We start from the raw sequence: 144,179 nt of genomic DNA, 5'->3' as shown, positions 1-144,179 counted from the left end.
TATGGGATTGATGTTCGGACAAACAATTTAATAAACATGAAGAGCAAAGTCCTACAAAGTACTGCTCTTAAGGAATTTGTAGATCAGATTCTAAATATAGTGATACATTACCTACAGAAACATTTTTTATAAGGTTTCCTCAATCTGGAAATAATTAAGAAATAATGACTGACTGGCAAAAACAAATTCAAACTTAAAAAATAAAAACACGGCTTCATATGTTTGAAAACAAAGATTTTAACAACATTGATGATTAAAAATACAAAAGTAGTATATAGACATTATTTGACTTTGTTGGTCCAGTAAAATATGATTTAAGGGTAGTTCCATGTCAAATGACCCAAAAAATATTTAAATTTTCACCCTATATCTCAGATTTTGCTGATTTTTGTACAGTTGAGAGTACTTATTAAAATAAGAATTCATTGAAAATTTTAGCCTCTGGCTTCAAGAAAATCCTGAAGTATGACCATTTTACTTTCAGCAGATACAGGGCAGGCCCCTCTTGTCCCCTTAGAATTGCAACGTTTATTTAGATGTTTCAAGTTACATAACTTTCAAAATATTTGATATAAAAATTTGTACAAGGTCATTTTCAGGGGTGGCAATCCAACGAAATGATCAGAAATAAATTTAAGCAGTTTTTAATATACCAGATTTCGATGCTCAAGAAACCCATGTGGCCTTGATAATATCAAAAAAATATATATCACACATCATTCTATATTCATTGATCTTTCAAAAATAATAAAGATTTTGATCTAAAAGTATATGGGTTTCCATATATGAATAATGGGGCACGGTCCCCACTTTTTTGCAGCGAATTGATTTTTCACAACCTTCTAGACTAGCTGAAGCTCTAAAACTTTTAGCATTTCTGTAGTGCCAATGAACACGGATGTTTAAGTTGTTTTCAGGGTTTAAAACAACGGGGGAGGGGCTGGGTCTTGGGTCCACTTTTTTGTAGAGGAATCGTGTCATGCCCCACTTTTTTCTAAAAATTTTTTTTTTTTTTTGCATTTCTAATAAAGTAAAGAAAATTTTGAAAATATTGTCTTTAAAAAACTTTTTTTGTTTATACTTGTTCCATTCAGTTTTTGATCATTCTGTATTCAACAATCTTTCTTAAAATGTTTTAAGAATGGATTAAAAACAGTCATCCATCTAAAACAATGGTTTTAACTGAATTTTACATTGTATAGTTTAAAACTTTTTGAATCGAAAAGAAAACAGATATAACACCATTGATCTGTCAGACAACAACAATTGAAGAACACAAATTGATATTATCAGAGGCAATAAACAAGTTAACAGTTTATTCTTTCATTGCAAAATGTCAAGCAAGATACCTAAGGCAACAAAAGAAAAATTTGGCAAAAGACTGCTTATCGTCTTCGATGATTTTGCAGAAAACTACAAGCTTGTGATTCAAGACGAAATCTAAAGTTACCATTGGTGCCAAAGTCAATGCTTGTTGCACCACGTTGCCCTCCATTTATTAAACAAAATTGACCAGCTTAAAGGAAAATCGTTTTGCCTCATGTCAGAAGATAATGAGCATGACATTAGTTTTGAGTATGAAGTTAAGACACAAATAGTTAACTATTTAAAAGAAAATCATCCTAATATTTCAAAGATTATTTATTTTACTGATAGTTGAGCTGCACAGTATAAAAACCACAAAAACCTTTACAATATCTGTCTCCATAAAAATGATTTTGACATTGATGCAGAGTCGACACTTTTTCTACAAATATTTAAGGATTTATTTTATTCAAAATTGAAAACGAAAGACTGACAGAATTGCGCACCACATTGTAAAAACATTTTTAGCTAGGTAGAACAGTTCCTGTAACTAGGAGCTATCATCAATTTAATCCAGAATCTATAGATACTATTAGTTTTAAACGAGCAAGTGAAGAATTTAACATAACAGGCATGTTTTCTTTTTCTGATATTCATATTATTTAACCTAATCAGCAAAATAACATCAATACATTGAAAATTAACATTTATGCATTGAAATTTGGTGAATTTGTTCTGTGTAAATATGATACATTTAATTGGATTGGTATAAGCAAGATGTTATGGTAACATTTATGCACCCGCACGGTCCTTTAAACAAACTTTTCTGACCATCTAGAGCAGATGAGTTTTGGGTTCCAATTACCAACATAATTTGTACCATTGATGCATCTGTAACAATAACTGGACGTATTTATACTGTTGTAACGTTAATAAATACCAGAACTTGTAATAAAATACATATATATTATAAGTAAGCCATCTTTACAAGCATAAATCTAATAACTAAAAAAAACGCCACGTATATATATAAACACTGTTCCTGCTCGTCCGCATATAAATAAGGTCTACGGCTTCACATCCCGGAAACGTATTGGCTTTTGTCCCCTCGTCGACCGTGTAGTTCTTTGATTCTGGATATGTTCTTCCTTAGTTACAGGTAGTTCTGGCATATCATGTATTTTAGATCTATCACTATTAAAAGGGTCGAGTTTCTCATTGTTGATGGGATCATCATGTATAGCGTCTTCATTATTCATAGGTGTGTTAGGTTCATTTAGGCGTTTGTTTATTTGATCACAGTGTCCTAATGTACCGGAATAGTTATTCCTCAAAATGATTGCAGTGTTAAGACCAGCCTGAGATATGAATGCAGCAGGTTCAGGTTTGGAATCTGGTTTTTGTCGATACCATAATGGTGTTCCACTTTCAAAACTCATAGTGAGAGGAGATCTTAGCTGTCTCCCCATCATCTCGGAAGGACTTCTTGATCTCCCAGCATGGGGTATTGTCCTAGAGCTTAAAAGCATTCTGCTTAAATATCCACATAATGAACCTTTATCTGGTGAATAGATTGAGGGTGGTATGGCGGGGTTTTATACGGCAAGCAACCTATTTTCTTTAGCCACTGCTGCAAGGTGGTATCATGAAATTCGGCAGCGTTGTCGGACACCAAAACTTCCGGAACTCCATTTCTCGAAAAGACATTTTGTAGTACTGCCTTCACTGTGGCAGCCTCACGGTTATTTACTTTAATAACTTCCGGCCATCCAGAAAAGGAGTCTACTAAAATTAAAAACAGTCCTATGCCCTGCATATGGGCATGATCCATATGTACTCTACACCAAAGTTTACTTTCATTTCGCCATGTATGTAATGTCCTCTCCTTCTTTTTTATTTCAGCACATTTTTCACAGCTTTTTACGTATTCTTCGACATCTTGACAGTAGCCAGGCCACCAGGCTTCCAACTTTAATCGACATCGCGTTTGCATTGTGCCACAATGTATGTCATCAAGGACCGATTTGATGAACATTTTTCTCATCGTTCGAGGAGGTATAATGAGATCTCCATTACACATAATTCCTTTTTCGATAGTCAGTTTATTCCTAATAGATCTATAAGGTCTTTCTGTTACAGAGCATCTGCCCCAATTATTTTTGCTAATTCTGGTTTTGATGTCCATCAGTACTCTATCATTTTCCGTTTCTTTCATTATTTGATCAAGGTTAACAATATCTGATTCGACTAAGTGTATAAATGTCCCTTGGTCCTTCTCTGCATCTTGTGATAGAAAAGACAATCTTGATAAGGCATCGGCATGAGAAATATTCTCTCCCTTCTTATAGTTTATTTCGTAATCGAATGCCATCATTTGTATGGCCCATCTTAAAATTCTAGGGGATGTGACTTTGGCCAGTTCTTTATTACCATCAAATATAAATTCCAGTGGCCTGTGATCGGATATTAGTTTGAACTTTCTACCCAACAGAAAATGCCTAGCCCTGTGAGTAGACCATACAATAGCCAAAGCATCTCTTTCAGTATTAGAATATCTTGTCTTAGCGTCTGATAAAGTTCGCGAGAGATACAATACAGGATGGCCATATTGTGAAAGTATTCCAGATATAGCTTTTTCACTGGCATCGGTTGCCAATTCCAGATCTTGGTTGATGTCATAAACCTTAGGTTCTTCGCTAAGGTTCCTTTTTAGCAATTCAAATGCATGTTGATGTTCCTTTTTCCATTCGAATATAACCCCTTTCTTTCTTAAATTGTTTAAAGGTAAAAAAATTTCAGCATATTTTTGTATATGTCGACCATAAAAGTTTACTAGTCCTATGAACGACTCAAGTTCCTTTTTATCCTGAGGAGGGTTTATTCCGAGTATTTTGCTGACTAGATTACGATCTGGGGTAACTCCCTTTTCTGACAGTTCGTATCCTAAAAATGAAAGACATTTCGCTTCATTCACTGATTTTCTTGTATTTATGCTCATTCCAGATTTCTTCAATTTGCTCAAAATATTTAAGTTCTTCAGCATTTTCCGCACCGACACATATATCATCCTGGAATATAATCATGTTAGGGATAAGATCACCTACAACAGATTCTATCGCTCTCTGAAATATTGTACTCGCTGTTTTTATTCCAAAGGGTAAACATGTCCATCTTAATTGTCCGATAGGGGTATTACCTGTAGTTATTATTACCTGTAGATACCATAATGGTGTTCCACTTTCAAAACTCATAGTGAGAGGAGATCTTAGCTGTCTCCCCATCATCTCGGAAGGACTTCTAACAACCACAATTTTGGGAATAGGATATGAGTCTGAGCATATTTTTTGATTAACCCCTATTTTATAGTCTGCACATATGCGTAAGTCTCCATCTGTTTTTCTAACAACCACAAGTGGTGATGCCCATTTGCTTCCACCAGGAGGGACCCTTTGGAACAAACCTTGTTGTATCATCTCATTCAGTTTATCTATCACTAGTGGTTTAATGTTAATAGGGATGGGTCGCAATTCAAAATAAGTTGGTTGTATGCCTTTTTTTAACAGAATATTTGCTCTGTAATTAATTAAACACCCATGAACACGAGGGTCTAAACTATTAATTAATTTTGTAGCATTGATATTTAATACATGCATACCAATTAGGCCATGACTTTTATTACAGTCTGCAACGATAATTCGTACTATTTTCATTTTTGATTCAGTTTCCAAAGTTGCTTCACATTCGCCTAGGACTTTTATGATTGTACCATCAAACTGTTTCAGACGAAGATAGCATTTTTATAGCTTCGGTCTAGACATAAGTTCCCAAAAATTCTTTGGAATGATTGTGACTTGACTCCCGGTATCAACGTGCATTTTCATATTATAATCGTTAATTTTTACATTAATCTCTGAATTTGTACCATTCATGTTAATGGAGTATACACTGGTATCATCGTTCTCTATTTCCTCTACTGTTTTTTCATACTTGGTGTTTGTTCTACATACGTTTTTAAAATGGTTAAGCTTTCCACATTTTGTGCAACTTTTCACAAATGCTGGGCATTTTCTAGGTGGGTGCTGAAGGCCACAATATTTGCATTTAAATGTTTTTTCTTTGTTTTTATCAATATGATTAACTAAAGGTATGTCTATGTTGCTTCCAATGTTGTTTTGTATACTAAAGCATGATGTTTGCTCCAGTTGTCTGATAAAATCAATACATGCTCCTAATCTAGGCAAATCTCCACTTTGTAACATTTCTAGGGCTTTAATCCTCTGATTAGGAGACTGGAGGCCATCAATCAATCTCATTTGAATTAAATCATCTTCCGCACTTTGGCCATCTTTTCCCAATTTTTCGAAGTTGCAAAAGCGTGAAGCTTCACGTATTCTTTGTGCATATGCTACAATGTTTTCATTGTTTTGTTGTTTTGATGCTAAAAATCTAACTCTTTCAGCGATAATTAAACGTTTCTGAGGCCTCAAATGGACCATAATAACAGTTTTAATATCATCGAATATCATATTTTCTAAATCTCTTGGATATACCATATTGGAAATCTTTTTTACTGCTTTTGCCAGAAATAAGTCTGTTATCTCGTAACAATCGTTTATCTCATCTTTTAATTTCTTGGAACGTGCGGAGGCTGAAAAGCACCTAATCCATGCTTCCGCATTGTCTGGGTCATCTAAAGTCAACTCAGACCCTACTCGCAGTGCCATTGTTGTAACGTTAATAAATACCAGAACTTGTAATGAAATACATATATATTATAAGTAAGCCATCTTTACAAGCATAAATCTAATAACTAAAAAAAAACGCCACGTATATATATAAACATTGTTCCTACTCGTCCGCATATAATTAAGGTCTACGGCTTCACATATACTTTGACCGTTGACGCATTTAACCAAATCTTAACACAATCTTGAGACTTTATATTTTTGTATTTTATTTTGTAAATAATTAAATAAAGAGAACAAGTAGAAATCAAAAACATTTTTGAAAACAATTTATCTTTACTTTATTAAAAATGCAAAAAAAAATTTTTTTGAAAATAAGTAAAGCATGGCCCTAGTGCCCCGGGCCATGGACACTCTGGTCGTCTGCCCTGGAAACAATTTTAACACGCATTCATCAGAACTATTTATTTAAATTGATAAATACAGGTACTTAAAAAATAAATTTTCACATTTCTGATCATTACATTGGATTCGCTACCCCCAAAAATAGCCAGTTACAAGTTTTTAAGTAAAAAACCAAATATTTTTAAAGTTATTAAAGACTTAAAAGTAAAGTTATGTGACTTCTAACCAAATGTTGCAATTTTGAGGGGATAAGAGGGGCCTGGCCAATATCTGCTTAAAGTAAAATCTTCTTGAAACCAGAGGCTTAAAATTTCAAAGAACTCTTATTTTACTGAGCACTCTCAACTGTATAAAAATCAGCAAAATCTGAATGTATGGTACATGACCTGGGTCATTTGACATGGAATTACCCTTAAGTTGTTAGAATTCCACAACAAAAGATACTGCACAAAGGAAACCTAACTAATTATAGCCCTGTTTTATCTTTAAAAATAGTAAACTTATAAGAAACATCTTCGTTAGAACTATGATGCTGAAATGAGGCGAAAATTGAGAACATTGTTTGTTTTCTTTAGCAAATAAAAATTTCTAACCCTGCATAGTTATATTTTACACGCAGCAAAAAACTATAAAATTAGTTTTTAAAGGATCTTTTCAAAATATCTAGTAAAACAATATGCAGTAAATAATAAACTCTAGTCTCAATTTGCCTTAAAGCTTCAGGCTGTTTTCAAGTTTCTTATATAAAAGTGTGTATAATAGAACTTAAATTAAAAAAAAAATTACATTGCTATAAGAACCCTTAAATTAAAGAGACATTTAAATTATACTCTTTCAGGTATTGAATATCTGTACGATTTATTTTTATTTTTATGCCTTTCATAATAGTGAAGAAAGGCTGATACTCTTTAAATTTAAACAAATAAAAATATTTGAGTACATTATTACAAAGGTCCCCTGTAAAACATAACGTTCAAAATAAAATGAATAAAAAACTATATATATATATATATATATATATATATATATATATATATATAATATATATATATATATATATATATATATATATATATATATATATATATATATATATATATATATATATATATATATATATATATATATATATATATATATATATATAGAAAAAAAACTGAATAATTATAACACTCAATTTATTTAAAACATTACTCCGAGTTTCACGCAAATAGCGATCATCAGATGTTACAAATCTCAAAAAAAACAACGACAAAAAAAAATGTATTAAAAAAAAAAAAAAAAAAAATATATATATATATATATATATATATATATGTATATATATATATATATATATATATATATATATATATATATACACATACAGAGCCCCATGTTCAACCCCCCCCCCCCCATTCCCTAATGCTGTCATAATAAGCATTTGAGTTAGCAAATTGAGCAAATTTTGAACTATAGGTGGCAAATTGCAAATATTAAGGACCTTTTATTATTTTATTTTTTTTTTGTCTCTAGTTGGCTAAAAATACACACAACACTCCTTCACCCACGGAAGACCTCTTCGGGACGGCCCTGTATTTATATATATATATATATATATATATATATATATATATATATATATATATATATATATATATGTATATATATATATATAATGAATATATAATTCTTTGTTTATTATTTTCTTTTTTTCTTATTTCTTTTATTTTAAATTCTTTCTGTGTTTTATTTACTTGTTTCCTAATTTGTTCTTTTTTTAATGTGCCACTCGATTGATTAGTTTTTAACTAAACGAATGACACCTAACCATATTTATGAGATTTGATAACATACTATTTTAAATTTGTCATATCTTATGATAAATAAAAAAAGAAAATTAAAAAAACATGACTTTTGAAAAAAATTATATTGAAATATAGATTAGCGGAAAAAAGTTTGCAGAATTGAATTCAAAAGATTCAGAAAAGAGTTTCATTTTTGAACATTTTGTATTATTGTTGCAATAATATTTGTATTTAAGTTGCAACCTCAAGGTTGTTTTATTTCGTCGAAAAGATAGGACTAATAATAATGATGTATTTCCGAGTACTTGTATATAATATCTATTCATTCCAAAATGAATACATGGAGAGGCGGTTCTACGAATAAAATGAGGGGGAGGGGGCAATAAATCTTTGAAAATTACCGACTGGTATTTCAGAAAAAAAATAAAAAGGTCTCTAAAACTAAAAATTAACCGAATAGCCGACTAAATTCGTAAAAAAACCAACTATAACTTGAAAATTACCTTTTTTGGTGGGGTGTTAAAATACAATTAAAACCAATACTGCACTACAAAAGTGCAGATTTAATTCTTTGTGTTCCGTATGAGGGGAGTATAACACTCTTCTCATACATTCATGACACTTTCCCACATTCCAAGTAAAACTGCCTTAGTGTTACCAGGATAACGTTATCTACGGCGTGAAGCATAATCTGTGATTACCTGTGATCAAAGCCGGCACTCAGGGGAGTGTGGGATGTGACAACCCCACGCCATTTTCAGTCGGAAAAATTAGACTTGGACCATTTATCTGTAATTGGCAAATTAGGGAATTTGAGGATCTTATTTTTTAAGGATGGCACAAATTACAAATGGAGAACAAGAAAATCGATTGTTTTTTTATTTATAAAAAACGGTTTAATTTATAGTAATTTGTAATGTTTTCAACTTAATAATTTTTCTTATCATAAATTTTATCGTTTTATGTTATTTATTTTTAGTTAATATAATTAATATTACTCCGTTCAATATTTTTTCAGTTGTATTTTTTATTATTCAAAAGTTACCTGTATAACAGACAACAGTGTGTTATTAGAGATGATAATTACCACACTAAATAATTAAAATTAACTTACGGTGTCCCCCAAGTTTCAATTTTTGCTCCTCTTTTGTTCCTAATCTATATAAACGATCTTCCAAAAGTTTCTAGCAAACTTGAATTTATAATGTTTGAAGACGGTACAAATTTATTTTACTCTTTATCAAGGATCATGTATGATAATGTAAACGTAGAACTTGAAAAATTAAATATATGGTTTAAAACAAATAAATTATCCCTAAACATAGAAAAAAAATACACTTTTTTTTCATTCAAACCTGCAAAAACACATACTACCAAATATTCTACCCTCTCTAAAAACAGAAAATATAATCATTGAGAGAAGTCATAAAACTAAATTTTAGGAGTTATAATTGATGAAAATTTATCTTAGAAAGCTCAGACAAATGCTTTAAACACTAAAATATCAAAAAACATGGGTCTACTTTATAAGGCAAGATCCGTGTCCAATGTCAGAAATGAATTTAACTAGAATAGAATAAGACGATCAAATTTTTTATTGATTGAAGCTATTTAGAATCGAATTTGAACTTTCTTTGTTAGGATAATCATTTACAGTCGAATTTTTTTAATTAAGTTATTAAAACTTGATTCAGTCGAATAATATAGAAACACCATCTAGAAACGAATCTTCTTGAATCAAATCAGTTAAACAAATAATAAATTTAATGTATGCAATAGTATATTAAATAGTACATTAAATAAACACATTTATAAAATCTGCTGTTGGTCCTCTGCATACTGGATAGTGATTAATAGAACTACTTTGAATAGCTTCAGCACATCGCTGGCATAGGCAAAGATGGCGGCAAGGAAAAACAACAACTTGAAGATTGTTGACGAGACAAACTTTGCAGACATTTTCAATTGGTCTTTCCACCACAGCAGCTTGTCCATCTGATTGAGATTCTTTATCAAAAGTTTGTTCCTAAAAAAGTGTAAATATAAAACGTCTAACTATTAGATGGTCTCCACCTGGTAAAAACAACAACAACAAACCCCTAACATGAATACAATGCAGTAAATACTTTTTGTTTATTGTTAAAAATTTTAATTAATTATCTAACCTGTTCAATGAATTCTTGAACTTCCTGAACTTGGCATTTTCATATCGTTGCAGAGGAATGATGCAGCTTCAAGAAATTTGGTTGCAGTCCATTCTATACTTGCAAGCTTTTCTTCGTACCCACGAAGGCGCTCATGCTGCCTTTGACGATCTTGACGCAGATCTCTTCTAGGTTGGGAACCATTTCGGATCTGGAACATCTCAACTTCCATTGGATAGACGATAGATCACAAATGCATTAAAATTACAGTTGTAAAAAAATTCGATTGTAAAAAAACTCGATGCTAAATTATTCGGTTGTGAAAAGTAATTGGGCTTTTTTAAAGTTTTTTTAGTTTCATTAAACTTTTAATGATATATGATCATCTCATTCTATGTTCAATAAATTTGATTCTAGAAATTAGTTGAACCTTTTTTCGATTTTAAGCAGTTTTTACACAATTCGGTTCTAGAACATTTTCACAAATTCGGTTCTGGCATTGGACGCTGGCAAGATCTATGTTGTCGCAAAGTAATTTAAAACTTATACACTTTTCTTTTATACATAGCTACCTCATATGCTAATATAGCTTGAGCGAAATCGCAAAAAAACCAAATTGAAAATTTTATATCAATGTCAGAAACATGCTATAAGACTAATCTACCATAAAGACAAATTTACACACCCTGAACCCTTATTTAAAGAATTAAATGTGCTTTATATTTATCAAATTAACTTTTGCCAAAATATACTGTTTATGCAAAAATTTAAATTAGGTTAAGAAGTTAACCATTTTTTAAATAACTTTTTTCTAAATAACGTTAATAAATATAACACAAATGAAACTTTATTACACCTTCCAAAAAAAAAAAGTCCTCAATTCTTAGTTTCATATCGGGGTCCTTATTTATAGAATAAACTAGTAACTAAAAATAAATCAATTTGCAATCCAGATAATCAAAATTCTTAGAAAAAAAAATCAAAAATCTGGTACTGAGTTTAAGCAAAAACTCTGAATTTTTCTAACAGACTATAAATCAAACTACATATATATCAACTACAAAGTGAACTGACTCGTTTATGTGAATTATCTAAATGACTCTCGCTTTTTTCAAACAATACATTAAAAAAGATATTTTTTCCACACACAAAAAAAACTTGATTTTTTTCTTAACAATTTTAGTTATTATGCTTCATCTTTTTTTTTTTTTTTTTTTTTTTTTTGTTCTTTTTATTACAATCTGAATAAAACTCGTGTTACATGTTAAAATAAATCGTTAAAATATATTATATAAATACTAAAATATATATATATTTTTTTTATATAAAGAACGCGGAGACTCGCAGAAGACTACTAGGTCTTGTCATCGAGAACCGCTAGAACGTTAAATACAATAAAATAAAGTTACAAGATAAAAACTCTTGACTTGACAAAAATATAAATATTGTTAGTGGTCAAATATATTCAAAACTAAAATATAAAGCTATCTTATGAAGCCATCAAAACCAAGCATTCAAAAATAAAGAAATATGTCATTAATTTTAAAAATTATTTCTTTAAGTTTTTTTTTAAATACTGGATAACTCCATTCATGAGTAAAATCAAAATTTTTTAAGACTATTTTGTTCCATAAAAATGCTCCACGGAATGGAATGCAGGATTTGCCGATATTTGCTTTACATTTTGGTTGTCGTATAAAATTATTATTTCGGAGTATATATTTGTTTTTTTTCTTTACAGGAATATAAATCGCTAAAAGAAACTGGACATAAATTAATTTTACATTTAAACATAAAACAAAGAACGTTGAAAATATTAACCTCATAAATATTAAGAATGTTCATGTTAAATAAAAGAGGCTTTGCATGAGTAAAACGATCTTTTAAATTTATAAGACGTGCTACATGCTTCTGTTGACAATGGAGAGGTTTTAACTTACTTTTGTGCGTACTCCCCCACGCGACATTGCCATAACTAATATGACAGTGTATCAAAGAGTAATATTAACTTAATTAAAGTATGTCTCATTAAAATACTTTTAAAAAGAATTCCAATACTTTTGGATATTTTATGGCATAAGTTATCGATATGGTACTTCCACGAAAGATTTTCATCTATAATGATACCTATAAAATTTGTGTACGTGATTCTTTTTATAGGAATATTATCAAGAATAAGCACAGGCATTTTGCATTGTAGAATATGCTTTTTTGAAACTGGATGAAAGAGAATATATTTGGTTTTTTCAATGTTTAGCGAAAGTTTATTTGATTTGAACCAGTCCTGCCGAATCCCTTTCATTTGCAGAAAAATAGTGGTTTCCTTTTTTTTGATCCCGTTAACTTTGATTTTCAAAATTTAATATTGCCCAATTTACCATTCTGGCACACCTTCCCCTCCCATTATGCTTCAGTAAAATAGAATCAATCATTAAATATTAGTTGTACCCTATTTCAAAGGTACATGGGTATATAGTTGGCAACTGGACTAATAAAACATTTATTAAACTTAAACACTAAAATAATTTTTTTTTATTACAACAACAATATATTGTTATTGTATTACAAAGACGAATTACAATACAACATTTATTGTTATTGTAATAGGTCATTACAATACATATTTTTTTCAGATATTGTTATTGTTTTATAAAGATGAATTGCAATACAATATTTATTGTTATTGTATTACAGAATTACAGTAGTTGCAAATCACAAGTATTGTTATTGTTTCTAAATTAAGTTAATACAATAACAATAATTATTGTAACTGTTATTGTTTTCATTAAAATTACAATAGTCCTAACCCTAATTACTAGTGACCTTAATGGTGAATTAAAAAACTTACATAAAGAAGAGTTAATATTACCAGAAACGAAAATAAATTTTTACACTATTAATTTGAATTTGAATATTTCTTTTATTGAAAATGTTAAAAAAACCGTCAGGTTCTCAGAGAAAAAAATTTGCAAAGGACTCTGAAGCAGCCTATGAAGCTGTTTTAAGTAAAGTGCCAAAACTAACACATTCTTTTCATTCTCCAAGTTCTTCACAACCTTGTGAATCAAAAATTTTGTGTGATAAAAGCTCCTTAAAAATATCTAGTGAGACCTCCACTCTGTCATAATTGAACCAAGAGGAAGATAATGTAAGTAATCCTCTGTCGTATAATTCAACTTCTTCAGTTAGTTTTGCTACATGTTCATCAACTTCATCCTTTGACATTTGTAGACAAAAATCTCAGGAAGCATCAATGAAAAACAAAAAGCTTGAAAGTAATTTATAACAATTATAATATCTATAATAATTATTAAAGATAGTACAAAAGATTTTTCGCACAGAGATGACACTTGCGGATCCTTATTTAATGACCTATCCGCTTGGTCGGAACGGCTGCCTGTAAGAGAGAGAGACTGCATTATCAAAATGAATCCAATTCTTTTCCTGAAGAGCAATAAAGAATATCCTAAAACCGAAAAACGCCATTTCTCAAATGAATTTCGATACAGAGTATCAAGAAATGACGAACAAGTAAGAGGAGATGGGTTTTATACTCTCCAGAAACTGATTCAGCTTGTTATCTTCCTTATCATCTGTTTCACCCAACTCCAAAATCATATTTTGGGAAAGAAGGTTTCAACAACTAGAAAAAGCTTACAGAGCTAGCCTAAAAGAGAAATCTCCATCTCATTTCAGTTATTATGACAAATGGATTGAAATAATAATGAGGATAAAAAATGAACAAATTGTCAATCAAGGTCTTATCCAACAAATAAACAATAAAACAGTACGGTGGAGAAGCATTCTTAAGAAAATAGTGTTAATGATTTTCACAAATGCTAAGTATGAATATTTAAAAAAAAGGTCATTAACTTCTTAGCATGTAACCTCTTAGCATGTAGCTTTGCATGTAAAAGAAGCTATTGTAAACGAGGTAAAGTGTCAAAAGTATTTTTCACTTAAAATGAATTGCACTCCAGACCTTAGTCAAAAAGACCAAACTTCTTTAACCATCCGCTATGTTCATGAAGAAAATGAAGCAATAGTCATTGTCCAAGAAAGCTTTATTGGATATGCACTGTGTGGAGAGTCGACTGGTAAAACTCATTTAAACAATGGTAGAGGTCAAGGCTATGACTGTTTTATACGTTAAAATTTGAAAATGTTTTTAAGCTCGAATTTAAGCAGAATACCCACAAGCCTCATTAACATCCTGTGGTTGCCACAGCTTGAACGTAATTTTATTAGTCGGGGCTAAATCATTTGGTGAAATCTATATTGTTATTTGGAGTTTTTCAAAGAATCTATAAAACTTTTTCTGCATCAATCAAGCGTTGGTCACTTCCCTAGCACAAAAGAGTTTTTTTTAAATGATGTTTTCTTGCCCTTAATTGACACAATTGAATGATTTTTAGAAAAAAGAATGAACAAGTTACAAACAAACCAAAGAAGAGATTCCTATCTGACCTGAAAAAACTACCACCAAAGGACAAACTTAAAGAGGATTATAAAGTGCTACAAGTACACCTGACTGTGAAAATTATTTTAAATATAAACGGGGAAGAACTCTACAAAGAAAATTAAACACGTCAGTTTGATAGCGACTGTTTTTGACAAATGGTGGCCAAGAAAACACTATTACCATTAGAAGCACTTAATATAATCAAAAACACCGACAGAAAAGACCTTTTTACTAATCTGCGGATAACACTAAGCATATTGCTGACAATTTCAATGACTGGCCGGCAGTGAACATAGTTTCAGCAAGTTGAAGTTAATTAAAGCCTATCTACGTACATTAATGACGCAAAAAAAGATTAACCTTGTTTGAATGTATATATTTATCGTTATGGTAGATTTGTAGGTGGTGCAAGTACTAAAATATTGGTGGGAGCATAAAAGCTTTATATACGCGACTATTACCAGAGGGAGGGGGCGTCACAACTACGTTTGTCCCGGGTGCCATCAACCCTAGAGACGGCCCTGTCTGCTCTTATATTATTTATAACTAGATTATCTATTTAACATTTTTAATGCTATTTTTTATAATTACTACATAAATTATTTGTTATTATATGCTATTATTATTATAATGTATTTATATATATTTATTTTCTGTTAATTTATATCATACTTTTATATACTATTGTTTTTCTTTTAACTTAATTTTACATAGCAATTAAGTACCGGAGATTTCCATGTGTTTCATTCTGTGTGTGACATGGCGCCCACAGGATTTTTTTAATGTTTCAGATAGGACACTTTCACACATTGTGCAAACTCCAAACTTAAGTATGTTTATACCTATGTTAAATGAGGAGCCCTTGCAAAAATTTATAAAGGCGGAGGCCTAGGAACAAAAAGCCCTAAAACGTTTGCCCCCCCTCCCTACCCTATCGTGAGGGCACTAAAGCAATATTTATACTATTATGATTTTCTTAAAAAAAATTTATAACAAAAATATTTTTTATCAGATTTTAGGCTACGTGAATAAATTAAATATATATTTTGATAATTTTATTTTTTTGCGTAGTAATATCGCTACAGTTTGAAAATAAAAAAACAATTTTCAAAACGCTGTACTTTAGCTAGAAATAATAAAGATATAAATATTTATAAAATCAAGTCGTTTTGATACTAGGGTGTATCAAACCAACACCACCACACCCACCTCTATTGCTAACATACACCTCTCATATATTTTAGTGGTTTACTATAAATTTAAAACAACTTTATAGCATATTTAGATTGCTTATGTCTTTAAAAAAAACTTTTTTTCTGAAAAAAGTGTTCAGTTTAATACGGGCAAGGTGGTGGTTTGGTGCCCCCTCTGTCTATCCGATACGCCCGGTGCTTAGAGTTTAACATAAAGTTGAAGCCCACTCTTACCATTATCTTTTAACACCAAGATATGTGTATTTCGATAAGAATTGACAAAGTTATGACAATTTAAGTGATGAATAACATTATTTTGACCACAGTTTCTTCAACAAATCTATATATAGAAAAATCGGTACTTAAACCGTCATAACTTTTAAACTAATTGTTCAATTTTGATAATTTTTTCACTTTTAAAATACTGTAATAATCCTCTTTCTAATGATATATAACATTATAGTATTCAAACAATTTAAAATTTTTACTCACGTACCTAATACTATATAGGTTATATCTCGCTTTAAACTTAATTTATTCTTTGTTAACATTTTTAATGTATACCTCCTTTTTTTTTTACAAAATATTTATAAAGTATATAAATATTTTTTAAACAAAAAATGGTATACATTAATAATTTTAACAAAGAATAAATTAAGTTTGAAGCAAAATCACGCACAGAAAAGAAAAACCCAAATTTTAGTTACAAGATAAAGAAACTTTAACTACAAAAAAAATGTAAGTTTCAGCGTTATAAGTTTTTTTATAAATGATGTTTTAAACATTAGTAAAGTTTTCCAGAAAGTTAGAGGAGTGCACTAGGTATCATAGAGTCGCAGCAATCGTTTAAATGTAGTTTATGTATGGCATTTCTCATCAAAAATATATTAAATATGAGTCGTAGAAGTATGATATTTCACTTAAAATACTCACCAGCAAATAGTTTTCTTAAAAATATCTATATGAAATTAACAAATTCGCAACTTCCGTGCATGACTTCCGTGCGTAAGCAATCGTGCTACATACATAGCGTGCTACATACATAAACTACATTTAAACGATTGCTGCGACTCTATGATACCTAGTGCACTCCTCTAACTTTCTGGAAAACTTTACTAATGTTTAAAACATCATTTATAAAAAAACTTATAACGCTGAAACTTACATTTTTTTTGTAGTTAAAGTTTCTTTATCTTGTAACTAAAATTTGGGTTTTTCTTTTCTGTGCGTGATTTTGCTTCAAACTTAATTTATTCTTTGTTAAAATTATTAATGTATACCATTTTTTGTTTAAAAAATATTTATATACTTTATAAATATTTTGTAAAAAAAAAAGGAGGTATACATTAAAAATGTTAACAAAGAATAAATTAAGTTTAAAGCGAGATATAACCTATATAGTATTAGGTACGTGAGTAAAAATTTTAAATTGTTTGAATACTATAATGTTATATATCATTAGAAAGAGGATTATTACAGTATTTTAAAAGTGAAAAAATTATCAAAATTGAACAATTAGTTTAAAAGTTATGACGGTTTAAGTACCGATTTTTCTATATATAGATTTGTTGAAGAAACTGTGGTCAAAATAATGTTATTCATCACTTAAATTGTCATAACTTTGTCAATTCTTATCGAAATACACATATCTTGGTGTTAAAAGATAATGGTAAGAGTGGGCTTCAACTTTATGTTAAACTCTAAGCACCGGGCGTATCGGATAGACAGAGGGGGCACCAAACCACCACCTTGCCCGTATTAAACTGAACACTTTTTTCAGAAAAAAAGTTTTTTTTAAAGACATAAGCAATCTAAATATGCTATAAAGTTGTTTTAAATTTATAGTAAACCACTAAAATATATGAGAGGTGTATGTTAGCAATAGAGGTGGGTGTGGTGGTGTTGGTTTGATACACCCTAGTATCAAAACGACTTGATTTTATAAATATTTATATCTTTACTAAAATGACTAAAATTTGTATACAATATAAAATTATGTTATACAAGATCTTACATATACAAGTGGTGTTTCTAATACGGAAGGGACATTATTTATGCAAGTCACAACACTTGCAATACATTTTTGGGAAGTCACAACACTTGCTGTATTATTTATGCAAGTCACAACACTTGCAATACATTTTTGGCAAGTCACAACACTTGCTGTATCATTTATGCAAGTCACAACATTTGCAATACATTTTTGGCAAGTCACAATACTTACTGCATTATTTATGCAAGTCACGACACTTGCAATACATTTTTGACAAGTCACAACACTTGCTGTATTATTTATGCAAGTCACAACATTTGCTATATAATTTATGCAATTCACAATACTTGCTGTATTATTTATGCAAGTCACAACACTTGCGATATTATTTATGCAAGCCACAATACTTGCTGTATTATTTATGCAAGTCACAACACTTGCGATATTATTTATGAAAGTCACAACACTTGCTGTATTATTTATGCAAGTCACAACACTTCCAATACATTTTCGGCAAGTCACAACACTTGCAGTGTTATTAAATTAATTAAATTGTAACTCACCGGAAACTACATCAACAGCAAGCTGGATCTTTTTCATGCAATAGTCAACAGCTTCATTATCAGTTTCATCATCTTTTCGGTAAGAAATGGTGTAAATGGAGTCATTTTTTCTTTTATTAACTTTTTTTACTCTGCCGCTATATAAAACACTTTTGCATGTTTTTGGATCGTACCATTCATGTTCTAGTTTCTTCCCAAAAATTCTATCTGACATGACACCTTCTAAATCAAATAGTTGGTCATTGGACAAGTGTTTATACGAATTAATAATATCGTCAAAATTCAATTCGGATAGCTCTCGCTCTAACTTTCTTTTTTCTTTTCATCCATATTTTGGCGTTTGATTTTTTGTGTTTGGCAAATCTTATCTCCTACTTGCATCGATGCAGTCGATTTGTAAATCTGTTTTTACGGGCTACATTAATTGACCATTTAACAAGCTTTTCTCTTAAACTTAAATCTAGAGTGTCTAGATAGTCGACAGTCCTATTCTTTTTTGATCTTAGCTTGCAAGAGATATAGCAAATTGTTGCATTAGTACCCCGTACTTTTGCATCACTAAACATACTCATTAATTCCTCACTATCTATATTGTGAAGCCTTGCACTAGCTTTTTCCTCTTTAAATGTCTCCGTCACAGTAAGTGAAAAATATCTACTATATTGTCTATTTAAAACGTCTTCCACTGAAATAAGACAGGCCGAAGTCATTTTAAGAAGCTCTTCATCTACAGAGCATAAACTTGTTACTGATTCTAAAATATTTGGCTCTAGCGGCTGTTCAAAAAAATCTGTCTTTCTGCAAAACAAACCTGCTGGATTGGATGTGCATGTTTGAATTGTTTGTATAAAATTTTTCACAACCTGAATACCAGCAACATGATCAAAAGTTGCTTGCTCTGATGTAACATAAAACTTTTTCATCCAGGGTCCAGTAAGAGGTTTTAAAATACTGAAAGTACACACATTTGTTTGATTGCGGTTGCACTACAAAATACTGTTCGAAGAGTTGCTTGTAAACTTTTACACAAAATAATCATGGTTGCCATGCAGTCATTTCCAAACAATTTGCATTACTCATTCTCTAGAGACTTCAATACTGAACGGCTTAATGTAGCAGTTGTATTAAGAGGGTGCAAATGGCAGAATGAACTTTGAAGAGATTACGAAAAACGTAGCAAAAAATTCGGTTCCGTAAAATGCGATAGTCACACCCCTGTGTTAAAGCCAATGTCGGGCCGAGCTCGGCTGCCGACATCGGACCGCCATCGTTTTTGTCCGTACGAATCAATGTCGGTCCGACATCGGCTAGCCCCTAAACTATCGCGATGCATAGGCTGGCCGATATTAAGCCGACGCGGTACCGCAAATATCATCGGCTGGCCGATCTCGCCTCGACGCGATTCTGTAAGGAAACGAAGGACGGCGGTCTAATGTCAACAGCTGATCTAGGCCAGAGGAATAAAAAAAGCCACAAATGCTCGACCAGACGATGAACTATCGTAAACAAATCTTTACACACAAACATAAATCGGAATAATATCAGCAACCAAAATCAGTTTAATGTAAGAGTTAATAAATCACATAAGATAACTACGGAAAAAAGGATAAGCCAACTGAAGTATATTTAAAGCACGAATATAAAATAAAATAATATATTCTATTTAAATAAATAAATCTGGATCAGTTGAATCATCAAATAAATTTGATCGGGTGAACTTCCAACATTTTTTGTTTACTGACAATCCACTGTGTGCGTCTAAAAAATGGTATAAAATTAAATTTTCACATAACAATTATATATGTAAATGTATTATTGATATGTGTTATAGTAAAATAATATAATTCACAAAAAAGATTTCAAGAAACGTAGAAATCAACGTAGTTTCTACTTTCGATTTCAGAGAACAAACCAATTATTTTATATTTCTAATATAAAAATTAATACATTTCTATTTAAATAAAAAGTTACTTGGGATTTAAACGGTGCACAGGATGTGCACCGTTCAAAATATATCTTTGGCATTTTTTAATTTATTGCATTCAACAGCCCCTATAAAAATTAAATATATATCTATGTATATATATGTATATATGTATATATGTATATAAATATATATATATATATATATATATATATATATATATATATATATATATATATATATATATATATATATATATATTACAAACTATATATACATTACCAATTTTATTACCTATGGAAAAAATACAAACTTTTAAAATGTTTTGGATCAGGTTGCATCCTTTTTTTTTCATGGATTTGTGTTATGAATTATCACACTCAAAACACCTAAATAAGGTGACTTTATGCAGCTTTAATGGCTAAATGCACCCATCAAGAATTTATAGAAAATATTGGAAATATTATTACCAAGGATTCTTAAATACAAATACATAAATACAAATACATAAATACATAGGGATATTGTTATATATAGCATTTTAGAAATTCGCCTTGCAGCCCTGCCTCTTCTCTTTTATTCAAATCCTAAAGTTTTTTACGTTTAAATTAATAACTATTTATAAATAAAAAGTTAGCATATAACCTATTATGAAAAAATAGTTTAAAAACATTATTAATTCATTAACAAAAACTGTTTTACTTAAAAATATAATACTTACAATTGTTTTGAATTATCACGTTCAAAAGCACCTAAACAAATTGGCCTAATGCATCCTTAAATGCTAAATGCACCCATCAAGAATTTACATAAAATATTGGAAATATTCATATTTAAGGATTCCTACATAACTACATAGGGACATTGTTATATAAAGCATTTTAAAAAAAAGTAATGACTTTAAATAACAATTAAAACAACATTTCACAAAATACTTATACCTTTGGGATCTTTAGAATTTTGCCTTGCAGTCCTGTCTCTTCCCTTTTATATTTCAAATCCTAAAATAAGGTATTTTTATTAATAACTATTTATAAATAAAAAATTAACATATTACCTATTATAAAAAAAAAATTTTAATATTATTACTTTAGTAATATAAAATATTATTACTTAAGTATGAATATTTACATTGTTTTCTGTTATAAAAATCAATTTTAAAACTTATTACTTAAGCAATAACATTTTGAAATTATTTTTTATAATAGGTATTATGTTAATTTTTTATTTATAAATAGTGACATATGTAAGCAACTGAAATCAGTTTTATAAAAGTTAAAAGTTAAACTTAAGTTAAATTTCGATGTATAAACGTTACCATGTAAGATACAAAAAAAGGATTAGACAATTAAAATATACACATATAAATCAAAATTAAATGTATTTTTAAAATAAATTAATTTGAATCTGTTGAATCATCAAATAAATTAGATTGGCTAAACATTCTTTGTTTTCTGGGCATTGGTCTTCGTAATTCATGTGCAGCATCTAAAAAAAAGCATAAAATTAAATTTTGACATAAATCATAGCGTAGTTAGGTTACTGATGAACAACTTTTATTAAAGGTGACATTGTTATTGATGGTGCAATTAATGGAGCGTATGCACCAACAGCCGATATAGATTTCCAGCCGGAAGAGTACACCCTATTATATTTTTACTAATTAAATAAAAAGTTACTTTGGTATTTAGGATCAGGATGTGCACTGTCGCAATCATTTGTATCCATAGCATTATTAAATTTCTTGTATTCAACAGCCTATACAAATTTATATATATAAATATATGTATAAAAATTTATATATATAAATATATATATATCTCTCTCTCTCTCTTATATATAAATATATATATATATATAAGAGAGAGAGAGAGAGAGAGAGAGAGAGAGAGAGAGAGAGAGAGAGAGAGAGAGAGAGAGAGAGAGAGAGATGTATCACAAATTAAATAAAAAGTAACTTTGGCATTTTGGATCAGAATGTGCACTGTCATAAGCATTTGCATCCTTGGCATTGCTTAACACCTTGCATTTAACAGACCCTACAAAAATTATAGGGTCTGTTAGGATATATATATATATATATATATATATATATATATATATATATATATATATATATATATATATATATATATATATATAGGCACACACACACACATATATGTATATATATATATATATATATATATAAATCAAAAATATTATATATCTAAAAAAGACTTACTTTTTAAACGTTTAGGATCAGGTTGCATAGCCTCTTTTTTATCCATGGTTGTGTGTTTTGACCCACCACATTCAAAAGTACCTAAATAAATTGTTTTTATATATCTTTAAATGCCATCCCATCACAATTTATTGAAAACATTGGAAAAACTTTAACTAAGGATTTATACAGACATACATAAATACAAAGACAGTTGCAGATTAAGAGTTTTCAGGGCCTGGGGCTATTTTTAGAGACCCCCTCTGTTATTTACAGCTTCTTTTTTTTTAAAGTAATGGTTTTAAATTAACAATTGTAAAAACAATATATCATAAATACTTATACTTTTGGGATCCTTAGGATTTCGCCTAGCAGCCCTGCCACCATTCTTATCCTTAGCATTATGCAAAAATCGTATGATGCGCAACTCAACAGCATTTCGAGTTTTATTTGGAAATTTAGCCAAAATATAGTCCAAAATATTTCTCCAACTTAACTGGAAGTTTTATTTTTCCATTTTTCCTACTTCGATTAATTTGTTTTGCCAAATCAATTGATAAAAGAAGATTTAGCAAACGCTCACAAAGATCATTGGCATCACGGCCACCCTCTTGAAGTAGCCACTGAAATATTTCTTCAGATAAAACAATATCTACATTGGCTAGATCATCAGGTGTACAAAATAAAGAAACTTTTTTTTGTACACTTTTATATGAAGGTATTGCTTTCAGAGTTGAGTTTGTCAAGCCGTCCAGCCGTTGTGAAATTAAAGCTAATTTTTGCAAAATGACAGTTTGACCATATCGAACAGCTTGCACTGTGTCAGAATCAATGCCTGCATCATTGCAAAGAACATTAAGCTCATTGAGCACTGCATGAGTACTATTTGCTCGTGCTTTTTTTGGACCAACTGAAGCTGATGCGGACACTTTGCCTTTCAAAGGTTTACAAAAATTTGAAATGTTAGGAGGTGAAATTTGTGATTGGTTTTTATCAACATGTTTAGAAAAAATCGGGGTAGATATATGGATTGGAACTAATGGTGGAGAACAAAGTAGCGATAGTGGCTCGCTACTTTTAACATTCAGCGGTTTAAGAAACAGTGCTGTAAAGGCATCAGAGTCAGTTCCACTGGTTAGGTTTTCCAACGGCTGCAAAGGTGTGTGTTTATTAGGACGAACTCTAAATAAATTATTTACAGAATTTATTATTAAATTTTTTTAAAAAAAAATTTAAAAAATCAGATTTTATAAATACCTGAACTTTATGTACTTCATTAATCTCTGTGCACCAAACTTTTTAACTTTAACTGCCTGTCTTAAACTGTTCATAGTTTGGTGACAGCTGTCTTCATTTGGAATAACTTGCAGAAGACATGCATCAAACGGTTTGTCTTTCCACACAGCTTGAATACGCACAACATGATCAATTGGCAATAAATTCTAATCATCAATTGAGTAGTCTTCATAGTCTAAGAGCATGTTGTCTTGTTAATTTACTATATCCACTAAATACTAATTAATTTTAAACCAATTAGAAATTTAATGGTATAAAGGGTGTTTAACATCCTGGTTAACACCCTGACGGGCTTGCTAACACCCAAATTATATTTGTTAATACAATTATTCTCCAATATGTGTTTGTTGCAACAACAACAAAAAACAGTTATTGTCAAAAACAGAAAAAATAAGTTTATTATTAATAAATAATAGAGGAAAATACATAATAAGAAATATACCATAATATAATTGTTACATATTAAGACATATAGTTTGAATTACAATATGGAATAATGATAAATCTTTGCTTACACGGATAACAAATACCCTTATTTACAGGAGCTAAATAATTCACATGTGTTGTAGATTTGAAATAAATACCGACACCAAGAGAAGAAGATTCATAAGGTCCAATTGTATACAGATTTTTCTGTAGCTTTAAAATATAACCAGAAACTAAAATATTTGGGCCACTCAAAACATTTGTAATCAAAATAATTCCTTGTGATGTAATACAACAATTGTCCGGCAGTTTACAATTAAAAGAAAGAGACATTACTCTTTCAGTTATAGAATGACTACGGATATTTCTCATATTACTTAAAAGATGAGGAAATATGCTAGACGTAGCTTTAGTTTTACGTTTTAAAATTGATAAACAATTTTCAAAACGATATGTAGAAAAGTAGTCAAGAGGCTGTTGATATAAATTAACAAAATATGTTAAATGTAACAAAACATGAAAATTATATGACACACAATTTGGTGTAAACAATTCTGGACATTTTGCAACAAAATGAGTGATACACCCTTTAGCACAATCCATATAATCATTAAATCTGTTAGAACAAAGACAATACACAGCATAATGCAACAACAAAAAATGTTCATAATAATTTGGCAGCAAAATTTTTTTTTAACAAAAATGGCCCTAAATATAATTAAAAAAAACGATATTCTGTAGCTTTGTAATGACACAGTTCTGATAAAGGTCTGATTTTACGATGAAATTCAATAGGAATAAATTTAGCAAAGTTTGTCATAATTTCTGATACTCGCAACATTTGGTTTAAGCTTAATTTAAAAGGAAGACGGGGATACTGAGAAACTGATGTAAAATAGAAAAAACATAACTTTTTACAAATGCTAAGGCACACCAGATGCTGTTATTCAGGAGGAAATGAAGAGTGTAAACCAATACCTGATAAGGCAGCTAAAGGTGATAAAATAATTTGATTATTTTCTTTCATATCACGATAACTAAAATCATTACGCATATCACAATTATTTTTTAAATATAAAGTTCGATGTTCAACAGTTTCACCCTCAACTTTACAATATGAACATCCAAGTTTCGCAGTATAGTACTTGATACCTTGAAGCATTGCTCTTGCAGGTGCATCACAAGCAAATATTATACTATTGATAAAAAACGTTACATTTTTATATACAAAACCTTGAGACTTTAATATTGACAACTCACCACACAAATCTGTTATCAGAGTAGACAAATCAGGTTTTACTGTACCACAATAAACGGATGCGGATGGTAATGGAAATTTGCTTTTAAACTGTGGAATATACAAGAGTATTGGCCATGCAAAGCCCAGAGCTTTTAAAAAGTGGCAAACCATCTACATTGAAAATGAAATCTATAGTTGATGAAACATTAGAAATACCTTTGTCAATACAGTACTTCAAATTTTCAATAATTGAAAAATGAAAAAAATTTCCTTTAGCTAATTTTATATCTGTATTTTTAAAATGTGATTTTTTTGTCAATAAATAAATAGAGTTTGGAACATCAGGCACTCTAAATTTGATCAACAATTTTAAAAGATATAACATTGCACGATGACTAATATTAAAAGAAATAAAAGCAAATAATCTGCAAATAATCTGCAATAATCTACATAATAATAAACATAAGCAAATAATCTGCAATTGTTAAGATATTTTCTTTGAAGTCTTCTTTGGGCTCTGAAGCCTGATTATCACTGGAGTCTTTATACATATTTTGCTCAAAATCTTCTGATTCTGAACGCATGCAATTTTCTTCATTTAACTATAAATCACTATCTGAATAATTTAAATTATTTTCATTGTTTTCAAAACAAACATCAGATATAGAAAAATCGATAGGGAACAGGTTATCACTGTCAACTTGTGTACTACGATTTTTGTCTAAAAAAAAAATTATACTATAGCTATACAGTATAAAGTAAACTATTACAGATAAACTACAACATTATATTTTTATATCATGAACCATAAATGATATTAAACTTTGTTATAACGATATAAAACTTTAATTTTTTGTATATTTATTTATACCAAAGTTTCATATTATTTATATATAAATGATTTGTATTTTTATTATTATTTTTATTGATATTATTAAATAATTATTTAATATTATTTACCAAGAATTGTTGTAAAAAAGGATGACAATACCGAATTTGCCCTTCGCCTATCAGAACGATTTGATGCCATCAATAAAATATAGAGCTAGTTTATATAAATATAAAAAGTACAAATTAAGAAATATATTATAACTTATGCTATAATAAAAATATTTTAATTATATAATAATTAAATATTATTATAATATATTATATAATAATTTAATAGCAACTATAAAACAGACTGTCGCATAAAAAAAAGTGGTTTAACTAATTTATTACTGCTCTGTTCTTTAAAAGTATTAAGCATGATTAGTATTTAATACTGTTAAATTTTAATGGTATTTAATAGTATTAAATACCATAAATAATAATATCAATATACTTAGATTTATTTTGACAACAATTCTACATATTAATAGTATTAATAAAATCAAGATTATTAACACTCTTTAATTTTAATCATTAAAATTTAAGAGTGTTATAAATAATCTTGATTTATATACCATCAAATTAATGGTATATAAATTTTGATTATCTATTTATAAATAAAGAAAAAAAAATTATTACTTATAAATACTAATTGATATTATCAAATAAAATTATTTTACAAAGTAAAAGTATCAACTTTTCTATGCATTAAAAAATGTTGTTATTTCAGAATTTGGCCATTCAGAACTTCGCCATTCATTGAGTACTAGCAGTAAGCAACCCGTAATACGAGTTATTAGTAATTAAATCGTTTATAACAATAAAAACCCATTAATAACCTAATATGAAAAATTAAATACAAATTTATCTTTAAGTCAGCAATGTCATTGCTTATAGTTAATGACATAAAACTGCATTAACATCAGTTAAGTTCTTTTTAAAATATGTCACAACACAGCAGGTACCAGTAAAGGAAAGTCAAGTAAAGCCTGCAAATACCTAAAAAAAGAAATGAAAAAAAAAATTGCAATTTTTAATTACAAAAGTATTATTTGCATTTTATTGTTAGTAGAATTAGGATAATATTACAGAAAGTATAAAGAACTAAAAAAATAGCTATAACAGTCTAGTTCTATCAACACAAAACACAGTAACAATACGCATAGCATAAGATATTCGTAAGCACACATTACTGTGTCTCCAGAATAATTAAAAAAGAAAATATTATGTAAAGGATAGACAATACAACATAATAACACCACAACTTAATAAGATATTTTATTAACTAAAATACTTGAACTAAAAGGATTTCATTTGTAACACTATTTGAACAATCAAGGGACAATTATAGTTATTAATTTGTCATCAATTATATCAGAAAATAGCAACCAACTTGTAAGATATTTCTTATAAATGGTCATTATCAATTGTGATATTAAGAAATATGCAATAAGTTTTATTAATTCTCCCTCTAATCTAAGAAAATGAGGGAGAGAAAGAAAATGTTTTCAAAGTTAAAAAAATTAAAAAACACACAATAGATAATAGTAACTAGTTTATTATGTTACCAGTAAACAAAATTATTTTTACCTTGATTAAAAGATAAAATCCCACCATTTCTTAATTAAGTTCGGACTTCTCTGACTGTTGACTAATGATTAATAGAGTAAACTTAACATCATATTAAATTTACAAAATTAAAACCATGTTTCAACAGTAAGCAAACTAATCAAGTAATGACAAAAGGCAACTTCCAACTCTAATTAGTGGTTGCTTGCAGCCTTGTTGGAAGCGAAGATGTTTAAAAAAAAAACTAAAAAAAACTATAAAAAAAAAAGAATAATTATGTTTGAAATTATAAAAAAAAATTAAAATCATTTGTTATTAACTGTTTGTTTATAAATTGTTGTTATAAACTGTTATTAATCTAAATATTATTATAAATATATATACTATAAATCACTCAATATATTACTATAAATATATAAATAATATTACTATAAATAGAAAAATTCATACTTTGCTTTGTTCTCAAATGTCTAAAGCAAAATGGAATTAACAGATATTAACACTGCTTAACACTGAATTCTCGCAAGTAAGTTATCTGCTCGCTGAGCAGCATTTCTTGCATTTCAACAACGCTTAATTTTATCCTACCTAGATCTATCTCTTTTATTTGACAACAACTATTTTTATGTTGCCTATTACCATTTACACTAATAACGTCGAGCCTAATATTATCCATTTCAAATTCACTATTATTATTAAACATATTACCAATAAAATTACTATTGTTACAACTGAATAATAAATAAACATAAAACAATCATAAAATGCAATCTTTTCTAATCAAAGACTATATTTCAACTTAAAATTTATTATAAACCGTAGGATCTAAGTTAGCTGACATTCTCAATAAAACTTTTAAATGACCTTTTGGGTAAATAACTTCCCTGGAAGCAGGTGCAGCACCATCTCCAATGAATACAACAGCAACTTCACTAATTATAGTTAGCAAATGATACATTAAATTATGTAAGCAAAGTTGATTGCGATGTTATTGCTTTCTAAAAGTAACTGCTGCAAGTGGGTCAGAGATATACAGTTGATAATGTTGGCAGAGTATCTTGATCTGGTCTAAGATTACCTAAACAATGAAAAACTTGACAATTGATATTTTAAAACATGACAGCCTATGATTTATAAGTTAAACCACATTATCAGTAAATAAAGCAAAATAAAGACAGGCATATTAAATTCTAATATATTTAAAAAAATTGATATTGGAATTATATCTAACTTCCTGTAAATCTTGGAAAATGTAAATGGAAGCAAAACTACCTTTTTATTATGGCAACATAAAAAATGTGCTTTATCGAGAAAATTTTAAGCACAGCACTGCTGACAGATCTGGCTCATTTCTCCTTAATAAATCTAGAATAGTATCACTTCTTGCTATACAATATATTCTGATTGTCTAGCAGCATTTCATAAATTTTGAGAATGATTAATCTCGCCTAGGCTCTTTCATTTATGTGATAATTACTTTAAACTCGTCTAACCATGATGTTCTAATTTAGGTATAAATTAATTTCTTCTTACCAAGCAGCATTTCTTATATTTTGATGAAAATTAATATCAGCTTGCCTAGTTCTAATCATTTCACTAAATTATCAATTATTTTTAAGTTGATAGTATTTCCTCTAATAACTTATTTAAGCCTAATATCAACCATCCAAAAAAAAAGAGAAAAGAAATTAAATAAAAATAACAAAATATTAATAGTCTAAAGTGGTAAACATATCTAAAAAGTGGTAAACATATCTACAAAAAGATAAATAATATAAAAAAGATATATCTACAAAAAGATACTATTTGGTAATAAAAACAAAAACACAATGTTGAACCTTACTTGGTTTCTCATCTATAAAACAATTTTATCTAACTATTTAAAAGAAAAAAAATCAAAATGCCTAATGTTAAGCAATGTATTAAAAAAAAAAGAATCAAATGCAATTACTTCAGAATATATATGATATATAAACCTCTACAATTTAACTCATTAGCTTAACCATTGAATCAAAAATTAATAAACAAAAATTAAAACATTTTATTACAATTGTTATTCAAAATCAAAACCTCTAACAATTTAATTTAGGATTTATTAATATCCATATTTTTTTGGCAATTTTAGTTAGTATATTTTATCTAAAGTAAAAAAAAAGATAACACCATTTAAGAACAAATTTAAAAATCTAAATATATATTTAGATACCTTAAAAAGAAGGATAACACAACATTCTTTTGATAACTTCCAACATAATTTTTTTTATTTTCTACTGCTTTTCTCTATTTTCTATTTTACTATTTTCTATACCTTATTTTTTTAATCTAAAAGAAAATATACAAATAGATACAAAGAAATATAAAATATACTGAAATATACGCAAATTTATGTAAATACAATTACATGTCCACAAATAACAGTCTTATTTTATTTAAAGAAAAGGAAACAGGCTATAAAAATTAGAAAAATACAAACAACCAACAACAAACAGAGATTTATATTTAATTTTATAGTAAAATTAAACAATGAACAACATCAATTCCTGTTGGAACTAAAAATTTATCAGCTCTGGTTCACTTGCAGACCTTGCTTGAAAGACCGCGTGGAGTACTGATCCGCGTGTAGGAAAGCAGTAGAAAATTAACGTATTAATATTTAGATGCTGCCATTTTTTAAAATTTAATAGAAACATTTTCGGTTTTTTATTGTATTTTTTTGTATTATTGAAATAAAAAACAGAACCAAATCGGCTGAACGTCGGCTGAATGTCTGTTCGCCTTATTTGTCGGCGAACAGACATATAACCGATGTCCAGCCGATATTGATTTGTTAAAAACAGTGTAGCCGATGTTGAACCGATGTTACTAGCTCGGCCCAAGCTAGGCCCGACGTCGGCCATAACACAGGGATACCTAATAATATAGGTTAGAATTAAATGAAAGCAAATTGGAGATCGCCAGTTTGATTGTTATGAAAATAATAGACAAAACAGAATCGAATGCAACTTGCAATTGCAAGCTTCACAATAAAGCAGTATTTTAATGTAGTATTTTAAGTTGTTCATAGTAGCACTTTAAGTTGTACTTCTTGGGTACATGCTATGTGCAATCTAACCAACAAGTTTTTATATAATCTACTTGTCAAAGACTCTTCTGACTTTTCTGTATCTGTAGTGACTGCATAAGTTAGAATATGCTAGTTATTACACTTAGACTTGTATAGTCTTCGACAAGACAAGTCTAAGTAATTTTCTTTAACTTTATCATGTCAGACTACTTACAAATATCTTAAACTTTTCGGAGTGTCCAATACACTTCAAAAGCTTATTTTAGGATAAAAATAAAATCTCTAGCACAATTACTAACTGAAAATATTATGATATTTTTGATATTAATAAAACTTAAAAATCAAATTCTGAACTGTACCTTAATCTGAACTTTGTTTCTTTGTACTTTAATATTGATGATTTTTGCTAAAATTATTATTTTACTAGTAGTCAGAAATTAACTATTAGCTGTTAGCCCAAAGAGCATTTCTTAGAATTAATAATTTAACTTTAACAGAGAGTTTAATAATTTTAAAAGATTATAAAAGTTAGATCTATTAGTGAAGTTAAATTTTTTGTTAAGTGTGCCCACCACTGGTTAATTTTACTTTAATATTATTATATATTGCTAATATTATTTAAGTGGTGTTTACTTTAGATTAGTACTTGTAATATTTGTAAATAACCATGAAACGTAGTAATTTTTTTTTAGAATATACGAGGGTGGTCTAAAAAAGTTTCCGACCTAACAAAGACAAAAGACATTTTTTCGAATTTTATTTTTCATTTTTCAACATAATCTTCTTGTAACTCTACACACTTTTCCCAGCGATGCTCTTATCTCTGTAATCCGTCTAAATAGTACTCGGCGATTTTCTCTGCAAAATAATTGTTCACGAAGGTGATTGCCTCTTCATTTGATGAAAATCTCTGACCTTCGAGCGCAAATTTTAAATGAGGGAACAAAAAGAAGTCGCTTGGGGCCAGATCTGGTGAATAAGGCGAATGGTCAAGCAGTTCAAACCGTAATTCATGGATTTTCGCCATGGCAACCGCTGAGGTGTGAAGCGGTGCGTTGCCTTGGTGAAACAGGATTTTCTTTTTCTGCAAATGTGGCCGTTTTTCCGCAAGTTGTTCCTTTAGTTTGTCAAGCAATGATGCGTAGTATGCTCCTGTAATGGTTTTTCCTTTTTGAAAATAATTGATTAAAATAACTCTACGACTATCCCAAAAAACAGTTGCCATCACTTTTCCAGCCGAAAAAACAGTTTTGCTTTTTTGGAGCCAGTTCCCCATTTGCAACCCACTGTTGACTGTATTTTTGTTTCGGGCGTATAATGGTGTATCCAAGTTTCATCTACAGTAATAACAGCGCCAACAGAGCGTTGGAAATGTTCATTCGAACACGGTTTTGATCCAATGTGAGCAAACGCGGCATCCAACGCGCGGACAGCTTTCTCGTGCCTAAATTTTCATGTAATATATGACAAACACGTTCTTTTGATATGTTCATAACCTCTGCTACCCTTCTCACTTTAATTAGGCGATCGTCTAGAACCATTTGGTGAACTTTGGCGATGTTTTCATTGGTAGTTTTTAGACGTCCTGAACGTTCATCGTCTCCCAAGCTCTGACGGCCACTTTTGAATTCAGCTGCCCAAAATTTCACTGTGGTAAATGATGGTGCAGAGTCTCCATACACAGAATCCATCTCCTCTTTGATTTGCGTAGGCGTATTGCCTTTCAAAAACAAATATTTAATGACAGTCGATACTCGATTTTGTCCATTTTCACAAAATTACTCACATCAACTCACTCAAACGACTGTTACATAACAACTGCGTGTTTAAAATGGCTGAAACTTTGGTGAATAACTATCAACATTCAACATTCGAACAAACAAAATCACTTGTTTTTATTTACGAGTGCTGCCATCTTCACGTCGAGGTCGGAAACTTATCAGACCACCCTCGTATATTGTTCTTGTTGTTGTATATGTGACATGCAATAAGTATCCAATATGATGTGATATATATAATTTTTCAGGTAATCCACTGGGTACGATCATGTATGAGTCTAGTAAGTAAAATAACGTTTTTATTTTTAAATGTTGATATTTTATTTATGTAGCCAGGTGCTGATTTAGGATTTTCTTGTATTTGTATTAAGCAACTTCCGGATAAGTTCTAAACTTCTAACTTTTGTCTGTCTTTACATATGTTGTTTGAAAATTTTTTTCCTGAAATTGTGTTGATTAGAACCTGGAAAAATATCCAAAAAAAGTAAGCATCATCAGTCTAAATGTGGAAAAAATTTTCAGACTATAAATTCTAATACTATTTACTTAAAGAAGTTTTATATTTATAAATTACATTCTTTGAGGATATTTTCCAAAAAAATTATTTATTTTTTTGTAAAAGCTTCATATGACTAAATGTTATAAACACTATTCGAGGTGGAGTAGAATTAGTTTTATGAACTGTATAAATATTTAATAAACAGCCGTGGCCAAGTTGTCTAAACTAAATACTTTATATGCGTACAAACAAGGTGTAAAACCACATGCGCTTCCTGGGAAGGCTTGTAGTAATAATAAAGTAAATTGTAAAGTAAATATAAATAGTAAAGTATAAAATAAATATAAATTATAAAATAACTATAAATATATTTATATATAAATAAAAAAAGTAAAATATAAATAAGGGGTCATCCATAAATGATGTCAGTGTTTTTTCTCAATTTTCGACTCCCCCTCCCCCCTTTGTCAAACTGTCAATATTTATACATGATGTTAGTTTTTGTGTACTCCCCACCCCCCCTGAAAAACAAGAAAATGCTTAAAAAACATTGATTTTTTTTCTGACTAAATTATACATTTATATAATAGTAGATCTCATCAAATTATATTATAAAATAGCCAATATCTCATTAAATAATCAACTAAGCAAATAGTATTATATATCTTTATTATAATCTTTCCATGGGTTGTTGAAGCGATCATCGATTGAAACAATAGGTAGTGAATGCTCTCCGCGCTCTAAAAGGATATCGCATTCTTGAGGTTCAATCAAATTCGTTGCGTCAACTTCATTTTCATCTAACCAGTTTCAGCAGTTTCCGAACTCTTCTGCAAGGCGGTGACTGCCAAAAATTCTGTCTGGCGCTTGGCAGCGATACGAACAGGTTGGACCCTTTTGATTAGAGGGAGTGTTATAGCAGAAGAATGGATAGAAGCATGCTTTTTCAACATAGCTTGAGAGGCAAAGTAGATATTGCACTTTTTACAGATTCTATCAGCTAGGGTAGATTGAATTGATGGACAAAACGCATCATACGGCAAAATTGGAAATCCTTAGTCAGTACGAGAAAGAGTACTTTAAATGTTTGATGCGATGAGCATAAATACGGATGATGGAAACAATTATTTTGCTCCTTCTGAGACATCTACTGCTTTGAGCCCGTCTCCCGTTTGGTTGACAGGGACAGGTGGCGGAAGAAATCTTGCTCTAATTAGAGTAAAGTAAGAGCTTCTAATTGTCCGACAACAAGAACGATTTTCACATTTCACAATTTGAGTAAAATATTGACTTGTACGAAAGTGATCGGCAATCCAACGTTGATCTTGTAATAAAAGGCTCCTTGACTCAAGCTCTGATTTGTCTGGATCAATATACTCTGCAGAGGTTGAATAACCGTCAATTTGTAGATCAGACCAAATATCAGCCAAAGCCTGTCCAGAAAAACTAAAGTTCTGTTTTTCTAAATTTTCATCTATTGTCCTGATTTTAAAAGATATGTTGGTTATTATAGATTAAAAATTATATTAATATTTTTACAAATTAACTTTTGTCAATGTAATTACCTTGAGAATCAAGATGAGTTCTGTAATATTTGTGCGGAAGAATTACCCCAGATAATTCTTTACTTAGAGGTGCCATTCGTCGCTCAGCTCTGTTGAATGCATTAAATTCATCATAATGTAAAGTGTTAAAATGATTGAAGTCATCTGCATACATTGTAAAATTTAAAGTGTAAAACTAGTAATAAATTGACTATATAAAGTGAAAACAATTTTAGTTTATTTCTTGTAAATAGTTAAGCTAATAAAGTTGTTAAGACTTTTAATTTAATATTTTGCATGTTATTTTATATTAAAAAAAGTATAGTTTTAATATTAGAAAATTTGTCAACAAACAAAAACATTTCTTGTTTTTTTTTTAGCTTTATAAAAAGTTGTTCTCAAACAACAACATTATTGCTTTGTTGAAAAGATTTTTTCCAATACTGGTTTGGCTTCCACAATATAACTTGAGAAAATTACGTGGCGATATAATTGCTGGATTGACTTGCGGTGTCGTTGTTATTCCACAAGGCATTGCGTTTGCTAATCTTGCTAAACTTCCTCCACAAAATGGTTTGTATGCTTCACTAACACCTGGATTAATTTACTGTTTATTTGGTACATCAAAAGATGTAAGCGCAGGCACTGCTGTAACTCTTGGCTTATATACAGCTAGTTTTAATCCAACACACACAACAGTAGGTGCATCTCTTTTAAGCTTTATAAGTGGCATTGTTTTGGTATGCATGGGCATTTTTAAACTTGGATTTTTAATTAAATATGTTCCACAGCTTGTCATTAGTGCATTTGTTTCAGCTACAGCTATCACGATTATTGTAACACAACTTTCAAATTTATTTGGAATCAAAGGTGCACCTGTTAATGTGTTTGAGATTCTTAAATACATAATATTGAACATCAAGAAAACAAATAAATGGGACATAACTATGAGTGCATGCTGTCTTGTTATTCTTGCGATTTTCTTTTGGCTTTCAAGTTTAAAACTTGAAAACAAACCATTATTAAAAAAAATAGTTTTGTTTTTATGTGGTGCTCGCATGGCTATTGTGTGCCTGTTTGCAACAATTACTGTTTATATATTTCATGTTTATGGTTACACCAAGTTCTCTATTGCTGGCAATATTCCAAAAGGGTTGCCTCAATACCAGGTATTTGTTAATTAGTTTTTTTTTTTTGCTTTGTTTGTCTTGTATTTAATTTTAGATAAAACTACAGTATTGCAATTGAATCTTGAACAAAAGAGACCTATTTATTAAAGATTTATTCCTTCCTTAATATTATTAAAAGCTTATGTTATATTAGGTTCTTTGAATATGTTTGTTTTTCTGTTTCATAATATTTTAAAACAATACTTAACCTTTTTTTCATGCAATTTTAGAAAAAGAGATATATACTCTTGCTAAATAGATGGGGTAGGGGACATTAATTAATTTTTGGAAATTTTTCCTACATATGAATACATGATATATAAACTTTTGTGTAAATTAAATATTTCTCATAGTCCTTAAACATTACAAACTTTACACCAAAATTTTTTTTTCAATATCCTAAACCTCAAAACCTCAACATTTTTGGTCTCTCGAAATACTTTTAGGGAGTTTTTACTTGTGATTGATAACTTTTTAAAGGGACCCCCAAGTGCCAAGTCTAGTTGTGTTCATATTAGAGAAAATGTTTAAAAAAACATTTGGGTTTTTGATTAAAACTTGAAAATAAATCCATATCAATAAAGCAAAAGTTATCATTTTAGTTGAAGCTCGCTCTCTCCATTTTTTCTTGGTTCTTGGAGTCTTTATAATATATGCTGCAATCTGTAGCCTGCGTTATTTATTTAATTCAAAACAGTTTTAGTATATGACGTCATTGTGGATTTTTTTCAAGTACTTTTATCCAACCATCTGAAAATCATTTGTTTATCCAACCATCAGAAAATCATTTTTTCACTAAATTCTAAAAAATATTCGTAACAGGCTCGTAGCAACCGCTAGCAGGGCCATTTGCCCCCCCCCCCCCAATAAATTTCTAACAAATAATTTTGAGGAAATTGCCTAATCAAAAAGTCCTTAAAACTATTTTGGGGTAATACTGCCCTCCCCCCTCTCCAATATAATTTTTGTTCCTACGGCCCTGCATAATACAATTTAAAATAAAACAATACCTTTATTTGGTTTGTTTTTTGTCAGGAATATTTTTAAATTAATATATATGAAAATAAAGGAAAAGGATTTTTTAAAAATGTATAAATTTATTGATTTGCTTTTTTTTTTATATTTGTTAATATGAAATATGTTGCTTTGTTTTATATATTTGTTAATATGAAATATGTTGGTTTGAAATATAATTAAATACCTTAACTTTTCCTATTAGATGATATATTAGTGTAATGCAACTGATGTTCTTTTGCTCTAATTTTAGGACTTTATAAGTCGTGGGTTCGAATCCTTCTTTAATAACTGTTTTATATAAATTTTAATGTTTTATTAAAAGTAGTTTTATGTTTTTGTTGTTTATTTATATTTACATTACATTATATTGTTGTTTATTTAGGTGATAGGCGCAGATAATAACTAAAAAAAAGTAAAACAAAATTTTGTCACTTTGAAAAATTAGATAAAATAAATAGTACAAACTTTACAAAGTAAACTTGATATAATATATAAATTATAGCAGTTTTATATAATATATAAGTAATAGCATTATATAAATCATTAGCAGTTCCGACGCTAACCCACGGTCTAGAGCTCTGTGAAAATAAAAAGTCAATAATGAAAAGACTTGACACACTTGAAAGGAACGCAGTAAAAACTATATACACTCTATTTAAAATTAAGGAGATAACAAATTATATACACCAGGGCTTGTGATGAAGCGAGCGCGATCGCGCTCCGCTCGTAAAACGCACTCGTAAACGGTATTTTCAAACGTTCTAGGCGCGATAAACAACGCTCGTTCAGCTTATAACGAGCGTATAAAATAACGCTCGTCCAATAGTTCGGGATTATTTTTTTATTTTCATAAAATATTTAAAAAAGATTTTTTATTAAAGATATACTATTATCAAAGCACTAATATAAAATATAAAAAGCACTACGTCGTTCTCTTTTGCACTAACGTAATGAATGAGCAGTTTGAAGTCGTTAATAGTCACTAATTTCTATTATGGAATGTGCACGTGGAAACACAATGTGAATACAAAAATGCGCAAATAAAATAAGAATAGAAAATTAGAAAACCACTATAAGAAAATTAAAACTTTATTTTTAATCTATTTAGAGTATTTTTAATCTTGTGAAAATATCAAGTAAGATTTATTTGATTTATTGTTTGTAATATTCCACACATCGTTTATAATAAAAATAAATATTAATAATAGAGTAATTTTTAAAATTAGTTTTTGTTTATAGTATAGGTTTTTTTATTAACTATTATTTATTTTAACTCAAATTTAAAACGATTCTGTTGTTTAGAATGTTCGCAATCACATTCGAAAAGTAAACAAAGTAATAACGTCAACGTTTATTAAATGGAAAGTTATTATTCTAATTTATTATTATTTCAAATTATGTGTTATTTTTTTAAGGTTAAAAAAACGTAATTTAAAAAAGAAATTTTAGAAAAAAATTAAATAATTAATTTGAATAAAAAATATCAAAAAATATAAAAACCATTAACCGTTAATTAAGTTTACCGCGTAACATTTTAAAATGCATATATCAAAACAACGAATCAAAACACTAAATTATACTTCAATACTAAATCAATAAGAAGTTGCGTTTTTGTTTGATATTATTTTTTTATTAATATAAATAGTTAAAAATAAAATCGCGATCTGACAATATACAAGAAGTTTGGAAGTATAAAAATCTACTTCGTTGAAGTAGTTTCATGAGTGTGATACTAATTCAAACATTTTTTGACGAAAGAATTATGTAACAAATAAAAAAAGATATAAAAAAATAAAAAACTTTTTATGAGCATCGCCTTCAGCAATTTTCATGATCGCGCTCGCCGAAGTTATTTCGAGCGCACATAATCACGCTCGATGAAAACATTTTCTAATTTTACGAGCGCGATTTAACACGCTTGATGATTTTCTTCATCACAAGCCCTGATACACCAAAACAAAATAAATTTATTTATCCACCTTTTAAACAATAAAGTAATCTTTGAAATTATTAATTCCCAACTTAACTACTATTCAGTTAAATCTTCTCTTTTAGATGATGTAAAAGAATTATGTAATATTCATAAACTGAATATGAAAACTGAATGCTGGATAAAAAAAAAAGTAAAAATGCTTTTTTATCTCTCTTTTTTCTTAGTTTGTATTTTTACCTTGTAAATATATTTTACTGGGGATGATTTAAAAAATATATAATAATAATATTCTTACAGGGACAAATAATATATATTTTGTAAAGATGTGAAAGTATGCAATTTTTTTAATATAAAATTTTGGATAAAGATTTATACTTACAGTTATTAAAAACAAGTTGCGCTACTGAAATCTCAACACCAAATATATTACTTTATTTTCAATTGTATCAGTGGCGTTGCTAGGGTTTCTGGCACCCATGGCAATGCTGAAAATTGGCGCCCCCCTGAAGCAGACACTCGAACTAAAAAAAAGCACTAAATGTTTCCAAGTATATGAAAATTTTAATTAAAAAAAATGCCAATGTTAATCATAATGCAAACTCAATTTAACTCATGTTTCCAATTACGTATCCATTATGGTTCATGTAAATTAGTCATTGAAAGTGACAGATGGTCAATCAGATCCAATAATCAATAACTATTTATAAATTATAATTTGATCTTTCTAGCTTTAAATGCAGCAAGTTTATCTATTATGTCGTCAAAGTCCGATGATTCTAGAGTTTCTCTTTTGACACTAAGGATTGCCAAATCAACAAGGCGTTGTTGCCCCATTGAAGCGCGTAGGTATGAAAAAATAAGCTTCAACTTGCTGAAGGAACATTCACAACTGGCTTTTGACACTGCAATTGTGAGCAAAATTTGTAATGCAATGCGTAAGTTTGGAAAAACATCATCTCCCTATGACAAAAAAAATAAAAGTAAATCCAGCGGAGTTATTGGTATTGGGCTCCCACGAGATTTAAGCAGCATCTGACAGTCTGCGATTTCAGTAAATAATTCTGCTCCTCTGATATCTGTGCTGTAAAAGTTTCCCAGATCCAAACTATGTTGCTGCAAACTTTCTTGATTTTCACCTGGCATTATTTTCTGTCGCCTGACTCTCTTCTCAACTTCAATTCCCCATTCCATACATCTGCCCTTGCTATACTCAATTGCATTTTGGCACAAATGATCACGAAATTCTTTGAGATAATTTTCTGACATTTTCATATCAGATGCTGTATCTTTAAAGTTCATTGTGGGATCTTGTAGTCGTTTGACTGTTAGTCACTGTAGGCTCTGGATCTGAGTTGTGAATTCATTTATTTATTTATTTTTCCACTTTTTGGCGCCCTCTCTCCAGAGTGGCGACTGCCCCACCCACCTCCTCCCTCCTACGCCTCTGAATTGTATCATAAAATTTTTTTTGGAATTTAATAAATTATTATACAAACAAATATGATTTGCTGATTGTGGTAAGAAAAAATACTTTTATATCTTAAAAAAACAACTAAGCGCGGATGAAATAAATTATGCAATCTGCAGGTTGAGGCATATATTATAAAGACTCCAAGAACTAAGAAAAAATAGAGAAGGCAAGATTCAATTAATTATACAACAATTTTGGTTGTTTGTTTTTTTTACATTTTTTTAAATATGAACACAGCTTGTCTAGGCACTTGGGGTTCATTTTAACAAATTTTTCCAACATTAAATAACTTCAATAATTATGATTTTTGATAACAGTTTGTTTTTTGAATTCAAGTTTCAGAAATATACATTTTTAAAGTTTTAAAACTTTGGTTATAATTTAAATTTTAAAAAAGTGTTCCTTAGAAAGAACAAATAGTTATTTCTATCAAACATGACATTCTTTCAAAAATACCTTTACTTTTACATTTTACCTTTCAAACCAAGAATTACAAACAAATCAAAAAGAACAATAACATTAAAATCAATTGAAAAAAAGAAAAATGCAAAACATTAAAAGACTTGGAGAGAATAATTTGTAATAAAGAAGATTTCATATTGACAAATTTGAAAACATAAACAATCCCATATTCAGGTGGTTTGTTGTGAGAAAAGATCAATAAGCTCCAACCAATGGCATCATAATGAAATAGAAAGCACCGAATCAGAAATAAATTTTTGTGATTGTGATTCAAATTAAAATTTAGTTTTTTTCAGGGATGCAGAGTCCCAAAAAAGACCTCGGATTTAAAAGTCACAAATTGATTATTTCTTCCTGGTTTTCGGTATCATGAAGCTGGTAAGGTCCGCATTCAGGTATGCTGACCTCTATATATATAAAATATATATTAAATATGTTTTAGATATAATAATATATTTACGATATTTCGTTGACCTATTGTGGTCAGCGTCATCAGGTAATGAAAAAAACGTTAAAAAACAACATAAAACCAACCATTTAAAAAGAAGACATTAAAGCGTAAAATATAAAAACCAATCAAATAATATAATAGTGGCGTCAGTTAACGAGCTTAAATGCTCATGTGGAAATATATATATTGGTGAGACCAAAAAGAAAATCATTTCAAGAAGTGCAGAACACCAAAGAGCCTGTATAAACCAAAAAGGTCGAGTTCAGGAGCCACAGAACATTCTAGAACATGCCGTGGTACTTTTTATTGGCTGAATTCTAAAACCTTGGCAGTCATTCCAGAATACAGGATAAGAAAAGTTAAAGAATCCCTGTAGATAAATAAGACAAGAATTCGACACGAGATAGGTTTTGGGCAAACTGTTCTAAATAGAGATGACGGGGATGACATGAAAACAAAAACTTGGGGACCAATTTTGATAAAAGTTTAACTGACGTCACAATTATATTATTTGATTGGTTTTTATATTTTACGCTTTTTAATGTCTTCTTTTTTAAATATATATATATATATATATATATATATATATATATATATATATATATATATATATATATATATATATATATATATATATATATATATGTATTTGTATATGTGTGTTTGTGTATATATATATATATATATATATATATATATATATGTGTGTGTGTGTGTGTATGTGTATATATATATATATATATATATATATATATATATATATATATATATATATATATATATATATATATATATATATATATATATAAATATATATATATATTTATTAGGGTGGGTTTTTTTTTTTTTGAATTTGATATCGCACACCCTCTAATGTGGTGATGTTCAATAAAAAAAGTTCACAGATAATTTTTTTTTGCAAACTGATGATTGGAAGTGGTCCCCCACACCTGCTATGTAACCCCTTCAGAACCCCGTTTTTGTCTAAAATGACATATTTCTAAAATGTATTAGAATCAGTTAGTGTCAGTGTTACATGCATAAGTTTTACTTAATTATAAAAATTATAAGAATATATATAGCAATGACATATTCCCAGACTCCACCCTAGAAATAATTGGTCCCGGACCTGTTTTTTAAGCCCTTTTGAGACCCGTTTTTGTCTAAAATAATATATTTCAAAGATCTATTAAAATCCGCAAATACGCAATTTGTCTTTTTCAGTTAAACTTTGTAATTGAACTTTATTAGTTTAAATATTCAAATTTTTAAAAACTTCCAAATTACCATTTGATCCATTGTTAAATAATAAAACTGCTGATGCTACAGCAATCTCAATTATACTTCTACCAACATAAACAGTTTTTGGAGCACATGTCCATACAATATTGTTCAATGCCTCATTAAAATTTTGAGTCTCCCCATCTAAACATCTTTTTAAAAGGTTGTCTGAAATGAGATCTTTCCAAGAAAAAATTGGTTTGATTATATCACTTATAGCCTTTGGTAGAGATGTACTGTCCTTGTATTTAGAAGTATTGTTTAGCTTATCCAATTGGTACTTACACCAAGATTCAATATTTCAAGGGCAAACATTATGACGGTCTTCAGGATCATCGTTTGTTGAACAATGATGTATGAGTGCAGCAATACTTTTTTTCATGCCATATATATCACCTTTATTTTGACGTATGGCCATGCCATAATAATTCTGAAGCATATTAATAACTTTATCAGTCATTCTTCCCTTGCCAGTCAGTCGCTTACCATCACTTAATAGTTTGCCCTTGTAACTAACTTTCAAAGCTCTTAATCGTGATCCAACCCTTTTCTGCACATGCCCAACACATTCACTTTTTACAATTTTATATCCTGGATATGGATCTGCATCAAATATATCTTTAAATGATTTACTATCACCATCACCTCTGTATTTTGTATATCGTAAACTGTTTATTTGGATAGAACGTTTAAACATTAAAAGGACACCAGCTGACTCCATTGCTCTAGCACTTCCTTTATGGTTAATGCTACAGTTATGTGAAGCATGCCATATATTATAGGCAGACGATTCTTTTTTTAACTCCCAGTATTTGCAACCTTTACAGTTTTTGGACAGTGTTTGGGTATCGACAGTAAATAAAAAACATATGAGCTAATCCTTTCTTTGCAGAAATGTCATGCTTTATTTGTAATTTTTTGCATTGACAACATGAAAAAGTCCTAATAAAATCGATAAAATCTCTAAGTATATCAGTATTCATAAAAACATAGCATTCAGAGTCATTTTTAATTGTATTATGGGATATTTTTTCGTAGAAGGTTATTTGTTTTGAGAAGTGGATGTTGTTACTTTATATATATATCTCATCGCATGAGAATTGTAGGGTTCTATCTGCATTTTTTTATGTTGTGAGAACTTAACTTTCGATATTTAATTTTAAAATTTTTTTATGCTATTATTCTTTATAGTTACAAATTACAAGTCATTTATGTTATTATGGTTTCATTATTAAAAATATATTATTATTCATAATATTTTTAAAGTTGTTTGTTTTTATTATTAATTAATAATTAAAACTTTAATTGTTAGATTCTTTTAACATAAAAAAATGCATATAGAACCCTATAATTCTCATGAGACGATCTGTCTATTTGCTTTCACTAGGAGTTTGTACTGTAATTAAGTTAACTGGACGTCTCTTTGCTCTCTACTTTTTTCTTCTATCAGATGATGCCATATTAAAGTTGTAATATAAATAAATGCTTAGAAAAATCCACCAAAAAATCACACACCTATCTTAATCATTAAAATGCTTTCCGCTCAACTATGTTTAAAACTATTTAAAGTTATGGATTTTAGAGCAAAAACAAAGTGGATAGCAGTTTGTATAAACATCCACTGTGTCCTTACTAAGAAAATATTCACCTATTAGGGTTATCTAAGAGTCTTACATAATTGCTATGAGCGTTGCTAGGCGCTGAAATTTTACTACCTTAAAATAAAGTTTTAGGTATTTATAACTTTTTTTACAAAAACAAATCTCTTTTTTGAATTCTTTGATATTTAAACTATTTAAAAAGTATGTTTGTGAAAAATCGAAAAATTTAAAAATTATTTAGAGATGCACCACCTGATGATGAAAACCAAAAATTTTTAAACAGTATATACCTTTAGCCATCCATCTTGCACGATGGTAAGCACCAGGAATGAAAATAGTTGTTGTATCATTATTTTCTCCCAAAAAGAGAAGAGCTCGTCTTCCAAATTCTTTATAATCATTGCGTGGTTGCGTTTCCTTTAAGTATTTTTTCAAATTTTCCATCACATTGGATTTTTGAGATGCAAGCCACTCTTTTTCAAACTTGGTAAGGCATCCAGCTCCGCTTTTATCACTTTTAAGCGGATCAAACTTTGATTTTTCTATTAGCTCCCACCGAAACTTCACTCTACCAAAAAGTTCAATGTTTGGTCCTTTTGAAACAAAAAACGTATCAAACACTACATTTGCACAGATTTCAAGAATATGATGTTGACAGGCTAAAAACAAAACTCTTCAATTCATTGACTTCTGTTTGACAGTTATTTCCCCATTATGACTTCCTGTATTACTTGCAGTTGTGTCAAAGCAAAGACCTGCAAGGTGCTCCTCAACGCCAGGCCATTCATAAATGAACTCAACTACCTTTAGTCCCATTAGAGTGCCAGTACCAGCAATATCTCAGGGATCCCTAATAATTTCTCAAAATCCAAGTCAGATACAACAATTGGCAGACATTCACGTCTGGTTCTAACAACATTCAACAACATTTTACCATCAAAATGAGCAACTAATGGAACCAAGGATTGAAAATTTTTTCTTACTGCTATTGCAAGAGATTCACGGGATGTAGTTCGAGCTTCCATTAGAGTGGAACATGAAAATGTTAGTTTATTTACATCAATACTGATTGCAGCTAGGGCTGGTGTGACTGGTGTTATTTTTGTTTGGTCTAATGCTGCATGAAAGAGTTGATTGTCGAGAATACAACGTTTGGATATTGTAAACCGGGGCTATGGCCGGGGCCAGGTTTGATAACACATAGCCGCGACCGGAGATGAGTTTATGATCAGTGCTGCATTAATATTTATAGATCCTATAAAAATGTTATTTTTAATTAAAATTTATGATATGAGTTATAATTAAAAACAATACTTTTATAGGATCTATCAATATAAATGCAACCCCGGTCATAAACCCGGCCGGGGCGCATATTTTGAAACCCAATACAGGCTCAGAATAGGCAGAAAAATGAGCAATCTGATTCGCTGATTTTGAAAGAGAGGCAAGTGCGACTTAGTTAAAAAATATAATTAAAATCAAAACAAACAGATTTTTGAAATAAATTTCAAAGTAATGACATACTAAGTTTATCTATAAGTCATGTGTTACTATCAACACAGGAAATTCATTTTATTTTAGTACTCTTCAGAGTATTTAAATTGTATTAAAATCTATTTTTACAATTTTGCATAAAACGTTTATATGCAGTTTTACGTGACTACTGGTGAAGAACTTTATTTATAAACTGATTTACATGTTTATTATAAAGAATTAAAACTTAGAGTATTTTAAAAAAGAAAATTTGTACTAATTGCAAACTAGCTTACATGTTCCATGTCAATATATGAGCTCTGAGGAGATTTTGTTTTCATGCTTTGTTTCAACGATAGTTTGGAGGAGGCTGATATATTTTTTTATTACGTAACTTTAATAAAACATCGTGTTAAACCATTAAAAACTTTTTTAAAATTTAATAAAATTTTGGCAGGCTACATTAAGTTATAAAGTATTTGAAAATTTAACAAAAGAAGTGATATTTATGTTTGTCTACAGAACAGTAATTTTTGTACAGTTACATATAAACACTGACATTAAAAGCAAGAAAAAGTATTGAAGTCAAATAAGTTAACCAAATAAAAGTGGATTATGGCATAAATAAAAGTGGATTATGGCATAAATAAAAGTGGGTTATGGCAAATGATTGTGGTATTTTTTGTATTGTATTAATTGAAAAAAAAAAAGATTTCAAAAACTAAACTAAGTGGTTAAAATCGAACGTTTTAATGAAAAAAGAGTAATAAAAAAAAGATATGAAAATTATCAAAAAAAAGAACAAAATAAGTTGTCATGCTATGAATATTTTTGCTATTATAAAATGTGTTTTGTATGTATAAACTCTTGAAAAATTTCCCTTGAATTTGCATGTGTGCAATTTTGCAAGATTTCTAAGTGTGTTTCTCATCAAATATAATGTCCGTGTTCTATAAAGCATTCTCGATACAAAGTTTATATGCAATTGCACCAGGCTTCTGGTAAAGTACTTAAAATATGCAAAGTATAAATTTTAAGCTTGTTAATTATAAACAGTTTAACATTTAAAATTTTTGAAAAAGAAAATTTTTACAGATGTTTTGCCAAACAAGCTTACATGTTCCATATAAATCTACGAACTCTGAAGAAGTTACTGTTCAACCTAAATTTTGAGAAGACTGATAAGGCGTACATCAATATTTTTCTTTATATATATTATATAGGATGAAAATTGGATATTAATCTAATGGAAATAATTTGAATAATAAATTGGATAATAATCTATCGGAAACTTTACTGAGTATTAAAGTCAAAAAATTTAACTAAATAAAGTTGAATTGTGGCAATTTTTGTAATAAAAATAACTTCATCAAAATTAGCTTTTACATTTGAAGAAGCAAGTTTTCAAAAAAATTAATAATATTACATCAAAATAAAACATGACGCATCTCTGTTTTTATATTAATAGACAAGAGATATTCACAGAAATTTAAAAAAAGAACACTTATTTTTATTGGTTATACCAAAAATTACATAATGAAACTATTCATAAAATTTGTAAATATGGAGTACATTTTATTTAATGTTTTTTTTCTAATTTTTTTAGAGCAGACATATTTTCTTTTTCTTCTGGAGTATATAATGTAAAATAAATTATTAGCATTATAAATATATGAAATTTATCAAAGTTTGCTGCTTTATTTAATATTATTTACCATCTGTGAATTTGCATGTTTGCAATCTTTCTTGTTTCTACCTTTTTACACTTAGTTTTTCATAAAGGTGTGGTAAGTTGAGAGTTATTGCTTTTGGTAATCAGTTTACTATATCAAAACACACTTGTGGACATCAGGTTATAGATTTTTTCTAATAGCTTATTATGCTACAATGCTTTGTGATCTTTTATTACTATACATTACCAAAGGATATCTAAATTCGTTCTTGCTTACAATTGCTTTTAATTTAAGAGTGTTGCAAATCATCTGGGCTAGCTATAACAACCAATAAGCAATATTCTCAAACTTTTTTAGTGTTGTATATAATTTATATATAGGAGTAATAAGTGTAAAGTTCTAAAAAGAAATTAGGCTATTTTTTCAAAATACTTTTCTTGCTAAATGATTGGATAAATGGGAACTTAATTTGAAAAAAATTATACTAAGTTAATAATAGTCTATTGATATTAGTAGATAAATTTTAAAACTGTTTTAAAAAATCTATCGTATGAGAATCACAGCATAGTCAAGTTTTACCATCTGGTTTATAGTTTGTTACAATGATTGTCTTTTTTATATGTTAGAATTATAAAAACAATTAGAAAAACAAAAATATTTAAATCTTTATTTTTAAGAAAAAATTCTGAAAATCACGGCTGTTTTGAGTTGTGAGAGTTTGTATAAGCATTTGTACTCTATTGCACAAAATTGGATAGAAAAATCATAATTTTTTTTGCTATTATTGTTTGGTTTTTTATAAAATTACACTAATTCACTTTTATTATTCAATACATTTTTTGATATTTGCTTTGATTTAAACATACGCGCAAAAGCCTCTCTTTCAAAATTAGCGAATCAGATTGCGCATATCTCTGCCTATTCTGAGTCTGTATAGGGTTTCAAAATATGCGGCCGGGGCTGCATTAAAATTGATAGATCCTATAAAATATTGTTTTTAAATAAAATTCGTATCATAAATTTTAATTAAAAATAACATTTTTATAGGATCTATCAATATTAATGCAGCCTTAATCATAAACCTGGCCCTGTTCATGGCTATGTGTTATTAAACCTAGCCCCGGCCCTGGCCCCGGTCGCTTACTAGCACATAATAGGATGTTTTAAATTATTTGGATGATTAAAAGCTTTTTGTGTCTCAATTGACATATCGCAGTCAGAATTTTCATCCAAAGAGTAATCTGAATTGCATTCCATTAATGTATCTGTAGATATAATCTTACTTTTTTTATGTTGTTCAAAGCACCTTTTTTTTTTCAAGCTTGCGTTTTCTGTATTTTACAACTGCTTTCTTATACACTAAGTCTTCTGATGTCATTAACATCTTTCGGGGACCTCTCTTGTCTTATCAGAAATTGTTTATCTTCATTTATAATGATGAGACAATCCCATTCATCATGGACAATATCAAAAAGTGTATCTTGGCAATGAATTTTTCTTGATAGCTATGTTGAGTAGCTGATTTTCTACTTCTGTGCTTAGACACTTGGACATGTTGCATTGCATTGCATTGCACTTGCATTGCACTTGCATTTGCACTTGCACTTGCATTTGCACTTTGCATTTGCACTTGCATTGCACTTGCATTGCATTGCACTTGGACATGTTGCTTGTGAATACTCTTTAGTTTAGCAACTACATGAGGCTTTGCTATAGTTGGAATATTAGCTTTAAACCAGAAAATCATAACTTCATCTGCAACTGTGTTGCAGGATATTGAAAGAGTTGACTTTTTGATTATCATTTCATAAAAAACTCTACATAGGGCAACACCACTTGTTAGCAACTGACTCGACCCATCTATTGTTGAGAGAATATGTCCAACTAGCCAAACATTTTTAGTTGAGCGTGTTGCTTTCACTAAAGGAGCCATCTTCTTAAGTAATATTTTTATACTTTTTTACTATAACAGAAAGAATATAATAGAAATTTAATATATATAATTATATGATACACCCCTCCCCCCTATTTTCCCCACATTTTTCAATAATGAAATCAAAATATGCATTTAGGAGCGATTTTTGGTAAATAATGCTGAGGGGGTAAATCTAAATTTGGTTGTACTTTCCAGTCTTCTGTAAACTACCTATGTTGTAACGTTCTAATACTTTTTTTTTTTTTTTTTAGATCAATTTATAGCAGTATTTTTTATGAAATAAAAATAGAATTACAAGATTAAGGTATTAGATAAATTTTGGTCAATTTAAGGTTCCGAAATAGGGTTTGGGGACCACTTTCCATTTTAAGTTTGCAAAAAAATTTTAACTATATACTTTTTATATCAGACCTCACCAAATAAGAGGTTGTGTGATTTAAAATTAATTAAATTTTTCCATATAAAAAAAAACCACCCTAATATATATATATATATATATATATATATATATATATATATATATATATATATATATATATATATATATATATATATATATATATATATATATATATGTATATGTATATGTATATATATATGTATATATATATATATGTATATATATATATATATATATATGTATATATATATATATATATTTATGTGGGCATATATTTTACGACTAAACATTTCTGGAGACCATCAAATTCATTGCAAAATTATTATCCAGGAAGGTTTCTTTGCTATATCATTATTATCATTTACTTATTTCTTTATATTCTCTATCTGTAAATCTATTATTTTTCTTTTGCATAGAATACTGTATTTTACATTTCTGAAAGTTTCAAGTCATTTTCGGTTCATTTTTAACAGCTTAAAGATTGTGAAGTGTTACGATCGCCACTCTCGTGAAATTACCCATATATATATATATATATATATATATATATATATATATATATATATATATATATATATATATATATATATATATATATATATGTATATATATGTATATCCCCTATAACATTTTAAGGTTACATTACGTATTGTAACGTAAACTAGATTCGTTACAATATGTGCAAAATGTCCGTTATTTTTACGTAACAGAGACGTAAGGTTTAATGTAGAGATACCTATCATTGTAACGTAACGTTATGTGCAAAAGTGTTATTTTTACGTAACCGATATGTAAGGTATAACGTATTAATACGTAACATTTTGACCTAAAAAGACGTGGTCACAGTCACCTGCGGCGACTTTTAAATGTTGCAAAATTTTGAATTACTATCTTGTATGCGTATATTTATATAGGATGATCCCTTTGACATATATGCATAATTTATTACATTATTGTCACAGCGTACACTCTAACAGCCTAAACATTATAGACTAAAAGAATAAAGCTTGCTCTCGAGTGTAAGGAATAAACAAATACATTTAAACATTAGAAATCACACAAAAATTTAGAACATTAACTAACAAGTACTAACCAAAATCCTAATGATACTTTAATGTAACATAAACCTTACTGTATTATAATTATTATGAATACTGTATTTAAAAGATTGTCAAACTTGACATTATAAACACATTTTTGGTTGTGGGGTAATAAAAACGAAATAAATGTTACGATGATTAAATAAATGTGTATGTATATATATATATATGTATATATATATATATATATATATATATATATATATATATATATATATATATATATATATATACACGAACCCGTAGCGTGAAAATTTTTAGAAAAAAGACAGATTATAATAGTAAATATAAATTTTTCTTAATTTTTCATATAAAAGTTGTTTGAAACAAAGAGAATTTGCAAATAAAGGGGGGTTGATCGCACCTAATGACCCTCCTCCCTCCTTCTCATATATGTTTCAAATTTCATATAAAATTTATTGATGACGCCCAGAAAAAAGCATTTAATTCAGAAGTTTATTATAACGAAAAAAATTAATAACAGTAATAATATAATCTATGTACATTTTGCCTCAAATTACTGTCTTTGGTAAGCGAAATATCACCGTTGCAAATATCATCAAAAACGTTATTTTCAGAATTATCATTGCCAATAGATTTAAGTGCAATATTAGCCTTCTTTGGTGCCCGACTAGGTATGCCTATCAGTCTATCTTCTGTCTTAACTGCTGCGCGTTTTGCACGCATTGGCATTTTTTTAAACTGATCCCCAAGCGCTTCTGCCACCTTATGGGCGTTAATGGGTTTTTGTGATCGTAGCTGCAGAGAATCTTTAAAATATAAAAATAAAATCTGCATCTTTAAAAGAATAGAATTGATAAAAAAACCAAAAAACAATTATATTAGTATTGAAATCACATTAGCACAACGTAAAAACTTTTTTGACAAAAAAAAATAAAGTTTCATTATAAGGAATTTTCTTTTTTCATTATTTATTCTGTCCAAAAAAAACTTTTTTTGACAAAATAAACAAATTTAACGGCAAACCACCTCGAAAAATGCTCCTAATTGTCCCCAAATTATTTGGCTTTGAGCGCATGGTAAATCTCAATATTTTGTAAAAAACAATTTTTAATGTGATTTATAATGGTCCAATTTTTTTTTTAGATGTTGTGTATTCTGGTTTTTTCGTAATTGTTCTTTAAAATAAAATAAAATTTTGCAAAATTTATTCAAAAAAACAAAAATTTATTGACTTTTTGCCCATACTTATTTTTTCCCTAAATCTTTTATTTTAATTTAAACAACATTTATGAAAAAGCCGGAATACATAACAATCTAAAAAAAAATTTAGGTCATTATCACATAAGAAATTTTTTTTTTCAGAAAATATTGAGATTTACCTTGCGCTCAAAGCCAAACAATTCAAAAACAATTAAGCGCATTTTCCGGGGTTATTTGCTGCTTGAGCACAAGGTAAATGTCAATAAAATTAAAAAGTTTAAAAGCCGAAAAATTCAAGCAAAATTTTAATTATCATTGCTAATTGTATTTTTATTAATATTGTATTTCAATTATAAATGTATTTCTAATTAGGAATCGCTCATTAAAGTACGTACGCTATTTTTTAACCCTTTTTTCCTCTCCCCCGCATTTTGATATACGCTTGTTTTTAGTACCCTCTACCTCAATAAAAGAACCTACGCTTTTAACAGACCTACCTAACATTTTATGTTTTTTTTAGTTTAGTGTCTTTATTCTTTTATAATTGAACTCTGCCCTCTCCATCCCCCCCCCACCACCACCAATCGTATTTACGCCATTTATTGATATAAATGTAGGTACATGCGCAATCGAGTGTTCATACATCAACTATGTATTGTTTCATGTACCTCAAAATAATGCTTTTCTACTGCATTGAAGTCTAAGTTATAATCAAAAAAGTTGCAAAGAAAACTTGAGTATTAAAAAAGTTTTTATTTGCTGTTTTCGGATATATTAACGATTTACGTCGTTTATAAGATTTAAAAGAAGTTTCTTATTAAATCAAACCCACTAGCAATTTAATTTAGCTATTTTATAAGATATAAGAATTACATGCGATCTTTCATGTCTAAACAATTAATTTCTAATAATATAATTAGATGTTACGTATTAATTAAAAATTATTTCGCGAACAAATTTATATTGCACCTTCTAACACCGCGTGCAATCCTGTCCGCTGTCTCTATGCTATCTTTCTAAATTGACTACTTCCATCTTTCACTCTAATATATCTTCGTTCTTCCTAAAATCACTTTACTCTTGCTCCGTAGAGCGGCTTATGACGCTCCTTTTGGAGCCGAACTTGTCTTTGCGGTCCTTGGTAATGTGGCCTCTATATGGCAATTAGCCAGAGGAGGATAAACCACAGTACCAAATAATATAATTAGATTGTTCCGTATTAATTAAAAATTAATTCGCGAACAAATTTTTATTTCACCTTCTAATATCGCGTGCAATCCTGTCCGCTGTCTTTTAAGCTATCTTTTTAATCGACTACTTCTATCGTTAACTTTAACATATCTTCGTTCTTCCTAAAATCACTTTACTCTTGGTCGGTAGAGCGGGTTATGACGCTCCTTTTGGAGTCGAACTTGTCTTTGCGGTCCTTGGTAATGTGGCAATTATATAGCAATTATGCCGGAGGAGAATAAACCACAATACCTAATAATATAATTAGATTGTAATAATATAATTAGGTATTGTGGTTTATTCTCCTCCGGCTAGTTGCCATACAGAGACCGCCATACCGAGGCACGCAAAGACATGTTCAGCCCCCCAAGAAGGAGCATCATAACCGCTTTACGGCCGAGAGTAAAGTGAATTTTGGAAGAACGAAGTTATCTTAGAGCGAAAGATAGAAGTAGTCGTGTTAGAAAAATAGCATAGAGAAAGCGGACAGGATTGCACATGATGTTTGATTGTGCAATAGGTGGAAAACATGCCGAAATTAGGTTAACCTAATGACAGCAGTTACGTATTAATTGAAACTAATTTGAGAATTAATTTTTAATTAATCCGTAATAACCGTAATATTATAATTAGATTAGCCTCTTTATGGCAATTAGCAGGAGGAGGATAAACCACAATACCCAATAATATAATTAGATTGGGTTGCTTGTGGGTTTCATTTAAAAAAGATTATTTTTTAAACCTATAAATTTAATAGCTTTTGACCAAATGAAACATAATGTTACTTTATATAATCTAAAAATGGAACGCAATTGAAATATGTATAGATTTTTTTGACGTTATGTTATGTCTTAGTTTACACTTATTAAAAGTGCACTGTTATAATTATAATTGTTATGGTTTTTTTTTAACTTATAAATATAAGTTAAAAAAAAACATACTGGTATTTTTTTAAACTTTTAACAATGTACAAGAAATTAGTTCTAAATTTTTTTTATGACAAATTTGTCACGAAAAAAACGTTCAGATTTGCGAAGTTGCAATTAACTAATTAGAACTTTGCGATTTAAATTTTTTAGCAAAAAAATATTTTTCCAAAATTTTTTTTAGTTACTTATGTCTCAACTAGTACTTGAATTTAACGCGTCGCAAATTTAATTTATTTTACGTTACCTTACTTCTATCTTGTTACTTGTTAGAGTGTAACCAATTGAGACGTAACGTTACGTTGAAAAAATCCATTTATGTCACATAGTTTAGTTACGTCTCAAATCTATATTTGGTAACGTTATAAAATAAAGCAATTGAGACGTAACGTTTCGAATTGAGAACTTTTTTTTTTTTTTCATGACAAAGTAACCAATTGAGACGAAGCTATTTTACAATAAAAGTAAAATAAAAGATGATATTTAGCAATACGCCAATATGAAACAAACATTTACTGCATTATCAAGTTTATTTACTTAATATTTAATTAAAAGTTAGAGAATGTAACCGATTAAGACGTAACGTAACTTTAAAATGTTATAGGGGTATATATATATATATATATATATATATATATATATATATATATATATATATATATATATATAAATCTATTATTTTTCTTTGTATAGAATACTGTTGTCATATCTCAACTAGATCTTCAAATGATATCCTTTAAATAATTTGCTAAAAGCACTGTAAATAAATATTTTAATTTTTTTTTAAGACAAAGAGAGTTGTAGCTTAGTTGCTTTCTTTTTTGTAACCTCCTTTTAACAATAAAATAAAACAGTAACAAAAACTTCAAACAAGAAAATTAAGATAAACTGGTAATAAAATAACAAAATGCTATGAAAAATATATCACTTCTAACAAACACCTTATAAGCATAGTTTAACCTGCTCTAGCCACTGTACTATTTTTTAAATTGTTGCATTTATCTTTTATTATTATTTATATATTTATCCTTTTATTCTATTTAGAATCTATTTCAACCTGCAGTTAAAGGGAATGTTACATATACAACAAAGTATTTACTTGACAGTTATGGTGCCTCTACTATTATCTTGCCAATTATCATGTTCATCGAGCAAATTTCTATAACAAAAGCATTTGGGAGGAAGTTTAACTACAAAGTAAAAGCACAAAATGAGTTGATTGCTATAGGAATGATGAACATTGTTGCTTCTTTTTTTGGAGGTTGGACTGTTGGTGGAAGTTTTACACGCTCTGCAGTTAATTCTATGAGTGGTGCTCAAACTCCCTTTGCAGGTTAAGTTTTAAACTCAGATGATGACTTAACAAGATTAATCATTGTTTTTTATTTACATTGCAATGTCTTTGCTTATTAAATTTTACATTTTTTGTTTGTATAAGAGCAAATATTGTAAACAGAAACTGTTTAATACTTTGCCTAAATAAATTTTAATGTGCTAAGAAACACCATATAAAATATGGTTGTGTTTATCACAGTAGTTTTGCTTGTTTATATGTTGCTTTTTTGCAAAACATTCTCATTTGATATAAGCATGAACATTCTTAAATTTGCAGTTTACACACTTCCTGAAAGTTTTATATCTGAAGCATCAAAAAACTGAGTTATATTTTATCTATACTTATTCAGCAGTATTTTTCATGATGTTAAAATACTTAAAAATCTGATTTATGTATAAGAATAAAATTTTTGGAACACTTAGTGTATAGGTCATCAATTTGATAACTTGAATAAAAATTACCTATTTATTAAATGCTGAAAATTCCTTTACACATGATTTCGCTCACTTAGTATAACCTGAGTGGTTTTGTCTTTATTTACCTAATTCATGTCTTTTTAAACTCATGAAGATTTACCTCCTTCTTCTGAGAGGCGATTCTAGGAATAAGGTAAAGGGAGGGGGGATTAAATTCACCAACTGCTTTTTTTTTAATAAAAAAGGTCCTCAAAACGACAAATTACTTTATTGAAATTTGTAAAACACCCCACTAATCGACTATATTCCTCAAAATACTAACTATAACATGAAAATTGTCTTCTTTAGGGGGTGGGGGGGAGGGAATGTAGGGTATGACCGCCCACACACACACACACACACACACACACATACACACATACACACACACATACACGCCCATTAAGTTGTAGAATCGCTCTTGCTTGTTCTGAATAATCTTTAAGTCTATTATCAGTATTATCGGGTTTTAAAAGTAGTACAACATCTCGGTGTAGTTAAGGCAATTTTAAAATATTATAGCGTCTGTATGACATTTTGTTGACTACGACATATTTCCGTTAAATAATCAGGTCTGTGAATTATGAAAAGACGAAAAAAATTAAAATGATAAATTTTGCCGCATCATAAAATATAAATGTTTATAGCGAAAAAACCCAGAGCGAAGATTCTTTTTTTTTTAAAAAAAAATCTTTTTAAAATCCCAATCGCTTGTCTAAATTTGAATAAGATTTTAAATAAATACGTTTTTTAGGTAAAATGAACATCATAGCTTAATAATATGATCTGTTCTGATCGTTTATTGGTTATTAATACTACAACGAGATGGTTAATTGCAATATGAACTTTAAAAATACATTATATTTTTAAAGTTCATATTGCAATTAGGGTATATTTTTAACGGTTCATTTAAGGGTATATTTTTAAAGTACTTAATAATATATTCCATTAAATTAGCGTCTTGAATTCCATAACAGTAGATTCATATTCCAGTCAGCATTTTTTTTTTATCCAAAGGTCACTTTAATGCTGGAAACTTTCTTAAATGTTTAGTTATTAGAAATAAATAAAGTTTTTTCCTTGATATTAGTATCACAGGCAAGAACATCTAGTTTATACAAAGTTTTTTTGGGATTGCTGCTATCAAATCTGATGCCTCGGTAGCCTCTAAAAATTATATAGTTTGAGTTGAACCATTATTCGAAGCCCAGCCATAGATTCAATAATCGTTTATCAAAAGTTATAACTACTCCAATTAATGCAACTTATTTACTTGAACTAAATTTTTTATAAATGTGTTTATATCTTCTTCATAATATAAAACTCTCTTGGATCAACTATATTTTCGTATATAACTATATATATAATTATATATTATATAGTGTTGATTTTTTCCCACCATTCACAATTCAAAAACGTTCTTAGTTTTATTTGCATTTTTATAGTTCTTTAATTTTTTTACTTGTAAGTAAAAAATTTCGATTAAATTTTTTACTTGCAAGTAACTTAGATTTTAACTTAACGTTTACGCAAATTTTTAACTTTCTGATTAGTATTTTCTAAATTAGTATTGTTGCGTAAAAGTTCTGTTTGTTCCAATAAACACTTTAGTTTTCAAATAATTATTGCAATTTGAGTTTGTCAATGTAATAAGTGCAAATTACTAAATACTAAGCAAAAAAAAAGAAATATGTGGGCAAAAATACTCAATTTACATTTGTTACCTCTGCCAACTCAAATTCCTTTGCCGTACAACAAAGCGCGATTTTCTTAGCAATTTAGCACTACGAAAATGAATAATTGTTGTAAAGCTTCTAAATTTTAATACTAAAACAATAATTAATTAAATTTGTTTATCTTTAGGTGTCATATGTGGGATTGTTGTATTGCTTTCTCTTGAGTTTATGACTCCTGCATTTTACTATATTCCGTCGGCTGCTCTAGGGTCCATGATGCTGATGGCCGTATTAACTATGGTTGAAATGAGTTTAACAATAAACATTTGGAAATTATACAAATGGGATTTATTACCATTTTTGGCTGCTTTTTGCATGAGTTTCTACAAACTAGAATACGGAGTAATGGCTGGAACAGGGATTGCAATTCTAATAATGCTGTCCCGTGAGGCTCGTCCAAAATATTTTTGCGAGGCGGATGAGACGGGGAAATCTCTAACTCTTCTACTAATGGAAAATTTAACTTATCCAGGAGTGGATGCTGTAAATAAAACAATTTATTCTGAAGTCAATAGTTGTGCTGGTATTAAAACGTTGTATTTAGATATGGCGACCATGATACGAGTTGATTTTACAATACTTAAAAATTTTGAATTTATGAAGGCCGAGTTGTCAAAAAAAGAAGTTAGCCTTCAGTTTATCAATTTCTCCCGCGACTCCATAAAGAAAAAATTCATTAATGCCGGTTTAATTCAAATGGAATGTTCTCTGCCAGGGCAAGAAGAGTTAAACATTAACGTCGAACCAAATCATCTAAGTAGAGAAGAAATTTCAAAATTAAAGCATATGAAAACTGGAATTAATGGAGATGATGACAATGAATATGTCGGATGTGTAGTGGAGAATAATAATAACATAGATAATACGTTTTTTCCGTGTGCTGTTGAAAATATTCCCCATCCTGAATTTTAATAAATTATATAGTTAATTTATCCTTCAGTGTCGTTTTCATTTTGTTTGTTTTTCGTATCGATTGGTTTTTTTGTGTTGATTAAAATAATTTGATTGTATTTATTTTTAATTAAAACAATTAAGTGGTTGTTAATAATAACTAAACTGATAATAACAATTGTTAGTAATGGTTTTTTTACGCTTTTATACTTTTTACAAACAGAATTTTTTATCTAAAAAATATCTAGTTCAGGTATTCTTGTATGTAGTTTTTATATATTATAAGTCAATTTTATAGTTTTTATATATATATATATATTCACAAGTACTTACGTTATTGTTACGTTAACAAACTTTTCGTAAGTCTTTGATTAGTTTACAAACTTTTAGTGATATTCGCGTACAAAGCTGCGCCTAAGTTAAGCAAAAATTAATCATGAGAGTCATTCCATGTAGTCGCGGAAATGACATTTTTACTGCAAAAGATAAAAATATAAGCATGGAAGTATTATCGATGGAAGTGCAACGCTTGAAAACAACAAAGGTCCCGAAAACGTCACACAAACTATGCGTGAAATAAAAATAATCGGAAAACGAACGATATTTTAAAAAAATGGCGTATTATTTACACCGATGCATTATTTGAAATTATAAGTTAATGATGTTTTAAACAGATACTTCATGCTTAATTTGAGGACCAAAAAAGGACCGATGGGGCATTAATCTGCAAGGTCTCAGGTATCACTAGATGTAAAAATTAAAATCTAATCTCTATAGCCAAAGGAGAAAAACACAATTAAAGTTTTATAGCACTTTGCGCTACTGATCGCACCTGGAGCCCCGTTGTAAATCTATTTTGTATTTTTTTCACTTTTGGGCTATGGAGTTTTTAAAAAATATTAAAAATTCTTTACATATATTTGTTAGCAATAACCTGACAAAAATTCAGCTCTTTAACACTTGTGGTTTGTGTACAGGGACCTAAAGTATATGGTAGGACACTAAAAGCCTCTTTAAAACGAGACAATGGATGCTTTACATTTTTATTCTAACCTCATTATCAACTATGGAAGTTTCAAAATTTAATAGAATAAAACTTTGGCATGTATCTTTCAGGAAAAAAAATAGAAGCAAGATATCTTTTATCTGCGCAAAGGTATAGCTCTTAAAGTAGGAATCTTGCCTTTAAAAAAAACAATCAAAGTATGGCAGCTTTTTGTGGTTTTTATGCTTTTTAAAGATTCAAAGTTTCATCAAATAACTAATTTAGTAACAATATCATATGACTAGTGGATATGGGATTCTATGGTTGTTAGACATCACATTTGTGTGTACTTTGTCTGCAAAAAGTGCTTTTTTTGTCCAAGTTTGTATAAAATATGGGGCAGAAAACACATAGTTAGAGGCTTTTTTTCTAATTGTTCTAAATTTAAAACACATAAAAACCTCTTTATATTTTAGTTGTTAAACCTACAGATTTGCTTTGTTGTTTTTGTTTAAAATGATTGACTAAATATTGTAGATACACACAATAATAACAACTTTATTAAATATAAATAAGAAATATATCTTTATTGAAATGGGTTTTAACAAGATATCAAGCAAAGAAAATCCCATTTAACCTTAGCCTTCTATTGAAAAAACACATACATACAGACATAAAATGATTTCCTTAAAAAAAAATTACTTTATGGTTGTGTTATAATGTTTATTACTTTTTCTTCAAATTGCTGTTGAGAATTTTTTATTTAGTACGTGCAAAATATGATATATACTTCTGATTAATTTTTTGTAAACTTATGATATCTTATGAAATTTTTGTTTATATTATAATCTATATTTATTTATAAATAAATAAAGATAGTTTATAATATAAACAAAAATTTCAAACAAGAATATTTCTTATCAACATGTGTTATATCAAGTATCTCTAGAATAAAATTCCAGAAATCACTGTTTAACTGTTTAAAAAAAATGAATTATTTAAAAAATCGAATTCAAAGATGCTTGCTGTTATAGTCAATTTCAGTAACTGGCGTCCAAAACCAGGTTGATTTGTACCAAGCTCATTGAGCACTGAAGATTGAATGCAAGGCTTCTGTTGATTGCTCACTAAAAATGCCCAATGCAACCTTTAGAGCAATAAATTAACATGGTAGAACACTGCATGGTAGAACACTGCACTTTGGGGTGACTGAAATTGGAAGTTGAAGATATGAGTTCCTAAAGTCTTTGATATGTTGAACATATGCAGTATTTTATGTTCTTCCAAAACAGCAGCTAACAACACTCTTAAAATGTTGGAATGTTTTCACAAAACCAAGCATATGATATGCCTTTTTTCTTTCAAAAATTCTTTGCAAAACATCTATATTCTTCAAAAGCTTATGACAACTATTCCCAACTAACTCTCCACCATGATAAGGTTGTAATTTCAGCTTGAGAAGTAATGGCTAATCTTTGCCTTTAGGCCATATCTTTAGCATTGATTTGTAAAGATGCTTTACAATTCCAATGAGAAAATGAAGTTCCATTGGGGGAATAAACTCAATAAGTTGTTTGACACCTTCTTGGTTAGCAAAATGGGTTATGAACTACATTTTGAAATTTTTTGCGCACATTTTTCAATTTTCTTTCTCATTGAATGCTTTGTATTGCATCCTAATGGATCTGAAGTTTCTTGGAGTTCCCTGTTCTTTGAGGTCACTAGATTTAACATCACACCAACAGCAAGGGTGTTTTCTTGAGTGAGACTGAATGCCGCAGATGATATTGGCTAACTTCATGTCACATGTAATAAAGAAAGGCACATCAATTTTCCCAAATAAACTTAAAATTTTTTGACATTTTCATAAGTCTCTGAAACATTTTCAACAACAGCAACAAGTAGCTGACGCTTGGCACTTGTTTCATTTCCATGTTCTACAGTCAGTAAGCTTTTGTCATTTGAGGCTGAACTTGTTTTGACACTTTGACATTTACCATTGGAGATAACACTCAAGCTGAACTTGAGGAAAGATCCTCCAACATCAATACCTAGTTTAATGAGAGGCGGTGAAGTGATTGCTCTAACTCTGAGAATTAAGTTATAAAAGTCCCCTAAACTCTTGCAGTGAACCTTTACCAAATAATCAGTTTTTGTTGATGGCCTTGTAAGTGAGATTTCGGAAGCTTTTAATAAACTTTCAACCTTGTAGTATCCGTGTTCGGCATAATACATATATGCCTCGTGTTATTATTATTACTTGAAATAAATATAGCGGTATGCACGCATTAAACTTTATGTTGTATTTAGTTCTTAATCTAGCATTATCATTATAATATTACAAACCTTTCGACTAGCCATTGTAAAATTTTCCCTAAATTTTGTTTCAACAATTTTTGAATTTGTAGTTTTGTTTAATGTTACAGCCAGTTCTTGCATCTTTTTATTTAAAAGACCAGCATTGATTTGAACTTGAACCATGTCCAAAGTAGTTAGTGAAGTTCTTAATATGCACTGAGCTCTGGAGGGACCTGGAGTAATAGTTAAAGCTTTACCACTTTCTCTGCTCTACCAAATTGTGACCTTTGGAGAGGATACCTTTTGAGTTATTACAGAGGACACAATTTTTTCAGCAGTTCAATCAGTTGCTATCATTTTCTTTAAGTTTTCAAACTTGGTGGCTTGTGAGCAATCATGTGTTATTCCTCTTTTGACTACACTGAGACAGTTTGAGCAAAGTTACTTGATGGTTCTTTCAAATCTTGATCGGTTGAAAAAGTGAGCTTTGTAGAATGTCCTTTTAGTTGGCCAACCTGGAAAATTAAACAATTACAAGAATCAAATCCTCTTGTCTGTGGTCTAATAATCTCTTTGTTAAAGTCATATAGCTTGGGAAAAGGCAAGTTTCTCGTTTGTCATGCTTTTGTACAATTGCTCTGCAAGAATTGCATATGCCCAATGGAACTCTATCATCCTTAAAATCAATGGAATTTCCAGAAAAAATACCTAGTATTCTTTCCTTGATAAAATCGGAAATATGTCTGTCACATTTTGAAAAACAAAAGAAGCATACAGATTACCGACAATCTTAATCAGTTTTCACTTTATATGGCATTTCAGTGGTTAAAAACTGATCTTTGAAAAATAGCTTCAGTACAAGCTTGTGTTGATAAAAAAAGTTGATTGCTAAAATGTAATTACTTTGATGTTGTGGCTTTTCATGGATAATAAGAAACATTTGTTTTCACATTCAAATAGTAGAATAAACTTGGTCAAAGCAATAAAAGATTTTTGGAGATTTTAAAAGATACTTCAATACAAGAAAAAAAGCACAACAAGGTTATACAAATATAACAACAAGGTTATACATATTTGATTTAAATAAAAAAAACTTGATTCTAACATTAAATTTGAAATTATTTTATAAATTACCAATTAATTTTGAATTCACAACTCTAAAGTAATATTTCCAACAAAAAAAAAGTTTTTATTATATCCAATATTTGGTCAATCATTTTAAACAAAAACAACAAAGCAAACAAAAGTTTAACAATTAAAATATAAAGAGGTTTTTATGTGTTTTAAATTTAGAACAATTAGAAAAAAAGCCTCTAACTATGTGTTTTCTGCCCCATATTTTATACAAACTTGGACAAAAAAAGCACTTTTTGCAGACAAAGTACACACAAATGTGATGTCTAACAACCATAGAATCCCATATCCACTAGTCATATGATATTGTTACTAAATTAGTTATTTGATGAAACTTTGAATCTTTAAAAAGCATAAAAATCACAAAAAGCTGCCATACTTTGATTGTTTTTTTTAAAGGCAAGATTCCTACTTTAAGAGCTATACCTTTGCGCAGATAAAAGATATCTTGCTTCTATTTTTTTTCCTGAAAGATACATGCCAAAGTTTTATTCTATTAAATTTTGAAACTTCCATAGTTGATAATAAGGTTAGAATAAAAATGTAAAGCATCCGTTGTCTCGTTTTAAAGTCCTTTAGTGTCCTACCATATACTTTAGGTCCCTGTACACAAACCACAAGTGTTAAAGAGCTGAATTTTTGTCAGGTTATTGCTAACAAAAATATGTAAAGAATTTTTGATATTTTTTAAAAACTCCATAGTCCAAAAGTGAAAAAAATTCAAATGTATATATACCATGTTAGTGTATTCTATAAATAGAGTGCTTTATGTTCTTAAAGAACAGAGCAATAACAAATTAATAAAAATACTGATCTATTTTTTTCTTCAATAACTTGTTTCTCCATCAGTAGGCTCATCAAGATGTTCATCAGACATTTGACATTCTTCCTGGTGAACCTACTGATGGAAAAACAAGTTAGATAAGTGCTTTTACTAACTTAATATATACTATAATATATATATATATATATATATATATATATATATATATATATATATATATATATATATATATATATATATATATATATATATTGTTTATCATATCGTCAGCCGAGAACCAAGCCGTATGTCCATTTTTTGAGTTTCCGAGAAAAAAGTTTTAAAAATTAATTTGTAAAGACGTTCTGAAGAAAACTGCCAGAATGTCCGACTATTTTTTTAAATATTTTAAAAAGTTGTATCATTTTTGAGACTAGATTTATTGGATACATACCCCATTAATTATTGAATATTTATTGATAATATACAGAAAAAACACAAAATGTAGACATACAGCCTCTTAGTTCTCCGCTGGCAATATTGCCTTAACCAATTAACTTAAGACAAATGAAAAAAACATGCCAACTACAAACAATCTTTTAAACAAAAAATACTCAAAAGAGACTATGGTTGTAATATATTTGGCAGCTAAATAAAAAAAAAAAAATTTTAAATTAAACTGGTCTATTCTAAAATATGTGCCCGCCTATAATAATATTTCCAAAAAATGTATACTATGTTTACAAGAAAAATTTGAAATTATTACTGATTTGCATCAAGAAAATTTACTGAATAAAAAATCTGAATTAATTTCTAAATGCAGACTCGAAAATAAGTACGTTTTAGAAAATTATATAAGCAAATGACCCTACTAAAATTATCTTAACTCTAAAGAATTCTTTTCATAATTTTTTAATTTTCTGATGTAGTTGATGCAATTTCGTGGTTGCAAAATAACTACAGTTATTACATAATTATAATAATAAAAAAAAACGTAACAAATTACTTTATTAAATTGCAGCATTAAAGACATATTTAAATAAACTAAAGAAATCAATGTAATTAATAACAGCTTTTTTGTTTGCTTTGTTATTCGTCTGGTAGTGGTGATATTTTTTTCATGCTAAAATTTTCATTCTTAACTTTCCAGTAATTGTTAAGTTGTATATCTTCAAACTTTTTTGCTTGTAGTAAAACATTGCTTAGCTGACTATAATGTTGATCAATTTCATCTTCAGGCAAATATATTAAATTTACCGTCGAATCTTTGCATATGGCTTCATAAAACTGCCACACATATTGATAAAAGCTTCATAAAATTGCCACGCATTTTGACGCATAATAACTTGTCTTGCTTTAACCTTTTGCCAAGCTATTTTTTTTAAAGTTCCTCCTACCCCATCGATGGCTCTTTTTCTGAAACCTGTAGCAAAAAAAATTCCACTTGAAAGTTGGAATATTAAAAGTCACTTGACAATAATTTATGAGTTTTACCATAAAGCGGTTTTTAAATTGAGAAGATTATCACTCCAAAACGTTGCTTTGTGTATAATTGAATTGGTTGCGTAAGTCTTTAAAAAATATATTAAAAATTTTTTCATCCCTCAAATATAAAAATACAAGATATGAAAATTGAACTGTTTAAAAAAATTACCATTAAAGTTAGTTCAAGGAAAACACTGAAGCATGTTTTGCTGTGATCATTTTTATCTGTTATATAAGCAACCATATTTTTCAAATCTTTACCATAAACAGCAACAGTAAAGATTGTTATTTGAAATTGTCTCCAATAAGCACTTTGAGCTTGTTCTGGATGAATCCAGCTATAGTTTTGAGTAAAATCAAAAAGTATTAATAATTCACAACCCAATTATATTATCTATTTTGTGTCGAAAAACAGACGCAAAAACAGAAATGGTGAATCTGAAATTGAGGTAGCATATTCAAAAACTCTGTATATTTTGCATACAATGACTGTTTGATCAATTCCTACTGTAGACGATTTGTATCCTTGTCTTTGTACCAATTTATGTAACTGACTTCAATGCATTCTTCGTTTTGCTCTTTGAATGGTGGTAGCGTTTGGTTGTTAGGACAGTTAGCGCAAAAACTACATGATAGTCAGAGGCAATCTGGAGTGAAAGGGCTGCAAAGAATTCAATTATTTACCCAGTTTGTGTTTTAAGGTTAAAAATTAAGGTTTGAGGATAAAACGTTGCATGCATTAATAAAATTTTCATGAATTAGACACCAGCAGGTTTCAAGAGACGTATCTGAATATTTGAGTATTTGAGCTGGACAAAGTGCAGAAAATTTGGAAAATTTTATCTTGCTACCAAATTCTTCTGCTTACAGGGCATAACATTCCGTTAATTTAAGTAACAAGTGATATTTTAGAAATTTTTTACCATCAATTTTTATACAATTTTTAGTCTTTCATACCTTGAGCCCATCGAGATATTTCTTCGCGGTAGTAAAACTCTTTTCCATGATTGAATACACTAGAAGATAAACAAATGCGTTTTTTTATCTTTGATATATCTCGTAAAAAGATGTTCATTTCTATTGCAAACTGTTTAATGGCATAATCTGCTTTTTGTGGCAACTTTGGTAAAGCCAAATTAACGCAGTTCGCAGCACGAGCATCTGATTGAATGATAGACGACTTCTGACATTTGACTAGAAGAAGAACAAGGAACATCAATGATACCTTGAGTTTTATGAAGATCTCTGTGTTTACGTTGTCTTAATTTAGCAAGCTCCTTTTTTTTTGATTCTTGCTCGGGCGTTAATTGTTGGCGACGAATATTACTTCGTTCTTTTTCTATTTCTTTTAATTCGGTTTTCTTTCTTTCTCGATAATCTTTACAAACTTGTTTGTGCAATTTGATCATTGTTTTAATAATTATATGTTTCCTGTATTTTTATGTAGGATATGTCAAAAAAGGTTATATTTAAAATTAGTTCATAACCTTTGTATTTACCATTTAACTGCGTATTTACACAGCTATACCAATTATTTAAACTACTCTTTTTAAGACGTGTTTTAAATTTTAGGTTTTTCGAATTAAACCTTCTTCCTTGACGCAATTGAACATCTAAACATCTTTTTTTTTAGTTTGCATTATTTACATGTCGTGTAATACAACTCGATCTTGTCGCCGGATCCATATAAATATTACAATATAAATATAATATAAACAATACAGGTAATTTATAACAAAATAGCAATCCAAAACATTTCAAAAAATAAATGGTTAGAATAATATCTCAAAAATATTTTAATATATTAACCGCTGAAAAAATAATATTCTTTAACTTATTTAAAAAAAAAACAAAAAAAAAGATAGATGAATCTAAATTAGGCTGGGCAATTTTTTTCCAGAGGTAAGGTGCTCAATAATCTATACAAAATTGATTAAACTTTGTTTGACAAAAGGGTTCTTTTAAATAGTTATTATTTCGCAAACTATATTTATTCTTTACTTTAAAGTTAAATAGATCATTAAAAACATTTAATAATGGGTTGTTCATACAATAAAACGTAAAACATAAAGTATTATACAAGTTAAGTTCATAAACATTTAATACATTCATATCTTTGAATAAAGGTTTTGTGTTTGAAAAATGATTTTAAAATTATATTATTCGTATTGCATGTTTCTGATGGCGGTAAAGACATTGTAACTTACTTCTACCTGTGCTTCCCCTAGGCATTATTTGCATAGTTTATATAGCTATGAAAAATGAGTATTATAATTGTTTTAAATTATTCTTTTAAATCTATTTCTGGCCTTATAGAGGATTCTAATACTTTTTGCAACTTTTGTTTATATATAATCAATATGAGTTTTCCATGTCATATTTTCGTCAAGATAAGTACCTAGGAACTTTATAACTTTATCAATACAAAGTTTTGGTAAATCATTAGGCAAAAATCATTTTTTTGATGAGGAGTGGAAAAGGATCCATTTTGTTTTGTCAATATTTAAGGTTAGTTTATTGCATTTAAACCAAGTGGAAATTTGTATAAGTTTTTTATTCATATTTAAAAAAAAATTGTTAATGTCTTTGTTTGATAAAAACAAAAAATGGTATCATCTGCAAGCATGAGGCTCATAAGGTTCGAGGCCATATTTAGATTGTTGATGCATACTAAAAAGAGAAGTTGACCAAGTATAGAACCCTGTGGAACACCACATTTGGTTTCCATTAATGTTTTATTTTGAAGATCAATAGGAAGCATTTCTTCTCCGCGGTAGACGAATTGCCTTCTATTTGACAAGTAGCTTTTAAATCATTTGATCAATTTACCAGTTATTTCGTAGAACTCAAGTTTTTTAAGTAAGATATCATGATTGACTGTATCAAAAGCCTTTGATAAATTGACAAAAACACCAGATGTATATTGTGATTTAGCAAAAGAATTTGAGACTTCGCGTGTAAACTGAATAATGGCTTGTTCAGTTAAACTATTTTTTTTAAATCAAAATTGATTTTTATATAGTAAATTATTTGAAATCAGGTAGTTGTATGTCTTTTCATAGATTATAAGAAAACCCCTTGTTGTAAAGATGTTTTGAGAACCTCAAATAGAATTTCTTTCAAGCTTTTGTAGCACTTTATAATTTTGTTTCCGTTTATTCCATTTGCACCGATTGCTATGTTTCTTTTTAGAAATTTGAAGGCTCTTTTAAACTCTTCAATTGATAAATCTAGGAATAAGTCATGGGGAGAAAGTAAATTATTTAAAGTTGTCAAACAATCATTACAGGAAACATTTGTGGAAGGAATCCTATCAGCAGCTTACTTTTTTTTTTTTTTTTTTTTTTTTCTCCATTTTTTTGCCGTATAAAAATATAAATACAACAAATATTTCCGATATACAGATGGCCGGGGCAAGACACAATTTGTCTTATCGCCAAGCCCTGAGATATCAGTAAAGTATTTATTAAATTCTTTCGCTATTTCATTTGGTTTACATACACATACGTTGTTTATATTAACCATTTTCGGAAAGAAATTTGAGCAGGTTTTCTGTTACCCCGTTATTTCTTTCAATATTTTCCATATTTGTTTTGAGTCATTTTTATATTTAGTAATTAGATTAGAGTAATAATTTTTTCAGAATTTTTTCAAATAGAGTTTTCTAGTTTTTATATATATGTGTAAATTGGCATGAGATTTTGTTTTTAGATATTTTATAAAAAATTTTTGTTTAATTTTTGAAGATTTTTTAAGACCCTTGGTAATCCAAAGACTATTTTAGATTTTTGGTTTTAAGTTTATCTCGGAGACGGGAAAATTTGCATCGAACACCCAGAGGCGGTTCTGCGAATAAAATGAGAGGGGATGAATCCTCAAAAAGTACCGACTGGCTTATTAAAAAAAAAAATAAGGTCCTCAAAACAAAAGTTGAACCGACTGAATTGTATCAAATTCCCGACTATCCGACTGAATTCGTGAAATATCCGACTATCACTTGAAAATCACCTTCTTCGGGAGGGGGGGGGGAGGTATAACACCCCCACCTCCCCCGTAAAATCGCCTCTGCGTACACCGAGAAGAATGCATGAAAGAACTTATTATAGATTTCATTTATGTCTTCATTAAAATTTATATGCTTCCAGTTTAACAATGATAACTGATATTTAAACGTTTCTAAATTTTTTTTGTTGAAAATACTTATACTTTGACTTTTATTAGTGTTAGGAGTTGAAATTGTGTTAGTTATTAGAAAAATTGAAAAATGGTCTGATATATCTGATTTTATAATGCCTGTTTGCAGGCATTTGTTTGCAGGCCTGATTTTATAATGCCTTGTCATATACATTTGTTGTTAAAAAATTTTTTATTAGGGTGGTTGAGTTTTCTGTTATTCGAGTATGCCGGTTGATAAGTGGTATTGCTCCTGATACAAATATTTCATCATAAAAAAATTTTATTTTTTGGTTTTCGCTATATCGTATGCAATCCATACTTATATGTCACATTACATCGCCAATTACAACGTTTTTTTTTTTCTTTTCTTCATTACCTTTATGAAAAATATTGTACTTTAAGTATACGCTTAAGTTTTCTGACGCACATAAATAAATTTCAGTAACTCTTTAAAAATAAAAAAAATAGAAACATAACTGAAAATCAAAAAGGTACCAACTCTTAATTAAATACAAAATTTTGTATCTGTTTTTTGTTTGGGGCAAACTGGAACTGTATTTAGCATTTTATTTATATGTTCAACCTTTTTGCAGTAAGAACATGTGGACGGCTTTCTTTTAACCGGAGGCAAACCCATCAAAAAATCTGTTGCTAACCGTTTCTAGAATTTTTTTGCGAACATTTGCTGCTCTGATCTAGAAATAAAAAATAAATTAAGATAATTAGTGATGTTTTTATTGTTCAAAGCCTAAATATCAAGTCAAATATATCCGTATTTTAGTTCTTGTAATGATGGTAGGTTAAACAATAAAAAACCTGGGCAAACGTTATCCTGTCAACTTGTGGCTTTGGACAAATTAAATCTTTCCCGCATTCTTGCACAAAAATTCGGATGCTATCGTAGAGATACCATTGTCTTTCTGGTGAGAGAAGTTTAGGTTGTAATATTTGTGGCGTGGTAATTTTTGAGATAAGTTGGTGTTGCCATATTTGGAATTCTACCATACTGTCCATACTGTCCGAATCAATCTTACAATTGTAATTGTTCATTTAGATGCTGTTCGACGTAATCCTCCAACATGCCGCGGTACGGATGCCGAGGTCGCTTGTGCCATTAAAGCATGGCTTCAATTCGCAAAAGATCGTGATGGAGGAAAGAAGAGAAGAAATGTATCATTAGAATGATTCTATCTGATAATGAAATCATATATAATTTATGATCTGAAGATTTTTTATTTATGTTTATTGTTTTCTCATTTATGTATAATAGTTTAAATAAATTTTTAACTAATAAACATTTTACTAGAAACCCACAAATTTATTAATTTTAAATACTTATACATTTTCAGCTTTCATTGTAACATTATTATTAAAGCGTCAAAGGCAAAGGTTGTTCTGACTTTCACTCAACTTAGTGTTCTCACTAGGATTTATCAACGCCTACTATGTTTGACTGCTCGGGAAGTAATCACTCCATGTTTATCAAACTGAAATGTGAAAGAGTGCCATTGCTTGATATTAGGAATCGTTTTAAAATTAGGTGAAAGCTGTTCTTGCCAATCATATGTTGGAACAAAAATTGAACCATTCTTGTCACCGACGATGACTGATTTATTCAATTTTGAAATTGGAGTACTAGCTTCTATGCATGCAGCAAACTCATTGAACGAAGCTACTTCACTTCGCCGAAACTTGGATTTCAGAATCCCAAATCCTGCATCTGGAGAGAATTTCGTGTGACCGACAGGCAAAAACATAATAGTTATTTTTTAGTTTAACCCAACAGCTACTCTCCAAGAGAAATACTGCATTACAATGTTGTTTTTATTTTCCCTACGCAAATGTCAGCATGGCAATACAGGGTATCTTTGATAGAACATTTATGTTCAGCAAAGTAGTGAGAAATCATACTCAAAATACAGTTTGCACCCTTTCCGGTTAACATGTTTTGAGATATCGCATAATTGTGCTGAACACAGGCCGATTCATTTGCAATACCAAAAATCCCAACTTTAAACGGTTTAAAAAATAGATAGGTCCAGGTTGATCTGGTAAGTTTGGTAGAAAGATTTGCTGTGCATAGTCAAAAGATATAAGTAAAATTTCATATTTTCCCGCCAGTTTGATACAATCACGATAAACGGAACGCTCTTTCTCAACTAACTTTAGATGTTTTAACATCACAGTTATGCGCTTTCGTTTGACTTCTACTTCTAGATTAACCATTTCAGACATTTTTATAGTGTTATTCTGACACACACTGCATAAGTCCAAACGCGGACGTTGGAGAACAATAAAAGGCAAGGTCATACTACAAATCTTCGAGAAAGCTATAATTTGCAGCGAATGCATTCCAGACAATTCACATGCGGATTTATATTTTTCATATATGCTTTTCTTTCTCCCATGACGAAAGAAGCATCATCCGATGATCTTTTATTCCCCGGTAGAACTAATGCATTGTTTTCAGCATAATTCATTATAAATTGAACAACTGATGTGGCATCTACTTTTGCACAAGTATTTTTGGGTTGTCTTCCAGTATTGTCATGTCTACGAGGAGCAATTCCAAATTTAATGACTCGCCTGCGTAGTTGACGGAGACGTTTGCGACCAATCCCATGCAAAAACAGGAATGTTTTCAAACATATCTTGTATCCGTGAAACCGATAATCTATCAGTGTTTTTGATCGAAGTTCATTTTGATCTTCATAATGATTACAACACATTAGCCTTTCACTCGTGTGAAGCAGAGCACTTAACTGGGCAACAATATTGTCATTCAGTTTGTTTTCATGTTCAAACATTCCATCATTCTCAAAACATTGTAGTCTGTATTCGCGTTTTTCTGAATGTGAGAAGCGCCATAAAGTTTTTACTTTTTACTTCTTAATTACATTCACAACCAGATTTTATAAATTTTTGTATTTTTTCCTCATCTTTATTTTCAAATAACTGTGAGTAAAGTGAACAGAGAGGAATTATTGTCTTAATGGTGTTATCAAGAACAGCACAGTCATTTTGGATCGTCAGTTCATCCTGTGAAGTTGAAGCCAAAGGTGCATTCTCACTCATTGGTTCATCGTGCAAAGTTGAGGTTAAAGGTTGATTCTCATCTATCGTCGCTTAATGCTTGGTTATCAGATGAATCAGACATTAAAAAATTATCATTGAAATCATTTTCACAATCTCTATATTTATAGAAATCGTGCAGGGCATCGTTGACTTCTGATGGATCTAAGCCATCAGTTCCACAACTATTCAAAAGCTTTTCTATATCAGCATTTTTAAAATTACTAGATTCACAATTCATGATAACTAAAAACCATCAATATTAAACGAGTCATTAAAATTAAACTTAAAGTTTAATTTTATCTGAACTTTTTTCAACACTTAACGCGAGTCGGCTCTTATCGTTGGTTTGAAATACTAGCAGAAATTTCGCAACAAATAGTTGTTTATTTTTTATAATTAATTTGGTGTGTATGAATATCACTGTCATGCACTTCTATTAAAATACAAAAAAACCGCAGTACATAGTTACATTTATGAATTAAGCGGGCTTATTACGTCAGCATTTGAAATCAATTTTTTTTTAAAGTAGCACCTGTTAAAAGGAATTCAACAAAGAAAAGCATATTTAAAATTATTTCTTTATTTAATCTAATAATTGTTTTATCAATCAATAATTGTTGGTACAACGATTGAAAACATAACAAAAAATTTAGTAAAATGTTTGGTCACCATACTCGGTTTAAAGGGTTAATAAATAACATACAAATAAGTTATATTTTCAATAACTTAGGATTTTCAACGATAATTGATCAAAAATAAAAAGTATTATATACTAGCACGCTAAAACGTGAATAATACAGCATAAGATAAAATAATTAACAAGGAGTTCTTTACTTCTAGAGGAGAGAACATTATCAAAACAGTTCTGATGAAGAGTTGGTACCTTTTCCACATTTAAAAAAAATCCTTTTTTGCAACTACCAAAAAAATTTTTTCACAAAAAAACACCTAATATGTATTGTAATATGATAAAACTATAAAAAAAAAAACAATAATCTCGTTTTTGAATTTTTTGACCTGACTAACTATTATGTCAAATAGGGCATGGAATTATTACCGTTTTTCATAATTACCGGTAACGGTAAAACCCCGGTTTTTGCCATTTTTATTACCGGTAAAACCGGTAATTTAAAGTTTTTTCAAAGGAATAAAAAAAGGCTTGAAATGCAGCAAACCGACTTATAATTAACACAGATTTATATAACATAAGTTAATCTCATATTAAGCTCAAAACGATACATCCACTTTCAGATATTACAGTTAAATATCACAAAAAAAGAGCTTAAACAGTTAAAATAAACTTAAATTCTATAGATTGACTGATATAACATTTAACACAATGGTTAGGCATTCAATACAGAAATTACTGCTGATTGCTGAGCTATTTTTAACAGAAAATAAGCTCGTAAAATGCATAAGGCATCAAGAGTATTATCATTCAAGCTTGATCTGAGTTTTGTAACAAAAAGACCACTGGCTGAGAAAGAACGTTCAGCTTCAACACTAGTTACTGGTATACCCATCAATGCATTATACAGTATTTCTAAGTTGTTTGTGCGAGTTTTTGTCAGCTCAAAAACGGCCATTTCCTTCAACAGTGATTTGGAACTGGTGCCAATTCTCATCCTCTTTGAACTAGAGGGACACTTCAGAGCATCCTTGATAGACTGTTCCAATTATTCTGCCAAGGAAGATTGTCCTTCATCGATATTGGGTATTTCTTGACATTCTTCTTCCGATTTATCTTCATCTTTGTAGCTCTCCTCAAACAGACGACAGAATAATTTGGCAGCAGTATTTGCAAGGGCATTTCGTTTCATTTGTGGAGTGTCAAAGACATCCGTACTTTGCCCTTGCTTGTCCAAGGCCTCTGAATCGTTTAAATAAATCAATAGATTTATTATATCAGGATTTCTTCTTTCCTTTATTCTTTTGAATAACATTTCTAATAACTCTTTGCTGAAAGTTGAATTCTGCATGCTCAGTTTAAGGCAAAAAAACTTCAGAATCTGACCACTTGAAATCAATGTTGCATCTCGTCTACATAAAGCTTCTGTTTCCACTTTTAATGGTTCTAGGACTGCAATCAATTCTTTAAGTGTGTTAAATTTTTCATCGGAGAAGCTTATTTCACTAGAAATTTCGATCAAGGACATCTTGATAGGCTTCTTTAGCTTAACAAATCCGAGACATCATGTCCACCAAACTGTTCCACCTAGTTTTTGAGTCAAGTATAAGTGATAATTCTTTTTTAAACTCAGCTAGAACGTGCTTTTGAAGAATATCATCGTTTTTGACAGGGAACTTGCAAAACAGGCGTACACAACATCTTACTTTTGAAATAATGTGTCTCAGATCTTGACGGACTTCAGGGGGTTGATCATCTTCAATTACTACCTGAAAGTGTCAGAAATTAAGATGATTTTTTAATAAAAATAATCTTATTTAGATGCCTTATACTTTTGAATAATTATATATAATACTTACCTTTAATCCAACACCTTCTTCATCTTCGTAATCGCTGTCATCAGAGATGGAAATATCATCAAGTGCAAAATCTTCTTCTTCATCGAGATTAGGAATGACTTCTTGGACCGGAGTTGTTTTGTATAAAACATCACAGACTGCTAAGTGGATGCCTTGTGCCTAGCACAATTGATGGGTTGGTAAAATAGCTTTTCCGAACTTTTTCATTACAGCAGCTCCACCAGTTGTAGCTGCTACAATATCAGAGTCCAGACAAATTCCAAATTCTTTTAGCTTTTCTCTAACAACGGTCACAGCTTTATCCGCTGGCATTGAGCCAAAAATTCTTACCATTCCCAAATTTCAATGCCGATTCTTGACATGAACATTGATATTAATAAACCTTCTGTTACGAGATGATGTGTATTCATCAAGAGTAATGCTAAAACAAATTTTGTCTTTCTTCATTTCTTCAAACTGCTTTTTGTAAATGTCTTTAACCTCAAGACAGTGCTTCATAATAATTGCTTTGATCAATTTTGCATCTTTTGGCAAGTGGTATCCTTGAGCTCCCAATGCCGCTCTTAAACGTTGACTTTTTGCCAGTACTCGAATTGGTAATCCATCAATGGTGACTAACTCGGACAAGACAACTGCCAAGGAATCTTTTTGGGTCACGAAGAAGTGATCAATTTTTCCAACTTTTGTTCAACTTTGGCTGATACTTGTTTCATAGCATCGGCCTCGATATGATGCATTAATTTGAGATGAGATCTCATACCACTGGTAGATCCAACTTTGCACTTGATTTCTTTGCTACAAGTTTTTCACTTCGCCAGCTGCAGATCCTTGCCGTGTAAGAAGTGTTTCCATACCTCGGAATTATTGTTTCCTGCAACGAAGGTCATCTTCGTGTTTATTGCATTTTCATCAAAGAACTGCTTTCTCTCACTGTGTTGCGTCTTTTAGGAGTTGCCAAATTAAAATGAAAGCAAAATAACAAATTATTTAATTAACAAAACATCATTTTTAAAACCGCGGTAATAGATGGAGAAAAAACCGGTAACGGTAATTTTTGGGAATAAAAATTACCGGTAAAAACCGGTTTCTCATTACCGGTTTCCATGCCCTAATGTTAAATATCTCTGTTATTAGAAACTAAGACTTGGTACCTTTTCCTGTGAGGCGCCTCAAATTGTTTCAAAACTAGAAAGATGGAGTTATTATGAAGCTCATTTTGTGAACACCGGGTTTCTGTTAAACAAATAATATCATAATAGTTTTTAGTTTCTTCTATAAAATGTCGAAGATTTCCAAAATTTTTAATTCATACCTCTTATATTTATGTGGGCGATTCTGATTTTTTTTGTTTTCGTCGCCATTTTTAGAAAGAAATTCTTTAAACTCTTTAGCATAATGATGCAAACAATCTATTTTTAAGTCATTAAAATAATTAATATTTGGATCTGTGTTTTTATCAGATCCAATGTATTTGTTTCTAAAGTTGAAAATAAGTTATTCATAGTCATCCATTTTATATTTTTTGTTGTTATTATTTTTTGTGTGCTAAATAAGATTTAAAAGAATTCCTTCTACTTCTGAGGCACGCGTTACAAGTTTGGTATAGATAACTTTAGCAAACTTACCCTCAGCTCGAAGTTCTTTTGCTTTTGTAAATAAAATCGTCTTTTTTTGATTGTGTAATTAATTGCTATAGTCTTCGTTTAGATATATTTTTTCGCTCCATAGATTTCTTTTTTTATATTCATTTAACATGATTTCTCTATCTTTATAGTTAAGAAACATCTTCTTTTTCCAGATTTGTGCTTGTTCCCTGTCCTGTGTGCTCTTTCTATTGCAATGTTGTTTTTAATTCCGAGTTTCTCCTTTAAAAACTCTTTGGCCTTTTATTCGCTATCTTTCCAATTTTTTATCTTCTCTTTTATCAAAGCCATCAAAATGAAGATTGTTCTGTCTACTCTTATCTTTTAATTCTGCTAGTTTATCTTGAATAATTTCGGTGCATTTTAGATTCTCGTTGTCTTTGTTATAACTATTGAGTTTTACTTTTAAACCATTTGATTCCTTAACAAATTGTTCATAATATTTATTCTCAAAATCCATTGCTTTAGTAATTCCAGCGATTTCTTTCTTCCGTAAAGCAATATTGTTTTTTAATTTTTCAATTTCGTTGTTAATTTTTCTTCTAATTTATCAAATCTATCTGCAAAGGTTTTTAATAGAGTGCTTTCATGACATTCCAAAAATTCTTTTACAATTGTTAAAGAAAAAAAAAAAAAACTTTGCCATTTTTGAACATCATAACATTTTTGTTTGGCAAATAAAGCGTAGACTTTAGCGGATACTAAAAGTAGAAATTAAACGAAACCTTTGATTTGAAATATAAATGGATAGATATCCAAAAAAATGGTGAAAATTGTTTTAAGTGGAGACAAATTCTTTTATTGCGTTATGGGGGAAGGGGGAGAAAAGTACTTACCGAGTCCAGTCAGGTAGACATAGGAGAGGTGAAACTGAGAATAAGTAGTAAATGAAGTTGGTAATGAAGTTGGTAAAGGGATCTCTAAAGATTGTAGTTATCTTGTTTGAGTCATCACCAAAGATATAGGATTATACATCATCATTGTTTGAGTCATCAACATTAGATTCAAACAAAGGATTAGAATTATACCGTGATCAACAAAATGATAATACTTGGCCCAATTTAAAGTGTAGAGTAGAACCATCACCCAGTAAGAAATAAACTAGCTAGCTTTACAGCAATATTTTATTTGGACATTTTTTGTTGTTTAATTTCGACATTAATCTCTTAAAAAACCTAATTTTTATTGTGGTTTGTCTACTCGGTGTAGTTAAGGCGATTTACAAATTATTCGAATCCTTAGATAATTTTAATAATTCGAATTATTTAAAATTGATTTTATCATTAAGTCCAAACAAGAGCTGTAGATGTTATAATTTTTTTTAATTTTAGTTTTTTCAATATTTAAAGAAACTTTTCTTTTTTATATTTAATTTTCAAAACCTTTTATTACACGTCATAGTGAATCTAAAGAACACCATTAAAGACTCCTAGTCTTTAGATCAATTCCGGCCTTAACATGAATTACGTTAAAATCTTTTGAAAAAATGCCTTAATTTAATATAGATCCTTGTTCTAATCGGTTCTGACGTATATTGTCAAAACACAATAATTCTATTGATTTTCACAAATAATACTAGAATTCCGACCAAGGAAGAGCTTATAATTAAGAAAAATTGCCAATAAACGATCAGAACAGATCATATTACTAAACTATGATGTTCATTTTAAACAACGCATTTATTTAAAATATTATTTAAATTTTGACAAGCGATTGTGATTTTCAAAGGATTTAAAAAAAAAAAGAATCTTTAGTCTGGGTTTTTTCGCTACAAAGATTTTTATTTCAGGATACCGCAAAATTGATCATTTTAATTTTTTCATGTTTCATAATTCACAGACTTGATCATTTAACGGAAATATTTCGTAGTTAACAAAATATCATACAGATGCTATAATCCTTTAAAATTTTTTTACCTTTACTATTTCTGAACAAAACAACTTTTGTCAGACTTAATGCGGCAAACTATATATAATATAGCACCAGCTTGTCGTCTGCTCCTACATTGAGGAAAAACTTCGAAACGAAAGTCAGCTGCTAAACTTGGACACAGAATGTGAGAAAGCAGTTAAAACAAACTGATCAACCGTATAAAAATGAAAATGTTTTATGAAAATCTGTTACCAACAAGAAAGACTGTTAAATTCTTGTAAATTTAAATGCACACAAAATATCAGTTTATGATAAATGAACACGTATTTGGTTTGTGTTATGTTACCCAAAAATCGGAATAATTTTACAAAGTTTAAAAGAGGTTGATAATATCAGTCAAATTAATAGAGCACTCGCTCCTGTTGAAATATTTAGTCTTTTTGGTTTAATCAGAGCAACTCCTGCACTTCATAAAATTTTTTTTCTGTCTACCAAATGACGAAATTGGATTTCAAACATTTTTCAGCTATTGCAGGCTATTTTAATTTTAAGCTTGCTCCCTATATCCAGATAATGCATCTAGCATTCAGATTATGCATACTACAGAAAGTTATGCAAATAGAATTTATAACTAAAGTTTTATTTCGTTGTGAAGATTTTGGTACATACTTTAGATAATATATTACTTATCTTCTCTGTCGAATTGAATTTTAGAAAAAAAAAGCGTGTTTATGTAATTTGTTCACTAGTGTAAAATAAGATTTTTTTTCCTAATAAAACAGATATGTACCTTACAGTACTTTAATTACCAAAATATACAATCATCTTGCTCAATATATATAAAAAAATACTAGCTTGTATTATGTTTTTTAACAAAAAATGGAAATAGAACAAAATAATACTGTATTATATAAAATAAGTGTGTATTACATTGTTCTATCTCCAAATCAGGGTGTAGTAATTCAGACACCTGCACTTTAAATATTTTAAAACAATTTCTTTGAAACTGTGGTAGCCTGGATAGGAAACTAACATAAATTGGTTTTGCTTGCGTTTTTTATGTTATTTGGTGTGCAGGGCCATTTAAAAATTTTAACTTGATTTTCTCGGTTCGGAAAAATATGGAGATAGAACAAAATAATTCTAACCTCGCAATCTGTAGGGACTATATGAAAAGATTATGATAGTATTTTGCTATTCATATCATCTTTGAGCCCCTGTCTGTTTATTATAATAAATAGATAGGGGCTCAAAGATGAAGGTGTTGAACTGTACTGAACGTTTCCTATATTTCACAGTGTGTCATAATGTTTGGAATGCTTCACCGTCCAACACTGTAGACGTATCGTCTACAAATACTTTTTTTTAGAGTAAAAGCATAAAAACTTTAGTCAAACAACATAAATAGTCAACCGGATACACCAGGTACCCTCAGGACAGAAATACCTTTTGCCAAACTTCTTCATTCATTTTAATTTTTTTTAAACTTTGTGACGTTTTTTACATTATGTAATTTATAAAAATTAATTACTGAATAATAAAAAATTATAAAAATAATATATTACATTGAAGTTTTATTATTTGTTTGTTTTTTAACGGGTTTTTTATATTATTTGAAAAATGAGTGTATATATAACCCTTAGACAGAGCCACCGAGAGAGAGGGGAGGGGGGCGAAAGGGACAGTTTGTCCCGGACGGCTCTCGGCGGACCTGCCCCTAGAAATATTGTATTTTAATATAAAGAATTTTATAAAAATAAGTTTGCATACTATAACAGATATTTTAACTTAATTTAAAAACTGAATATAAAAGCTTAAACTAATTATTAAATTTTAAATCTCAAATTATGTTTCAAAAATTAATTTACCGTCAGCTGGTTCGTCAAATCTTGGGTTAAAGTGAAAACGATGGTTTTTCCGGCGTCTTAACAAACGAAATTAATTCGGTGAATGTCGACCGTATTATTTTTTGCATGACACTTCAAAATTTTAACAAAGTGCTCAATAGAAAATTTTTGTCGTTACAAAGCTCTGCTGAAATATTATAATATAAAATTATAATTCATGATAAATTTAAATTAAAAGTTTCCAAAACAGTTATGTTTTGACATTCTTGGTAACTTGCGTGTTTTTATATTTTGGAGATTATATTGAATACATTCTTGAATATATTACTCAGCTAGGCTGTACGACATGAACTTCAGTGTAGTATTACAAAAGTAGTACTACATGTAGTAGTATTAGTAATACATCAAATATTCAATATTCAATGAATCTTGTTTGATATTTTCAGTAGTGCTAAATAAATCTTATTTAATATTTGCTGTAATATTTAGGAGTACTAAAGCCTAGCTGAGTAATGACTAAATAATTTACTCAGGTGTCACTTGTGTCAGGTATACACATATATCTTCAGTATATGCATATATCACATATCAATAATATGTGATATGTGTAAGTGTTTTGATTAATGCCAACCAAGTTCAAGTTTAGTGCAATATTTGATTTGTACCTAACTACAGTTGTTCTATTATTTATTATTTAATAATTAGCATTAAAAAAAAATTATTAAAGAATAATAAAAGTTGAAATCATAAATTGTTTTTTCTAAATAGGTTCTAACTGTTTCTTTTTAGTTTGTTTTTTTAATAATATACTTGACTGATAAATTGTTTAACATATCTTCTATTTTCATAGTTCTTATTTTCCTCCATTAAAAAAATAAAAGTTTGTGATCCGTCTGTAATAGCATTAGCAATACATTTTTCATGCTGTCCATTTATATTACTCTTGTTTATATTTTTATATACATATTAGGTACACAAATAACTTTAAATGCTCAGCTTATTGAATATATTTTAAACAAAAAGTCCTATAAAAACGATGCTCAAAGTAAAAGTTTTTAAAACAATAAATAAAATGCTATAAATAAAAATAAGATAGAAAAAGAAAACTTTTTATTTATTTGTTTTAATTTTATACTTAATCCTTTAGTTATAGAATTATAAGATGAAAATCTAAACCGCCATTTTTTTGATTGCTCTTATTATCACCAGCTGAATTTATAAATATTATACTTTGTGAATAATTGTTTTAAAAAATTAAAAAGTTAAATTTTTTAAAAGATAATAAATCTATATTTATACTTAAAATATGTTATACAATTTATTATGTTAAAATAATTTTCTTGATATAATTATTTCTTTTGCACAATTTTTTCAGCATATATAATATATATTCAATTAAAGACTACAGCTAGAAATGGTTTGATTTTTAAAAAATAGATTAGAGCTTATTAGTATTACCTTAAAAATATAGTTCAATATTCTTTTCTTTTTTTAATAAGACTTAACATTTGAGTATAAAGAATGTTTCTTTTAGTCTCGAAGATATGATACTCGTACTACCATTTTTTCTCCAGAGGGTAGGTTTTACATTAAAAATTATTAAAATTATAAGATATATTTAAAAGTTTATAAACTTATAAAAATTAAAAAAAAATTTTTTTTTTTTAAAAGGTCGTCTTTTTCAAGTTGAATATGCCATGGAAGCAATTAGTCATGCAGGCACCTGTCTTGGTATTCTTGCTACAGATGGGGTTGTACTAGCAGCAGAGCGACGAAACACAAACAAATTACTTGATGACGTACTCTCAGACAAGATATACAAATTAGACGAGTAATTTAAATATTTTTAGGTACTTACTAAATTTTTGCACCATTTTTTAAAAAGTAACAATGTTTTACTTACATTTAGAAACACTGTGTGTAGTGTTGCAGGCATTACCTCTGATGCCAATGTTTTGACAGCACAACTAAGACTTACAGCTCAAAGGTATTACTCATTTTATCAAGTAATTATAATTTATATAAAGAATACTTATCTTCTCTTTAAATAAAAAGTATAAAATTTACACTTAGTAGCAAATATTGCATATAGTTATTACATAAACCTTAAGAGCGGTATTACTAAATAAAGTCTTCTTTAAAATTTTCATATATTCACATATATGGGTTGAAATAGCGAACCTATTGCTAGAATCAAGCAGCATGGATTGTCTAAAAAGTGCTACATTACCTCCGATAATAAAGAATTTAGACTGCCACATATACTGAAAACTTATAGTGTAATATATAACTTATAATATTGTATATATAGGTAGAACTCATATACAGGCCTTGTTAAGAAGCGTTACGCAGCTCGCATTTAGCCTGCGAAAAGGCGATTTGCTTACTCGTTCAGCAGTTTTGTGCTACGCAAAAACTTTCATCTTTTAGAATATTTAAATTATCTTTTGATGTTGTTAACGTGACGTCGTTTATTCACAAGAAATAAAGAAATTGAGGTTAAATGCTTTTACTTGCGGTAAAAGCATTTAACCGCTATTGTAAACAAATAGATTTTTTGTTAAAGAAACAGTTTGTTTAATAACTTTTGTTGTTGTTGTTAAAAATTAGTTAAAAAAATTAAAGTGTTTTAAATTTTATCTTAAGAAATTAAATATATAAATTCCTTTTTAAATATAAAAATTATTTTTTGTTATAGTAGTTTAAAAAATGCACGATTTATTTTGATGTAAATATTTTATTAATAAGATATTTTGTTTATTGTTAATTCAATAACGTAAAGTTTTAATGACGTTCTTTTAATTTATGAAAATAAATTATGATCATGAATACGTTATCGGTAACTGATAAACAACTCTTTATTGTTTAAAAACATTATTTAAAAGAGTTCACAAAATAAATTTAAAAAAAGAAAAAATTTATTAACAGTTATTAACAGAAATTTATTAACAGAAAAAATTTATTAACAGTTAATAAAATAACCAAAAACCAACCGTATAAGAAAATAAACAAATATTATTATACGTTTTATAAAAAAAATATTTTTTTTCAAAATAAAATTTAGTTATAATTAAAAAAATAATAAATGTGTTTTTTTAAGTAGGAACTTAGATTTTATTTGTAACTTTTGTTATAGTGAGAGAAAAAAAAACTGCTTGTATGATTGTTATAGTGAGAGAAAAAAAAACTGCTTGTATGAATGCGGTACTTGAAAAGACGCTAGTGACGCAATATAACTTCTAATGATACAAAATATATTTGCTGAGTTGAGTTTCTTAGAAATGCGTTACGCGTTTTCGTTACGCAGCGAAATCTCGTAACAAGGCCTGCATATATATATATATATATATATATATATATATATATATATATATATATATATATATATATATATATATATATATATATATATATATATATATATATATATATATATATATATATATATATTAGGGTGTTGACTTTTTTACAACACCTATGTTCTATATTATTTTCTAATGAACAATTATGCATAACAACATTAAATCATATTCATTTACATTAATTTTTCAAAAAGATCGTAAAATGCTCTTGAATTCCCCAAGGCCGAGAAGGCCACTACAGACGAGAAGGCTACTTGTGGTTATAACTCTCTCTCAACTCTATGACTCCGAAATACGAACCTTGAAGAACAAGGCCGCTGCACGGAGAAGCAAGTTGAGCGCAGTACTACCAGGGACATGGTGGGAATCGAACTTGCAAGTTCTTGCCTATGTAGCGAGTGGCCTACCACTACACCACTATCGCATTACCATCTATACACTACCACTCTACCACTACACACTACCACTACACCACTACCATTTTGCACAGTGAAGAGATGGTAGTGTATTAGAAAAATTAATTTTAGGAAAATATCAATTTCCTTTATAAAAAAGATATGCTTTGCTTAGATTGTAAAGCAATTTCATATCATCTCTCCAGCCTAAAATTTTGCAGTTTAAAGAAGGACCACTGTTGCCAAAGGCTTGGACAAGATTTTTGTAATTTTCAAGAATGAATTTAACAAAAGAATAGTGTCAGTCAGGCGAGGTAGAATTTTCAGGACATACAAAGTCAATGACCTACTTCAAAACTCTGTCCAGAACAGGATGTTGACATAAAACATACTGTGGATTTTTAAATCCAAGGTCACAGAGTTGCTGACAGAGTGTGCTGATTTCTATTGCTTACTACTGTTATTCGATAACTATTGTGTTCCTTTTATGTAAAATATTTTGACTGTATCTTTAGGTTACCATATTTATTAATTTGCTGAATAAAGTTGTCTATACCAGCTTGAGTTTAAATTTACTACTATTAATTCACTACACCAAGGACTCGATATTAAAAAGGCTATTTGGGGTAACATTAAAAAACATAGCTTTTACAAAAGACTACAGTTATCTGAACAGCTTTGTTATGTTCCTTTAAATTATGTTCCTAAAAATATGAATTTGATGTATAAAATGTTTCCCGTTAATTATGACTGTGAGGATCAATTTATTAGATAATACTGTGTTGAATATGAATGCATTTGATCATTTTAATGAGTGTAATTGATAGTTAATGTAAATGTATATATTCAGGGTGCCCAGCAAATATCCATGTTCATTTTCCATGGCTTTTCTCTGGCTCTTATCAAAATTCCCTGACTTTCCGATGAAAAAATTATCAAAACCTTAACATATAAAGCAACAAAAAATCTCATAGCTCTTTATATTTATCCAAAAACACAAGCTTCAAAAGTCCTCTCAATGACTTTTTTTTTTTACCCAAAATTATAAACTTCAAAAGTGCTCTCAATAACTTTTACATAATTATAATGAGACTTTTAAATAATAATGATGAGACTTTAAGAAATCATTTTTTGCAATCTAGTTTTGATTGTCAATTCAAATATTAACTTATAGTTTGCAACTGAATCAATCAAAATTCCTTGAGTTTTGTATAATTTATTTAATTACCTGACTTTAGAAGAATTTCCAAGTTGTTGGCCAGCATAATTATTATTTTAAAGTGGCTACACCTTTATTATTTATAAGTAAGTAGTAAAAGTAACTTTATAAAGAAGCATTATTATTATTTAAAGATTAAAAATATAATTATATTTTAAATGAGGGTATTAGTTTTAATTTGTCTATTGTCTGGTTTAAAAATCTTTTCATAACCATTTAGCACTTTTTGTACTGTACTGAACTCATTTTGTTCCAACACAAGTGTAAAGTTTTTGAAAATTACCTAATTTTTTTACAATGCTAAAATTTTTTCAAAACTTGGTCTTTATTATTTGCTGCTATCTTTCCTACCGATTTCCGTTAATTTGTTACTATTTCTTGTTACAACTGGCAATATTAGGTGTCTCTAACCACTGCATCTTGGGTGCTAAATATTACTACTTTAAAATATTCATTTATGGTGTTGTTATTTAATGAAGCTCAAAAGATTTATGAAGCAATATGAAGTAAAAAAGCTTATAAGAGTTTTTGTTATTGTTGTTTCATGAGATAATTCTAAATATAAAAATTTCAGAAAAACATAACTATACATAAAAGTTTTTAACAGCAATCAAAGTTTATAAAAGTAAAAAAAACTTATCTTTTTACAATATAAAAAAAAATGAAACTAAATCTTTATGTAATTAGTTACATTTTTTATGTAATTAATGTAATTTTTTATGTAATTAAGTCTTTTAATAATGCACAAATCTATTATCCTGGAAGCACCAACATCATTATGCAATTTAATTCACTACTCAATGTCAGAAAGAACATTAAAATTGAATGAAACAAAAAAATGCAGTAATCCTTTTGGTTATCAAGCATTATCACACTATAGTCCTGAACTTTGGAATATACTTCCAAATATCATTTGTGAAAAAACCACAACTATTTATAAAAATATTGGAACCACTTTATAGTCAAATCAGACATCACCAACTTGGATTTTGATGAAAATTGGCTCACACGTTGGGCATATGGACAGAAGAAAAACATGTTTTTTTTTTTACTTAGGTCAATTATTTCCTGAGATATGACCTTTCAAAGTTTTGAACTTTTCAATTGACCTTGGTTATTTAAAATGTCATAACTTTTTATGCTATTATACTTAGGAAGTTAATTTTGGTGGCAAACAGATGCTCTTGCCCAGATAAACAACTTTGTGTCTATACAAAAAAGTGATGAGTTCAATAGAAAAAAAGGTATTGGTCATTTGACCTTTGACCCTGGTCGATGGCGAAGGTCAAAAGTCATAATTTTTTTTTTACACATTATTCAATTGTGGATGCCCCATAAAAAAATCTTTTTGGGATTTCCATAAACTTTTTTCTTTTTCTTTTCTTGGTTGTAATTTAATTACTAGTACTATATATACATACTAAGTCGGTATTAAATTATATGAGGCTTAAAGCTATATATATTTATATTAAAATAATCAATTCTTTACCATTGAATTAGTTGTCAAAAGATAACTTAGAAAGAAGTTTTTACTAACTTTCAAATTAAATTTAGATTAAAAATGGCATTTCAAGCGCAAGTAAAATAGTTAAAGAAGAGACAAAACCATTCGAACACCATGAGAAAAAACAATATAAAACCTTATGGGTAGTTACTAGTCGGCAGGTAGCTATGTATTCCTCACAACTTATGGCTGGAGCAAAATTATGTGGTACTTGCCAAAAGAGGATCACTGGCTTATCTTCTGAAAAAGGATTATGTGCTAATGAAAATTCTGCAAATTGTAGTACAGTCAGATTCTCAAGGCAGTTACATATCTTAAGATATTTTTAGTGACAAGGGAGATGAAAATTATCAGTGCCAGGAAGAAAAAATTTCAATTTTTAATAAACCCTTGTCAATATTGGGTGAGTCATCCTTGGATAAACGCAAATTACAAACTCTTAAAAGTTATATTCCGGAGAAAAAGAAAAAGCTTAAAAAACTTGGAAAAAGGAAGTTAGACCTTTTATCATCTAATTCAGATTTTTCGCCATTGATTTTTTAGAGGATGATGAATACGAAGCAACTAACAAAAAAGTTTCCAACACATGACAATGATGACATTGTTAAAGTGCTCTTAATAACCAAAGGTGTTTTATCAACCCCTAACTCAAAAAAAAGGAAATCACTACCAGTACATGTGAAAGATATGGTAAAAGAATTTTATTATTCTGACACTGTTAGCCATGTAATGCCTGGAAAAAAAGATTTTCTAAGTAGTTTGAAGGAAGTTTATCAATTATTTTCAGAAAAGTATCCAAATATCAGAATCAGGTTTTCGAAGTTTGTAGAGCTACGTCCAAAAGAATGTGTCTTTGCAGGAGCAAGTGGTACTTACTGTGTGTGTATGTACCATTCATCAAAATGTTATGCTCATGATAGTCTGATCACATATGGATGATTTACAACTAGAAGATGAACTAGAAACCCCTATTAAAAACTACAAACAAACTTTGGCTAAAATCCAATGCAATCTTTTCTTGCCAGCATGTCCTCTAGATGAGTGTGAAAATTAACCTGGAGTTGCCATGCTAAAGGAATGGTTGTTGCAATGCTTTGAAATTAAAGGAGTTGAAGAAATTGAGTATAAACAGTGGACTACAACAGTTAGGTCCCAGCTTCAAACCTTTATACAGTCAACTGATGAGTTTATTGAAAGATTTTTAGAGAGCTTGAAAACACTTACTATACATGATTTTATTGCTCAAGAGCAGGCAAAATATTTAGACTGGAAGAAAAACAATTTATCCGATGAAGAATTTCTAGTTATTGGTGATTTTTCAGAAAATTATACATTTATCATACAAGATGCAGCACAAGGATATCACTGGACAAATAGTCAAGCAACTTTACATCCTTTTGTTTTTTATTATAAATATGAAGGAAATTTATGTCATGGAGGTTATGTAGTGCTTTTGGAATGTAATACTCATGACACAGTTGCAGTTCAGTCTTTCACAGAAAGACAAGCAATCGCACGCAATTATATGATCACGCAAAAAATAATTTGTTTTATAGATTTGACAACGGTTTTTGACATATTTTCAAAGTTTAAAAATGCGTTACAAAAACTTACTTAAACTTATCTAAAAAAAACTCATCAAACTAAAATGCTTAGTCTATTTAATTTACGCATTAAAAAATCACTTCATTCTTTGTTTTAACATTTGTACTTTGTTTTTTGTTTTTTAATATGTTTAAAGACAAACATTTATCATAAAAAATACATAATTATACAAGTAAAAAAACAACAGTTTTTAATACTTATTATAAAAATTCATTAGAAGTGTTTTGTTACTTCATTAAAAAGTGTTTTGATAATATAAAAACAAGATCAAACTTATTTAATTGTAACGGCTTTCTAAAACATTTTGTCTTGTCAAAATTTTGTTTATCTTTTCAAGTGTATTAACTTTAACATTCTTATATTAAAATTCGTTAAAAAGACTTTCGTTGTCATAGAATGTCATCGTTTATAAAAACAAAACAATTTTTTAATTTTTAGTAATGTTTATTATAAAAAATGCACATTTAAACTTTTTTTTTTTTTTTTTTTTTTTTTTTTTTTTTTTTTTTTTTTTTTTGTATTTCACCTCCCCAAGGTCAAGAAGGCCACTACAGATGAGGAGGCTACTTGTGGTTAAAACCCTCTCCCAACTCTATAACTCCGAAACACGAACCTTGATAAACAAGGCCGATACGCGGAGAAGCAAGTTGAGCGCAGTACTACCAGGGACGTGGTAGGATTCGAACTCGGAACCTCTCGCTTATGAAGCGAGCGCTCTACCACTACACCACTACCGCATTTTATAAATTAAAAAAATGTATACAACTGCCAATTATACTTTAAAAAAAAAACCATTATCAGTAAATTGTTACTTTATTTAAAAGCGTTTCGCTAATATAAAAACATTTGTTCAAAGTTTTGATGTAATTTATTTTACTTAAGGTATAATTCGGAATATTTTTCATTCAGCGCATTTTTAAAATGTTTTTTAAAATAGCTGCAGTCAATCGTCAAAGCAATATGTAATTTGCCTGGTCATATAAAGACGTGCGATCACACGTCTTCCTGTGAAAGACTGAAGTTCATCTTTTTCAGCATAACCTAATTAATTTTTTGAAAGTAAAATTTGAAGTATTAAAAATAACATGTTAAATTTGAAGCGGCAAAAGCAAGCTTACAACGTCCATACTATTACCAAATAAAAACCACTTATCAATTATATACGTTTGCTAAAGAAAATATCCATGGAATCTCCTTTGAATACCTTACTGCAAATGATTGGTGAATCGAATCCACAATATTGAAGGAAAGTTTTTCGAATGCTAAAACGACTCCTGGTACCTAAAAACTTCATTGCTTTAAACCATTATCCACGAATGAACTTCAAGTATAAGATTATAGTTCCAGTCCTATGTCTAGAATTGAGAAAATTATGTCACAGAATGTTAGCCAGCTTAACTTCAGTTCAATTACTGGTTACATAGTTGTAGAGTATGATGAACATTGGTGGATAGGTTGTGTGTTGGAGAGCAATCCAAAAAAAAAAGAAGTAACCATGAACTTTTTTCACCCTCATGGTCCAGGTCAATTTTTCTCGATCAGAGATCCTCCAGATATTTTTACCCTTGATTTGAATGATCTTTTGCTAGCAGTCGAACCCAAAACTACAACTGGTCGGTCATACTTGATTACTTCTAAGGACTCTGGAGGAGCAACCAAAGCACTTAACTTGCATCATCGTTAACTATTATAGCTTTTTTATATATACCAAAGCACTTAACTTGCATCATCGTTAACTATTATAGCTTTTTTATAAATAAATAGATTTATAAGTTTTTCATGCCATGATGAATTACAGTGTCTACTCTTGTAAATGTGGCGGCAGCAAGCCGATGTACACATTCTATGTCGATTCTTTTAATTGAAAACTCTATCCGCTTTTTAAATTTGCCTAGGTTTTCAGCTTGCCAGTTTTTGTTGTACACTAATCTCTTAAGTTCAGACCAAAAATCGTAAATTGGACGTAATTCTGGCACATTAGCAGGATTATGCTCTTTTGGTACAAATTCAATATTTTTTGCTTTAAGATAACTTTGTACTTTACGTGACTAATGCGATAAAGCTAGATCAGACCAAAAAACAATATTGTCATTTTTATGATGTTTTTTAATAAATTTCTCCAATCTAACAAGACATTTTGAAATATACACATCTTCATTGACTGCTTGGCCTGGCGGAGCAATGTACTGCTGAGAGATTCCCTTTGTAGAGAATGCAATCAAAACAATTTTGGCTCAAATTTGTTTTTTCTTTTTAACCTTACATCATATGATGCGGCATTTATGTCAGAAGAATAAAATCCAACGTTTCCAGAAATATTAGTGTTACTCAAATAAAAATATGATTCATCATCAATAATAACAATTTTTTTCCAAAAAATCTAAACCAACCTGCGGCACTTTGAACGAACAGCTGCTTTTTGAGCGGGTGTTCTTTTTGGTGTTTTAGTTTTTTTATGATAACGAATGCTAGTTTATTGGTGAATATGTTTGGTTGTGATACATGAAATCGTTTTGCAAGACCACGCTGTGAAATACCATCCTTTTGATCAATTGTTTTTTTAAGGCGCTTTATCTATTTTGCAGGCATCTTTATTGCTTTGGGACCACTTCCGACTTTTCTTTCTGGTCCTTTATTGTTCCCCTTTCTTTTAAGTATATTATTAATAGTAGATTTTGGTATGTTCTCCATTCGAAAATGATTTACAATCAAGTTTTTGTTGTCATTCGGATGCAAATCCAAAAATGCTTACACTCGTTTTCTAAGGGAGTCATCGTTATAAGCTTTTTTTTTCTTTTTTAATTATTCCTAAATAAATTATTTTTTAATAATACATTTAAATAATTAAATTTGCAACAAAATAGAAGTGATTGCAATTATATAAAATTTTTTCTTTGTATTTTTATATTTACACAAATTTTTTCCAGGTTTTTAGTTATCACATGTTAGGTCCTGGAAAAGTACCCTTTTTAGCTATAATTTCTGAAAATCCTGGAACTTTTTTCTGAAATAATTTGATATTTTACTATCGTGTTTTTTATCTTTTACAGAGTTATTAATTTTGTATAGATTTATACTAAACAACAACAACAAGCTATTTATTTTCCGTAAATCATTTTTACAATAGTTTTGATAATAATAATAATATCAATAATAATAATAGTAATAATAATAATATATTATAATAATATAAGATAAAAAAAATTATTACAAATTATAATAATAGTATTAATAAGTATTATAATAGTAGTTATGAGCATAAAATTATTTATAATAATAAGTTAATGATTTATTAGGATGGTGTCACTCATACAGAAATCTGATCAAAGGAGTGACACCAATTTTTAAACATAATATAAGTAATAATAAGCATAGACATATATTGAAACATGGACCATAAACACATAGATTAAAGCACATAGAACATACATTAAAACAAGCATGTAGAAATCATAATTTGCAGGTTTTAATAATAAAAGGATAATAAAAAATAATATATAATAATAAAAGTAAAAGGATAATAAAAAAAAAAGAAAAATTTAAACAAAATGTACTGATGATAATTGTAGTAATGACGAAAAGAAAATTAAAAGAATATTTTAATCGTAAGGATAATATGTCTAAAAGTTAGAATAAAAAGTTTTTCAGAATTTTTTAAAATTGATATTGTTTAAGATGGAGTAAAGGTATTTTAGGATAAAGTTTTTTGGACTCATTCAGAATGCATGCAAGGTTCCTGTTCCATTCACAGGCGCACTGATAAACAATAGAACTTTTACCATACTTCTGGGTTCTAAAAGATGGTATATTTAGTTTTCCATTGTGTATATTTCTAGTAGAGTAGGAATGTAATAGTCTACTTTCTGTGAACAAGTTTGTGATAGGAGATGGTAAGTTTTTATTTAAGGAGTAAAAAACAAAAAGAAGATTAGCATACTTTACTAGCACTGGAAATGTTGGAATAAAAAGTTTTTTGAAGGACTTCGATGTATCTGTTTTAATTGGTTGAAAGTTTATTATTCTAATGGATTAACGCTGAGATGATAGCAACTTGTTAATGTGAAAGTTTCTAATTTGACCCCAAACTTGACAACAATATCTAAGATGAGATGAGAATAATGCATAGTAAATATTCTTTAGTGTAACTTTATCGACATAATGACGAATTATCGAAAGCATACCGTTAGCTCGAGTTTCTTGCTTAGTTCATTAATATAAAAGTTCCATGAAAGATTGCAATCATTTAATACACCAAGATATTTAATAACTCTTGAAGAATACAGCTATTTATTATTAATTTTGATTTTGATTTCAACATCAAAATCAAAATTAATAATTTGAGTTTAGTTTTATTGAAATAAACTTTTTAAATTTACTTAAATTTTAGTAGATTAATATAGACTCCGCTGCATTTACGACTTTATCAGATGTAATAAAGTTGTGATAGAATAGTGACATCCATGAAACTACACTAACTTATTACTAATGAAGCTATTTAAACTATATTTTTATCAAAAATTACTTATCTTTCGAGGTTGTTTGTCTATTAAGTCACTGTTAATTTCTACAGTTTTATATGGAACTATAGTAGTGCAAAAAATAATATATGTACACTTTCTCTTTACCTAATTAAGCCAGTCGATGTAACTACACTGACTATGGCCTCTCTACGAGAACTTTTAATCATCCACAGCTCTTGTCAATACATAAACATTAAAAAATTTAAATTTTATTTGCATACAAATAATATTTTTACTGAAGGCTTATTATTTATAGGTGCATACCATACATCAGAATGCACTTTTTTTTGCGTATTGCGTATTGAGTATATTACTCATATCATACTCAATACGCAACTCAACGTACGCAATTTCTTTGAGTATAATACTCAATACGCAACTCATTGTACGCATTTTGCTTGAGTAGAATACTCAATACACAACTCATAATACGCATTTTTTTTGAGTAATTGGCGTTTTTTTTTTTTAGTGTAAAATATAATTTTGTTCTAAAAGTAATATTGTTTTTTATATAATGAACAAACAGAAACACGAAATGAAAGAGAAAAAAAAATTATATTTTTCTAAAATGTATTTTCAATTCATAAACAAAAACAAAAGTAATGAAGAAAATTTTCAAACAACTGAAGAATTATTTTCACTCAGCCATTTCATTAAGTATGGTTAAGTTACTTTTTAAAAAGGCACGATTTATTAGTGTTTCATCAGTCATGTTGCCGGCTCTTTTTCGATTAACTACACCACATATGCTAAAAAATCATTCAACATAAGCGGAGGATGTCGGTATATTAAAAAACATGAGACACAAATTATAAAGATATGGCAATTCTTTTCTTTTCTCAAACCAAAATGCATCATAATGAGTTTTGTTGGTGAAATTACGGTTTCTTAAAATGTTTACAAAGTTATTCCTTTCTTTGTCAGCTAGGTGTCCGATGCTAAGTTCTTTTTTGTTGTACTCTACCTAATCCAATTCTATGCTTTGATAAAACTGATCAAAGGCTTCATCGTCAGGAAGACTTTTTTGAGAGAAACTATTATTAGAACCACTTGCTGTCAAATCGTTTTTTTCGTTTTTTTTTATTAAATTCAATTGCCAAGTTTACTAATGAACTTAGTCCCAAATTGACTGTGGCTTTTGCAATCAGTCTTTGATACCATAGATAAAGTTTAGAAACATTTAAAACTGCAGCAGCTGCATAAACAGCAGAGTTAAGCTCATGCTCAAATTGTTTTTTTACATTAGTTATCAGCAATTCGCAAAATTTTTTCTTTTTATCATCTTTTTTACCATTTCCTCATATTGCATGATTAATAAATGTAAACTTGGTACCAAGTCACCAATATGTGCGCGATTTCTTTGATTCAAAAGCGTAAATCTGTATGCTGGAAGCATCAATGATAAATAGAATTCAATCTCTGCTTGAGTAACTGGACATTTAATAGTTTCAAAACAATGTTTTTTATATGCTTTGTAAAAACAAATCAACATTAAAAAGCTTGATGACCAACGAGTTAAACTTTCGTTTCTTAATCTTTTTTTTTTTTTGTTGAAAGATTCCGGCAATTTGAATTGTCTGATGAGTTTTTTTAGCAAATGAACAAAGCAATGACAAAATAGTTTTCAATCGTTTGCATGACCTCACAGTATTACATATAGAAATATTAAATTTGTGGTTTGTGCATGCAAAACGAGGTACTTTTCTGCTGCGGAGTTCAAACTCTAATTGATCTACTACACTATGATCCCCAAATTCATAATTATCAGCATCATCAATTCCAGTAGCATCAATCTCAGCATCAATCTCATTAGATAGTTTGCTGAATTTAATATCATTTCGGATTGGATTTATTTCTTCAGTAAGCAATTCGTTAATTTCAGGTTCAGGTGAATCTTTCAGTTCCTGATCATTCTCATGACTGTCGTCATTCTCAAACAATTCTTCCCAAAAGTCTTCTTCAATCCAATTGCCGTTTTCCAATTCATAATTGAGCATTTGTGGAAAAGCTCTAAGAAAAGCTTTACCACAATCACTCACATAACCGTCAACTTTAGATTTATCGAAATCATATTGATTTAATATTTCTTCTGAAACCAATATAATATTTCAGCATTATGTGGGCCACTCATTCGTTGAAGACCAAGAACTATTAGCTTTTTACTGAAATCAGCAAAGGTAACCTGGCAACATAAGGCAAAAAAAATCAGCCAGCTGGTGGCTATCCCAGATATCACCTATTAATGTAATAGTTTTGGCTTTTCTAAGGCAGTTAGTGATTGTTTTTTTTATCTTTTCAACTACCATAGGAACTGTATTATAGACAAAAGACTTCTCGCATGGTAAATGAATTTTATGACGCTCTAAAAGTCTTTTTAGATAAATGTTACCTAGCTCTTGTGTTGCCATATTGGATGACATTATATATTTAGTTAGATCCATAATATTGTCATCTAACAACGAGTCATCATCATTATCAAGACTTATATCATCATAAGCCTTTTTCCAAGCCATAAAATTGTCTTTGCCGTTACATTGTGTGGAATTAAAATGCTTAAAAAAATTACCACTTTTACCTAGTGGTTCATGTAATACCTTATAGCAATAAATGCAGGTAAAATATAATTTTTCTTTCTTTTCAGGCTTAAAATCGATTTTCGGTTCGGCAATGAAAAAAGTTTAAGACCGAACTGTAAGTTTTTTCAGTGTCACCAAATTTGAAAATTTTACGCTGAAATTTATTGTTTTTCAAGTTATGTTTAATTTCATTAATCTCTTTAACATATTGTTTAATACTTATATTTGTTAATTAAGCATTGCTTATGCTTTTGCTGCACGATGGTTGACTATTTTCAATCGACAATACGGCTAAGGCACGATTACTTCTATCAGAATTTATTTATTTATTTACAGACTGATTTTCTTTATCTTCTTTATTTATACTTTTTTCTTTTTTTTTCTCAAACTCTTTACATTAGAGTCTGAACCTAATTTTCGTTTGGCGGATCTTCCATACATGTTAAAGCAAAAAATCTAAAATAAAACTTTATTTAGGCAAATAAATATTATAAAACTAGTTTAAATTACATTACATATATAAATTACTTTAGTTTATATAAGATTAAAGATTAAAATGATTTATTTTATTTATCTAACTTATTTACTATAAATAAAAAGATCAATACTTGCATCTTATATACATCTATAGCCTCATAAAAGTAACAAAAAATTATTAAAAAAGTCATTATTTCAAATACAAACGCTAGAAGTTTATCAACTTACAAAACAAAGCAACTTAAAGTTTATCAACTTGTAAAACAGCAAATTGTAAATTATTATTTGAAGCAAGCTCATAAAGTCATTAAAAGCAATACTACTTACTCCCTAGAGGCTTCATGACGTGATTTTCGACACACAAACCTTAATAATTTATTTTAAAAAACAAATTATAATGGTTAAATTATAACTTAGTGTTTTTGTTTGTTATTTATAAAAAAATATATACTTTAACAACTAATTTATATTTTACACTCAAAAAAATTACGTATTTTTATGCAAAATACTCAAAAAATATGCGTATTTTGAGTTGTGTATTGAGTATTCTACTCAATAAAAATGCGTACTATGAGTTGCATATTGAGTATTATACTCAAAGAAATTGCGTACGTTGAGTTGAGTATTAAGTATGATATGAGTAGCATACTCAATACGCAATACGCAAAAAAAAGTGCGTTCTGATTTATGGTACATACCAATAATGACTTTCAAAATATAGGTGCATACCAATAATGACTTTTAAAATAATATTAAATAATAATAGTTAACATTTATAGGTATTGAAATGTATTAATTATTTAACTAAAAGCAGCTAAGAAGTTTTTAGTAAAAGTCAAAAATTGTGTGAAATAATTTATAGGCAACCCCTTACAAGACTTCCCAGTAGGTGCGTGCGGTTTTTCATCTTGTATGTCCATGCATAAGATTTTTTATTAGACAACTTTGGTAACAGCTGTTTGCAAGTTTTATTATATCAAGCATTTCAATACTTTGCGGAAAAACTAAGTTTCAAAAACAAAGAAACAAAATAGAAAATTGAAGTAATTTTAAATAGAAAACAATTAAAAAAATTTAATGATTTAAGTAATTTATTGTTATTTTTGTTACTTTAGGGTGGTTGTTACTTTCAGCAACAAAATCATATAAGGCAAAACAAAACAAAAAAAAACATTTTTAAGTCAACATTAAAAAGAATGATTTTCCTATATTTTATTTGTTTTTTATAAAGAGGAAAGCGAAAATATAAATTGCTATCTGTTTGTAAAACATATTTGTTTAATTTTAATGTAAAAAGCATATATTATCCCCAAATGAGTACTAATGTTTATATACACTCATATGTTGTTTTGTTCATGTATGCGTATTTATGTAACTATCTCATAGGCTTTACTTTCTATATCACTTTTTTGATTATATAATTATATTTATTTGTTTATTAGTAAACATATGTTTAGCCTATTTGAATAAGGTGTTTACTTCATACACAAAATGTCTGTGGTTTGAAGCCCACCACTATAAAATTTTTAACTCTTTTTTTAAATGCCACTGCTCGTATATTTGCTTTGTAACCATTTATCTTTTCTTTTTTACATATAAAAAATCTTTTTGTGGTATGTTTATGAATGATACACATCTCTTCACATTGAGATTCCTTATACCATTTAAGCCTCTCAATGTATTTTCTAAGTAAGGTGCACACACATATATGTACATAATTTTTAAGCTTCAATCATGCCATGTCGTCTACACATTTTTCACATAGTCTTAATTAAAAAGGTTTTGTCTAATGCCAAAACCCGCTATTCTCAGGTCATGAAATCTTGTATCTCATCTCAAAAATTAGGCTCTCGTGACTTCTGGAGAATCTTTAATAATATCAATAATAAGGGCAAATCTATAATTCCACCTCTCTTGTATGGTTCAGACTTTGTCACCTCAGCTAAAGACAAAGCCGAACTGTTTGCTAAAAACTTTTCATCATTATCATCTCTTGATTCCACTAATTGCGTTCTACCTGATATTGCCAACAAACAGGTTGATCCATTGCTTGACATTCATATCACTCCAGCATCTGTATCTAAAGTGATTTCCTGCCTAGGCTCTTCTACAGCTTGTGGCCCAGACAACATACCTGTTATTGTCTTGCAGAAGTGTTCTCCGGAGCTGTCGTCTATACTCTCAAAACTATTGAACAAGTGCTTATCAGAGTCTTGTTTTCCAGCCTGCTGGAAAGCCGCATCTGTTATCCCTATCTTCAAAAATTCTGGGGAGCGATCTGATTCGTCTAACTACCGTTCCATAAGTCTTCTTCCTATCATAAGCAAGGTTTTTGAATCTTTAATTAACAAACACTTAATTTCTCATCTTGAATCTAAAAACTTACTTTCTGACCATCAATATGGATTTCGATCTTCTCGTTCTACAGCTGATTTGCTAACAGTAATAACTGTCAGGTTTTATCGTGCAATAGATGAAGGTGGAGAGGTTAAGGCCATCGCTCTTGACATTTCAAAAGCGTTTGATAAAGTTTGGCATGCTGGTCTTCTCCATAAGCTTTCTTCTTATGGTGTATCCGGCAACATCTTTAAGATCATTGAATCCTTCCTTTCCAATCGTAGCATAAAAGTTGTCCTCGATGGACAACACTCTTCTTATTCTGTAACTTCAGGGGTTCCTCAAGGTTCTATCCTTGGCCCTATACTCTTTTTAATTTACATTAACGATCTTCCAGATATTCTCACATCTAAGGTGGCATTGTTTGCTGATGATACTACCATTTATTCTTGTCGTGATAAGAAACCAACACCCTCTGATTGCCTGGAGGGGGCATTTGAGCTTGAAAAGGATCTCACTTATGCTACAGCATGGGGCTCACAGTGGCTGGTGAACTTTAATTCAGATAAAATCCAATTTTTTTCAGCCAATCGTTATCGCAATAATTTAGATCTTCCTATATTTATGAACAGTGATGTACTCGATGAGTCACCTACTCTTCATCTTCTAGGATTAACTCTTACTTCCAATCTTTCTTGGAAACCATATATCAAATCGGTTGCAAAATTAGCATCTGCTAAGGTTGCATCTCTTTATCGAGCTCGCCACTTTCTTACTCTGGATTCTATTCTCTATCTCTATAAATCTCAAATCCGGCCTTGTATGGAATACTGTTGCCATATCTGGGGCGGTTCTTCTAATGATGCCCTTTCTCTTTTAGACAAGGTGCAAAAACGCATTGTAAACATAGTTGGACCTGCTCTTGCAGCCAACCTTTAACCACTATCACATCGTCGTAATGTTGCTTCTCTTTCTCTTTTCTACAAATACTATAATGGGCACTGCTATAAAGAGCTAGCGTCTCTTGTGCCATCTACTAAAATTCATTCTCGTGTTACTCGTCATTCAATTAAGTCTCATCCTTTTTCTGTGACTGTTCCTAAGTGCTCCAAAAACGCTTATTCGTCTAGTTTTTTTCCTCGAACATTAGTTCTTTGGAACTCGCTTCCTTCATCTTGCTTTCCTGATTCATATAATTTGCAATCTTTTAAATCGTCTGTCAATCGTTATCTTGCTCTACAATCTTCATCTTTTCTCTTACAGTAACTTCCAACTTTAATTAGTGGCTGCTTGCAGCCTTGTTGAAAGCGAAGATGTTTAAAAAAAAAAAAAAAAAAAAGTTGTTTCATGTTACCTTTTTATTCCTGTATATTTTTTATCCTCAATTTTGGATACTTTTGGTTGCTTTTGTAATTTTGGATACTTATTGCTTTATAACATTTGGCTCCGTGCACTTAGTTCTACGTGCCCCTCCCTCTTGATCTACTATGTTAATTGTAAAATATATCTGTCCGAAGTCCTTTTAATAGTTTTTAGGTAACTCTTACTCTAATATAATCTTTTCTTCTTCTTCCCTGAGGCTCCTATGGCTGTATGTGTTCCACTAAAGTAACTGGTTTTCTAGTCTGGTTGCGAATGATTAATGTTAATGTAACAAGTATGTGTATTGCAAAAAAAAAAAGTTTAAATAACTAAGTTTAATAACAACCACCCTAAAAAACAAAAATAAAAACAGAAGGCAATGTTTAAAAAAATTAACAATTATTTGAATTATTAATGTTTTTTAATGTTTTTTTCTATTTAAATTTATTTTAATTCCCTATTTTGTTAGTTTTGCCTTCTTTGTTTTTAAAACTAATTTTTTTTGTGCAAAATATTGAAACGCTTATGACAATAAAACTTGCAAACAGGCATAACCAAGTTGTCTAAAATAAAAAAACTTATGTGTGGAAAGTCTCCTGGGAAGGGTTGCCTTATGAAGACATCAGAGCGTGCATGCTGACATTTCAAATTTTTATTTTTCTTATTTGAATATTAAAAGATTATTATAAAATAATTTTAAAAGAAAATTAAAAAAGCAGTTAAAGAAAGTAACGCTGTAACTTTTACTCTTTTTTTATGGGGCTTTTTAATTTTACTTGAGTAAACTTTTTGACAAGTAAACATTACTTGTACTTGAGTAAAAGTTCATTCAAGTAACAGTACTTTTACTTAAATACAATATTTTGTTACTTTTTCCACCTCTGATAATATTGCAATAAAAATACCATTTATTAAATGTACTAAACTTAATCTTTTAATTTTTTTATTTGCAGCCATTTTATAGTCAGCTTTTTTAAAGCTTTTCACTTTCTCAGTATCAAAAAAGCACTTAGTAACAACTAAATAGTGTGTTATAAATAACTTTTAGAAATTTTTGATTTCTGATTAGTTTAAAATGATGTCATCAATTGCAATAAAGTCATCAATGATGTCAACAAGTTCTTCTCTTATTATATTGGTTTGCATAAGTTTTAAGTTATTGGAATTTTTTAACAAATTATTTTATCAAAAAAACTTATATGTTACAATTAAATAAATGCTTCTTTTTTTAAACAAGCGGATAAATATGAGCTCAAAACAAGCGTATAAATATGAGCTCAAAACAAGCGTAAATGAATATTTCCATGTGTGAATAGCATGTTGCTAGCTTTTGTTTAAAGAAGAATTATAGACTATACTTACCATATTAAAATTACTTAATTCTTCCTATTAACCAAAAGTATTACCTAAAATAGCCAAAAATAATAGAAGTATTGTTTTTAAGTTAATGATGATATGTTGCAATTAAAATTACAATCTAAATTTAATTTAAAAATATGTTGCATAATAAGTTCTTTATATATATATATATATATATATATATATATATATATATATATATATATATATATATATATATATATATATATATATATATATATATATATGCGTGTGTGTGTGTGTGTGTATATATATGTGTATATATATATATATATATATATACACACACACACACACACACACACACACACACATACACACACAAGCCGTGTTTTAAAGCAAAAATTAGAGTGCCATCTACAGACATGTTAAGCCATTTAATGTAAGCCGTAACCCATTTCACTAACTTTTTCACCAAAAATGTTTAAAAAAAAATGATGTTATATGATATGAAAAGAAACATAATTTAAAAACTTTTATTTATTATTATAAAAAACATTTTTAAAACTTATTAGATAAAAAAAAATAGGGGAGACCGGGGCTAGTTGGCCACTTTTTATCTGTAAAAAAAAACCTAAAAAAAATTTTTATTTTAATTTTTTTGTAAGAATATATTTTTTCAATAATGTTAAAAATTTAAAAAAAAAAAAAAATTAATTTTATAAAAATTTTTCCATAATAAATGCTATGAGCCAACTTACCCCGTGAAAATTTTGTCAACTTACCCCGTAAGCGTTTTTTTCAATAAACAGTCTATAGATCCTAAAAAATGGCAACTTTGAAGAAAAGTCTGACTGGATATAGTAAACCAATTGTAACTGGAACTTTTATAATAATTTTTTTTTCATAAGACTTACTATTTTCTTTTTAAAATAAAAAGGAAGTGATGTTTCAAAAGTTATGTTTTTGTCCAAAAAGCATGTAAATCTTCCTATCTCCCATGTGCATGCTTGAATCCTGACAATACTATAGTTAATAATGAAATGGTCAATTAGGAAGCTTCTGTGTAATTATTGTTACTTTCTGATTAAAGGCTCAGAAGATAAACGCAGTTCGTCAACTTACCCTAGCGGCCAACTAGCCCTGGTCTCCCCTACACTTTAGTGAAAAATAGTTAAATTTTATTTTATATTTATATTATATTTATATGGCCACTTTTGATATTTTAATTTTTCTTTTTGTTTGTTTTGTTAATGATTGATTTTATCAATAAAATAAAAAACATTAGTTATTACAAACTTTAAAGGACATGTTATAAAGAGTTTGTTTTTTAATAATTAAATAAAAAATTTATTTTTTTTACAAAAAATTAAACTCCTTGTAAACATGTTATAACTTATAACATTGCATCAAAAATATGCATAAACCGTATGTTTAACTTTTTTGTCATACACAAGTAAAAGCGTAATGGTATATATATTTTAGTTAATGGTACTTAAAAACCAAAATCTTTGTCACAAAAAAAAGCGCAAGTAAAGTCCTTGTTTTTGACCTTCTTTTTTTTTTACAACAAATAATATTTTTTGTTTGTTAATAAATTTTTCAAAGTAAAGAAATCATTTTTATTTGTAAAGCCGCAATTTTAAGCAATAGTGAAAGAAAAAAAACTATTATTTTAATCTATTTGTACAAATGTCTAGAGAAGAAAGAATTAATTCAAGTTAAATGATATTATAAAAATGTATTATTACATTTTTTAAATTAATTATTAAGTTTAATTATTTAATATTAAAAAACAAAAAAAAAATTACAATAAAATAGACATTCCACAATATTTACATTTACAAAATGCCACTTCTAGATTTATTTTTTTTAATTTGTAAATTAAACTTGTTTTGCAGTTTTGCAGTTTGTTTTTTTTGCATTTATTTTTTTGCAATAGTTTAAAAAATTACTGTCCAAAAATAAAATAAAAAATAAAGATAATTTTATGATAAAAATCATGACGAACTAATGTGTTAAGCCATTTTTACTTAAAACAGGGCCAATATATATGTATGTATATATGTATGTATGTATGTATGTATGCATATATGTATGTATGTATGTATGTATGTATGTATGTATGTATGTATGTATGTATGTATGTATGTATGTATGTATGTATGTATCTGTGTATGATGAAAGTTTTACTGTTTAGTTGACCTTAAAAATAAATTAAAAAAATTTAAAAAAAGTCAATCAATGTAGCTGCACTCCTTGCATGTTATACCTATATTTGTCAGTCAATGTAGCAGCACTCTTTCCGTGTTATATCTATTTATCAATCAATGTATGTACACTTAAAAGAAAATAATTTAAAATCAGAGTACTTTTTGAATTTTTCATTGATGACTAAACTCTATAAAATAGATAAATTTAGTTAAAATGATATAAAATTCACTTTTAACAGAATAACTTAGCTTAAAATAAGTTGTAAGCTCAAAATTTTAGAAAACAGATGGTAAGTATTAGTGATGTACCGATAACACTTTTTTGGCCGATGCCGATACCGATGCCGATGGATAGGAAAAGGCCGATACCGATGCCGATACCGATGAATTAACTAATTATTAAAGTTTTGAAGATATAAAGCCATAGAGCTTTAAATTGGGTAAATTTTTTCATGTAATCCATACTGGTGAACAAATACTTAGACCCAAATAAATAAACTTGCCTGTAAACAAAGTCAAAATAAACAATTTTTCTAAAAATTCTAAGCGATGCATAAAGTTTAGATTATTTATTATTTAATAATAATCAAAATGCAGGATAAAAGTATTAAAATGCCATCGGTAATGCATATCGGTAAATTAATAAAAAAAGGCCGATGCCGATACCGATTCCGATTGTACAAAAAGTGGCCGATTAAGCCGATGCCGATGCCGATTAATCGGTACATCACTAGTAAGTATATAAAGTTATAAAATGTATAAATGATATAAAAGAAATAAAGAGATAAAAATCTAAGTTCTAAGTTTAAACAAGATAATTTTTACAAAATAATATCAAGGTATAACAAAAAAATTGTTTTAGTTTAGTGTTACCTTTTTTCTCCTTATTTTGATTCATTTTTTATTTAAAACATGAAATAGCTTAACTGAATGTTGTGTGGAATAAGTACCAGACATCAACTACCCTCTGCTTTGTGTGGTAAATTGCCTAACAGGGTATTTAACCACCAATGTTTGCTAAATATAAGCCTTGGATATATGATTTTTTGGTTATATTTTCTAATTTTTATTTGCATTTTTTTTTTATATTTCAAAATGTTTTTGACTGATACATATTACTAGATATTTATTACTCTATCAAGAAGCCATGCCGGTTGAACAATTAGTTAGCAGTTTATGTGATCTCAAACAAAGATACACACAAGTTGGGGGTATATTTTTTATATTTTAAATGTTTTAAGCTTATATTATTATATTTTTTGTGGTAATTGTTTTACTTTTTGAATCATATATATTAAATCATGTATATTTAGATTTAAGCATGTATATTTATATTTAAACATGTATTGTTATTACTTGCAAAAGTTAATTTCAAGTTTGATCTTAATTTTTTATAGATAATAATCATACTTTTGTATAGATATTAATCATACATTGATGCTATTATACTTGTGTAAGGTGTTGAGATCATTTTACTTTAGAAAAAAAAAAGCTTTTGCAAAATGTTAATTTTTTCTTAAAAATGTATTAAACAAAAATTAAAGTTAATTAAAGTTGCTTTTAAATTAATACCTTTTTGTAATTCAATGGTAAAACCTTCCCTATTAATTTTTTAAAATATTTTTTATTTTTTAACTTATTTTTAATCTTAAAAGGATCTCCAAGTGCCTACACAAGTTGTCCTCATATCTTAAATAAACATTAAAAAATAAGTTAAGAGTTGATTAGATTTTCCAAAACATTTATTTGTTATTTAAGTTATATTAACAAAAAAACTTTTTAATCATTTTTTAAACCATTTTGTTGCATTTAAGTTTGATGATAGCTGCATTCAAGTTTCATGATAGTTGCAGGTCTTTATAAGCAACTCACTTTTAAAGTAACATTTGACTCATAAAAATTGTTTTTGTTAACATTTCAATAAATAGTTTATTTTGGAAAGATGAATTAACTCTAAACTTATTTATTATTTTTTATAAAATAAAAACATGTCTGGGTATTTATTTTCTCTGGGCACATTTGTTGTTTAACTAACTTGAGAAATTCAAACAACCTTTATTTATTTATTTATTTATTAGGAATTTATTAAAAACTAACTCTTTGTTTGCAACCAAGTTGTTGAACCATAAGGAAGTTTAATAATAATTTTTTTACTTTTATATTTTTAATGAAAACCTAAACATAAAATATAAAATATAGTCAAGTTTATAAATGCAAATGTTGTTGGACTTGCTCTACTCCATTGAGTCTCTCTTTTTAAGGTTGTATTTCATCTATTTAAGGTCACATTTTGTCTTTTCAAGGTCGCATCTCATCTTTTAAAGGTCACATCTCATCTTTCTAAGGTCCCATCTCAAATTTTTTAGGTCACATCTCTGGATTTTTCACTTATTGTTTCGGAGTTCTCTACTTTGTGATGGAATTCTCTCTTGTCTTCATGTTTTCTTGGCTCTTACAATTTACAATTTTCAATGAATACTTCTTTGTTTTCTTTCCTCCTAATTTAATTAGTGGTTGCTTGCATCCATATTGGAAGTGAATTTGTTTTTTTTTTCTTTAATTTTGGATTCAGAAAGCATACTTTTCAAGTAAAAGACCTAAAGATTATGTTGTTTTTTTTTAAAGCATAGTTTTCATATCTATTACTTAGAATTTTTAAATTAAGAGATTAGAAAACGATCCTAATTTAAAAATTCTAAGTAATTGAGACAAGTCATAATTGACATCTGACTGCTCTGTTTCTCAACTGATTCTTGTTTTTAACTTTCGATTCAACTGATTTTTATTTTCAATTCCCAAAATTTTTTAAAATTTTTTCTTAACTTTATTAGGTTGATGTTGAGTTTGTGGCATTATCATCTGGTAGTGAGTTCCACATGGTGGTAAAGGTAGTACCATCTGCATTTTAAACAGGAGAGATTATGAAAAGAATGTGGCCACTGGTTGAAATGTTGATGGAGATTATTTGCACTTCATAATTGGACTATTTCAATAAATTAAAACATGTTTCCAAACTTTATTATGTATTGTGGATAAAAGCATGAGATGGTAGCCGGCAGACATTGACTTTGAGTCCTTCAAACTGCTCAACTTGTGCTTTATCTGAGAACATGACACATTGTCACATTTTAACATTCCAATTCTTGTTTTGTTTTTTTTCAAAATTTGAAACATATGCATACATTTTTTTGACTAATGATTGAGACTTTTTTTATGTAAAACGCCGTTTACTACATTTTTGAGACATCGCTTACCATAACATTACTAATGAAGAAATTCTTTTCAGTGTTCAGAATTTAATTTTGTTTAGAGTTTATGTATTGATAAATGAAATTATAATGAAATTATAAATTATAGAGTTAGTGTATTAATATATGAATGAATGAATTGATGAACTATTATAAAATAATACAAATAAAATAGTTGATAAAATTTTTCAAAAATTTTTGTTTTGTTTTAGGTTTTCGTCCATTTGGTGTATCACTACTTTATATTGGTTGGGACAGTCGTCTTGGGTTTCAGCTATACCAAAGTGATCCCAGTGGGAATTATTCAGGCTGGAAAGCCACTTGTATAGGAAACAACAGTGTTGTAAGTAGTTAGCAACTGACCATGGCTTTATTTTGATTGGAACTGGGTTTGATAAGTAAGATTTGTGCTGGGTTTGCAGTAAAATCGAATAAAATGCAATGTATCATAATTTTTTTAGAATTATTAAGGAGGGGTTAAAATCTTTTTTTTTTTAATGTCTGAATTTGGCATTTGCATCAGTTTCCAATTATGTCATTTCAGTGATTCATTCTCACAATCATTATTTTACTGCTTACTGTTTCTTATTAATCTTAACTTATGTTGTCTATTTTACATACATCTACCTTTCAACATCTAGTTTTATACATCTACCTTAACATTTTTTGCAGAAAAAAATGTTGGCACTTCGTCATCTGTATCTTGATGGCTCCTTTAATCCATCCTTTAATCAAATTACATCCCCGAAATAATAAAAGCATCAAAACTAAAAAAAAAAATAGTATAATAATACTACAAAAAATAAAATAATATCTTTTATCTATTTTACTTATTATTAAAAATAATAAGTAAAATAGACATCTAATTACAACAAATTTATTCTACTATTTCCTTACTTCTTTCCTTCACCCCTATTTTCTTTGTTATCACACAAAAATATATATCTTAAACTATTTTTATGTATTTTTACCTTGTAAACACATTTACAGAGGGTGTTTTTTAAAAAAAAAGTAATAATAATATAAATATAAAAAGATTTCAAATTTGTTATCTCACAAAAAGGTTGCTTTTAATTTTAAGTCAGTTTGAATTAAGTTTAAATTAGACAAGACTTGTGAGTACTTGATTTAGAGTTTTTTAAAACATAGTGGAAATAAGGTTTATGATTAGAATAATTTCATGAGTACAATGCAAACTTGCAAACTTAACAACATCAAAGTTATATATACATATATATATATATATATATATATATATATATATATATATATATATATATATATATATATATATATATATATATATATATATATATATACATATATATATATATATATATATATATATATATATATATATATATATATATATATATATATATATATATATATATATAGATATAGATATATATATATATATATATATATATATATATATATATATATATATATATATATATAGATAGATAGATAGATAGATAGATATAAAAATAGCACACTTTTTTGACCAGTTGGTTTAACATTTTGTATTTTAGTTTTATATTCTTATAGCAACTGCTGTTAATTTTTTTTGTGTGTGTGTTAATTTACCTCCTCAAGGCCAAGAAGGCCACTACAGATAAGGAGGCTACTTATTTGTGATATAACTCTCTCTCAACTCTATAACTCTGAAACACAAACCTTGACGAACAAGGTTGCTGCGTGGAGAAATGAGATGAGTGCGGTACTACCAGGTACGTGGCGGGGTTCGAACTCGAAACCTCAGAAAAATGTTCTTTGAACTGATGAGTCTTAGTTCATTTGCTTTGGATCCGACAGAAAAAAATATGTTTGTCATCCCCAAAACCAAGAATTCAGCCATCTGTATACTCTAAAGACTGTAAAATATAGTGGTGGCCAGGTGATTGTTTGGGGCAGTTTTTTATGGCATGGGCTCATTGCTTAGAATTCAAGGAACAATGGATCAACACAAGTACAAAGAAATACTGGAAAACATCATGTTGCCTTATGCCGAGGAAAATTTTCTTTTGGTTTGGAAATTCCAACAAGACAACAGCCCAAAGCACATCATCATTATTTTTTTACTCAGTAATGTTATCTTTTAAAACTAATATTTTATTAGGCTAAAAAATTTGTATCACAAAAACTCAAATCAGCTGCAAATAACCACTATTAGAGTTGGAGGTTATTGGAAGTAAAAATAGGAAGTTTATAGAGCAAGATAAAGATTAACAGACGATCTGCATGATTGCAAATTATATGAATCAGCAAAACAAGAGGAAGGAAGCAAGTTCCAAAGGATTGATGTTCAAGGAAAAAAACTAGACAAATAAAAGTTTTTGGAGCACTTAGGAACATTCACAGTAAAAAGATGAGACTTAATTGAATGATGAGTAACACAAGAAAGAATTTTAATAGATGGCACAAGAGAGATACTTATTTAAGATAAATTTGTTTTTATCTTAAATAAAAATAAAGTTTTTCCTTTTTCTTTCTTCAAATCTTATACTCTAGCATTAAAAAAAACAACTCTTTATTTTATGAAATTTTTCTTCTTTTACTTAAGAAAGTTTAAGACATTTGACTTCCCTTTAATTTTTTTATTTTTTTGGTAATTTCCCGAGCTTAGTTAAAATGTATGTTTAATCTCATCATGATATTATGTATATATGATTAATAATGTTTATGTTCATTTTAAATGTAACAGTTTTTTAATAATGTATATTTTCCAATTGATGATTTTTTTCTCTATAAATTGTTTATAATTCTTATTTAAAAAATGTTTGTTAACTCAGTTGATAAAAAATGTCAGTAACTTGAAGTAAAACTTGCACTTTTTTTTGTAGAGCCATGGAAACTATGCACATTAAACTAAAAAAAAAAATAGTATTAAGTATGTCATGGTTTCTATTTAAACTTGCATGTGTAGTTTTTTTTATCTATTAAACACACTTTTTCAAAAATAATTCTTTTTTTCAAGCCAATAGGGCTTTTTCAAATTTGCCAAATGGTTCTTCAAAAACAACTATTTAAGGGTTAACTAGATAAGTTTATTTAACTAATTAAAAAACTAAAACCACAGAACATTAAGACTGTAGATCAACTTATAAATAAAACATATTTCTTAACATTAATTTGAACATAAAACATTTAAGAAATTCATCAGTGTCAAGTCAGTATCAAAAAATTCCAAACTTTATTGCCAGTTAGCGCCATTTTAGATTTAAAAATCATGCTTAAATCTACAGGCCACCTTGAAAAAAAGAAAACTTTTATTGCTCAAACGTATTTCAAGCTGCAAAAATAAAAACATGAGTATTTCAATTACAATTTTTGATATTTCAACCAAATCAAAAAACATTTGATAATAAAGATGTCAAAAGTGTAAAAATTAGATTGTAATAATAATGGCTGCAATATCCAACAAAGAGGAGCCTAAAAGTTTAAGTTTTTTTTTTGCATGGTTGCGCTCTAGAAATAGTGTTAAAAAAAAAAAAAGTTTTACTTTTAATATGAAATAAAGGTTTTTTTATGTTAATGTTTATTTATGTATTATTCACTTTTTAATATTAATTATATTATTATTACTATAATTATTTAGGCTGCAATTTCTATGTTAAAGCAAGACTATAATGAAGATGGTATGAATCTTGAAGAAGCTTTACAATTAGCTGTAAAGGTTTTGGGGAAAACTTTAGATGTTCAAAAGCTTACTTCTGAAAAAGGTTTTTTTATGTTTATTTTATTTTTTTGAAATATTTTAAATTTTTAACAAATTTTAAAATCTAATATACAATTGTTTTTATTATTTTCCATTTTAATTCTAAAGAAAATCCTTTACTTAAAAATCCTTTAGTGTTTTCTTACAGATTTGTTAAAATATGATTTGTTATTTTGTATTTTGTAATAATATTATTTTACTAACATATCGTAGCTGAAATATTTTATTTGAAAAAAAAATGTCTACCAGTACCCAGGCCTTGTTATGAGATTTTGTTGTGTAACAGAAAAGCATAACGCAAATAAATGTAACTATACTAAATAAAGATATTTACATTGGTAAAAGTTTAATTATGTTAGTTGCTTATTTTAAAGTACCTCATTGTAATTAAATTTAAAACCACATTAAAAATTGTTCAATGTTTAAGTTAAGCAATATTGTTGTTAAAAAAATTTTGTTTAAAAAAAAAAATTTCTTACTTTTAAAATCTTATACTTGTTTAACTTTTTTTTCTTCTTTAAAACATTTGTTTTATCGTTATTTTTTTTTTAAAATGAGGAGACACTTGTTTATGGTTGAGTTTCACTATTCCTTACTAAATCCAAAAAAAAATAATTGTATTTTCGGTTTTAAGATGTTATCATATATATATATATATGTTATCATATATTATATATATATATATATATATATATATATATATATATATATATATATATATATATATATATATATATATATATATATAACAAGGTTTTACTGTATATCTTGTATACAACATATACAGTAAAACCTTGTTAACTCTAACCCCAATTGGGAAAGAGATATAACATCTGACTTAGCAATGTTCCAATTTAAAAACTTGTCAAATGTTTATTTAATTGATAAATATGATATAAATATGTATGGATCTTATTTTCTTGTGTTGAAATTAGTACAGCATATAATATATATAGAAAATGCTCAAAAATGATGTCTATTCTATATAATAACATAACTTTTTTTCAGTCGTTTCGTTAGTCGTTTTTTTGGTTCTTGTTTTTTTGCAAAAAAAAATGTTTTTTTCGCCAAAAAAACAAACTGCTTCGTTTTTTGGTTTTTTTGTTTTTTTTTGAACTACTCTTTTTCTTATTTTAAACACTGAAATAATTTTGAAAATTTGCTTTCAGGTGTTATTTATTAAAGGAGAGTTTTCATTCTTTTATTTAACATATGATTTTATTAGTATTGCCTAAATTTCTTCAAGTAGCAGATCCTCCCCCCCCCCCTCTTTTTTTTTTTTTTTTGTTTGTGTATTTTTTTAACTAACTACTTTAACGCCTTGAATTTTAACACTTAAATAAATATCACCTTAACAGTGTGTTTTTAGGAGATATTTATTAAAAGACTTTGTCATTCTCCTATTTATCATACCATTTATCTGTCTTGTTTTACAAGTTCTTCAAATGTTCATCAAATAACTTTAATAATTATTCTTCAATAACTTGCTTATATTAAGCTAAAATAAAATTAAAAAAAATTATTTAAAGAAACATTTTTCTTATAAAATACAAAGACATAAGTAAAGGGTCTTTTTTTGTTTGTTTTTTTATGTAGATATATTTTTTGAGTTCAAAACTATTTTTCCTTAACGTTTAAAACAAATTTTTCAAAAGAATGAATGAAAACTAATTATTGTAATTTGTAGAATGAATGAGAACTTTATAATTTATAAATGAAGTTTTTAATTTATAAATGAAATAACACTGCAATGCAGAATTTATATGTATTGTATAAGTTTTGCATAGTTTTAATTTTTTTTTAATTTTGCTATTTTATTTTATGCTTTTTGTTTTTTAGTTTTATTTTTGCAATTGTAAATAAATTAAATTTGTCAACATTTAATTTCAGAAAGTGGAAATAATATTTTTAATCATGTTATAAATAATATTGCATAAGTGTGTTGTAGTATTTTTATATTTTAATTTTATACCTTTATATTAACAGTTTTGAAACATAAGATTATTAATGATGATTTATTGTTGTTTTGAAAATCTTAATGTACCAGTTTATCATAATTTTTAGTAAATTAATTTTCAGTGATACAATTATTATTATTAGTTTTTTTAATAATATTACTGAATTATGAAATTATTTTAGAATATAGCCATTATAAGGTATTGTAAGCATTAATTAAAGAGTTTTCTAATCAAAATAGTCACATCATTTAGTTGTTTGATTAGAACATACTAATGAGTAGTAATAATAGAGTAGTCTGTGGCCTCACTGGGGGTAGAAAGAAAACATTTGTGAGCATTTTATTTAAGTCAGCAAGCCAGGTGAGCAAAGCGGAAAGACTTCAATGTTCTTTTTGCAATGATGTTATGTCGAAAAGTGAAATACAAATGGCCTTGCGTATTAAGAAATGTAGAAAATGTCCAGTTGAAGTCAAGCACAAACTTTTAAATGATGGCACAGTCATGTCCCAATCTCATTTCTTCAGCTTTCTGCTACAAGTGCTGCTTGCGAAAGAAATTTTAGCAGTTATGCAAATATTCACAGTACCAAAAGAAACAGATTAACAAATGAAAGAGCAGCAAAATTAGTGTTTGTATCGCAAAATTTAAAACTTGAAGCAATGGAAAACTTGAAGCAATGGATATAACACAATAACCAATTCTGCCTAAAGAACCAATAAATATTTCAGATAAATCTCACGAATCAATAAATGTTTCGGATGAAGAGTCACCTGAACAAGAATTTGAGTCACTTGACCAAGAATGTAGTTTTAGATTAAAAAAAACTTTTTTTATAAATAGAATTATAAAAATAGAATATAAATAGAATTGTTTCTTATCAATTTTTGAATTCAAATTTTGAAAAGAACAAATAGTTTGTTAACCATTTTAGCAATAAAAAAAATCATAAATTTAACTATTTTGTGAACTCTTTTCATGCTTTAATAAATTAATTTTAATATAATCTAATATAGAATCTAAAATACTCAAACAAAACTAAATAGAAACATTTTAGATAAGTTGGAAACATTTAAAAAAAGTTAAAAGTAAGTAAAAAAAACACTAAAAGGATCTGTAAAAGCCAAAAAAACTAAAAAAAAAACCCAAAAAAACATGATATAAAAAAAATACTTTTTTTTGCATCTCTCTCTCTCTCTCTCTCTCTCTCTCTATATATATATATATATATATATATACACACACATATATATATATAAACATATATATATATATATATATATATATATATATATATATATATATATATATATATATATATATATATACATTAGGGATATGACTTTTTAATTTTTTTTCAAATAAAATGTTTCCTGTATCATAAATCGATGAACTTTTACCTAAAATCATGAAAAAAGGCCCAAATAGCTTTCTGCAACAAAAAAAGGTCACCCCCAAAATAAAAATTTGATTTACCATTTTTATACATTCATTTTTGACCGATGTTTTAATCTTAAGCTTAATTCTCAGCTTAATTCTATTTATTTCATTATTTTGTTATGAATTTATAAATATAACGCCACACGTTACCATGGCAACGAAACGGCCGTGTGCCGGCAAATACTTGGAATTGTTATGTGATGACGTCATTGTGTTACCACGGTGATATAGACGACTGTAACAGACTGTAGAAGATTATAGAACTTAGTAGAACATTCTGGAAGCTCTATATAATTATATAAGCGAGCTGCTGTCCGAGCTCAGTGTTGATAATGTGAATAGTTCTATGAAGTACTCTGCGTGTAACTGAGCTAATAAGGAACTACTGTAGCGAACTAAAGACGCTGTAAATGTACGAAGTATAAGTAGTTGTAGCATTATCGTTAGGATTCGGACTGGATTATCGAACTGTTATCAACATTGACTGGATTATCGAACTATAATTGGATTACTATACAGTTAAAGTATTTTATTAATTAAACGACTTTATTAAACGGATATTTACGCTCAGCTATCCGTAAAGTCGTAACAATATTATATGATGTCTCACAAGAAAAGTCATACCACATTAACAAAGAACAAGAAGACTTGGACTAAAAATTTGGTGAGATTTCAAGAGTCACACAGAAGAAGAGGAAGCGTGGCTGTAGAAGAACATTCACTCGATGAAAAATCCAGAATACCACTTCAATTGCAGATCGTAGGAAGATACCAGTTTCTCGGAGCATATGTTAAAGGAAGAAAAGAACGAATAGACCAAATTTCTAAGGAAATTACAAAATTGTGGGACAATAAACTGAATTTTCCACGTGTGTCTGATCAAGTGATAAGAGCAAAGCTTATGAAGGTGCTGAAGGTCTATGATGAATGTGTCAAGCGTGGAAAATATGATGTTCTCAATGCATTATTTGACATCACGAAAGTGAATGGCCAGTGGTTATCCTCGGAAGATAAACGTCTATACCACTTACAAAAAGAAAGTAAAGGACAGGTGGGGTACTCAACAGGACAAGTGGCAAGTAAAGAAACCATTCACCCTTCCAAGAGAAGGAAAGTCCAGTCTGGAACAGCAATACCTTCCACATCACAAGTCCTGTCTACCACAGACAGTGGTACTGAATCTGAAAACTGCAAAAGTAAGAGTGAAGATGATGAAGACGACGACGGTGATAAAGACGATGATGAGGACACTCAGAAAAAAACTAGAAAGCACTACAAAAGTAAATTTGCTGTAAGTATGGTTACATCAAGTGGAGTTTCCACAAAGAAAGCTGCTAAAATATGCAATGTATTATCACAACAAGGTATTGATATTCCAACTCCAAGTCAATCAGCAATTTACAAGTCCATATTCAAAGAGGCAGGTAAATTAAAAAAAGAAATGATACAACAACTTAAAATGGAACAGTGGTCCTTACACTTTGACGGCAAACGAATAGATGATAAGGAATATCAGGTAGTTGTACTTCAGAATGAAAGAACTGACGTGAAACTTGATGCACTGCGTTTAAAAGATGGCAAAGCTGAAACTGTTGCTGAAAAAATTGCCAAACTTATTGATGAATACAATTTGTGGAATTCAATTATGATGATCATTACTGATACAACAAACGTCAATACTGGGAAGAGAAATGGAGTTGTTGTGAAGTTGCAACGTATGTTTAAATTAAAGGGTGTCACAATACCACAATTTATCGGTTGTCAGCATCACGTACTAGACAGGATTCTCCGTCTGGTGATGGACGAAGAACTTGGGGGTGATACCAAATCTCCAAACATTGAATACCCATTTGTGTCTGAACTGTTGAATAAGTATGATGAACTGAAGGATAAGTTTGTGAATGGAACCGTAGAAATTCTTGATAAATCAGGGTGGAGAGACGATATGAAGTTTTTGTACCATTTAACAAGAGTGTTTAGGTTCTATGAAGAACAAAGAAACTTCCCTCTGATTCACTTTCAGAACATTCCTAATATGAGCAATGCCAGATGGAACTCAAGAGCCATTCTCGCCATTCTGGCGTTCATTCTTATGCCTGAAGCGAGAAAGAATTTGGAGAAGGTTTGCAGGTTCATTTCATATGAGAGGGCAGAACATTGGTTTAGTAGTCAAAAGTACAATGACAATGACTTCAAGAATTTATCTGATGTATTGAAGCCTTACAAAAAGGCATTGCAGTCATTCAAAAATCACTGGAAGAAAGAGCCATCCGTCATCGACATACCACGAAGTAATCAGATAGCTGAACGTGCAATCAAGGTGATGCAAGACCTGTATGCTTCCTGCAGAAAGAAAGACAAACTGCAACTTCGATTCATTCTAAGTAATAAGCGCTAGACTCTTTATGAGACGTGAGCATCATGTGACCCATGTACTAAACACAGTAGGCCTATAGACACAGACAGTTATGTATATTGTTGTACTAGACGCTTTGATACTGTTAATTTTGTATTACTTGTATAATTATATATCACGTAATGTTTTTTGTTATATCACAGTACATGTTGCATAAATGAATAAAATAACAACAGGAGTATGACTCTTACAACATCTTCAGCCTTTAATATTCATTTACTGTACAAAAGTGTACCTATTGAAAATTCGATTTTTTGGTATTGGGGTGACCTTTTTTCAAAATATGTCAAAATGAAACATCTATTCGTTCTTTTTACATAAAAGTACATTGAATTACGATACAGGCCTAGTAGGTTGCAAAAAAGTCATATCCCTAATATACATACATATATATATATATATATATATATATATATATATATATATATATATATATATATATATATATATATATATATATATATATATATATATATACACATATGTATAGTAGATATACCTTGTTAAAGGTACATTGTATACTAATATACTGGATTTAAACTTTCATATATTTTTTTAAATTTTATGTTTTTATTCATTTATATTTTTTTGATCATTCATATCTTTAATTAATATCATAAATTATATCAACATGAAAAAATATTAGTTTATATCTCTTTTATTTTTTATCTCTTTTATTTTAAATTTATTTTTTATCTCTTTTATATTTTTAGTTGAGATTGCTCATTTGACTCGCAAAAATGGTCAAACTAAAATTCATATACTAAGTAGCGACGAAATCAATATTCTTTTGCAACGCCATGAGGAGGAGCAAAAGAAGCTAGAAGATGAAAAAATGAAATTAGAAAAGCAAAAAGCAACAAAAAAATAAACTTTAGTAACTTTTTTCTGTTTTTTATGTTGTTTGCATTGTTTATCATGTCGATTGATGATTGTCTCAAATCATTGCTTACTAAAGATAAAGTTATATCATTGGTTTTTTTTACTAAAGATAATAATGTATCATTGGTTTGCTTACTAAATAAAATCAAAATGTAGTCTTTATGAAAAAAGAGTTTCAAAGAATGTTCAAAGTGATTTTTTTATTGTAAGTTTGATCACAACTTCACTATAATTGATGTTATATATTTCTTTAATAATAGAAATATAATATTCTATAATAATAGAAATATATAATATTATTATAAATTTCTATTATTAAAGAAATATATTATATTATTATAGTCAAGTTATTAAATAGTGTGTAGTTCCACATAGTATGTGGTTGTATTCATCTTTTTTTATTTAAGTGTAAGCTCAGGTGTTATGCAATTTATTTTGAAATTTCAAAAAAGCTGATAAAATTATTAATTTTAGAAGATTAAAAAAAATTTTTCTTGTAATAATAGTGATATATGATATAGTAATATATGATATACATCAATTAAAAATCGGCACAAACTTTTTTTTAATATAACTTTAAATCAAAATATTATCCAAAAAAATAATAAATATATATAAAACCTACAAGCATTCACCAATAAAAACATATTAACTTTGTAATGATGTGTTTGGTAATGAGTCTAAAGTGTGTTCTTGAAGGTACTTTTTGTACAACCTTGACTATCTGATCCTGGCTTCTAGTTAATAAACATCAGCAGTCCAACCATCCATATACACTTTTTGTTTAAAAATTGCCTAAAAATCATTGATAGGACAATCTTTTGGTGGGTTTGCTGAATTTATTTTTTTTAGCACCAATATTTTTTTTTGTATGTTTGTACTTAACATCTGGCAGAGTAGCATAGTGTGATTAAATTTTATTTTTTATAGAAATAGCAAGTAAAACTTAAGTTTTCTGCTCATATATTTATATTTGTTGTTGTGATGCCTGACGTTGTTAGGTGTTTGTATCTGGTCATTTGAATAAAATGTCATTAGTTTAATTGTTTTATGTGAAGTAGTTTTTTTCATTAACAATAAAAAAAATTTATTTTTATCTTTAAGTTTTTATGATTTTGTAAAAACCATCTTTATTTTGGATAAGCTGCAAGTTACTGTAATGGAGTTCTATTTAAACTTTTTGTTTGTTTATTGCATAAAATAGTTTTATTTTATTACCTAATTCTCCTTCAATCTTTAGTGTGGCTACAATCAAGCTTTTTGTTTATTTTTTAAAAGTAAATTTTTTCGTGACTCAGTTACATAGACTTATGATTCATAAGTCTATGTATTTTTGATCTACTTTTGGAAAATTATATAATAAAGTTATAAGTCATAGACTTGTGATTGTTTTCCAAAAATAGATGCTGTTATATTTAGCTTATAAATAGATGTTGTTTATTTTTAGCTTTCTTGTTAATATAGTTTTAGTCATATTTATTAAAGAATAACAGGAATTTTCAAAATGGTTTTTAACCTAAATTAAAACAGCAGTTTAATTATTTTTAATATCTGTTAAGTGGTTAAAATATATGTAAGTATGAAATGACTTACTAAATAAGTTTCTGTACATCTGTTTTTTTATTTTTTTCAAAGAATTCATTTTAATTAATAAAAAGAACTAAAAATAACAAATAGATTTTTTTTTCATTGTTCATTCTCCTTGTTACAGCTTTAAAAATTAAATAATTTTTGATTACTTTTTAGATATTTATAATTGGTATTAATATTGTATTATTATAAATTTTATAGTAAAATTTCATTTTTTTATTTTTTATAAATTTTATTGTTCTTATTTATAATTTCTACAAGAAAAAAATAGCAATTGTCGTTTTAAATTTAGAAAAAAAATATATATATTGCATTGAAATTAGGAAATGGAGTTGTATTATTGGCCTGCACAACTAAAATGGGGTTTACCCACATTTGATATCAACTCATTACATGTTATGGTGAGTTTTTTGACTTAGTAATTTGATATAAGGAGTTATTTAATCTTATGATAATTTAGTAATATTGACAAGTTTTTTTTTATTTAAAACACATAATTACTCCCAGCAAGTGGCTATTACAGAATTACTTGTGATTATTAAGTAATTACTAAGAAAAGTTTTCTTCTCAAGCTGCTACACTTGTTTACTTATTTGTATCCTGTTGTAAATACTCTTTTTGATTTTATCACCTGAATATTTGCTTTTAAGTGTGATTGCTCTAATCATATTGTCTGCAACGTCTGCACTTTTAGTATTGAAATCTTGTGAATGTGATGAAAATAATTCAGAATATTTTCTTTTGCTCATAAAGTTCATTTTGGATTCAAATATTTTCTATTCTGATAACTGTGATTTTTCCAAATTCATATTTTAAACTTTTGATTTTTTTATTTGCATGCCGCAAGGAACTACTTAATCATTTATCTTTTATGTAATCTTGCATGTTTGTACTTTTATCAATTGAAAAGTACTTTTCTAGAGCCCTCTCAAGGATTATTTGAGTTTGATTAAAAACTATTGGAAACAAAATAAATGGTAAACAATCGTTTTATATCGCTCTATAATTAATTTGAGTTTTAAAAAAAACAACACAAAACTATTGCTTTTTAAATAACTAACTTATGGAATCATAAGTTACTTCATTACTGGAAACTTTTATTTAGAGTAACATAGATGCAATATTTTTGTGTATGTGTTTTAAAAACTTTATTATTCATTAATTATTTATAGTCTAATTTTGATTAACTAATTATAATCATCACATAATTTTATGGACAACTCACACAAACATAAATATCGCTAATAAACATAAATTTTAAATAAAAATAAAAACAAAAAAGTACAAGACAAAAGCTTTTAAAATAAAGACTGTAAAAATAATTAAAAAAATATACAAATAATTAAAAACAATATCAATAAAGTTATATTTATTTCATAAAAACCTTGTAAAATCTTTTCTTAACTATTCTGATAATTATTCTAATATTGAACGTTTGATATTTTAAAGTATCGATGGATGATCGGAGTTCTTTTAGCTCTAGCTCTGGCTCAGCACCATGTAAAATCACCAACTCTGAATAGTTCTGGAGCCACTCCAAAGCTCTGAATTTTATTTTATTTTGGAATATCACATTAATAAATGTGTATGTGTATACATGTGTATACAGGTGACAGTGATTATAAACCTTCAATAAATATTAATAAACAAAAAAATAAACAAAACACAATCAAGGTTGTTATCTTGGTTTGTTGAGCAAACCTTAGTATACGAAAGCTGCCACAGTGTCAACAGCTTTAGATGGCTTGTGCCAATCTTCCTATACCCAGAAAAACTCAACCAGAAATCAATATGGCAGTTGTGAGAGAAGGTAAAAAGCGGCCACACAAATTGAAAAAAGAACTCCAAGTCAAGAATTGGTGTTTGGATTTTGATAGGAAAAAAAAAAAGCTGAATAACCTTATCACCATATATTAGATTAAAAGTTAATATTAAATCAAGAAATATTAAAGTTATGTCTGAATGTTTTTTTGATACAATACTAAATCACCATACTTGTCATATTATATTGTTGAAGCTAAAAAAATATGGCTATTAAGATCAAACTTTGATGGTAGTGACAATTGAGGGAGACTCAAATGGTGAGATACTGAAACATATACTGAAATGGTGAGTGTTTTTAGAAGAAACCATTAAAAATCATCCAAAGGCTGTCAATACATTCATAAAGTTTTAGTGGGATATTCTTTTGTTAATAAATACACAAAAGATTTACTTATTAAAATATAACTTGATATCTTGAATAAACAAAACAAAAACAATTTGCATTAAATTACTTGTAAACAATCTTAAGTGATTAAAGTGAATATAAGTGATTTTTTATGTGAATATCTTTTGGCTTGGCTTTCTTGTGGGTTTCTTGTTTTATTTTTATGGAAACATTAAAATGAAAATGATTTCTGGTAATTATATATAAATCTCATTAGAATATAGCGTCCTCATTTAGTTAGTGAAAATTTATACCTAAAATATTTTTATACATAAGGTTTTAATATTTAGAGTTACATAAAGTTTTGCAAAGCACCTGTCAGTTTATTTCCAGTTTTAAAGTCTCTGCTTAATGCAAAAAGTAAGTTCAAGATTTTTTTAATATAATTTTAATTTACTGAACCAGAACACAAAATAGCTTAGAGAATAATGAAAACTTTATATTAACTTAAGTTATTGAAAATCAAAGATACATACATATATCCGTGATTTCATGTTAGAATTTAAACAAAAGGTCCCTTATTTATCTTCTGGGTTTTTTTGTATTATGTGTTATTTAGAATTTAATTTAAAACGCTGTATTTAATTTTTAATTCTTTAATTAAAAAGAATTATTTTATTTACAATTTAAGATTTAATTAAAATGATCCTTTTGCTCTTTTGTTTTTTAAATTATTTTGTTTAGAATTTGAAATGTGTCATTTAAAATTATGCAAATGTTCTTTTTGTATAAAAGTTCTTTTGTATAGCTTAAGGTATAAATGTCTGTAAGTGTAAACGTCTTTAGCATAAGTTGAGTTTGCGGGCGGTATATAGAATGATTGTGTATAGTGTATGTATAATATGAGAAAACTTTTAAATTTTATTTTAACAATTTAAAGTCTTTTTTGCTATATTCTTTTGCTATAAATATATATGGCAAGATTGAAAAAACTTAAAAATGTATTATGCTCAGAGGTGTGCACTAAACCACTGATCTGTCAATGATCTTAACTTATAAAGCATTTCAATAATTTGCAGCAAGAAGCTAAACTTATCTAGTAAAAAAAAATCCTGAAAAAGGAAACAAAATTGTATTGAAATAACAAGTTTTAATTAAAAAAACTAGAAAATTTAATAATTAAATAAAGAAAATTAAAAATTTTTTTTTTTTTGTTTAATTTTATACAACTTTTGTATTCTGTTTTTTTTAGAGTGGTTGTTGTTTTTAGCTACCAAATTTGATACAAGTTGATAAAAAAACAAACATTTTTTATAAAAATTTAACAACTATTGATATGATATGCAATTTATTCACGATTTTTATCAGTCCACATAATTAAGAAACTAATTTGCTAAGTACGCTTGACCTATGAGAAATTTTGTTAATTTTTTTTTTACATTTATTTGTTTTGACATCATTTCGCTTTTAAAAATGCTATATTTGACATTTTTTCTCAATACTTATTCTACAATCGCTATTTATTTGTAAAATTTATTATTTGATTAATAAATTTTGTAATGATGAAATAAATTAAATAAAAAAATAACATGATTTCTTTTATTGCATATTTATTGCCTATTTACTGCATTTAATGCATGTCTAAAATTGCTTCTTTTATATTTCCCAATTTCCAACGTTAATACGAATTACAAGAAATAATAAACAAAATGATTGCTCTGTTTAAAAAAATGTATTTAAAAACATAAAAAAAAGTGTAAATAGGTTCCTCAAAATTTCGTTAAAAAGTTCATTAAATTAACAATGCTGACAAGCTTTTGGAGCATCGTCAATAACAATAGTTCATCAGGAAATAAACTAATTTAAATTTTAAATGCACAATTTGGATAATCCAACAAAAGTGCAGACTATTTCCATGGGGGTAGTGAAAACAAATAAATATTTTACATTTAAGTATAAGTGTTAACAATTTTTTACTTTTTTACATGAAAAACTTGTTAAAAATTTTTTTTTATTATTACAAATAGCAATTAGTTTTCTTGCTTTCTTGTGCATTGATAAAAACAGTAAAGTTTTGTAAAAACATTTGAAAAACAAATTTAAAAATTGTCAATGTTTCTAGCACAAATAATCAAGTATTTTCTTAATATACTGACTGAAAAAAGTTGCAAAAAAATTGTATATCAAAAAATGTTTTTGTTTTCATTATATCCTTATCCGCTTTTTTCTTCAACTTGTATCAATTTTGGTAGTTAAAAATAACAAATGCCCTAAAAAAAAAAAAAACAGTAAAATATTTAGGTATATTATTTTTTTAACATTCTTTTTTAATAAAAACTATATACTGTATATTACAGGTTTAATAAAAACCTGTAATATACAGTATATAGATCAGAGGTGTACACTCGCGGTCGCTCCAAGGTACCAGGCCACCAAATTTTGTGAATGGCGACTAAAAATATTTCTTTGATGCAATAAAGTCACACAAAAGGGCAACAATTGACTTTTATTGACAGTTCTAGTTTTTTTTTTTTTTTTAATTCAAGAAATCTATAAAAAGAAAAGTAACTAAAATAATTATAAAATTTTGAAAGTCGCAAAAAAGTTCGTTTTCTGCATTTTCTATTATTTATTTGAAACATAAAAAATTGTATGAGTGTTTAAACGTATTTAAAAAAATACTTCCTAAATAAAAACTAAAAAGTTTTATTGTTTTAACAAAAATACTATTTTATTTTTAATTATTTTTTTTTTAATTTTATTATGGATTTAGAGATAAAGTAAGAGAACAAAGTTTGTCAATAAAAAAATACTTTGACAGTTACACAGAAGCGTTACACACCTCACATTTTATGCATTCAGTAGTTATGTCAAGCAAAAACCTTTTTGTTTTAGAATATTTAAATTACTATTAATACTGTTTATATAATCAAATAAAATGTAAAATAGTTTTGCAATTTTTATTAAAGTTTTTTTTTTATCATCTGCTAACTAATTCGTTAAGTAAAACCTAAGTCTCTCCACCATAGATTATCATAGATTATAATATGCGAAAACAAATAAAAAATTTTTTTTTTTTTTATAAAACCAAAGTGTTTTTGTTTAAGAGAATTCTTTTCACAATGTATTTAAAAATTTTTGTTTTTTATTTATTCAATATCTTTATAAAACCAAAGTGTTTTTGTTTAAGAGAATTCTTTTCACAATGTATTTAAAATTTTTTGTTTCTTATTTATTCAATATCTTGTAAAGTTCTTTTGACGTAATACATTGATGAACAAAACTTATGTTTACAAATATCTTATTGGTAACTGATAAAATCTATCTATAAATTGTTTATAATCTTTATTAAAAATATTACATTATATATGTAAAAAAATTAAAAGAAAGAAATAAATTGTGAAAAATAAAAAATAAAATTATGTTAAGATATAAGATTGTTTTAAGAAACAAGTCATAAGGAAATATTATCTTTTTTAAATACCAAATTTAGGTTCCAAAATTAAAAGTTTAGATAAATTTTTTGTTATATTAGTCAATACTTTGTTGTTGTAAAAAAAAAGCGCCTATTTTTTAAAATAAAATAAACACTCAATTTAAGTGAAAAAACGATTGGCATATATATTGGCATGTGCTTTATATGAAAGTAGAAAAGTGAATGTATCAATAGTTCACAATATTACTTTTATTTACGTAAATTATTTCTAGTCTACACCTAGCCCTATTTAAAAAAATGACTAAAATAGCAAGAACTCCACTAAATGGGAAAATTTTTATAAAAAATAGCAACTCAAAAAGTTAGCGGGCAACCAAAATTAACGAACTGGTTACTTTCTGTCTCCCTTCTGGCGACCGGCCAAAAGTTCAAATGTACTCCCCTGTAGGTATAAGTAAAAAGTATAGAAAAGGTCGGTGTGGAATAGACTTATAATGACCCGTTTTTTCATGTGTCCGGTCAGCTAATATATATATTATATTAATTATCGAAATTAATTGTTATTTTTTAATAATATATTAATAAATAATTTCGTAAAATATTGAAAAGAATTCTTAATTGGTTGACGCTGAAACTTGCAAGTTTTGTGTTTATCCTTTACCACCAATGCTTGCACAATTTTGTTTCTGACTTTGCAAGTAGCTTGTTTCCATTTTTTTTTTTTTTAATCATCTATTCTTTTGCTTCTTGCTATGTTTTTCTCAAAATCCTTTTAACAATTATTTTTTCTTTTGACTCACTCCCAACAAGACTACAATGAACCACTATTAAGGTAGGAGTTATTAGAAAACAAAGAATAGAGTTAAAGAGCAAGGGAAAAGTTGACAGATGACTTGAAAAAAATTAGGTTGTATGAGTCAGGAACAAATGAAGATAGGGGAGAGTTCCAAAGGGTTGAAGTGCAGGGGAAAAAACTAGGTAAATAAAAAATTTTTGATTTGATTTGTTCATATATATATATATATATATATATATATATATATATATATATATATATATATATATATATATATATATCTTTAGTGTTGACATCGTGTATAAGAGTATATGTTATATTAGTAAGAAGTTTGGAAGTAATTTCTCAAAATTTTAATAAAAGAATGGAAATGATTGGGTCAAAAGTAATTGGACAAACTAAATATGTTGTTTAAAAAAAAAAAACTTTCTCAACAAAGGATTTTCAGCATTTTTATGAAGATTTCTTTTAATGAAGATTTTCAGCATTTTTTAATGAAGATTTCTGTTAAATAATAAATATATAATGTTACATAGTGTTATATTATGTTACATAATGTATATAATCTGTGCATAATCTTTGTACTTCGTTGGAAAACCTTTCACCGCAACAACAGCATTACATTGACGTGGCATTGAATCAACCAAATTACTTATAACATTAATTTGTATTTCCTCCCAAGTGCGCTTAATCAATTCAAACAAATCATGCTGACTAGATGGTTTCCGAACTCTAATTTTTCTCTCAATATGTTCCCAAAGATGTTTGATTGGGTTCAGGTCCAGAGAATGTGATGGCCGTTCCAAGATATGAACTTTCTTTTGAGCCAAAAATTCCGTGACTAGCTTGGAGGTGTGTTTTGGATCATTGTCGTGTTGGACTTTCCAACACGACATGGACTTTCCAACACGACAATGGTTTTTTGCATGTGGCAGCATTATATCTTTGATTGTTCCTTTATACATGTTTTGGTCCATAATGCCTTGAACTCGATAGATTGAACTTACTCCATCACGGCTAAAATATGACCAAACCATTACTGAACTATCACCATGCTTTACTGTAGGAACTTGGTACTTAACATCATTCTGAAGACCTATTGGTCGTTGAGCATATTTAATACCATCAGAACCAAACGTATTAAACTTTGACTCATCACTCCATAGTATTTTTGACCATTGGTTTGCTGTTCAATTTAGATGTTCTTTAGCGAATTTTAACCATGCTCTACGATTTTTTGCAGAAACAAAAGGTTTTTTAACAGGACGACGGCCAAAAAGTTTGTTTTGTCTTTTGCGATGCTTTTCTGTTGCATAAGAGCAAAAAATTTGATGTGACTGTGTAAATACTCTATGAATTTCTTTAGCACTCTTGCGTGGATCTGCCTTTGACAATCTTACTACAACATTATCTTGGTGAAAAGTTGTTGATTTTGAGCGTCCTGACTTTGTTGAAACTTGGAAGTGACTCTGTTGCTGAAAAACTTTTAATGTATAACCAACTGTTGATCGCAAAATGTTCTTATCTATTGAAATTTGTCGCACAGTCTTACCGTTATTAGATGCTTGTACAATCAACTTTTTCACTGCCTCGCTTAAATATTTTTATGTCCATTTGCAAGTTGTTGATCGATATTATTATAAAAATCTGCCTTCAGATAAAGAAGTTATATCAACATTGTCTAAGTTATATCAACATTGTCTAAGTTATATCAACATTGTCTAAGTTATATCAACATTGTTAGAATTTAGTTTGTCCAATTACTTTTGAGCCAATTATTTCCATTCTTTTGGCAAAATTTTGAATAATTACTCTCAAAAAGGAATTTTTGTTTTGTTTTTCATAATTGTTGTATAATTTGACACACTTACACGAAATTTAAAAATGTTAACTTAATGAGAAAATATAACAAAAAAGGTGTTTGTCCAATTACTTTTGGACACTACTGTGTGTGTGTATATATATATATATATATATATATATATATATATATATATATATATATATATATATATATATATATATATATATATACACACACACAGTAGTGTCCAAAAGTAATTGGACATATATATATATACATATATATAGTATATATAGTAATATATACATATATATAGTAATATATACATATATATATATATATATATATATATATATGTATATATATATGTATATATATGTGTATATATATATATATATATATATATATATATATATATATATATATATATATATATATATATATATATATATATATATATATATATATATATATATATATTAAGGTGTCCCAAAAAACAACATTTTCGAAAAATGTATGCAGAGACCCCCTTAATGTGTTCTATCTAATACAAAAACACTAGATTTAAAATTTTTTTTGAATAAAAAAGATTTTAAGAGGTCCCTCAAAACCCTCGAGTATTTAATGGGTCCCTAATATTTTCAAAAAAAAAAATTTTCAAAAATATGTCAACCTGGTACTCAAATGAGTCAAAATTATATAAAAATTTCAATAATAATTTTTATTCAAAAAAATTTTAAATCTAGTGTTTTTGTATTAGATAGAACACATTAAGGGGGTCTGCATATATTTTTCAAAATTTTGTTTTTTGGGACACCCTAATATATATATATATATATATATATATATATATATATATATATATATATATATATATATATATATATATATATATATATATATATATATATATATATATATATATAATAGGGTATTTGCTAAAGGTGTGCAATTGAATATAATTCAAATTTTGAACCTAAAGTTTGATATTTAAAAAGTTGCTGTAAAATCATATTAAAGTGCTTTAAAAAGTCGCTGTAAAATTATATTAAAACGCTTCAAAATGGAGGACAAGAGAGTTAGGAGTCTTGTTTGGAATTATTTTGATAGATGTAAAATTAACAAAACTATTTTTAGTTTTTGTAAAATTGGGAAATGCAGTCAAAAAATATCTTGTCCTACCTCATCTGCAATTGGCTATATACTCACCTGAGAAGTTATCATAAGAAGGAATCAGCAGAGTGTGATAGAAAGGCACAAGAAGCAAAAAGAATGAAAAAGGAAGAAAATAAAGCTGGAAAACAACTGTCAGTTAGTGTCACAGATCTGTGGGCTAAGAAAACAGCATGGATGTCACATGGATGCCACTTATGAAATTGGTTGCTCCTCAGTATCATATTCTGAGCACTTTTGAGCACTGACTACTTTCTGAGCACTGACTACTTTTTCTCGCAGTATTGTGCCAACTATATATGAAAATTTGAAATGAGAAATGATAGATCACATTACTACTAGTTTATTGGCATGCCATCCTTTTGCTTTTCCACAGACATATGGTCTTCTCGCGCACTGGATTCCTATATATTATTTTGTTTAATATATTTAACTGCTAGTTTTCAAATGCGATCATATACACTGGAGAATAAACCATTTGTGGCTGTGTCACATACGGGCGAAGCAATGTTAGAATCTCCTGAGAAGTCAATTGAAGATTGGTCGCTACCAAGAGTAGTACCAATATAGATTCTTCGAGACAATGATAGTAATATGAGAGCAGCCATGAATATGTGCCAAAACTTTATGGACTTGACTTGCTTTGCTCATACGTTTCAATTATTAATTGATGATGATGTATCCAAAATTGAAGGCATAATTAGTATGATAGCGAAATGTAAAAAAACTGTCTTGCACTACCATCACAGTATTCAATCATCTCAATTGCTGTATGCACAACAAAGGCAATTAAAAAGAGATGAATGTGGGCTCATAATGAGTGTATCAACGTGTTGAAATTCCGACTATTACATGATTCCATGTCTTATGGAGAGAAAGCGCCCTTATCAGCCCAAATCGCATTAACTAGTAAGGTGGAGACTCTCACTTTGAACGAATGTAAACTCGCCGAGGGTTATCTAAAGATTTTAACTCCTTTTGAACAGGCTAGCAGAGAGTTGTGTGGTGAAAGTTACCCAACGTTATCCATGAAATTTCCAGCTATGCATGGACTACACCAAAAATTGCAAGGTTTCATCAATGACATTGCAAATAGAGGCCCTGGAATTTCACTGATGCAGAGACTTGTGGCATCTTTAGAAAGAAGGTTTTCTTCTTTTGACGAGGTAACAAATAATTATCTATATACTGAGAATCAGTATATAAGTGTTTATTTCAGTGTTCTATCAATCTTTTTTTGACATTCACTGTTATTATCAATCAATTTTTAATTACCTTTTTTCACATAAAGCTTTCTTTAACTTCAATTGCATTACGGACCATGGTCATATTTATCTAATATATTAATATCTAATTATCTATATTCCTTGAATTATTTGACAGTTTATAATATTTTAATATTTTATTAGGTTCAATAATATTTTATTAGGTTCAGCCAGATGCAGTTTGCACATGATTGATGTGAAGACATACTTGAAAGATATGGCAATTGGGCGCAATGGTTGTCCACTGACATGGTGGAGGCAATATAAAAGTCAATTTTTTTGTCTTGCTAACCTTGCTCAATCACTTCTGGAAAACCCAGCGACCAGTGTCAATTCAGAGCGTCTGGGCTCAACATCTGGGAATATCGTTTCCATTAAATGCTGCAGTCTTCTATCAGAGCATGTAGAAGAACTTATATGTCTTCATACAAATTTGTTGACTTTTGGCATTAGTATAAGTATGGTTTGTTGATGATGACATTTTAAAATGAATTGAATGTTCACTTTCATTAGTTTGCTTAATAATCTCGAACTTGAACTTGATCGAAGATAAAAAACCTAATCTTGCACAGCTCTAGTGCTTGTTTTGAAGAACTTTTTGAATTTAAATTAACTTCCCATTTAAATGTGGGACATTGGTGTTAAAACTAACTTTGGAAAAAATTAGCCTGATTGGACCACCATTGTGTCTCCCCAGACCTCTTTTAATTAAAAAATTTTGAACTAATTTTTTTTTTATAAGATAGGTATTTATGTATATTTTTAAATAAAAAGGGTAGTTCAGGCAGAATATGCCTTAACTACCCTTAACTGGAATACTTTTGCTGTTTTATTGTGTTAAATAGTGTTAAAATCGCAAAAAAATGAATTATTTTGCCGCGAATTATAAGTATAATTAAATAATACAGTTAAAAATTTTTATGAATGAAGATTTATCTTTAATTGATTAATATTATGCCTTAAATTATGCATAAAAAGTATAATTTGAGTGCAAAATAAAGAGTATATAATCATCAATCGAAATAATATCACCTGATATAGCTGTATTAGCTTCTCCAATAAAAAATATCTTTTTATCTTGACCTAAGCTTTCTTTCTTTATCTATATTTTTATTTTCTTTAATGTTCATCATAAAACCTAAAATACAATTATAAAACCTGCATAAATGTATAAAAAAATAGTACTGTCAAAAATAAATGCTACTGTACTTTCAAAATTAAAATTAGAAAGAAAAACAATGAGTTCAAACATACCTGTAAATTCAAGAAAACTATAAGTTCATAAATTTCTCTATTTTCATAAAATTCTCTTTATATATGCAACAAAACTTCGATATGTTTCAATATTTGATATTTTTTTTTATTTATTATGATATAAATGAGTAAAACTGCTATGGCCATACAAATATAATAAAATGATAAAGAAAAAGTATTTTTAATATTGCTATTAGAAAAATTACCATTTACGGTTCACGCTCACCTTCCAGCCTTACTTACAAATGAATTGTGGTATAAATAAATAAATTTGGGTATCTAATAAATTTTTATATCAGAATTTTTGTTTTTTCTAGATAAAATGCTTTCACTGTTGCCAAGGAGCTACCCCAATATAAATCAGTTTAATTTTATAATTGTGATATGAAACATCACTGATGATGTCATACTAAAATACAATTGTTTGCACTTTTTATGACATTGCTGGGTTATTTTCTGATGTTTTTTTTCACTAAGTTTGTAATCTAATGATGTTTTTTCATAATTTTTTATCACTGATAGTTTAATTAATAGATTGTTTTGTGTAGCTCGTGAATTACCATGCTTGGTTACAACATCTGGTGAAATGTACTCTTCCCCTAAAGAAATAATAAACTATCTAAATCTAAAGGTTTTTCTTTGCAATATTATTTACATATTTTAATCAAGTTTTTTTAAATATTTTAATCTGCATAATTTTGTATCTTTTTGATGCAGCTGTATAATTTGGTTATTTTATATTAGGGTGCACCAAGCGCCCCATACTTTCTAAAATAGATACCTAATCATAAAATTTTCTATTGGCTCCCGCAACCACTACAGCCATTTTTTTAAAAAAGTATAAATAATTATTAATAACCATGTATATTATGTTATAAAAATGTAATATAACATTATCAAAGTTTTCAGTTATGGATATACGGAACAATTTTTAACATTACACAAATAGACTGTAAATAAGCGTCAAAACACATTTATACAGCCCTTACAATTTTAAAACCATTTTTGCTTAAAAGTATTTTAAAATAGTTGAAAAAAAGAGTTTTAGAATTAAGCATTTGTTTTTGTAACTTTTTTTTTTTTCCATTTCCTCATTGAAATGTATATATATATACACACACACATACATACATACATACATACACATACAGATTCGGCATGGTATGCCAGGTAGGCATGCATATTTTGTTTTGATGATTTAACTACGGTTTTTGACAAATACGCTAAAAATTGGATTTTAAATATGTTGAAAGAAAATTACTTTAACACGTTTATCTTTACTAAAGTTTTTATATTAGCAAAACGCTTTTAAATAAAGTAGCTAATTATTTTAACTAAAGTATCATTGAAAGTTGTATAAATTTTTATTTATATTTAATTATATGAGATTTTTTTATAAGTAAAGTATAAAATGTAAAAATTCTAGAATAAAAAAAGTTTAAATTTTATAAATGACAACTTTAAACAGCAATGGTCTCTTTTATAAACTTTAAATTAGAATTATTAAAGTTAATTTACTTGAAAAGTAGTATGATTTTGTTGAGAAGAAAAAAAAAAAGACAAACATTTTTTAAAGTTGCTTGTATGCATTTAAATAAAGTAATAAATCACTGCAAATGATTTTTTATAAAAATGTTAATGAATAATATATATTTTTTATATTTTTGTAAGTATGTATTTTTATTATAAATATTTTTAAATAAAAAAAAAATAATATAAACTTTTTAAATAAACAGTTTAATTATTTTTTCTTTTGTTTACGTTATTGCGAAGAATTGTTAAGAATCTTTTTTTTAATTTTTAAATGTGCACATTTATTAAGCAGTTGTTAGATGTAAGTTGTTACTTTATTTAATAAAGGTTTCGTATAATATTATACTATAAAAACATTAGTAAAGATAACAGATTTAAAGTTATTTATTCGAAACCTATTTTAGATAATCTTATCATTATAATTTATTATTTATTTTAATAAAGTTTTAATTTTATTTATTTTAGTTTTATTTAAGTTATTTTTATTTTATTTTTCATTATTTTTTTATGAAGATTTACTTGCTTATTTTACGATAAGTTTTTTTTAAGTTTCTTCATAGTTAAGTTGAGATTTTTTAGGCGCGTTTTTAAAATGTATACAAATTGTCAAAACATATTAACAGCCGTTGTCAAGTTTTTAAAATCAAATAGTTTTTGTGTAGTCATATATATATAATTTATATATATATATATATATATATATATATATATATATATATATATATATATATATATATATATATATATATATATATATATATATATATATATATATATATATAAATTATGTTAGTGTATTCTACAAACACAGTGCTCAATGTACTAAAAGAACAGAGCAATAATAAATTAGTAAAAACATTTATCTAATTTTTGATTACTTCAACACTGTTTCACCATCAGTAGGTTCATCAGGAAGAATGTCTAAACATAAAAAAATTTTCAAATTATAGAAAAATTATTTCACAGGAAGTTGAGAATTGTTATAATTAATTATGTAATAACTGTAGTATTTTGCAACCAGGAAGTTGCATCAACTACATTAGATAATTAAAAAATCATGAAAAGAATTCTTTAGAATTAGGATAAATTTGGACTGGTCATTTGTTTTTATAATTTTTTAAAAGAAACTTATTTTCATGTCTGCATTTAGAAAATAATTCTGATTGAATGATCTAACTGAGTAATAATTTCAAATTTTTCTTGTAAACATTGTATACATTTTTTGGAAATGTTGTTATAGGCAGGCGCAGTTTTTAGGATAGACCAGTTTAATTTAAAATTAATATTTTTTTCTTTTAGTTGCCAAATATGTTTAGATAGCATAGTCTCTTTTGAGTATTTTTTATGTTTAAAAGGTTGTTTGTGATTGACATAATGTTTTTTCCATTTGCCCTCGGTTAAGCCAAAATAATGTTTATCAGGGTTGTTTTGCGAGGAAACAATGCATTTGTAAATAATATTTTTTGATAAGCATTTGCAATTCATAGGGCAGTCAAGTTTTTGCTTGCAGTTACAATTTTCAGTATTTTTTTCTTTGAGAATTTCATTTTTATTAATCAATACAAAATTATGGCCTTTTATAATTCTTTCAATATTTTTTGTACAGCTATAGCTTACTTTAATAGTGTTTCTGTTAAAAAATTTGTGCAATTTATTAGAGGGAGGGAAATGTTTGTCAACTAATTTTAAAAACGCTTTTCCAATGTTTGTTGAAACATTTTTGCTGTACGGAGGGTTGAACCAAATTATATTTCTATTTTGCTTTTTTGCAATTTTTGTTTCAAATTTTAGTTCAAAATTTTTAAATCCGCTTTTTTTAAAAGCATCTTCATACACGCGTTTGGAAGAATTCAAAATATTTTTATTAGAGGAGTTTTGATTAAGTCTATTGTTAATTGAAATGGGAATTTGTTTTAAGATTTAAAGGGGATGATTTGAATTTATATTAATATACGATAATTCATCATTAGGTTTTTTATAAGGTCTATAAGAATTTTCCCAGAGGTTAAATGTGACATCAAGAAAATTCACAATTTTTAAATTAATGTTTATCTCAATTTGGAAGCCAATGCTTTTGAAAATTTCTATAATATTTTTCTGACTTTGTCAAGTTGAGGCTCTGATTTTAATTAAATAATACAGTTAAAAATTTTAATGAATGAAGATTTATCTTTAATTGATTAATATTATGCCTTAAATTATGCATAAAAAGTATAATTTGAGTGCAAAATAAAGAGTATATAATCATCAATCGAAATAATATCACCTGATATAGCTGTATTAGCTTCTCCAATAAAAAATATCTTTTTATCTTGACCTAAGCTTTCTTTCTTTATCTATATTTTTATTTTCTTTAATGTTCATCATAAAACCTAAAATACAATTATAAAACCTGCATAAATGTATAAAAAAATAGTACTGTCAAAAATAAATGCTACTGTACTTTCAAAATTAAAATTAGAAAGAAAAACAATGAGTTCAAACATACCTGTAAATTCAAGAAAACTATAAGTTCATAAATTTCTCTATTTTCATAAAATTCTCTTTATATATGCAACAAAACTTCGATATGTTTCAATATTTGATATTTTTTTTTATTTATTATGATATAAATGAGTAAAACTGCTATGGCCATACAAATATAATAAAATGATAAAGAAAAAGTATTTTTAATATTGCTATTAGAAAAATTACCATTTACGGTTCACGCTCACCTTCAAATTATATTTCTATTTCGCTTTTTTGCAATTTTTGTTTCAAATTTTAGTTCAAAATTTTTAAATCCGCTTTTTTTAAAAGCATCTTCATACACGCGTTTGGAAGAATTCAAAATATTTTTATTAGAGGAGTTTTGATTAAGTCTATTGTTAATTGAAATGGGAATTTGTTTTAAGATTTAAAGGGGATGATTTGAATTTATATTAATATACGATAATTCATCATTAGGTTTTTTATAAGGTCTATAAGAATTTTCCCAGAGGTTAAATGTGACATCAAGAAAATTCACAATTTTTAAATTAATGTTTATCTCAATTTGGAAGCCAATGCTTTTGAAAATTTCTATAATATTTTTCTGACTTTGTCAAGTTGAGGCTCTGATTTTTTTTGCATTATTATTAAGCCATCATCGCGGTACAAGCCTAATTGATTAAAATGAACTATTTTAGCTAGGGAGTTTAAAATATAGAGTAAAGTTTTTCTGCAATGTTTAATTAGACGAATAGTGTCGTTTGTAATTTTAGTGTGGGTTTTTCCAAATTCTATTGTTTTATCTAAAATTTATGCTGTAATTGAGGGGTAAAAATCATTAATATCAAATTGTATAAATGTGCATTCATTTTTATTACTAATTTTAGAAAACCAATTTATAACATCAGTGGTGTTTTTCCACTGTTGCAAATTTAATTTTTTCCGAATAATATTATTTATTTCGTCTAATTTAATTTTACTAATGTGCCCTAGTTCACTTTTTGAAGGTACTAGTAGTCCACAAGGGAGTTTATTTTCAAACTTTGGTTTATGATCTTTTACTGTTATAAACGCTTGCGCTGGTGTGACTGATTCAATCCTAGCATCTAAATTAATTGTTTTAGCAATGTTTTTGCCTTCTAAATTAATTGAATTTTCTAAGTTTTTGGGGCTTTTGCATAGTTATTAGAAATATTATTTGTGGTGATTATCTGGGGCAATTTGGTATATGTTGCTTGTTTTATTAGCAAAAACTAAAATATTAGGGTTTGATTTTATATTATTAATGTCTAACTTGAGTTCCTTTTGGAAATCATTGTTAATGTTTCGAAATTTTATTGTTTTTATCAAGTGTAATAAATCGTTTTCAAAGTTTTCTAGGTTAGGAATAAATGGTGGGGCGTTTTTTGTTTCGAATCCGAAATTGATTAATAAAAATGAATTTCTCAAAGAAAAAAATACTGAAAATTGTAACTGCAAGCAAAAACTTGACTGCCCTATGAATTGCAAATGCTTATCAAAAAATATTATTTACAAATGCATTGTTTCCTCGCAAAATAACCCTGATAAACATTGTATTGGCTTAACCGAGGGCAAATGGAAAAAACGTTATGCCAATCACAAACAATCTTTTAAACATGAAAAATACTCAAAAGAGACTATGCTGTCTAAATATATTTGGCAACTAAAAGAAAAAAATATTAATTTTAAATTAAACTGGTCTATCCTAAAAACTGCGCCTGCCTATAACAACATTTCCAAAAAATGTATACTATGTTTACAAGAAAAATTTGAAATTTTTACTCATTTAGATCAAGAAAATTTACTGAATAAAAAATCAGAATTATTTTCTAAATGCAGACATGAAAATAAGTTTCTTTTAAAAAATTATAAAAACAAATGACCAGTCCAAATTTATCCTAATTCTAAAGAATTCTTTTCATGATTTTTTAATTATCTAATGTAGTTGATGCAACTTCCTGGTTGCAAAATACTACAGTTATTACATAATTAATTATAACAATTCTCAACTTCCTGTGAAATAATTTTTCTATAATTTAAAATTTTTTTTATGTTTAGACATTCTTCCTGATGAACCTACTGATGGTGAAACACAGTGTTGAAGTAATCAAAAATTAGATAAGTGTTTTTACTAATTTAGATATATATATATATATATATATATATATATATATATATATATATATATATATATATATATATATATATATATATATATATATATGTATTCTACAAAGCCTTATGGTTATCAAAGCACCTGCAAATATAAAAAGCAAATAAAACATTTTCACCTTTGTGAAAATTAGGTGAGGTTTCATAGTTGTTATAATGGTTCCTATTAGCTTTTTGGATTTGGGCAGGTATAATTTACACATAAATAAAGCTGTCAACAGGCACCCAGGTACTTTTAAATCATCATAGTATAGTAATTTAAAAATATAAACTTGATATGTGAAAGAAGATCTTGAAGAACTTGTAAAAAATCTCAACAGTGACGATTTCTTTATCACCATTAGATTTTCTGAAAACATTAAATGTAACACTCGAATATTTATTTAATTTTCTCATTCAGATAGTCTTAACTTCTCAATGGTTGCATTTTTTTGTTGCTGAAACATTTTGTAGCTGGACACGCTAGTAGTTTGGATGGGCACCGGCATTTTAATGATTTTTGACAGCCCTACATATGAAGCAAATTTATTTGCTTTGTAGGGCTTCAAGTCTTCTTTTTTAATTTCATAAAAAAAACTTTGAAAAAAAATTTTATTTTACAAAATTGACTTGAAAAAAATTAAAAAAAAATTCTGCATAAAAAAATTTTATTTTTAAAATAACCTATTTTATAATATAAAACTTTTTATGTGAAGTGGTATAGTGAAATTAGCAATAAAACTGAACTTTTCTTTCCATTTATTTTATAAGCTATAATAGTAAAATAAAAGATGGAAAGAACAAATAATGCTATATATTCGAAAAGATAAAGAGCTTTGTGAATATTTATGTTTGTTCTCAATATTGAAGGATTGTTTAAGCATGTCTAGAAAGGAGTCAGCAAGTGTTTTATGAGTCAAAACAACCAATCATGTAGGTTTTACAAATTGCAAAAAAAAGCTTTAAAGTTAAATATGATGTTTTCTTTTTTGACTTATTCATAGTCTCAACATGGGTTTTTAGACACCCTGATTATTTAAAACTATATGTGAGTTAGTTATTTACTTAAATTTAAGTCTCAACAAGGGTGTTATATATGCAAGTTAGTTATTTAAAGTTATTTAAAGCATGTGTTTAACGTTTTTTTCTTCCGTTATTTTCGCGTGCTTAACTTTTTCTTTTTCTAGACACAAAGATGTTGTGCTTCTTATGAACAACTTTTTGCCCAGATTTACTATCAATGAACATTAAGTTGTTTAAAATAATTTGTCCAATTCTGCCTAACTTGTTCAAATTAAGATCAGATAAGTTTAAAAGAGCTGTGAATGGTATGTGAGGTGTGGTTGCTGTTAATAAATAAAATGCAGTTGTAGGCAAGGTAATATTAGTATTCTAGGTTTTATCAGCTAAATTTAAAACTTGCAAATATCACTTGATGTTAAATGCAGCAATGCTTAAAGCTTTTTATATTTGTAGGTGTTTTGATAGTTGCAGGTGCATTCAGTTTTACACTTTAATTTGTGCTTAACTTATATTGAAACACTTAAACACTTAAGTTAATACTCCAAAACCAACAATTTACATCTCATCTTTATTAAAAAACATTATAAGCTGATATAAAAATAGTAACTAATGGAGTGGAGCTAATATGACAATATCAAATATGATGGCCCAGAAAAAGAAATTCAATCACAATGGTATATCTTCTGTTTGTTTGGCTGGCAGGAAATTTCAAAATTCTATGATCATAAATTAGAGACCTGAGAATAACAAGGCTTTATGTCAGTTTTTAATTGTTTTACAATTCATCATAAGCAAAGTTTTATCAGACTTGAAAAGTTGGTCATACAGCCATATTATTTAAAAATTAGTTTAAGACCTACTATAAATAGAGTCTTGAAAATGCATGAATGACGATTCTTCTTTGTAACATATTAAACTTATTTATCAGGCTGTTAAACAAACTCATATGTTATTTGGTTATTCTAACTCAATCGCTGTGTATAAATAAATTACCTTCAAAGTAAATTTTAGTTTTTTTTTGTTTCTTTGTCTGTTCCAATTGTGGATTTTGCTGCGCAATTTGTGCCCACGGCTTTGCCATATATGGCTTTGTTGTTATATTTCCTAATTTATACAATAATATATTATATAACAATTTTATATTTTCCTAACAATATATTGACTTGATTTATATTGATTTAGTTATGTTTAGTTTTTTAACCCTGACACTTGGCTTAATGAAGAACAGAGAGGTAATATTATTGCAATGACTTCATTGATAGAAGAAAAATTATTGCCGGCTGTTGTAAGTACATACAGCTTGCTATTAATGAATATTTTTTAATATAATTCAATATTTAGTATTTTATATAATCATGATAGTGATAAAAAATTTATTTAAAAAAATTAACAAATTTAGTAAGGTATTAAAATTGTGTTATCCTCATGTAATGGTTGCAACATGCATTTAGTACAGTTAGATATTATAAGAAAGTTTTTTAATTTTTTCTTTTGTAGATGTCTTTACTTTGGCTTGATAACCAAAACTTTACAGAAGTAACGCGTATGGTATACGCAAAATCTTGTCGCTACCCACTTAATTTTTCTGCTCCGCAAAGTCTTCAGCATGATGTTGAAAAATCCATTCGAATTTCAGGAAACTATCCTAATGAAGATTTTGATGTTATGTGTAATAAGGTAAGTTATTCAACAAAATTAATTTTTTTAATTCATAATTTTTATATATATATATATATATATATATATTTATATATATACATATATTTATATATACATATATATATGTATATATATGTATATATATGTATATATATGTATATATATATATATATATATATTTATTTATATATATATATATATATATATATATATATATATATATATATATATATATATATATATTTACACACACATACATACATATGAAATGAAAATTAATATCCACTTTCAGAAAAATTGCGTGAACAAATAATAATAAAATAAATAAGAAAAATTCACCAAATTACATTAAAAATTAACATTATTAAATGTGTCAAATTAAAAGATTAATTACTGTTTTAAAGAACAAAGCATTGGTCAAAGTTATAAGTGACGAAATTCTAAAGCCTTGCTTTGTCCAAAGTTAGTTATAAAAAAAGAAGAAATTATGCAAACAATAATTAACTATAAAGCTATACCAAATAGTTTAATGTTGTTAAAGTTATTCCAATTATTAAGAACGATTCAGATAATTTGCAAGATATTTATGAGTCTTGTAATGATTTCTGACTCGGTTTATTTGGCTCTCTGTTTAACTAAATATATATATATATATATATATATATATATATATATATATATATATATATATATATATATATATATATAGATATATATATATATATATAGATATATATAGATATAGATATATATAGATATATATAGATATATATATAGACACACACACACACACATACATATATATGCACGCACATACTTTTTTTTAGTTATTCTTGAATGCTGTTTCGACTTTGAACATGTTTTCTGAATTCCTAGGAGATAAAAACTTCTTGTTTGGTGATAGGTTGCCGTTGTTAATTTTTTTTTTTATTATTTTTTTTTTTTTAAATTGCTTTGTCAAAATATTAAAAATAATGCTTTACTATATTTAATTTAAGAAGAATTTTTTTTTAGACCAAGTTCTTTAGATGCCTTGCTTTTCTCTTGTCTCGTTATTCCGCTAAAACTTCCTTTGCTAAATGGAAAGTTAAAAAATTATTTGAAAGGTTGTAGTAAGTTTTCTCAGTACACAGCTCGAATTATGCAAGTTTATTTCAAAGAGGAGCTGAAGAGTAGAGGTTTTTATTTTTTAATGACAAGTTTTTTGCTTTTATTTACATATCTGCATCTTTATTTTATGATTTCAAATTAGTAAAGCAAAAAAAAATTTAATTAAGTAAATAATTTTTCCAATAGATTCTATTATGAAAGAAGAAGAAGATCCGTATAAATACGATTGGATATTTCCTGTGGTAGTAACTGCACTTGCTATGTTTTCCTATGCTGTAAACATAAAATTGATAACGATTACACGATAACTGTTTCACTATGGTTTAACTGTGAATTAATTATTCGTTTTATTTCAGTTTAATGGCAAACTTAATGAACTTCATAAATCTTGTCATTGCAGTTTTATAACCAACTCACAAAATCTAGAGTATAATAGTTACACTAACAGTTTTTTTACCTTAAGAAAATTTTTTTTTTTGTTGCATTTTGACATTTATTTATATCAATTTTATTTGACACTCGCCATTGAGAACGATTATTAAATATAATCAAAAAAATGCAGTTTTACTGCGATTCGTGCTTGTTTTTGGATACACACACACACACACACACACACACACACACACACACACACACACACACACACACACACACACACACACACGGTAGAATAGGAAATCAAGTGGAACGATGTTAAAAAGTTCAAATTGTTTGTTGAAAGGGATGCGGAATAGCTCATTCGGGTACAAATATATACAACTTTTTTTCAAAATTGTTTATGTCAAATACTTAAATTAAATTGGTTACATAGGGACAAAACTTTTAAAATGAGCTAATTTGTGGTGTTCAAATATATATAAACAAGAAGTAGTTATGTTTATGAAATTGTTTTAGGCAATTTACAAATTATTTTTTTTTAATGTAATCTTGACGAACAAGTCCGTTGCGCGGAGAACAAGTTGAGCGCGGTACTACCAGGGACGTGGTGGGGATCGAACTTGGAATTTACCGATGAATGTTGATTTTTTTTGTTTTGTTTACACCTTCAATATATTTACACTTCATTACGTTACAAATCTATCACATTACGTTAATGTGATAGAATTGCAAATAAATATTAGATATACTGCAAAGTATAAAATATAACAACAAGAATACGTAATTTAGCAATTATAACAAAATATAACGTTAAATAAATAATTGTTTATTGTAATAAAAACTAACAGTGTTTTTTTTATGGTCATAAAAACTGAACACTGAATATTTTAAATATAAAATTAAAAATCTGTCGATGAATACTTAACTAGTTTAATTTTCTGAAAAAATAATTTAACTCATTGCCCTCACGTTAAATGGTAGGGGGAGGGCTAAGATTTTAGGGTTTCTTGTTCCTATTCTACTATCACAGTAATTTCTTTTGTGAAGAATCTTTTCCCCATACATATGAACGTTAAAAAAATTTGGAATATGCTTTTTGTTTAAGAGTTGGTTATTTCAAACATTTAAAAACCTTCCTATGCCACTGGTTGTAAAGGAGACTCGTAGAAGACTATGAAGTCTTATCATCGAGTACCTCTATAAATGGTTAAATAAATCTAATTAATTTTTATATAAAGTTAAAAGTGATTAAACAATATACAGTTAGTGATTAGTATATTTTATACTAAAATATTTATTCGTATCACTTACTGTATAGTATATTATTGTTTTTAAGTTTAATATATGTCAATAAAATTGTTAATATTTAGTATGAGGTGTTTTAATTATTTTTTCAAAGTGGCAGGATTATTTAATGCTTTAAGTTCTATATTATCGAATATTACTTTGTTATACAGGTACGGACCCCGGTAGAAAATAGAGAATCGTGAGAATTTTGTTATTTTTTTAGGCAATGTGAAGTTCCCTGTTGCTCTTGTGAAATATCTATTAGAATTAGTTTGAAAAAAGTTATCTGAAAAATGCGATGGGACTAGTCCAAGATTGTATTTAAGCACGAATAGAATATTTTGATTGATGTTAATTTGGTAAACATTTAGTGCATTAAAGGTTTTTAGTAAAGGTTCAGCATGGGTGAATTTATCTTTATTATTATGAACTAATCTTGATGATTGTTTTTGACTTACTATTTAGTCATTTGATTAATTTATTTAATTTGGATTTGTGTGTACTTGCCCATGAAATATTAGCGTACGTAAGATAACTTTTGATGTAAGAAAAATAAAGAGATTTAAATTTATCTTGGGACAACATTGGTTTAACTTTGTAAAGTATCCCAATATTTTTTGAAATTTTGTTGTTTATTGTACTAATATTGGCTCTCCAAGATATATTTTCGTCAATAAGTATCCCAAGAAGTTTAGTTGTTTCTGTTATTTCAATGTTTACCGTATCTTGTTTAAGTGTGGGATGTATAGTTGGTATATTATTTTTTTGTTTTGGAATGAAACAGTATATATTTTGCTTTTCTATATTTAGTGATAACTTATTTAACTTCAACCAGATGTATAATCTTTCAAGATGTATAATCTTTCAAGCTCTTTGTTCATACATTCGTAAAGGTCTTTGATTGAGTTCGAGTATTAAAATAAATTTGTGTAATCAACAAACATTATAATATCAAGTTTTTTCGATGTTTTTGTAAGGTCGTTAATAAATAGGATAAACAGAAGAGCTCAAGAATGAAATCTTGGGGACAGCGCACTCTATTCTTCGTAGCTTTGAGTGTTCATAATTGTCTGAACACATTGTTTCCTGTTGCTTAGTTTTTAAACCAGTCAAGAGTGATGTTTTTTATTCCATAGCTTTCCATCTTTTTAAGTAAGATAATATGATTTAAAGTGTCAAAAGCTTTTGACAGGTCTATAAAGATGCCTAGAACATACTGTTTGACATAATGTTTTTTATCAAAAGAATCGCAAAAATAAAAAATTATTTAGATCTAGGATGTGTTCGTGGACGTGTTCAGTTGAATATTGTTTTCTGGATGCCAAACTGTTTTTTATTTAGGATTTTATTTTGGGTTAAATATTTGTACAATCTGTTATAGATTACTTTTTTGTTGTTGTTCTTTTTATTACCTTTTAAATAAGCGTTTCGTTACAATGCTTAAAATACAAATATATAATAATAAAATAATTACATACATGCATATATATATATATATATATATATATATATATATATATATATATATATATATATATATATATATATATATATATATATAATGATCGTTATTAAATAATAAAAGAACGCGGGGACTCGTTGAAGACCAACGGTCTTGTCGTCGAGTACCGCTAAGAAATGTTCGTGTTAAAATTTATAAGATATTTACAAGATAAAAAACAAGTTAACGAAGTAAGAAACTTAAAATATTTCGTTAAAAATACGAAATACATTATTACATTTTACAGTTCTTAATGATACGTATATAATTTTTATAAATTCATGTTTAAATAGGAGGTAAAAAGGTAGATCACTAAAAAATATCAGAAGTATATTGTTAAATCTTCCATTGTAAAAATAAGCTTTTTAAGCTTTCGTTTAAAAGAAAAGTAGTTACTTTGACGAATAAAATCCTCAGTAAAACCTTTTGATACTATTTTATTCCATAAGAATGGTCCGCAATAATTTTTTTGTATTGATATCAATACAAAATTTAAAAAGATTAGTTTGATAAATGGGCTGCTTAATAAAATTATCATTGTGTAAAATGTATTTATTTTTATCTTTTGATGAATAAAGTGAAATTGACCTACTACTACAATGAGATAA

At 28.1% G+C, this 144,179-nt stretch overlaps 3 protein-coding genes across 4 annotated transcripts in view; all 3 read left to right on the top strand.

The window, feature by feature from the left end:
* The window catches only part of LOC100205678 (sodium-independent sulfate anion transporter), a 63,354-nt gene extending 4,402 nt beyond the window's left edge, over nucleotides 1–58,952 (top strand). Inside the window, exons 2-5 of one of the 2 annotated variants that reach the window (XM_065816733.1) lie at nucleotides 33,156–33,188; nucleotides 35,331–36,119; nucleotides 55,282–55,570; nucleotides 57,892–58,952. In XM_065816733.1, the coding sequence (XP_065672805.1) occupies nucleotides 33,156–33,188; nucleotides 35,331–36,119; nucleotides 55,282–55,570; nucleotides 57,892–58,676 (1,896 nt within the window). In that variant the 3' untranslated portion in view covers nucleotides 58,677–58,952. The remainder of the gene's footprint in view (nucleotides 1–33,155; nucleotides 33,189–35,330; nucleotides 36,120–55,281; nucleotides 55,571–57,891) is intronic. The other variant, XM_065816734.1, reaches the window with a different exon arrangement.
* Nucleotides 58,953–81,749: 22,797 nt separating this feature from the next.
* On the top strand, nucleotides 81,750–117,163 carry LOC100203275 (proteasome subunit alpha type-4). The gene is made up of 8 exons (XM_065816391.1): nucleotides 81,750–81,837; nucleotides 81,955–81,997; nucleotides 82,092–82,251; nucleotides 82,330–82,407; nucleotides 104,433–104,521; nucleotides 106,771–106,901; nucleotides 110,160–110,283; nucleotides 116,804–117,163. Exons 1-8 carry the CDS (start codon nucleotides 81,835–81,837, stop codon nucleotides 116,959–116,961), a joined length of 786 nt encoding a protein of 261 aa, XP_065672463.1. The 5' UTR covers nucleotides 81,750–81,834; the 3' UTR covers nucleotides 116,962–117,163.
* Nucleotides 117,164–118,826: 1,663 nt separating this feature from the next.
* LOC101241678 (metaxin-1) lies at nucleotides 118,827–140,889 on the top strand. Its single transcript, XM_065816390.1, has 8 exons — nucleotides 118,827–118,963; nucleotides 121,062–121,131; nucleotides 130,988–131,070; nucleotides 138,829–138,921; nucleotides 139,134–139,313; nucleotides 140,123–140,199; nucleotides 140,310–140,473; nucleotides 140,592–140,889. The coding sequence occupies exons 1-8, from the start codon at nucleotides 118,889–118,891 to the stop codon at nucleotides 140,711–140,713; spliced, it is 864 nt and encodes a 287-aa protein (XP_065672462.1). The 5' UTR covers nucleotides 118,827–118,888; the 3' UTR covers nucleotides 140,714–140,889.
* The last annotated feature ends 3,290 nt before the right edge of the window (nucleotides 140,890–144,179 follow it).

Source organism: Hydra vulgaris, chromosome 13 (assembly GCF_038396675.1).
Source record: "Hydra vulgaris chromosome 13, alternate assembly HydraT2T_AEP".
Classification (NCBI taxonomy): domain Eukaryota; kingdom Metazoa; phylum Cnidaria; class Hydrozoa; order Anthoathecata; family Hydridae; genus Hydra; species Hydra vulgaris.
This window is presented reverse-complemented; position numbering and strand designations above follow the sequence as displayed.

Excerpts from the sequence above, each read along its gene's own strand:
- LOC100203275 (XM_065816391.1), top strand. Across the intron at positions 82,408-104,432 it reads CTAAGACTTACAGCTCAAAG|ATATTTATTACTCTATCAAG; the intron begins GTATTACTCATT and ends ACATATTACTAG. Across the intron at positions 106,902-110,159 it reads GTATAGGAAACAACAGTGTT|GCTGCAATTTCTATGTTAAA; the intron begins GTAAGTAGTTAG and ends ATAATTATTTAG.
- LOC101241678 (XM_065816390.1), top strand. The coding sequence starts at position 118,889 with ATGGAGTTGTATTATTGGCCTGCACAACTAAAATGGGGTTTACCCACA. Across the intron at positions 139,314-140,122 it reads TTGATGTTATGTGTAATAAG|TTATTCTTGAATGCTGTTTC; the intron begins GTAAGTTATTCA and ends ACTTTTTTTTAG. Across the intron at positions 140,474-140,591 it reads AGAGGAGCTGAAGAGTAGAG|ATTCTATTATGAAAGAAGAA; the intron begins GTTTTTATTTTT and ends TTTTTCCAATAG.